Source organism: Homalodisca vitripennis, chromosome 6, assembly GCF_021130785.1.
Source record: "Homalodisca vitripennis isolate AUS2020 chromosome 6, UT_GWSS_2.1, whole genome shotgun sequence".
Taxonomy (NCBI): domain Eukaryota; kingdom Metazoa; phylum Arthropoda; class Insecta; order Hemiptera; family Cicadellidae; genus Homalodisca; species Homalodisca vitripennis.
In genome coordinates, this window is record NC_060212.1 from 16,774,381 (window position 1) to 16,918,559 (window position 144,179).

Consider the following 144,179-nt stretch of genomic DNA (forward strand, 5'->3'; position numbering starts at 1 on the left):
AACAATTTCAATTAACAGCTTTTCGTTGTATTTTATTCAGCCGCACTGTTATATGTCCTTCAAAATTACTTCAAACGTTAGATTAAATATATTTTGTAATCATGTTTATTTTTATTACAAGTTACACTCAAAGAACATAAAAATAATATTTATGGAGTTTATTTCAAATAATTTGGTAGAAAATGGGTATAGAATACTTTTACATAATTTAAAAATAAATAAAGTACGAGTACTTAACAATTGGTGCTAGAACTATGAGGTAGCAAATACAAAATTTTTTCTTCCTTACTGGATTAAAATAAATAAAAACCCTGAAAATTTATTTAATAGGATTTGCATTAAATACATATCAATATAGAGTTTGTCTTCTTTATATCTTTTTACAGCCTTTTAACTTTCTTTCTGATAGGATAGAAAATATTCTCGGTATCGACTGATGGAGGATACTTGTACAAATATAACCGAAGCGTGCTATAAAGGAGAAATAGTTGCATGGATTAAATATGGCTCCCAGTGTAAATCTAATAGAGTTGGGTGATTTAACACAGAATTTTTAAACGGGTGAATTAAATTTGCGGATAAGTTAAAACAGCCAGGTAACAACATTAGGCACGTCCACTATCGTTGTTAAACTTAGTCCTCCAAAAAGTCCACCTCCACCTCCACCTCCACTTCCGCTACCTCCTGTGGACAGACTAGGGCAGGGGTTCTTCGCCTTGCGAGGCAACGTCATGAAGTCAAGGGGACCGTTCTCTTTGTTGGCAGTCTGAATTCCTTGGGCGATGCAACTAGAATTGTCTTCCTTCTTCTTCGTTGATAGGATGAACACGGGAATTTTCTCGGCTGGTGGACACGGTGATACTGTAATAATCATACACCAGTTACGCCTACGATAACATAAAGAGAACAGGAGGCTTACTATTATAGAAATTGATCCCCAAAATAGAATTATTTGTATTATAATTACCGGAGATTCCATCTAGTTCGTCGACATAATTATGTAATTTTGTATATTCTACGCAAAAACATTATACCTGGAACATAGCTCTTTAATGTTTATATATTTATAACACAGGCTTTTCAATTCTAGTGTTATAAGATATAAATAATATATTTACTCGATATCATTCATTCAACGAATCAAAATGGAGTTACTCAGCTGAGAAAATTACTTATAATAACTATTTTAATCTATAATTCTAAACACTTCTTAGTAACAATCATATTAATCTTCTTAGATCTACCAAATATTAGTTTATCAAGGTGTTATCGTGGATGAGATTGGTTTTACCGAAAACATAAAAGAATAAATTTTGTAGAAGCTGTATTAGTTGTTTCACTCGATCTCATTACAATTATGTTATATGTTATGTTATATGCTTGAAAGCTTATAATTATAAAACCATTTTTATGTAATGAATTTTATAAATTAGGATTTTGCTGCTATAAACAGACAATAAATTGTCACAATTCTAGATATCCAGATTCTAGATTTTGCTATTAGAACGTAATGATAAACTGCTTTATTAAACTTACAGAAGAACAGTGTATAAAAGTTAGCTAAAGGCAGAAAAACAGGTTCTAATATAATTATGTATATTTTTTTTAGCCAACTTAGTGTGCAAGGCCCAGTTCATAAGCAGCACTAAAATCTCGTGTTTAGAAATCAGTAGCGTGGTCATGTAGGGGGTGGTAGTGGTTCGTGTACGCAGGACTGCCTTTCTCAACTTTAGGTCTTTTTGAGCGACTTCTACTACAACTCCATATTCGGAATTTCCATAACTTGTCTCTTAATTAACAACTATTATATTTTCGGGATCAGTTGATTCTGGTGGTGTAGTTTATCTGTAAATGGTACGGTAAATGCAATAGAAACGAAAAACAGATTATGTTGTAGAAACATTATAATACGTGAACAAAGCTATATTGCAACTAAAAGGGTAAATGTTACAAAATTTTTGTCATAACAGAGAAAACATCAAGTTTATGAATATCAATATTTTCCTTTTATATCTAGTCGAATATTAACAGCATCAGTTGATATTACTAAATTTCGGTGATGATATCAGAATCTATGCTAACAAAAAGACATATCAAATACTACGGTGTCATTTTACTGTGACAGACACACAGCATTATGTGTTCATTAGCGTAGCAAAGGGGGGGGGGGGGCGGCGGGGATGGGCCACACCTGGTTTCGCCTCTTTTGGGGTGACACCTCAACTTTAAGAACAATGTAGCCTACAAACAAACAAAATAAATCGCTAGTACAAAAATTTCTTTTTCGGGGATTCCTATACTAGCACTAGCTCAGCTCTATGTATTATTCGGGGATTCCCGCAAAAGAGCCTGACGCTGTCGTGGGGGATTCCCCGTCCCTTACTCGCGATCTTTGACGTTTCAGTTGCAACATTTCTCATTTGTTTCGTGAAGTGTGTTGTGTTTGGTTGGCGTGAATTATTAAACGTGTATTACTATGTAGTGATAGATAATAAAAAGAAAAAAATTATTATATCTATGACCTTTATCATATAAACTTAATTGGTTTTTACTTTCGATGGGGTGACACCATCAACTTCCGCACCGGGTGCCACCCAAAGTAGCTACGCCACTGATGTGTATAACAGCTTTGGATATGAAATGAACAGATTTATTGGGTCACAAACATACTATCATAGATTAATACTAATTTGATACTTACAACCACCTAGTCGAAAACAGCGCTTCATAACATAAACTGAGTCACAAGGATGGTCAATTGTAAAATCATTTGTGGCCATAGCTCCTACTGAAGAGTCCATATACACAGGGAATGTGGGACCTGGGGCAACATATGAGTTTATTGTAGCCATAGACCCAGTTGTCTCCCATTGCAAAATAATTATACAGGTACAAATTAATTTATCTCATTGTTATACAGTATTACATTTTCATTAATATTATTTCATTATTAGTGTGCAAGGCCCAGTTCATAAGCAGCACTAAAATCTCGTGTTTAGAAATCAGTAGCGTAGTTATACAAGTAAAATAACCATCAGCTCCATTGACACTTTATTTCATACCTAACTGCAGTATTACGTAAAAACTTAGAGACTTTAAATATGAAACGTCAGATTTACTCACAGAAATGCTGTAGAATACTTTACACACATTTCCTATATAAAGTTTGACATATTTTATAACATCAAGATTGTGGCCTAATTGAGTGGAAAAGCCTATAACGATGTTTATAATACGTCATGATAAAATGTGCTATATAATAAAGGTAAGCTGTAAACATTTATGTTATGCTACATAAAATTAAAAAGAAAACACCACCCTTAATTAACATTCAAATTACAAAAATAAAACGAGAGTATTCTTAACATTATTGAACAACTTATATATATATATATATATATATATATATATATATATATATATATATATATATAATTATAATCTATACTTATAGATAATTTTATTGGAAAGTTATTTATGTGTAGTTAATTATAGAACTTACCCACCCCACCAAAGGCTCCTGCATCGTATTCTTTTTCAATATAAGATAACTCAATTGTGGACATATCTGTTCTGTAATAGGAAAACCATATATTTAATATTTATTTCAAATTTAATAATTAATGTAAACTTACTGTTTATAACTCCTAGCTAATTGTACCATACAATAGTTAGAAATAATAAAGTGGCAATTCACGTGAAAGAATACAATAAAATATACAATTAGAATTTATATTAAGTACATTTCCTAAATATCAAATGCATTCTTTCTTGATATACTGATTTACATTTGTAACCCTAATAATCATCAGATAGTGAACTTAATAATTTAGAAAAACTAGAGTAATTTATGGTATAGCAATAAAATCAATAAAACATTAATTAGTAGTTTTATAATAAACGTTTTTTATGGATATACTGGAAGGTAAGTGGATATCGAGAATCTTATCAAACAGAATGAAGATGAGAGTTGATACAGTGCAAGGTCCATTTTACTGTAAGAAGTACAAGAGTCACAGACAAGATTTGAAACTACGCTATCTCTAACTCAAACCCAAAGTTAGATGTCTTAGACCGCTCGGCTATCGCCTCTCCAATCGTTCAATCGCCCAATATGCATTCTAGGCCGTAATTATGTATTTTAGGACGCTATGATGATGATGGCATTATTTTATGTAGTTCAATTATATACTTTTACACTTAACTTAGCTATGGTGGGAAGGGTTGCTTCAATTTGAAAGTTGAGCGTAGCGTCAGTTCATCTTCCTCTTAGTGCAAATTAATTGAGTACACACACTCAGACGTTTCTTCCACGATTACAAAGCAGCGTCAGAAATCTCTGTTGCTCCATCGCGCTTTGGTATCGTGTCAGAAACATCATATTGCACTCTGTTGTGTATCTGATGAGATAATGAGAATACTTCTTCACATATACACTATATCTTTTAGTCTCTGGTGTGGAAACTATGCAAAGTTCGTGTTGAGCTTCTTCGTCACCGGCTTTTCTTGGATCTCTTCAGACGAAAATGATTCCAGATTCCAGGAGTGAAGACTGTGACAGAGTCAGATTTCAGACGTTGCACTAAGAGGAAGGTGAACTGCAGCCTAACTGAACATTCATATGTACATTTATCGACAGTTTATTCTATGTAATTTCATCATTGAAATACCCCTAAGTCCGTCATCGCATAAAACTAAGTAGTTACTCCAAACACTCATAGAAGATATATCATTGTCTTAAAAAAATGGAGAAGATAACAGTATATAAATTAAGAGGTTAAGTGACATATGCATAAGAACTGACTTAGTGATTATGGTCCTCATGATGCTTGTAGCTTCGGCAATGGTACTATTGAAGTCGAAACAAATGCTGTCGACCCCTTGGTACTGGGTCGAAGGACTGACGGCTTGAACGTACAGCGGAGTTTTGGACAAATACTGTAATGGAAAGTGATGTTTTAATGTTAAAATTCACATTTTAATGGTTGTAATAATAGCATAGTTTATTAAAAGTTATCAAACATTTTAGAGCCCACCAGACTCTTTTTCTGTGAAAGCCTACAAAGCAAAATATTCCAAGACTACGTGTCGGAAAATTCTCGTATTCTAATAATAGTTATATTTTTGTGCAATACATGTACGAGATACATTTTCACAAAGTTTTAAACTTTCCGTAACCTAAGGTTTTGAAATTATTACTGATAATGATTCGTATTTAAGGATTCGATAAAACTCCAGTATTTTCTCCTATTCCAATGCTAATCCTCTTATCCTATCCTTCCTATCCTAATTGTTGAATAATGAAACCAACACGTTCCTTAGATATTTGAAAATGGTTTGCGATACTTTGATTACTTAGAATCAAATGATCAACGAGTTTGTGATGCTTGTATGTGGTATGATCGGACTTTCACTGCGTGTTCCATCAACAATTGATTATGGCTTTTGCAGGCTCGCAACCACGAAATTTTATCACCCTTCGATTGAGAGTCGATGTATCAACAGCATCGTCACCGTAAATAGTCTTAAAATGATTTCAGTAGGATTGACTTTTTCAGCAGTTAAAAATTCAATAATAGCACGTTGTTTATAATTATGTAATTGACATAGCATTTCAGTCCGTCTGCATGGTTACGCTGTAAATAATACAATGGATTGACGCAAGGTTTTCACACTGCACATGCGTGTAGAGGAAGAATGGTACTTACGACTGCCACCAGGCGCTCTTCTATAGCTCATTATAATCGCGTTTTACAAGCATGTGTGCATTACTTATCAGCCTACTCTCGTATAGCAAAAAGTTAAAAAAATGGGATGAATGGAATCAGCGAGTCATTTTTAAGGAATTTTAATTACACCATGCATGTAAAATGTAAAAGCAGCAGAATCAAAATAAAACACCATTACTAGGACTTAAAAACGCGGGATTTAGTGGTTGCATACACACGTGTCCCGTTAAAGTAAAATAAAAAATTTAATTTTTTACATTTTTGTGTCAATTATCATTATTGTACTCAAATACAATTTAATCAAATGATTTGCAGCGACGTAGTAACAACCAATGATTGCCCGTAGAGAATAGGTTATAATTTACAGCTTAATTCCATCAAAATGAAACTGAATATTGGGAGGTAGAAATTATATTATACAACCTCCTCCATAAAGCACTTTACCTTTTAAGTGAAATGTACTATTTTTGAGTAGCTTACACACTGCCAAGTGGTAATCTAATTTCCGTAAATTTTCTTTCAAAAATGTTGATTATAGTGTCTGTAAAAATACTCGTCTTCACTACTATGTTATGTAAGGGCTTGTGTAGCATTAGTAGATCTTACTGTAGCTGTAAGTTCTTAGAAGAAATTATGTACATATGTATTATGGTCTATACGTTTTTTTCAAAATAAATCACAATAGTATTTGTTACTGTATGCCATTTTAGAAATGTATATTATGTCAATATTTATAACGTTTTATTAAAAATAAAGTATGTATGTGTGTATATATATATATATATATATATATATATATATATATATATATATATATATACATATATATATACATGTGTGTGTGTATGTGCAGAAAATTTGAATTTTGGTCAAAATTTGTCAGATTTGTTAACTCTCTAACTCTACTGAAAACCAAACCATGTTAATAAATAGGAAAACGGTTTTTAACTAGGTACTCAAAAAGTGGTAGTAATACGAGTATTTGATTAATGTTACTGAAATCATAATACTGTAAAAAAATCTATACAGTAACCAATATTTTCATACTCCATACCATATATATTTACATAATCTCTTTAAATAATAATATAAAGTGCTAAATAACTACATAATATATTTCGAAAATCATGTACAATGCGAAAAATTTAAATCATGTTTTTGTTGAACTTTTTGTATATATAGAACACATACACAGAGGTCACAATAATAATAGAACACTTAAATTTCTGATTAACTTTCCTCGACCTACAGCTATTACATAGTAGAATCATGGAATGTGTTAAATTACATTAAAATACAAAACCAATATTTAATACATATTATTGTGAGGCCTTTCGATATCCAAGATACCTTCATCAGACACATCACAAAGGTATCAGACACCTGATGAAGGTATCTTGGATATCGAAAGGCCTCACAATAATATGTATTAAATATTGGTTTTGTATTTTAATGTAATTTAACAGTGACCAATATAAGCTCCATCTACAGCATAGAATGTGTTAGTTCAATGTCTGAGATCAACGAATTTTTGATTGGTTTTTATTTTATATTTTATACAAGTGTACCAATCACTTCAGATTGGGAATGTGCAATAGCGCTATGTAAATAGTTATGTAAAAACAAAATTTCACTGCTATTTTTCCATTTTAGGGATATTTGTTTTATGTAATAAGTTGATATTGGCAGCAAGGAGGATTTAATGAAGTATAGTAGTATATCAATTATTACCACTAGTAGTAGAATATATATTTGGAAAATTATATGTGTACACACAAATTAAGAAGACTAATTTTAAGGAATGGACTAAAAGCATCATAATTTAATAGTAGGAATTGAAGCCTCACTGATGCTCAAATCATTCAAATTGTTAGAGATTTGTCGAAATTTACACATCTACATAAATTGATTTAGTTTCCAAAATTAATGGTGTATGCTTATCTCCTAATATGGTTGTTTAATGTTAAAGACCACATGTGATTCAACGTTGTGGTAAAGTCTATCTAAAATTACGTCACATATTACCTCTGATAAGGAAACGTCTGCGGTGCCTGTGACCGTGATAAAGCAACTGTCACACTCTTCACAGGTTTGTGCCATCAACCCTGCCGCAGAGGCGAGTAGAACTAGGGTATGGTAAAGCATTTTACATGGAACAGCAAAGAGAAATAGAACTCATTCAACTGCTGTTGAAGTATTATCATTGTTTCTATCAGCCAGTGGGAAAAGAAACTTTTGCGCCGGCGTCTGATCAAATAAAACGTTCTTGACCGTGATAACACTCTTATCTGTCTGTGCCGCGGAACCTTCAAGGAAAAGAGTACGTTACGAAATATAAGGTGGTTTGCTTCCGTGTTGTTCACTCTGTTATTGCTTGGTTAACAGAATTCATAGTTTTTTTAGTATTAGGTAAAGAACGTATACAATGTGCACTTATGTTCATGTATTGGTTAAAGCACTTTAAGGTTACTATAACTTAATGCCGTAATAAAGATCTTTAGATAGAAATAGATTTATTTAATTTATAAAACTATTCTGCATTTTCAAATATATTTCAAAGTATGAATATCTAATCAGTTGCAATATGTTTGAGTTTTTGAATATTTTCTTGTTTCAAAATGAACGGCACTACGATGATAATTATTTAACATATAAAGAAACCTTTGTAGTTTTAATGTTAAAGTACTTTTCTAAAACGATTGCAAATTAAGGTTTATTTGTATTATGTATATAATAATAATAATAATAAATTGCAGTTTGACAATATGTACATTGCATTGCAAGCGTAATTTGTTTTAACAACTATAGCATAGCTAGTGCATTCTTACATACATTCACACATACATAGCTGATCATTCATTTTCTCATTCAGTATTATTAGTACCGTCAGACCCGCACAGAAATTAGAGATTAATTATTCCAGCGGCATGTCAGGAACTCATCGAAAGAGTAAAACTCATTTGACACCTAAAGCTGTTTCAGCTGAGCTTTAACTATTATGGATACATCAAAAGATGACATCATTAACCGTAAATGTCGGAATTCTGGAGTTCAAGGGTAGATCGACAGGTCTAGTCTACTGCGGGAGATGACTGTTGGAGTAGTTGGGACTCCCCATGTGTTAAGTGGTGTTGCTAGCATAGACATAAAGGCACAAGGTCGTGCAGCCCCTACCTGATATGACTGGAGAGGCTGGCACAGAACTGACCTCACCTGAGAGGAGACATGACAGAGATTAATGCCCAACATCTTTCCTCGTGGAACTCAACAAGAGGCGGTCCCTACCCCCCACCGTACCCATCCAGAATATCCTGTCACTCCGGAAACAGTGCAAAGGCCATTTTAGGACTAACTTCAATTTCTAAGCTTTGTTCTAAGAGGTCAACATACGTAAACATTGAGTATTAATAGTAATTTTAAAAACAAACCAAATCAAAAACCAATTAATCAAACACACAATAATGTTAATTTAATAATCTTATAGGCATTGAACTAGTAATCCAATCTATGAACCATGTAAATTGTTAATTGATTGGATTACACGGCAAATTATAGTAGAGTAAAAGCAAGACAATAATTGTAAGTTTTTATATCAGTTTTGGACTTACAAGGTTAAGAAGTTAGCCTTTTAGGTATTTAATAGTGAGGAATGTGGTAATTCAGTCCAGACTGTAGTACACTGTTACTTAGATTGGATTTAAACTGCTTACTTACAATTATGTTTCAAAATTTTATATCGAAAGAATCAAGGCGAAGTTGCTGTGACACTGCCAATTATGCTACGCTTAATGTGTAAATAATGCGTTATATTATAAGCTGCAATCTATCATAAATTATAAATAAACTCAGTTGATACAGGACATCTAAATTGAATCGTGAATTGTAAAAACCCCATAACTGACATTTTGGTCAAAATGGTTTTTTTTTAAATATTTGGATAGAATGAATGCAGATGCAAGTTTGAGTGTAAAAACAACACATCTGACATACCCACAACACATTGAAAAATGGCCTTGAATTATGTGTTTGTTGGAAAAACCACACAAGTAACACTGCTTATGTTGTTTTTACAACAAAGCAGTTGGTGGTCCTGTAAAATCAGCTGTTTTAATGTATTTTTTTATGTTTGTGAAGAAACACTGTTGTTGATGTGTTATTAACCTAACATCTAGCTGTGTTCTATGAAGAATAAACAATATGAGTGATTCGATAGATAGTGAAATGAACACTAATGAAGCAGCTGTCGCAGAGCTTATTGTACATAAGCGTAGAAGTAATAAATTTTACAGTAAAATTCAAGAAATAACTGAGTTATGTGCCAATGATGACACAGTTGCTGGACTTTGTTTTGACTACATGATATGTGTTCAGCTGCCTGACATACCAGTCCAGGATGTATTTTATCTTAGAGAGTTAACAGTAAGTGTTTTTTGTGTGACCAACTTAAAAGACAACAGCTCTAAACTATATGTTTATTACAAAGGCAAATGTCATAAAGGGCGAAATGAAGTGACCTCCTTAATTCATAACAAAATTCAAAATGAATTAAGATGAAATACTAAAATTCTGTACCTCTTTTCTGACAATTGTGGAGGTCAGAATAAGAACCATAATTTGGTCAAATATTTTATTAATGCTCTGGTTGAAATGGGGAAATTTGAAAAAATTGAACAGTTTTATCCTTTGCAACTATTCCTTTTTGCCTTGCGACCGAGCATTTGGTACAATAAAAAGAGCAAAGAAAAGAGTTGATAGAATATACACAATAAGAGAACTAACCGAAATTATTTTACACTCTTCCCCATTGTTTACAGTAAACTTGGATGAAAAAGAAAATGTACTCGATTTAAAAAATTGGTGGCAAGCTTTCTACAGCAATGCATGTCTGACCGCTCTTATGGACGAAATGTGGTAAAACATGACAAGGTTCATTTTAAGATCTCAAAGTTTAACCACTTTCTGCATACAAAAGAACAGAAATGGAAGGTACTGTGTAATGAATTTATTGAGGGAGTTATTCCTCATGAAGTTTTCACCATACGTCTACCCATTAGAAGTTCTTCTCAAGATATTTTTATCCCTTCCACAGCGGCCTACAATGACCGAGTGCCCATAAACATAAAGAAGATGAACGATCTAAAAAAGATCTTCTAGTATATTCCCGATGAAAAAAATGCTGGTATGAAGAAATTTATACATGTCCAACTACAGACCAGAATAATGAAGAAAGATATGATAATGATGCAGAATGAAAACTTTAAAAAATATTGTGTAAAAATATGATTTAATACTATATCAAGTATCTTATGTATTAGTATTTAGTAAATAAACTGTTTTCAACTTAAATTACAGTAAAATGCTATTTAACCCACCAATTCAGCATAAACAATATGTTAAATAGTGATTTGTTGGAAAAATCCAACAAGTGCAACATAGTTAATTATACAATTACAGAGATGCTTTTGGTGTTAAATTAAAAAAAATATGTGATACATATGTATTTTTACATGTACTAAACACACACAATAGTATTAAACACTTAATAAACTATTTAAATAGTTTTTTTGCAGTTTACCGAAAGTTTACTTTTTGTTACTTACGGGGTTTTTACAATTCACTATTCAATTCCTTTTCTTGCAAGTTTGTAAGTTTTGTATTAGTCCATGAGCTGAGAGACTATTATTACTGTATGAGTACACAACCTTTATTTTATTGAAATCGGCAGGAGACTTTTCTCTGAGAAATAAGTGGAACGTCAGCCATTAGTTCTGGTGGGTACGGGATAGGTGGGCATCGAAAAAAGCTACAAATATGGAATGAAAAATTTATTTATTACAAATAATGATTTAGCTTAACTCTCAACCGAGTGTTTACACATAGTCCAGTTATGGTAGGAAGGGTTCAATCAATGCGAATGTTCAGTTTAGCTTATGTTCAACTTCCTCTTAGTGCAGCGTCTGAAATCTCCAGAATCTGGAGCCATATTCGACTGAAGAGATCCAAAAAAGTCATTGACTCAGATGATCCACCGTGGTTAGAAACCGTATCTAAACATCGTAGTGCACTTAATTCTGCACCTAATGAGACAGGGAATACCTCTTCACTTAAATTACACTAAATTCTGTAGTCTAGATGTCTGAACCATGTATAGATTTCATCTTTGTCGTCGACTTATTTTGGATCTATTCATACGAACATAACTCCAAGTCTTTGGTAGCGTCGGATTTTAGAAACTGCACCAAGAGAAACGGGAATTTTAGAAACGGGATTTACAGCGTTGAATCATTATTATGTTATCAGCTCTACGGCTACGTTGTAGAGATCCATCAAGGTATACTAAACAGACATTGAGATCGAAATATTTCAAGAATTTAATTATGAGATTAATTTATAATAGCTCAAACTAATTATTTTTATATTAACGTCATACTACGAGATGACGAGACATAGATTCGCCTTTCCCAGCCAGTACTTAGTCATTATCTAGTTAGCTAACTTTTATTTAGAATATTTTTCGTGGCTAGCAGTTGATTTTAAGTGAGTTAGACAGAAAACGTATGACCTTGAAAATTTCGATTGATTATCATTTTTAACCATTTTAATACTCTCCTATTTTGACCTCCACCCACCACAAAACGAGCGCAGCTGACGTGTTAGGGAATTATTAAAAATATTATACAAAATTGGCTCTCGTTTTTTATTTGCTTTACTTGTATTTATTTAAACTTGATAAAAATGAACATAATCAATTAGAAAGGTGTTTCTGATGTTAGTCGGTTGGTTAACTAGTGGTGGATAATGTAAGAGTGAGCTTAAAGCCTTAAAGAGGAAAGGTAATGTTGTTGCTTTGACTCTTAAGCGCTCCTCTTGTCATATTCAGTTATAGCCGAGCCGTAGAGTTCACACACCCCCTCTCCTCAGACGACTTAAACATGCGCAAACTTGGAATAGGATAACGCAGTGTAATTTTGTTGAACAGCCTAATTATCCTAACTCCCCTTTAGTTACTCCGCGCTTTGACTTCACCTCCCGGCACGCCGTCTATTAGAGGCTCTTTGTAATTTTGATTAATGGGAAGGAAATCCAAAGTAATGAGTGCGTATGTGGGAAGTTGGAAATTAGTCAGAATGTTGCGTTCACTAAATGAAGGAGTTTTGGTATTCATACACAACAATTCAGATACAAACTGCGTGAAAGTTGGCACAAGAGAACAAATTAGTTATTTCTTTGTTTTAAGTTTGAAGTTTGTTCTTGAGGATGGGGGGATTGTGAAGAAAACAGCATTTTTTACGCACATTTGCCATCGTTCAGTGATACAAAGAATCAGTAACACTACGTTTCGAGATCTAAAATCTGATCTCTTCTTCATGTAAATAACTAACCTAACACATAATTACAAACTAGGTTAAAATAAACAAATCACACCAGAGCGTTGTGACACGCATAAGTGAGGAATCACAACCACATGTTATGTGTCAACTTCACTGACTCTAAAACATGCACTTAATAAAAAACCAAAAATACTACTAATTATTGAAACTGAACTACAGAGTACAGGTCACAATAAGGTCTGCATTCGTCGACCAACCACCTACGACTGACGAGTCGACCTGACGACTGACAGATCTCGAAACATAGTGTTACTGATTTTTTGTATCACTGAACGATGGCAAATATCTGAAAAACTCTGGTTTCTTTCACAAATTAATTATATCCCTATGAGGGTTTATATACCAAGATACGGTTTCGAATTTACAATAAAATGCCTGATTACCTCAAATGCACAAAATATTTTAAAAAATTGGCTTTTACAAGTTGAAGATGTACTAAGTTGTCATTGAGTCCTACACTGAATTTACTGTCTTTGGTTCAAGCAGAGTATTTCATATATTATTTAATTTTTCTTTATTAACGTGTTATTCACATTTTTAAGTTAATTTGTATTATTTGACTAACATTAAAATTTATCAATTAAGGGATAACACGTTTTGTTTAGCTAGGCTTTTGTTAAAATAGTGTATAAATCATCAACTTTGTATAATGTCTGCCATTTTGAGCGCTGATATTTTTTTAATCTTCATACACCGGAACTTTAAATCGGGCTTAGCCTTTGAGGCCCTAAAGTTTCTCATATAACTATAAAGATATGTGAATTATAGTGATAATCTTTTAGTTTTATTACATGTTGTTGTCTTCAATTTTAAAGAAATATTTAACTTAAATATTTATAAATAGACGATTTTGGACATTTAGTCTAGTCATCCCATGTGTGACATATTAAGACTCTTATCTTTGTAATGTGTTGGAGTGAGAAAATAAATTTTTTATTTCTTTCAAGTTCGGAACTAAAAGCTTTCAGATGTGTCTACACTCATGTAGACATAGGCCGTGACAAATCAGCATATATTTAATAACCCTTACCATGTGTATTTCGTGAAATCCCAAGCAGTAAAAATTATAAATTGAGTGGTACGCGTATGAGATGAATGTTGCTTTTGTCCTCCACCGTGAACTGTAGTGCGTGAAACCGACTACGTTAGCATGTGCACTGTATTGATTGTTCATCGATCCGAAACTGATTTTGCGCTATGGGATGTCATATTGCGCTGTACGCTTGCGCGTTTGGCGGCTTTTCAATGAGAGAAGAATGTCAGAGCAGTTCTTGAGATCTGCGCAGGCTCTGTTCCAATGTTGAGTTACGTGTTTTACTTTACATCTGATGATTGTGTTCAACTTGGGTTTAACTGACTTCAGTTGTGTATCTGTATAATATGATTTTTTTATTGATTTGGGGAATTTCATGATTTGTTTTCTTAAAAAATTAAATTATTTCTAAAAAAATAAAGTAAAAATAATTATTTTTTTACTTTTTTTTAACCAATAATAAATTTTGGAAATATTAATTCAAATATAAATATAAGAAAAGAAACATAAATTTGCGTAAGCTATTTGAATGCTAGGGAGAAATAAAGAGAGTCATCTCCACTACTCTGATGATTTTATGAATACATTATAAAAAGATACTTATAATTTTGGTCTTATAAAATTGAATTTATGAGGGTAAGAATAGGGATTGTTTTATTGTTTATGTTACACAATTCTAAACGAAATGGAACTGATGCATTGTAAATTATCATAACAACCACATACAGCAAAAGTTATAGTTTGTTAACTGTTTTATAAAGACTAATAACAATCAAACAGACTAACAGTCAAATTTAATATGTATACTTTCTTATCAACATAACATGTATTTTACATGAAATTTGATTTTTAATATTACAAATCTGTTCAGTTGGAACATTAAAATTAAAAGGATTTCAATATTTCCTATTTTTTCAATGACAAAAGCAATGTTGAATAGGTGTTCTTTTTAATTAGACAAAGCAAACCTGTAGATAAAAGCAATATTTTTAAATTAAAACTGGTATTGAGTCTAGAAATAATGAGTTCTAAGCGAACAAAGAGCTTTATCTTTTCCTTCAGGAAATAAAAATTAGTTATTAGTTTTAGTTATTAGAAAAAATAAATGGAATTTAGAATGTAATAAAGATTATGAAAATGAATCAAATATGTTATACAGTCAGAATAACTAGAAGTGACACACTAATCCAGTTTTTATTAGTAAAAAGTAAAATTTTTGCAAAATCAGGGAACAGTCCTCATCCATGGAAAGATTTATCTTTGCAGTCGGGAAAGCCAATTACTTTCTGTAGGTCCCAATTCCAAATTAGATTGAAAGATGTCAAGTTGGTCCGACAAAAACATTGGAGCTTAATTAATTAAAACTGGATCGGTTACAAGGCAGAGTCTTCATCCCACTCCACCCATCCTCAGATACCCGGCCTAGATTAGTATCTTCGTAATTAACTTTGTTATTTTGATTACACGCAATAGAAAACCATCAAATCTCTTCCTAGTTATTATCCAATCATTTTCATATTTGGAGCCGCGTTTCTCCTAATCTGTTATGTACAAATTACAGAAGAGGTATTTTACATAATAGATGGAAACGCTACGTTAATGGCTGCATTTAATATAAACTATACAAATTAAAGGTGTGTTCTGCAGAAAAGCTTGATTTTAGTGTATTATTAAATGATTATTTCTAGCAAAATTGTGAATTATTTGATCTAGTACAAGCACATAGGAGGCAAATCTTTTATTTTGTAATGCAACGTGTTTCTGTTTCTGTTCATCTGTTTCAGCACAACAGTGTAATGAAATGAAAATATGGACATACAAACCGTGTTTTTATAAACAAGGTAGAAGTACACCTAATGTTGCGTAACAGGCTTCTCTGGGGTTACATGATATATTTTAAGTCTATCGGTAATTTTTTTTAAGGAGAGGCCGATCCCCTTTTAAGCCTTATTCCGTCCGCCCTCATGGCCCACTGGCCTGTGGGAGGATCTTATTAAACAAAATAAAAAAAATTCTCAAAACTCGAGAATTTCATTCTTGAGATGTCCTGCGGATGGATAGGCAGACTTATAAAAAACAAGTATATAACTTTTCTGGCAAGCAAGGGGTAAATCATGTGCGTAATGAGTAATTGGCTTCAGTAACGCTCAGCCAAATTCCATGGTTAGATAAGCGTAGAACCCATTAGTTTCTATACAGAACTTAAAGTAAAAATGGCTGAGAAATCGTTTATTTCTCCCTTTTTAGCAAGCCCACATTTAGTACATTTTAATGTTAGTAAATTTTAAATTCTACTTAAATAAAATAAACATATAATTGTGTTTTAATATTGTAATGATTACATAGAACATTTGATTACTTTTTGACAGGCTCTCTTAATAAATAAAATGTGCTTCCAGCAATACATTTCTTATGGGATTTTCCAACTTAACAGGCCAGTGGAATGGAGCCCTGAGGTCGTAGATAAAGTCCTTCCTTAGTGAGCCTCTAGTGCACAAGATAAAGGTATTTACCAAATTTAATGTCTTTGTATTTCATGGTTTTCGCTGGGCTTGTTGTTTATGTATAAATAAGTCTCAAAGACCTAATTTGGTCAAAAGGAGTCAAATCCCATCTTTTTAAGTTAAATTTCTGTCTATTGTATTTCCAGTGCCAAAGTTGAATTTACTTTGTGCCCTGATATATACTAAGAAATATATACCCGCGAAAGCCAACTTTGATCAATAAGCAACTACTTCGGCTCTTTTAGTTTAATTTCTGTCTTAAGATTTTGCAAGCGACATAAAAAATGTATGTCGTTTTTAAACGATCCGATGAAAAAATGTATACTTAGGTACAACTGAAAAGTTACTGAGGTTAACAAGAGTCAGTTCCGGCAGATTAATTTTACTTCAGGTTCAATTTATTTTACTTATCAAGAAAAACACACACACACACACACACACACACAAACGCGCGCGCGCGGACTACCGTGTTGACTACCATTTAGCCAACATGTCGAAAAACCCCTTTGGCCATGGAGCCTCTGTATACTTTATTTCTGGATATTATTAATATCAGTTAGGTTGATCAACCACCTAACCTGTGCAGCCCATGTAGCTCTGGTAGCTTACTACTTCCAATTACTTAACTTAGATTTGAATACCTCGGAGGATCCTGGGTGTTATTTCCCTCAGAAGATGAAGTATGACATCTAAAACTATTTATAAACAGGCAATCACATTTACGTCAAATTCACTTCAATTGCACTTTTAAAAGAACCATCTTAAGAGTGGTCATCTCAATATTCTTTCACCTTTGTTGAGATAGAACCATATGTTGTGGCATCTCTAGGATTCCAATTATAGAACGCCACTTTAATTTGGCTTACAGTGTGAACATCTCTAAGTGGCTTGCAGTGTACTATACTCCACTACATGGATACTCCACTGTTGGATACTCCACTACATGGATACTCCACTGTTGGATACTTCACTACATGGATACTCCAAAGCTATTCACGCTAAAAACTGGGATAAACCCTTAAAGGTGTACAGTTTAACGATTCTAGTGAATAACTTTCATTGTTAACGTACATTACCGTAAAGACTTGTGATAACAATTTATTGTGTATAGTCTCTAACCAAAGAATTATTTTGCATCGCTGAGGAAGTATGAAACTAAGATTATAACAAAAAGATTATATTCTTATGCCCCACCCTAATATGTTTTATTACTGGAAGACAGTTTATGTTTTTTTTTTTAAATTTAACAATGCTATAAAGACTTTGTTTAAAATGTTTCGTGGAGTACATAATGACTTTTCTCATACCAGCATATATTGTGAGCATGCAATATTTCTTAACCATTGGGTACCAATAATTAAGCATACTTGGATATGTAGAAGTCACGAAGTAACCATAAGATCATGGGTAAATTAGGATTGCGCTGCACATATTTCGCCTCATTGTACAGAGTTGGATTGTTTAAACCTTAAAATATGTCATTGTGCATATTTTCACATATGAAGAATGTTCCTAAACATCTCTGATGTTAGTGATGTTTATTTGGAGAAACCCTTTTTCAGTCTATACAACAAATATGTCCTCTATATTAGGTTTTGAACCTTAGTTTAATTAATTATTACTAAGAAAAGTTTCATTAGGCAATTTAATCTGGAATAAAAATTCTTTGTTCCTTTGTAAGGATATCATCATATCAGGTGAATAGAATTTAATATTCCTTTATGTCAGTTATAGATATTAGAAAGGATCGAAATTACCCTCGGATGCAAACTTTTATACTCCAATAGGAATATTATGGGTATATATAATAACCTATACAGCCACATTAAACTTACCCGAGTTCTTTTATGGTTGTTGGGATAAATATTGTTTTTCGTAATCCAACAAATGTTTCTGCATTAAGTTCGAAAGCCAAAAATACATTACTATGGTATTGATAACACTTGGACCTGGAAGAGCCACTTTTATTTCAGATGTGTATATTTTCCATAAACCTAGTAGTCGAGTTCGAATACTCAATCAAACTATATCGATTTGTCAGGTAAAATAAGAAAACTATTTTGTATAACGTTTAATCTCGCGTTGCTTGTTTTACCTCCAGTCAATGCATTTTTAGTACAATCATTATTATTATAACTTTAATTTGAATAAAAATATATAACTTTGCAAAATTTTGTCTGATTAAAATTAGTTTATTTCAAAAATATCATCTCAGGTTTAAACTGATGGCAATAAATGTTCTATCTGCAATAACTAAAAACTGGAGGTTTTACAAAAAAGATATAGTAATCAAATTTGAGCTATGTTTAGGTAGACATTTTAATACCACGTTTGCTTTTTTTTATAAATGTTTACAACTGCTAATTTTGTTATTAAACAACTGCAATTAATTACTGGATGCTTTTTTTACCAAATCGTTCTTTTTACTGTGTTAAATTTGTTTAGGTATTGTAACTAAATACTATTTATTAAAATTCGTTAAATAATTCGTTAAAAAAATAAAATGTTAAATAATTGTATTATAAAAGTTTTCTTTTTTCAATGAGTTGGTTTAGTAAAATAAATTAATAATAATATAATAATTTCGTGTATGTGGTGTTCCATTACCTAAACTACCACAGACTACGCCATCACCATTACACCAAATGATTTTATTATGTTGTTCTTTTGTATATTTTGTTGGTTTAACTAGCTGTAAATTTGATTAGTGAAATATTACTATCTTATTTTATTCAGTAAACATTATTTGAATAGCGGTTTTTCAAACAGGTATTTAGATTTATAGAAAGATACTGATACTTTTATTCAATTTAAATATATTTATTATTATTATTGAGTATATTACAATTCTGAAAATCGAATTGTGTTTTGACCTATTCTGTGGTGTGTGATACAGTAGTTCAATGGACATTATGTAAACGATCACCTATGTTGGTGCAACTTTTGGTAAGGCCGAGCTAAATTCAAACATAAAAAGGACATTTGATCAAATCCAATCGTTTTTGAAATGTCTTGTTTGGATACTAAACAAAATTAACAAGAGGAATTTGAAAACGTTCATAAAGTATATTTATGCGTATTATCCTGCCTGACACTGATTAAAACTAATTATGAATTCTATTACAAACATTATACACATTCCCTAAATTATTCTTAGATCTTATATATAATGGCGCATCTTTTTTGAAGTTACAGCTCAGAATTAACGCAGATATATGTTAATCCTTCTAATGTCAATAAATAACCACAAGAATATTTAACCCTTTACTTAACCCTTATCCATTTAGACACATCGTAAGGTCGTGTCTAACCTAAGTTATGTACTGACCAAGTAAATAGTTGAACTAGCTAGCACAATAACTGGCTAGCAAAATTACTGGTTTAAGTATGTCATTCTTCAATTTAAGATAAAGCTCCTGCTGGAGGCCCCTTTGCTTGTAAAATTTCATGTCACAAGATTTTGTTTGGCATACAATATTTTTTTAAAGTCAAATTCCCTTAAAATATATTTTGAGTTACTCTGAGTATGTTCTATTTTTTATTTCCGTTATAATATAATTATAATTATAAATTCGGAGGGAGATTTTTCCGAAATGAATGCGTTTCTCGTAGAATGATAAAAAAATAACATCTGACCTTGTAGTAATACATTTGTAATGAAATGAGATGGTACATCTGCTTGATGTATTGTAGTATTACAATGATCTACTATGTTCCTTATATTGGTGGCCTACAGCCTACATCTATGTATCAAGAATTTAACAACAAAATAGTTTAATGTTCTTGTAATACAGCAATGAATTTTGGTTATATTACTGCTATGGGTAATTTTCTCAATTTTATTTCATTGCACATAATAACTGTCGGACAATTGTATTAATGTGGTTTCTGATAAGGGAAGACGATTTCACACTAAAAGTGTTTCTTAAAGCGAGGAAATTAGCGACAAAGGATTGTTCCGGTAACCTGAGACGTTGTAGCAGGAGGAAGGACAGGACATTTAATTAAGGAGAAGATCAGTCCTGACAAACGTCGCCAGCCTGTCTCTTATATTGGACAAAACATTCCTTACTGGGAGACAAGGGCTGGATGTTACTGGATTTTATCATCCTTTTTCTCACATGACAATCTTATATTTAATGTACTCTTCTATGAGTACTTCATTTATTTCAGTCTACTGCACAAAATGTTATGGAATACTCTGTAAATCTTCAGAATGTACTATTAAAATGTTGTCCTTAAAAATGTTGTCTTGTATAAAAAAAATGTTTTCTTAGAGTCCAGGTCCATTAAAGCTGCTACATGAATAAAATGTTTATTATTTACAAATTCCTGATTCGAACGTTATATAAGATAAGGTTTCAATTTGTCGTACATGAATTTTAGTTCTTACTAAAGGATGTTTTAAAGAAAATATTTATAAAATTACAGTTATTAAGGAGGAGTTACTCAGGAATACCAAAAGCGCAGTCCTGATTTTAGAATTGAGTTATACATAGCCTAAGTACTTTAAAATAAATGAATGTATGGATAATAATTTCCCCTTAAATCTTCTCTTCAGTTAAAAAAACCGGATGGTAGGTAGCTCTTTGAGTGCCCTATGTTAGTTGAATTTATCTACTCCATAACAAATTGATCTGAGCGTCCATGCTGTATATGTCCATAGGCGGGTTTAAGTTTTCAAGTACATTTTCAAAATGTTTCTAGTAATTACAAAATTGCAATTTAAATTTTTTTAGTGTTAAAAATAAATAGTTTCTCTTAAAATGACTAAACTGTTAACCATTACAATTAAAATATAGGATTTTTATGTCGGATTTACTTTAATAGGTAAAATTTCATTAATTCAATTGGATGTTTATATAAGAGCGGTTTTTTAACCTGCGATTTCGCAGCATGACGGCCAGACACGTGACAGGTCCGCGGTGTGCGCAGTAGTCGATCGCGCATCTTCCCCGCTACTAAATTTGTTCCTGCCGTTTTCAAGTAGCTAGTTAGCGTTGAGCTGCAGTCACATAAACATGTCCGCCACTGTTTATTCTTCCATAAAGTGTGAATTATGGGGTTGTATTCGTTTCCTGCAAGCATAAGAAAATAGTGCAGCAGAAGTCATTAGAGAATGTGTCGTATTTACGGAGAAAACATAATGCGTGATGGTATTGTATGTGGGTGGTGTGTAAAGCCAAAGATGTTGACCGATACCCCGAAATATCACCAAATGGCTTCATATTTGACATTTTTTGGAATTGATCCTCGGCCATCTTTTAAATTTTCATACTATCTACACACAAAACCATCACTCATAATGGTTTCTCCATAAACACGGCTCATTCTCCGATAGATTTCTGCTGCAATCCATGGCTTTCAGGAAACGAATAACCCTCTTTTTATATATTAATAACCTCTCCCCCACCTGACTAAGAGGATAGATTCCAATCCTCAAAACGTTGTTGTACATTTTGTAATAATGTCCGAAATTCTGGTATCCTTTCAAACCTTGCATCGCCAATAACACTTTGAATAAACGTGCTTGCAGTTTTTTGTTTGTTTCAGCACTATTTGAAAATTTACAAATTTTCATATAAGGGACAAATATAGCCCATATGAAGCTATGTATAAGCATAGAACTAGATGTAGTACTACATATAATCTTGATACTCACCAGTATTAAATGATTCTTGCCAAGAGTCATAATAGTCAAGTGCCAAACTGACCAAAGTAAAAACTCCTATTTCATTTACATATATTAATGCTGTAATCAGAGAAGGTTTGAAATGGAAGGTAAATGAATTGCCCAGTACTGGGTTATTTACTGCACACATGAGCAACACAAAATAATATGCATGGCTTAATAAATAGCTATTACTAAAGTAATACATGAATATCTACAAGATATTTAAGTAGATATAAAACCAAACGATTCTGTCCTGGGATGCCGTAACTGTTTGCTTTGTTATAGCCCATATAATCAGCTTCCATTAGTCTCCTTAATAATTGGTTAATGACTCATTAGTGACGAGAGGGGTGGCGGCGCGGAGCCTTATTACAGACAGGTAACCGCGTGGAATTAGCGAAAATGATACACTTTCTGCTAAACGGCACAAAGACGCCGTATGCTAATTTCATTATATAGAATGGTGTGGAGAAACTGGAATGTTTTTAATATCGGAGTGTTGTTGAGATGATCCAGCCGGCAGGTGCGCTGGAGTCCTGATGACACTGCCGGGAATAAATAACTTTCTTGGCGGTGAAGATGAGATAATACAATTTTATACCTCAAGTATTTTTCTTTTGCATATTTTGTTATTGTGTTTCGTAGTGGAATGTAAATCTGAATGTACACATCAGCATTGTAATTGAGGACCATTATCTATCCTTTTGAGTGTCGCATTCTTTTTATACCTTTCGAGTCACACGATTATGAAATTAACTTTCCTACTTGAAATGGAGGATACTTTATTTGAGTGACAATACACTATGTTGTCATGGATATTATGTGATTATTTATATTTCAACCATGTGTAATGAAAAATTAACCGCCTAACGAATTGATAATTCAGTGGCGTGTTTAGAAAACCATTTCGGATGTGGCCTTCCAACCTGGCCAACCTTCGAAACAGGCAAATCTTTCCCCGGTAAGTTTTTTGGCTTTAGAGGCCTCATAAATGTGACCTAGCTTTAAAAACAAAGTGGAATTTTGATGCTTTTCTTTTCAAATTTTGGTTGAGGAAAGGTTTTTAGACCTAAACCGTCCATTATATGTGCCCATATCATACTTTAAAGTATTTAAATATTACAATCATCCATAATTTAATAATTCATTAATAACATCATATAAACGTCATTATATTAGCTCAAATTAGGATATGGGTGCTATACTCTTTTTTACTCAATAAGGCCGTTGTTATTTATCTACATTCGTTGTATTTCTTGCCTATTTTTATTGTATAAGTCGGTATAGTCTAAGTTAATATGTATTAAATAAGATATATGTGATCTATAAATAACAAATACAATTTATAAATGTTATAAGTAATTTTTATAACATTCTAATAAAACATCCATATAGTAAAATTACGTAGTAAAATTAAGAGGTGAAGAGTAAGTCCCCTATTCCCTAAAGAGATATAATTGTCTCTTCACAGCTGTAGCCCAGGATAGAACAGTGTCCATGCATATTTATATCATAGTAGTGGCTAAAAACCAAGAAATTTGAAGAAAAGTGATACATTTTCGTTGTTTCCCAACCGTTAAACTGATACTGTAGGAGCCCTATACCGACGTAAATTGGCACCCTCTAGATATAATGCGGAGAGGGAATGCAGGATTGATGCCTTGGGCGTTGGGGGTGTAGTAGGTGCGAGTCCTGCACACCAGCAGAATGCGATGAAGTTTTATAATTAATATTTTTTATATAATGGAATAAGTTGTTTATTCTCGTGTTTGGTTATACGTGTCTTATGTGCGTTCATGCAGTGCCTAGCAATTTTAAGCTATCAACACATTGGCAGCCATTTAACATTTTAAAACTTAAACATCTCAAAAGAACTGAGTTTATAAAAAATTATGAAAAATAAACTGTTTTTATTAAATTTATTTCATAATAAAAAGACGTGATAAAATTGAAATTGGATGGATACTAGTTGGAAATAACTGACTTATTGTTTAGTCTAACCTTCTCCACTGGTCCACTGTATTTTGATTATTACTGTAATAGTTTGAACACTTAAGGGTTTGCTTAAATGAACACTCAGCAAATATTAAACTCTTTAAATATTTATTATCTTATAAAGAAATTAAAATATAATATCTACAATCTTAAAAGTATGCTGATTTTAAATAAACACTGTATACAAAACTGTTACTAATTTTTAATGTCTCATTGCCACTATTAAAATATTGTCTATCTATTTAAACACGAGTCAAACACTGACAATTATTATCATAATTATATCTGTTACGATCACGATGATTAACACTAATTCTGTCGCTTCAAAAGTTCATTTCTAAAACTCCACTGATTGTTGCGTCGCTGCAGCTCCTTATAAGAACATTAGAATTCAAGAACTTACAAGACAATTCATGAAGGGTCACAGTGCCCATCCACCGCTCATGTAAGGAGTGGCGGTAGAGCCAGATAAATAAAGTGACCCAACCCACGAAGCTATATTTTTCCAACAACGCTATTCATCTATTATACCTTTTGGATTTGTCGGAGATCACGAATGTCCAGTAATATTCCCTTGTATCAGAGGTTAACCTATTTATCTGGAACATTTTCCCACATTCTAATAACAGAACCATTCAATATTATATCGTAGATCTGCAGAAGAATTCGAGATATTTCAGTATTTGTAAAAACTTGTTCAATACTTGAACTGTTTCCAGAAGAACTGCTTTTCTTAAAGTGCATTTATTTTAATAATTTATCAGGAGATTAAAATATCTTCCGTTGACGGAGTGTTTAATATAACATCTACGTAAAAGGATGTGCCCGTGACGTCCACGTTAATAAGCAGGAAATTACGTGCGCAGCCGTGGATAACTACACTTTAATTATTTCTGATAGCCAAACCTTTCAGAACATCGTAGTTTTAAGCAGTTTAAAATTAAAATAAAATAAAATTGGGACTTTTAATTGTATTATCGTTGCAGAATTGGAAACTAAATTCATTACATGTTATTGTTAGTGTATCTGATTGCTAAATAAATTCAACAATTAAGTACTTAGTTCTGAATAGCAATTACGCGAAATCTTAGCTATAGGCAATCTATAAAAATTAGACAAGGTTTAAAGAGATTTAAAAAATATAAAACCTTCTCACACGCTGAATTCGTTACGGAATTGTATGATTAAATACTATATTTGCGCCTAGTCTTAGTAGTTAGGTTGGTTGCAAATATTTTTGCATTAATGCTGATTGTTACATTGCTAGGTTATGGTTGTGTACTGAAAAAATATAAATTAAATACAGCATCATAAACATTAAACTTATTTTAAATACTAGTTGGATTGTACAGAATATACTTCGTTTAGAGATTTGCAGTCTGATCTCTTTTTCAGATTGAAATACAACTAACCCATAACACATACATTACAAACTAGGTTATAATCAAGGTAATGAACAATGGCAAATGTCCCGAAAAAATCCTGTTTCTTTCACAATCCAAAGCCGCGTTTACACTGGAAACAAAACATGTTTATAAACAGTGTTTCGGAACGATGTTCCTCAAATCGAAGAATAACTACTTGGAACAATGTTTATAAACAATGTTTCGGAACAGAAATTCGGTGTTTCTCCACATGTTTCTTGTTTCCCGTAGAAAGCGGTAAGATCAAAGGGTGTTTATAAACATTGTGGAATGTTTCGGAAACACAAGACGTTTAGATATAGGAACATTGTTGAGAAACATAAATCATCAGGTCTACCAATAATTTTTATGGGTTTTGTTGGTAGAACAAGTTGTCAGTATGTTTAGTTTCGATGGAATGAAAACAATGGTTTCATACTAAGTCAAGAATTCCAAAAATGTGTTGCTTCTATCGACTTGTCATGAAAAGCCATCAATTGTTAAGGACTCAAAATAACCTCTAATCATTGAGACATACAACGCAACCAAAGTTGCATTTGATACTTTGGATCAAATGTGCCATCAAATGACGTTCATCCGAAAGACGAGGCGGTGGCCATCATGTGTATTTTTTGGCATGATAAATATCATGCTAGTAAATTCCTATGTTATTTACACTAGCAACATTTTGAAAATGGGCCCGAAACCGCTTTCAAGGAGAAACTTTGCAATGCAAATCCAATATGACCTCATCACACCATGGCTTCAGCACCGTATGAATTACTCAATCTTGCCAAGAAAACTACGCCAATCAATTGCTGAAATAATTAAGGTACCTCTTCAAACAAACAAAGTTAATGTCCCTCAACACCCTAGTCGAAAAATTTGTGGAATATGTCCATCAGCAAAACGGAGGATGACGTCAATCTTTTGCTGCCGATGTGCCAAGCCAATCTGTGCCGAGCATCGCGGAAGATGATGTGTCCATTGTATAGATGAGATTTAACCGTAGACTTAGTTTTAAAAAGGTTTACTAAGCTGTATTATAAGTTTTTATACGGAATTAAATGGTATTTTTGTAACATAAAATGTATTTGTACATTTTTTGAATCCTGTCGTAGTTTTTACGATTCGTTAGCTTTAACGTAACTCTTTGAACACGTTAGCTCTCTAGGGTTATGGTTAAGGTCTTTGAATAGGTCACTTCCACTATAAACACCTCGTGACGCAAGTGAAGGCCTTACCCAGAACCTCCTGGGTTCTCTGTCACATAACAAAACACAGGTAGCGCCAGCTAGACATCCTCCTCGTCAGACGACATCTTCAGGATTGGCTGTCCTAAAATTTTTAGGAACATTGTGTGCAAAATATTTCATGATAGTAGCAAAATATAAACAAATTTTATAAAACAAGTTCCAGGAACTTTTGTTGTTTATAAACATGTTTTGTTTCCAGTGTAAACGCGGCTTTCCATTGTCAAAAACAAACTTCAAACAAAAAATCTAATTATTTAAATTAAAACAAATGACATCAACTCCAGAGCCCTGAATAACATATATATTCGACCTTCAATGAATCTCTGGTTTAAGCAGTCCAAAGATACTTTGAGGGAGATGGGCGTAATTATCAAAAACCATATCGGTATAGGCTATTGTTGGACATTTTTAAACTGAAGCTTTATCAATAATGATCTAATAATACTTTCCTAGTCCTTGTCAATACTGAATGAAGATTGAGAGTGATATGGGAGTGCCGATGGCCGAGTGGTCTAAGACGTTGGACTTTGGGTCTGAGTTAGATATAGCGCAGGTTCAAATCCTGTCTGTGCCGTTGCACTTTTTATCAGTACCATCGACCTTGTACTGTATCGACTCTCCCCCTTGTTCTGTTTGATAAGATCCTCGCACAGGCCAGTGGCCCATGAGGACGGACAGAATAAGGCAGGGGATCGGCCTCTCCTTTAAAAAAAAAAAAAAAAAAAAAAAAAAAAAACAAATTGTTCACAAATAGAAATTTTAAAACTCGTAGCATTTTGAGTGATTGTTGTAACGTTTTAATGACAAAATCACTCTTTAATTATGCAAACGGTATAATTATTAAACCAAGATACTTATAATGGGGCACAATATGAATTAATGTAAAATGAAAATCTTATAGCTAGATAACCCATTGTAAAAACTCGTAAGTACTCGTAAATGACAAGTCATTAACGACATTAATTGCTGTCATCCTGTACGGCTTGATGAATGCAATATTTTAATTTTAATTAATAATAATTGTAGGGCACGCTAATAATTATGATTTTATTGTTTTCTGACAAATCGAAAATAGTAATAATTTATGTTTTATAGTATTTCCATGTAATTCATACCTCACAAACTTTTCAAGGCTATAGAAAATTAAAGAAATGTTAAAAGCATTCTAGTACACTTTTAATTTAGTTTCTAGGTTCATAAAGTTAAAATTTAAACTTTAAACCCAATTTTTTGTTTTATATTTTCTGTTAAAACATTTGTAAGTAACTAAGAAAATAAATGTTCGTAAATTTTCATACGTGTAAGGCAAATATCAATCCTGCAGAAGGACTTGTATGTCCTCAGTTTCGTAAATACTCAGAATGCAACTGTGTTGCGCTAACTGGTTTCATCCAACCGTATATTAAACTGCAGAACCACCATGTATGTAGAACCATTTAACTATCTCAGTGCGAAAATTACACCTTTAGCGGTGAGCTTCGTGGAAGGGAATTTTTAATTTTAAAATGGTCATGGAAAGGAATGTGTGGTAGAAATTGTTCCCTTTATTAGTATGTTATTACTATACGTGCTCATCTTTGAATAAGAATGTTTGTACACAGTATATTTTAATATTTATTTTAAAATTGGAAGCTGTGCCCTAAAGTCCAAAAGAAAAAAATCCGGAGGATTACTTTGGCAGTGACTTAATTTTGTCTTAAAAATTTTAAGACATCTTGTACCGTTATTTAGTTTCACTTCACATAGTACAAATATTCGCAACCCAGTTACTTGTTACTGGTTAATATAAGTTACATCCGATGTTCTTGTAACTAAATTCTTGGCGGATTGATAACCTAATTGGCACGCGTATTAATTTTTCTCTCGGGAAGTTTGTAGCTGCCGAACCTCGCTACCGAAGCTACATCTCGCGCCCCTCGTCCACGAGTTGCAGTTCGCTCTTCGAGCTCACTTCTTAAGTTCAAGCCCAATTACTTCATGTTTTAGACTTCCAGTCTACTAATCTTCCCCTTTTCCGACTACAGCTTTGCATTGTAGAGCCAAGATTGCTGACGCACGCGCTTTTGAGTAAAGGGAAGTTATTTTTAAAGTTTTAATAATTATTAATTTCGAAGGTACAATCCATATACCATTGGAATATTGTTCCCATATCCATGGTATTATATTTTAGTTGATTCATACTCTATTGGCAGCAACGTTGCAATACTTAATTTTATTTTACCAACTGGAAGTGATGCTTTTATGTTTATTTGCCAAATAACGTAAACTTCGAATTTCGAGTATTCATTACTACGACCTCAGCTGTATCCAACCCCTTGTGTATTGTCCATTCGGTACAATCTTAAGTTTATAAATATGAAGAAAGCCAAGTCAGGTCACAAGAAGCTGACCTTTACAAACGGTAATTGGAATGGCACGATTTTAAAGTAGACTTAGATAAATGTTATTCTGAAGATTTCGTAACATTAGCATACATGTAATCGTTTTAATTCCTCTACCGTTACTAAAACATTTCTCGTTTGTACGAAATGTGGCGGACATTGACAACAAATGTAGGCAAGGCTGGGATTAAATATCCCTTCAAATAATTATTTGAAAATCACAACTCCTAAACCTGTACCATCAGGTGGAGTAGGTTTGAAATTTGCGGTGCTTCTATATATTCGTTATTAAAATATATTATAGTTTCTGTGTATAAAAAAGTGTACTTGATAAAGTTGAATAATTACAACGAAATATTGTACAGACAATAATATTGTAGTTTATTTTAAAACTAATATAAGAGTATATATATATATATATATATATATATATATATATATATATATATATATATGTTAATTTTGAACTTAATCTATGCTATCATGACTATAAATGTAAAGAAATAAATAGAAAATCGTACTCAATTAAACATATGATTTTGTTATAATATTATAATGTTTATATAGAATAGTTGATTACATTTGAAATCCTTCAATTTGTAGCATAGCCTACGTTTGCTGCAGTGCATTTCTTATAGGAATTTTCGCAACTTTAGAGGCCAGTTCCTGACGTTAGAGACAAAAATATTTTCTTTATATATTTCCTAGGGCAGAAAGTAAATCTGTGTACCAACTTTCATGTGTCTATCTGTCCAGGTAGGAGATATCCTTTTTATTGTGTATTTATATTAGTATAGATTGGTATTTAGTAAAGACTGACACTAAGTTAAAACACGCTTTCAAGAGAAAAAGTATTATAGCCTGGGAGCACTAATAACTATTAATAAAAAATTAAAACATTCTGATTAATTAAATGAAAACTACTTCAAAACAATTAATGAAATAAAATGAGTTAACACCGGCTGCTGCTTTGAGATAAGACATTATTATTACTTTGAAGGATTACACTTAAATCTGGTGTGTTTTCGAATGGGAGTTGCAGAAAGTGATAAAGTCAAACTTTCGCCCGGAATGAGATTGGTGAACTTTATGATACATTGGATTACCAAAGTTTCGCACCACTTGGTTGTGTGATGCAGGGCCCAGAGTTATACTTACGTTTTCCCGCCATTTTTATGAGGGCTCAATGGCCTATCGGTTCTGTCGAGTAGAATTCCCACCTCCGGGAACGTACTGTATTTTCAAACTGGGCATAAGCAATGGAGATAAACTCTATACTGTTTGTAATGTGGCAGAGTGTAAAATATATCTGCAATGTATTAAATGCGAGGTATCTAAATTCACAAATACTCTTTATTCTCGATTAATCACAATTCGGTTAATCGGCTTTCAGAATAAGTCATAACGATTGTCAATACAACTAGTAGTTTCGTGTTTTTCTTTTGATAAATAAGTAATGTAATAGTACAATGCTGCATAAAAAATCCATCAAAGAAACGGCCATTTTGTATACTATTCTGTTTCTACTCAATTCTTGTTAACCGAACTATCTCCACCCCATTGAATTCAATTAAGTGACAATATATCGTATTATATACCTCATATTAACTAACATACGCCATTTTTTAATATTCATAGTGTTGTCATTTTATAAAATCCCCTGGTTACGTCAAAAACTTTGTGTTAAAATACTTTCTTAACAGATTCTGCTAGCGTTAGTCTTTAGACCATTATAAGGTCACGTGGATTTACTATATTATTGCTGAATAAGGATAACATTATGAGACTAATAAGTGCAAGTTACGTAACAGCCATTGCTGAGTTGCATAAAAAATTTCAAGTCCATAGTTTATTTCATTTGAATAGATTAAGTACATTGTATACTATGGCATATTTCGAAATGACATGTCGCTGTAATGTGTTTTTTTAATTAATCTATTCTGCGACTTTTCGTTTGCCCCATGGTTAAATATAAGACCAATGTAAAGATATTGTGCAGCATTTCAAGGTGATAGGTCAGTTCGTTCTTGATAGGTTAGTCATGCAGACAGACAGACAGACAGACAGAAATGAAACATTTTCATCCTCTACATTGTAAGACTGCGCTTACGCTCCGCCAATTACTAAGTAAAAATATCAAGACCAGCTGGGAAAGGTTTGCTGATAGGCTACAGTATGAAAGTGAGCTATTAAGGCGAGAATAAACATTCCACTTAGGTAACTGTAAAAAACCGCAGAGTAATATGCGGAAACATTATGGTTTACAACCACTCACTCCTTTCTTATCGTAAAATAGTACTTGCAGTTTTACTCATTCACATTCATCACATAGTAGTCCCTTGCAAACCACTTCTGATATCGATGATTCTGACATCATGTGCAGAGAATATTATTCTAGAAGGCATAATTACAAATGTGGGTGACGTGTCTCACAATTCTGTGCACGCAAAGAAAAGTACGCATCATATTTCGCCCCTATTTGGAAAAATAAACCTTGGCGAAAGTCAACAGCAACACATTCACCTGGGGTGAAAGTCAACACAATCCGTATTAGAGAAGAGTGGTCAACACATGTTGATCAAATATTATACTGTAAATGTGTGGTTTTCGTACTCGTGAATATAGATCTTCGCTGTGTAAACAAGGGTACATCCACGCTGTGCAAATATTGCGGGCTAGTTATTTGTGCCATTGCTAGAAAGAAGGTTTTTTATTGTGGCAATTTAATTTTATATAGTCAAGTCAAACCAACACAAGCGGTTCCCTAGAATGAAATAATTTACATTACAGAGATATGCATAATTATATGGATATGGAGATTCATTTTTTCCTTCGACAAGACGCTGAGAAACATCTAACTTGAACTTAAGACTTAGGAAATAAAGGACCCTGCGGTTACTTCCAGGGCAAGGGTTATGATAAGATTGTGGGGTTGGGGAGGGTCGTCTCCGGTCGAGATTATACTATGAGAAGTAAAGGAAGTAAAGGGTTAATATACCTTAAAACGGCAGGATCACTCTGCCCCGCCTTTCCAGTCAAAACGGGTACAAGTCAAAATACTGTCATGTCTAGGCTAGCAAAAACTTAGTGGAGTGTTACCCACTCTAACAGTCGTCTTCTGTAGTAGATTAAACATTTCAATCTACCCTAATATTTTGACATTTGCGGTTAGTGATGTGCCGCTTAACTTCAGATTAGCTAGTTCAGTTGGTATAGTAACGAAATTATCAGTTTGCAAGGAGTAATGTTCATCAATGACCTTCACCATATCTCAGAAGGAAGGTGTGGGTATCTGATCCAGAAGACACGGGTTAGAGATTAGCAAATGGGTTTGTACAGCTTTCAATTGAACAGTTTTAATGCGACAAATAACAATGCAATTGTAACTTCTAATTAATAACACTGTGCAGGAATTAACACAATGTGATACAATCAGAGGGCTTGTTAAAAACGCACCGCAGTTTACATGTGCTGTTACTCCAAGTTAATAATAAATTGTAGTTTTAAAACATTGTATAAATATATTGATGATTTGCACAACGTATTTTTAAACCCCAACTAATGAGAAATACAACACTGACACAAGATTATTTTATTCTTAATCTTTGCGTTACAAACTTTCACGACTTTGTGTAAAGATTAAAACCTGGGTCACCTCACAAACTTAAACATTCTAAAATAAAGTGTGATTGAAGATTTTCAAGTAAGATATTTGTGTGCAAAAACCTCTCGTAAACTTCTTACAGCCAATTGCTCTGGTCAACAAACTCTTCTTATTAACCTAACTCCTGGACAACTTTAAACTTCAAAAATATGCATTTCAAACACAATTTCTTGGTTTAACTAGAAACTAAAGATCTATAGTCGTCTACAATCTAGTAAATCTAGTAGTAGTAAGGCAAGTTTTAAGTAGTCTCAGAATTAACACCTCAATTCCCTTCCTGAAAAAAATACCAATCTCCTTTCTCTCAGTATTCTTTCACTCGAATTCATCATTTTATACTGTGTTCTATATTTCATGACACAATGCTATTTTTGCACATATGTAGGAAATAAAACTAATAATTTAAAAAGATACACAAACTTCTACATCCCATTTAAAGTTATATAAAGTTATATGAGTATAATGTGAGTCTCTACAAAATGTGTACTTTTTCAATATCCATATTATTTTTCTTGAGTATATTCTAATCTACTCAACTCTTTACTCTATATTTATAAAATGGTGTATTTCCAAAATTAAGTAGTTATGTGCGCTAAATCATGTCAATAAATATTGGTTATTTTGAGTGCACCTATCCTAAATACATTAGTTCTTAATGGTTTTTTAAAAGTGTGTAACACCTATAGTGAGTTATTGGTAATTAATTGATGATCGTAAAACTTGATTATTAAGAAGAGCAATAGAGCGAGATCTTAAAGTTTTTAAATCCAATTTGCCGATTATGTGTTTTTAACGACCGAGATGTTTGTAAATGAAAACCTTTTCATAGTGGTTGAATATTTTAATTGATTTATTCAATTAGTTTTCAGATCAACTTTACGAACATCAGTTCTGGATTGAACATGTGAATTGCCAATTTAGACATTTTACAAATAAAGCTAAGAAATATGTGTAAGAAACAATACGTACCTTTATAAAACTAATAAGAATTGAAAATATAACTCAGTTATATGAACCATAATAGTTCTTGATGAGATTTTCTTCCACAAATATACCCGGGGCTTATAAAATTATTGACGTTTGAATAAGAATTAGTAAGAATGTATATAAGATTGCTTTATCATTGAATAACATCCATACTGCTCATACGCTGTTTACCGTTGAACAGGAAACTTATACTCTTCTACGTTTAATTAAAAATGTGTTCTTAGAGTGATTAAAGCGTTCTGTACAAAATGTAAAATTTACAACGTTATAATTTCTATATATTGGTTTGCTGATGCTAGATTTTTTTTGCTTAATCATAATTCAAATTACACATTATATCATTTTAAAACTGTTAGAATTCGCTAAATTCCTTTCGAATATCACCTAGAATCTTAAGTATGAAACAAATTACGCATTATAAACACATCTAACTGTTTTTAAAATTAGCAGAACAGCTAACATCAATATTACGCCTACTTTGTCTACATTTGTTATATAATTTCAACGACGTTTTTTCCATTTACTTTTGTCAACTACAAAACGCAAGGAGATTAGGGAAATAAACATTCTCAATACCAGGTTAAAGTAAATATTGCGAAAGATTTCTTAAAAGTATGTAACTTGTATTGCGTTAATTTGGTATTATTATATAATATATAGTGTTATTATACAAAAGTACCTAAAGACTTTTTATTCAGAAAGGGATTTTGCGACATTTACAGCCTGCGTACTTTCTAACCTGTTTGTAACGGTTAGTGTTTGTCGAATGCTAATGTACTAATACAGCAGGCGAAGTAGATTATGCTGTCATAACAGACTGTATATTTCTCAAATGTTTGAAAGTCATAATTTTAAATGGGTATTCTCAAAAGATTTAAATTACTTCAATGAAAATGTAGTGAAATTAATTCGCTATTGATTTAATTTACAAAATTGGTGATAGTTTTCTTTATTTCAATTTAGGTCGAGAGTGCAAACTATATTCGAGTAATCTGGTTATCATGAAGTATCCGAACTATGGAGGTTTTCTTACGAATATTTGCGTCTCTCTCTACAGTGTCGCCACAATTAAACGTTGTCTCTGCCGATCCCACTGTTCTTGATGAGTAGTGGCGAATCTTATAACATGTTTATAATTTTCCGAGGCAGCTACAGAGCTATAGAGCTCATAGGAGTTTCAATATGCCCAATAGACCTTTAGGATTGGCCGAATTTCTTAGTTACAAGAGAAAATTGTTTGTTTCATGGGTAAAGCTTGTATTTCTGACACGTTTTCCCATAAAACCCAATGTACCATAGTAAATATGGAAAAATATGTGTTACATTTGTATGGTTAGCAAGTAATGTTTATTATAAAAATTACAAATTTTTCCAACAATGCAAAGTAAATACAAAAAGGAAATAAACTTCCCTGAAAAATATTCGTTCAATTCGTGAATTGAGAATTTAAATACAAATTTCGTAAATTACCAGTGATAATAACAGTGTAACATACAGTATTACATTTGTACATTTTGCTCTGATTTTTACATCCACAAAGCGTCCGTAAATAATGTAACCAAATGCGGATATCCGCAAATCCTCAAGTACAAACACACATCCTTAGCGGATGTATACACATTCGTCTACGAACAGTTAAGGACATGTCAGTATTTTGGGCACCAGAGACCAGCCTGTCATGTATTTATTTCCTGTTTTTAGTACTCCTCATTTCCTCCAATTTTTTTGGTAAAATAAAACTCAAATAAAATAGAAACTTTCTGATTGAAAATGTTATTAAAGTGGTTAGAGATATAATGTTATAATGAAAATACATCAAAGGACGCATTGAATGCATTCAATGTCGACTAAATTCTCACAACACACACAACAAATCTCCGTGGTGTTATTCGTAATGTATTTGTTGCAGCGTATCTGTTAAGTCAAACCTGATCTGCGTTTCCCTCGCGACTGCACAAGTAGCAGCGTGACTATTACTTGGGTTCTGCCGCAACGTATCCATAGCAACACATACCTAGCCTCCGTCTTATCTCAATGTACATCTACAATAGTGTATATTATTATTGGTTTTGCCACAATATACTTGCTACATAGCGTCTGACAAGGGTATGTGTCAAATTTTACCATTCTTCTGTGTTTCTGTCGGAACGCTCACAATAATACAATTAGCTAGTTTTACCACAACCAAATTAGTTAAACACAATGTAGATGGGATGAATTAATTACTGCAAACTGCTGTATGTTGTACGTAATTGCAACTCAAAACGTTTGCACAAGGAAACATTGAGGTTAACGTATGTTAAATTGTACTATACTCGTAATCCCTGAGCGGTGTTGTGGAAAATCAGACAAGCGGCTTATTTCAGCCAGGAGTGAGTGAGGTTGGAAAGAACACGTGCCCTAATATGCGGAAACATTGCTTTTTACAGCCTCAACATTCACAGTGGAGTTTTCGTATGCATAAAATGTGATCTAAAATCTTGAGCACACATATGCCAGGAAGTGGAGGTAACCTCTGGCCTAAAGATACAATCGATAGCGCTAAACCAGAGGTAACTCTCGCGTGACTGGTTTTATCTGTAAGGCTCTCCAGAGTTTATCAAACTGAGTTTATTAGGCTTATTCGACCCGTCCAATCCTTATTCTACATTGATTTTGGTCAATAAAAGTATATCATTAAATCTAATAGTTATAATGAGGGGTTGTTTCGATAGACTTTTGGAAATGAGAAACATGTTAATGGTTTAACCACAATCAAACTACTGTTAACTTTAAAGAATATAGCGGTTCTGTAAATTTGTTTTGTATGGTTTTCTTTCATTTTTAAAGAGAGTACTGTGGAAAACCATAAAACTTACTCAAATAGGTTCTTAGGAGGAGTCAAAACAGAGCTTTAATGTTTGTTGTTTGTTGGGTGAATGTGTCTTGGTTAAGATAGCTTTTAGCAGCCTTCAAAAGCGTGAGAAGCCAAGATGAGCTTAGGAAAGCTCTGACCCCGCTGTGATGGATGAAGGTTGCAAGATTGATGACGTCAGTGTGAGGGTGAATGTAGTGTTCAGTGTACATGAATGTGCTACTGGACTGACAACAGGTGCTGAGATTGATTAGACATTCCTGTATACTTGAATAGTGGCTAGGAATTAAATATTCATTCAGACTCGGCTTAACCATATCCAGTTTTAACTCTATTTAATCATACATAATTTTATTTGAGGAAGAGACAGGAAAAATGCAATTACGCACGCAGGTGGCCAGCCTGCAGTGTGGGACTCCCCTAAAAACGGGTTTACCCACTAAAAACCTCCTCTACTCTTTAGGATTCTAACCTGGAATTGTTTATCACATTACTTCAGGCTAGGCCTAAATTTGGCTTAAGCCCGTGGGGCTCGCTCCTTATCCAGCCGCTCGGTTAAGGGATCTGGGCCACTTCGCGGTCCAGATCGGGTTTCTTTTCCAGGAGGATACCCTGGACGAACTGTGACAAACAATCCCAGTTCCCCTCATCCTCCAAATCTTTTCGCAGACCGTATCCACCGAAAAAACACTGAGTTTTCTTGTGGACTCCAGGCGAGGCCTTTTCCCAACGCAGACAGCGGAAGAATGTGTGTTCCGCGTCGTCGGGAACGCCCGGGCAGTAGATAATCATACGTAATAAAGAGTAAATATTTGTAAGTAATATTTAAATTAGCACTCATTCTGGAACTTGACCTTGAAGATTTATGTCAAAGAAAGAATATGGTTTTGAAATAATGCTGTAGATTCCAGAAATACGAGTGTATTGTTATAATAATGAGAAGATGTTTTCTTCCGGGCAAGTGATACACAGTATTGTGTTTTTCCAATGGTAATGCTTCTTTAGCATTTATAGTATCATAATCTTAATCCAATGATCATGTAGAAAATATCACGATTTTTAATTAATTTCATTATCACTATTAAACACATGCACAAATGTCAATAATTTTCCTTTCCATCAAAACCTATAAAGTACTTGTATAGAGAAATTATTATCCACTATTATAGTTTATATTATAGAAATATATAGATGGATTTTTTTTAAATAAATGCATTCATATTATTCATACCAAATTGGAAGTCGTGCCAAATCTCAGACGTTGAAAACAAAGTACACTGGAAAATTTAAACTCATTCACTGTCTATGGTTTAAAATTTGTTACTAACAATGAACGATTTGAAATCTTAACCGGAATTTGGACATTATCCATAGTTTTTTTTGTAACATGTAACTATAAAAAATGTTCAAAATCATATTATATTTCATATTTGATATAAATAATATGTATGATATAAATAATATTATTGCCTTTAAAATTAAAGAATTTAAATAGAGTATGTAACCCAAGAAAGTTATTTGATAGATCTGTTTCCGTAAATAATATTTTCAATCAGTTCGGGATATATCTATATCTTTAAAATAAACTGTATACCCCAGAAATTCGCATCTTCTGAACAAAAGTACCTTTATCAAAAGACGAAAACTGGTAGAATAGTGTTACTATAAAGCTATCATGAGGTTCATGATATTTATCTACAAAATCTATTAATCTGAAATATTCCGTTCCCCATCATCAGATCCTGAGGGACTACAATGGTCTAAACAGGTGAAACACTAGGGTGTTTCTATATACTTCTAAACGTATTCATTAATAGTGATATAATGTAAAAGAGAACACTCTATCCACATTTTTAGACCTATCTTTTAATCTGTTTTTATCTTTTTTTATCTATTCTTTTCTATTTTTTTATCTATTCTATTTTTTATCTCTATTATTTTTATCTTTTTTAGACCTATCTTTTTAGACCTATTTTCTATACACAACTACCGAAGTCCTTTAACTGGGACAGGAATATGGTGGAATACTAAACTTGTGAGAATTTCAAGTAAATACTAAGATAATGTTTGTCTGGTATACGGACTATTATATAACTACAAATCCCCATATTTGTATTTTGTCGCATCCACGCTTTAAGCCTATCAATAGTACTTGAATTTTCCTGGGAAATGTTCTGACTATAATAACATAAAATAATAATCTTAATTCACCATTATTAGCTGGTAAGATTTAATAGGTGAGTAAGTACTTGAGATTTCGGACGGGCAAACATACAGAAAAATGAGATTTTTCATCTCTTCGATTGATATTCTTCGCTTACACTCAGTGATTTTAGTAATTGAGAAAAACGTGATCGACTGGAAAAAAGTTTGAAAAGTGGTATACAGTTTTTATATTCCTGTGAAAGTGAGTTACTAAGGTGGGAGTAAACATTCCACTTAGGTAACTGTAAAGAACCGCAGAGTAATATGCGGAAACATTATGGTTTACAACCACTCACTCCTTTCTTATCGTAAAGGGCTCCTGCAGTTTTACTCATTCACATACATTACAGAGTATTTCCCTCTTAGCACCTTGCAGGATCAATGAATTTCACAGACTTTACAGATAATATTATTCTAGTAGAAATAATTTTATAATTGTTCGAAATAACTGTGACTAAGTTATTACTTCATATGCAATACACAGTGTATCGTTGAATCCCATTCATTTTGAGTTCTATACATTAATAGTAATAGTCTGCTGATATACCCTTCACGTAACTGTCAGACCCAGAACTATATGGTCCCTGAAAGGTTTTTTTTTGTTTTTTCTCTTAGAACAAGAAGCTTATAAATTGCATTTAGTCCTGTAAGAACCTTAGCGTTGCTTTCGTAACCTTACCGTTGGGGAGTGACCCTTATCCTTATTCAGAATATTTAAGGTTAGGGGTAGGGTGGCCTCCTATTGTATAACTTAATTTTTTTCAAACTTTTCCTAGTAATGCATAGTTTTAAGTCAAAAGTTTTGCAAAAGGAAACATTCACATCCCCAGTGAAGTTTGCGTATGTATAAATTGTGCTATAAACCCTGAGCGGTGTTGTGGAAAATCAGACAAGCGGCTTATTCCAGCCAGGAGAGAGGTTGGAAAGAACACGTGCCCTAATATGCGGAAACATTGCTTTTTACAGCCTCAACATCTCCTCTCGCAACTCGGAAACCACTTTTCAATTTCTCATTCATCTCCAGGAAATGCTTTGTTCCCAGATGCACGCTAACACAATTGAAAACTTCATTTTACGATTTTTACATACATTGTCATAACTACGTCAACGAAGTCATGACAAACTAGAGCTTGGTGGTAACAAAGCTCTACTTTATAAACTGCTTTTTACATAGAAATCATATGATTTTGCCTTTTTTGCCCCTGCACTACAATAGGAGAATGCAATATGCAGTGGTGGATAGTATTGAAAACTACGCAATGTAACGGTTTGCGGCCAACGTCCGTTTACAGCCTACAACAGTCCACTCATAAACACTTTACGATCTCATATTTTACGGATTTCGACTGCTGACAACTTTATTTAGGGGAAGTACCGTTGTAATATTTTACTTTGGGACGAAAAAACCCACAATTAGGTTTTTCAGTTTTATAAATTGTTTTATTATTATATATAGTCTCTAGATAGTGATCGTGATTGTATGACAATGATAGACTATCTATAAATGTCTCAATATATAGCATTGTATGTTAATAATAAGTGTTACATTGTAAATGATTTCGCTAATGTCAGTGAATTTAAAAAATGAGTGTTTACAACATATATAGTAACAGATTATATACGTTATACGATAGATGTTTAAACTCTTAAAGAAAAATAACTTTATACATAGAAAATAAATTTAATAATTATACTGAAAACATTAAAAAACACCAATAAATTATATTTATGAAATGATTTGGATATTATATTGTGACTATACAACAATTTATAATACCAGCAGCTAAATTATTGCTCAAAACTGGATTCAGGGAGCATGCATTAACTTTTATAAGGAAACTAATGCCATTTAATGTTACTGGACACCGCCAAAATCTCTGGTGACTTATGTTCTCGTTTCACGTGTACGAAATCATCAATACATTTTTTGTAAAGAGTTTATTTACACTAAGTGAATAAATTAGGTGTGGTTTAGAGTTTAGGAGTGTTCCAATTCTCTGAATGTCAATTATTACTCACAGAAAAGGCATTCTAAATTAGCAAGCTGGTCATATTTCTTCCCCTACGCCGTGCATTGATATTAGAGTTAGTTCATTGATGGAGCCAGACAACACTTGCAAGACTTTGGCTGCCGAGTTGCGTTGTAAGAATACTGCCATTAGCGTAGATGATGGAATTAAGCAGTTATCGCAAGCAAGCAAGAGCTGCATGATTTTTGGATAGGTTCTGCTGAACATTCTCGATACTGCTAGCAGTTCGATTGGCCGGCCAACGTTTCTGTGTTGGATCATTATTAAATACGACAGTAACAAGAATCTGCCTATGTGGATCCGCAACCTAAGAATATTTAACTACAAAAATGTTTATATCATTCATTAACGCAATACTACATCACTAACTTTGAAACAGTTTTTGTATAGATTAAAAGAAAAACATTTCTCTTAAACATTGTAAATTTTAGAAGAGAAAATTAAGCTCCAAATTAGAGTAAAACTAGGCATTTTCGACCTTGCTATATCCAACCTAACAAAAATTGATGACAAATATTTTCAAATGGAGTGCCAGTATTCTTTGCTCGACATTAATCTTCACGTTCAAGTTCAAACTATCACTAATACTTACTTATCAATAGCAACAAAATATACACGTATTATGAGAACGACTGCTAATTTAAATATTACTTACACAAATGTAATATTTCTTTATTATTTATGAAAATCTTTATTATTTATGATTAAATCGAGTTAAAATAGGATATGGTTTGAGTCTGTGAATGAATGTTTATTTCTTAGCCACTATTCAAGTATACATGAATGCCTAATCAATCTCAGCACTTGCTGTCAGACCAGTAGCACATTACTGTACACTGAACACTACATTCACCCTCACCCTGACGTCATCAATCTAGCACCTTCATCCATCACACCCGGGCCAAAGCTTTCCTAAGCTCATCTTGGCTTCTCACTTTTTTGAAGGCCACTAAAAGCTATATTAACAAAGACAACTTCCGGATTCACCCTACGAGTAACAAACATTTAAGCTCTGCCTTGACTCTTCACAAGAATTCATTTAAACAAGTTTACTGGTTTTTCCACTGGACTCACTTCTTCAAACATTTAACAAAACTAATCAGAACAAAACAAATTTACAGAACATATATATAAGTCACAAGAAAAAACTTTTATGTGGTAGCCACTAAATAAAAGTAAATTAGTTTTAAATAAAATACAAGCATCTTTATTCCTTGCCCTAAATATCTTACCATTGATAAATTGAGTAACTTTAATCCAAAACATGATATTTATAAGATTTTTTGTTGATAATAATTCCAAAGTTATAAAAGTGCTATGAAAGCAATTCTGAAGATCTCAGATCATTCCAATAGCCATACTATTATGTTAATTTAAAAGAAATCAAAAACAGTTAAACGAGTCTTTGATATATCGTGCAATATCCTATTCTATACCTGTGATGTATATTCAAGATCCTAGGCTCCGACAGATTATTATATTGGTTATGGAGATATTTTTCAACTATTTAATGTATAACGGTACATTAGTTAACTGGTTTAGCAAATTAAAGTTAACACTCAGTATGCGAATAGCCAACTAGTGCTTCTATCATCAGAAAAATGTGTTAGAAGCTTGTAACAAAAGTCCATGTAGGACTGGGTGGTGTCACCAGTTCTCTCAGGGGCACAGCTTCACTCCAGACTCCAAATGTCAGTAAATATTCAAAAATAAATCTCCGTACACAGATTCAGTCTCTCCAGACTTTTAGAGAACATAGTACTAAACATTGTTTTTGTGGTTATTTTGGTCATTTCTTTTTTTTTGAACATTTTGACACCACTCCAACTTTTTGTCTGATAATTTAAAAGGAATACAATTGTAAATGCATACACAGGAAAATAGGGACTTGTTATAGTTATAAAATCATGGGGTGGTTTCAACATAACAAAAATAACTAAGGAAAAGTACATCCACAAATATTCTCTCCCTGAAGTAATGCTAGAAGATATAAAACATATTTTCAAGATTTAACAAACAATATTCTTTTGGGTAGGTATAGCCTACTTTGGAACTAATTAGAAACCTGAACGAGTCCTTTAACAGGTACCTCATGAGTCCTACATGGTAGTATTAATTGTGCCTGATGTCTCGTACTTATACTTTTTGGTTTACATTTGAAGATGGAGATATGTTGAGATATTTCACACAGAATGCAAAAATTTTTTGGAATGTCAGTCATTCAAAAGAAGTTTTCTGATTATGCACTCTTTAGGAAAGATAGAATTTTAAAGGCTGAAGTAGTGAAAGTGAATAATAAAAAATATGCCTTTCACCATAAACGGAAAGGTGACATGATTTCGGAGATCCCCCATCGTTATATATTTTAACATTATGATTATGTATTCATTAATCGTCAAAAAACAACTTTATGCATTCAACTATTAACGGTTTAGAACTTCTTGTGTTTCCAGCTTGTATGATTTGGTATGGAGAAAAAAGTTTTCTAAAAAATATCAATTTATTTTGACCCCAATAGACTGAACAGTAAATTTATTACAACACAGAGAGATCTGGCGTGAAAAGGAAATTCAACGTCAGAATTATCTTATCAATAATGGGTAATCAGTTTCTGTGCGTGAGGAATATGCGAGAACAGAAGAGTTAATTTCCTCAATTGCGGTAGCGGTATTGTGTACACGATCAGTGGGTTATAGATGCTGTCACTAATAATGCGCTATGAGCATTACATTGAAAACAGCAATCTTATTACTTCTTCTCATACAATTACAACATAATTATAAGTTCTAGAATACTGTATTGAAACAGTTATCTTTGTTTCACATTAATTTATGTTCTTAAAAACATTAAATTTTTGAGTAATACTTTTAAAATAACTGAACAATAACATTTGCGCACATTCGAAAGCATATAACATGAATGAGTTCTTGGTTAAAAATTACTTAAAAGAAATTTTTGTATATAGAGTAAATTGGTTAAAACAGGTTATGTTCAGTCACAGTATGAATGTTTATTAAAAAGCCACTATACAGGGTGATTCATGAAGTTCTCCCCCCACTTCTACAGCACATTGTACTAGTAAAAATAATGAAAAAATGTTATATAAACATAGGTCCGAAAACGCTTCGTTTGCGAGTTACAGCTAGCGCAAGATTTCGCCCTGAATTCCTGGAGGTAAAGAGTAAACTAAAGCCATACTGAACTTTTGGAAAGGTAAATTAAGTAAGAAATATCGTGGATTCTTATGTATTTTTATCTGATAAAGCTAATAAAATAGGTTTCAGAACTGTACCTGTAGTAGTTTTTGAGGGATTCAGGGTTAAATGCAAAAAATTGGGGCACGAATCAATGTTTTTTTAAGTTTGATGTACAATAACTTTGTTAAATTGGTTATAAATACATAAAATCAACAAACATTAATTGTAGAGAATTCAATTCTGAGAAAATTGATATAATCAAAGTCTAAAATAAAACAGAAATAAGTACCAAAAATCGATTTTATTCAGTATAATACATTACTAGTTTTAAGCAAAATTAATCAGGTTGGGCCAACCGTACGCACCTTTTTATAATAGATGTTCGAAAATGAGGCCATCATTATCAATACATTTTGCAGCACGTTTGTGTATTGCTTTTGTTGCGTTTCTTAATTTTTCAGGACTTCCCTGTATCTACACAGCCGAATCCATAATACGGGCAATTAATTCATCACGAGAATTCACTTTTGCCTTGTATACAATGTCTTTCATCCATCCCCAGATGCAATTAATCCAATGGAGATAGATCTGGTGATCTTGGTGGCCAAGGGTGAGGCCCTCCACGACCAATCCAGTCTGTCCAGGAAATTGATGATTTAAAGTAAGCAGAAACGGCACGTGAAAAGTGGGGAGGTGCTCCGTCATGCTGGAAGTACAAATTTTGTCTGAGATGTAAAGGAACATTCTCTAACAGCTGCGGCAACTCTTCTTGAAGGAAAATGCAAATAGAAGTCAGCATTTAGGCATCCAGGTAATATGAAAGGTCCAATCAGCCGATTGTGCAAAAGGCCACACCAGACATTGACGCTAAATCGGTGTTGAAAGTTCCTGGTTTCCACTACCTCATGTGGATTTTCTTCTGGCCCATGAGTGTTTTGCAAGTTATTGACACCATCCCGAGTGAATTGTGCCTCATCCGTAAACAAAATACGTTTGTAGAGTTGATTATTAATATTCAAAAAGTTGCAAAACTCCAAGCGAAGCGGACCATCCCTAGCTGTAGATGTTGAACCTTTTATTTATGAAACAGATAAAAATTTGTTTCGATTAAGTGACCTCCACACCGTTGACTGCGAAACTCCTATCCGCCTAGAAAATACGTCGTGTACTTACACCTGGACTGCGATGAACAGCATTTAATAACAATATCATCATCAAGTTGGACAGCTCGTTCATAATTGGTTCTAGTACCTGGTAGTGATCCTGTTTCCCGAAGAGTACGAAAAGTTCCTGAAATTGTTTTGGTATCTGGAATCCTCCTATTAGGGTTCATATTCTTCTACAGCAGCTCTAGCATTACCATTACAGTAACCCAAAATAAAAACCATATTAGCGTATTCCTCTGATGTAAATAAGTAAGGCATTTTTTTCGCTGAATAAACAATCGAATTATAAGTCACAGAAAAATTGCATTTAATAACACGATTCACAGAACCCGATCTCCTGCTGTAGCTTGCAAAACACCACTAATACACAGTTCTAACGTAACAGTACAGAATACCATTGTTGATCAGCTGTTATTCGTGCGTTACCAACTTAGAAATTAATAAAAACAAAAAAACTGCATTTCGATGATTAGTAAACAATAATGGGAAAATGTTTGCTTCATTTATTTTCGAACATTTGATATAAATTTTTATTAAACAAAAATACAATGTAATAAAACATGATATTTTTATTTACAAACAAATTTATTTAACAGTTAATCTTGTTTTCTCAATTTAATCTCATCATTAAGTAACAAACATTTTGTTTTTGTTTTATTTTAACTAAATACCGTACGGTATTTCTTTACAACTAGTAATGTATTATACTGAATAAAATCGATTTTTTTGTACTTATTTCTGTTTTATTTTAGACTTTGATTATATCAATTTTCTCAGAATTAAATTCTCTACAATTAATGTTTGTTGATTTTATGTATTTATTACCAATTTAAAACAAAGTTATTGCACATCAAACTTAAAAAAACATTGTTTCGTGCCCCAATTTTTTGCATTTAACCCTGAATCCCTCAAAAACTACTACAAGTACAGTTCTGAAACCTATTTTATTAGCTTTATCAGGTAAAAATACATAAGAATCCACGATATATCTTACTTAATTAACCTTTCCAAAAGTTCAGTATGGCTTTATTTTACTCTTTACCCAGGAATTCAGGCGAAATCTTTCGCTTGCTGTAACTCGCTAACGAAGCGTTTTCGAACCTATGTTTATATAACATTTTTTTCATTATTTTTACTAGTACAATGTGCTGTAGAAGTGGGGGGGAGAACTTCATGAATCACCCTGTATAAGTGTACATTAACGTCTAAACAAAGTCGGCACATGTATCACATTCATGTACAGTGAACACTACATTCTCCCTCACATTGATGTCATCGGTATTGTAACCCATATCCATCACAGTAGGCTCAAAGCTTTCCTCAGCTATCTAAACAACATGACGAAACATTCATGTACAGTGAACACTACAATCACCCTCACATTGACGTCATCAATATTGTAACCCATATCCATCACAGTAGGCTAAAAACTTTCCTCAGATATCTAAACAACATGACGAAACATTCATGTACAGTGAACACTACAATCATCCTCACACTGACGTCATCAATCTTGTAACCCACATCCATCACAGTAGGGTCAAAGCTTTCCTCAGCTATCTAAATAACATGACGAAACAATCATGTACAGTGAACACTACATACACCCTCACACTGACGTCATCAGTCTTGTAACCCACATCCATCACAGTAGGGTCAAAGCTTTCCTCAGCTATCTAAACAACATGACGAAACAATCATGTACAGTGAACACTACATTCACCCTCACACTGACGTCATCAGTCTTGTAACTCACATCCATCACAGTAGGGTCAAAGATGTTCTAAGCTCATCTAAGCGTCTGTAGAATATTCATGTACAGTGAATACTACATTCACCCTTACACTGATATCACCCATCTTGTAACGCACATCCATCACAGTAGAGTCAAAGATTTTCTAAGCTCATCTAAGCGTCTGTAGAATATTCACGTACAGTGAATACTACATTCACCCTTACACTGATATCACCCATCTTGTAACGCACATCCATCACAGTAGAGTCAAAGATTTTCTAAGCTCATCTAAGCATCTGTAGAATATTCCCGTACAGTGAAGACTACATTCACCCTTACACTGACATCACCCATCTTGTAACGCACATCCATCACAGTAGAGTCAAAGATTTTCTAAGCTCATCTAAGGATCTGTAGAATATTCACGTACAGTGAAGACTACATTCACCCTTACACTGACATCACCCATCTTGTAACGCACATCCATTACAGTAGAGTCAAAGATTTTCTAAGCTCATCTAAGCACCTGTAGAATATTCATGTACAGTGAAGACTACATTCACCCTTACACTGACATCATCCATCTTGTAACCCACATCCATCACAGTAGGGTCAAAGCTTTTCTCAGCTTATCTAAGCATATGTAGCATATTCACGTACAGTGAAGACTACCGTCACCATTACGCTGATGTCATAAAAAATAATTAACCTTAAAGCACTGTATTGATTCCAAACTAAGTTTGTTTCACCAATTCCTATCATATATTCACAGAACAATGAGTATATATTATTTATTTTTTTTTTTTAACTAGATACTAATTTTATTGTGGTCAAACCAATAATGTGTTTCTAATTTCCAACGATTTTTCTAAAGAACACGTTGTTATAACTATACGATTTAATAATAGTAATACACGAATGTCTAATCAATCTCAGCACTTGTTGTCAGACCAGTAGCACATTCATGTACACTGAACACTACATTCACCCTCACACTGATGTCATCATTCTTGCAACCTTCTTCCATCACAGCGGGTCAAAGCTTTCCCAAGCTTATCTCGGCTTCTCACTCTTTTGAAGGGCACTAAAAGCTATCTTATCCTAGACCTTCGTTGTTCTCCCAACAAATAATGTACGTAAATGCTCTATATTGACTTTTCCCAAGAATTTATTTGAACAAGTTTTATAGTTTTTCCACGGAAATCATTTTAAAAACTAAACAAAACTATATGGAACAAGACAAATTTTCAGAAACTCTATATTAATTTAAAATTAACAGTAGTTTTACTATAGTTAAACCAGTAACGTTTCTCATTTCCAAAAGTCTATCTGAACAACACCTCATTATAATTATTAGAGTATTCGAGTTCATGATAGAATTTTATTGACCAGATCAATATAGAAACAGGATTGGACGGTTCGAATAAGCCCAGTAAACTCAGTTTGATTAACTGTGGAGAGCCTTACAGATAAACCCAGTCACGCGAGAGTTACCTCTGGTTTGGGGCTATTGATTGTATCTTTAGGCCAGAGGTTACCTCCACTTCACCTCATACGTGTAAGGAAATATGAGGAAATATAAAAGCCATCTTTCTTATTTTAGGTAACCTGTGATATTATAAATTTATTCATGATTTAGCCCGTGTGTATAAAAATTTTAAGATTATACTTGGAAAGTATTTGTCATATACGGCATAGTGTTGCCACAGATAATCTGATAGAAAGCACTGAGTATTTATTAAAAAAATGCTGTGCTGCATTTTTGTAAAGTATTCTTAAATCTATGACACAGTAAATATTTTTTTACTTTTGAAACTACGCTAATCAAGTGAAAACTTTTATTTTGTAGTTGCGTATGTAAAATTAAACACAATCCACAAAGGAATAAACTCTAATTTAGGTTAGGAAATTGTATCAATCAGTGATATAAACTATTTTAAGCTCAGTTCATAACATATACCATACAATACTGTATATTAGTATATTGAAGATTGAGATATTTATAAATAGTCTATCATTATAATATAATGAAGATCACGATATAGAGACTATATAGCATACAAAACAATTTATAAAATTAAAAACCTAATTGAGGGATTTTTCAGCCTAGAATAAAATTATTACCACGGATCCTCCCCTAAATGAAGAACTCAGCAGTAGAACTCCGTAAAATACGAGATCGTAAAGTGTTTATGAGTGGACCGTTGTAGGCTGTAAACGGACGTTGGCCGCAAACCGTTACATTGCGTAGTTTTCAATACAACCCAACATTGCATATTGTATCCTCCCATCCTGATAAACTTAAAAACAGAGGGTAAAAAGGGAAAATAGGTAAAATGTGTAAAAAGTAAATTATAATTTTTTGAATCCACACAAGCTCTAGTTTACGTCATGAGTTCGTTGACGTAATTATGACATCGTATTTAACTATCGTAAAATGAAGTTTCAATTGTGTTAGCGTGCATCTGGGAACAAAGCATTTCCTGGAGATGAATGAGAAATTGAAAAGTGGTTTCCGAGTTGCGAGAGGAGATGTTGAGGCTGTAAAAAGCAATGTTTCCGCATATTAGGGCACGTGTTCTTTCCAACCTCTCTCCTGGCTGGAATAAGCCGCTTGTCTGATTTTCCACAACACCGCTCACTCAGGGTTTATAGCACAATTTATACATACGCAAACTTAACTGCGAATGTGAATGTTTCCTTGTGTAAATTTACTTAAAACTATTCATTACAAGTCATAATAATTTGCACAACATTAACTTATCTTATCCTCATAGATTTTTTTGTTTGAAGAATTTATTTTAATGTTATCCTAGAAAAATTACTAATTAGTTTATGGTGAATCTCAGTAATTTTACCTTTGAGACAAGTACGTTGTGGAGGGTAGAGTTAGTTATAATGTGACACACACGTAGAAACCTCGACTTAATGTATAATGCAACATAATACACTGTATACGGAACAGGGTATGTTTTGAAACGATAACACGCACGCACGCACACGCACACACATACATATTGTTATGTTGTCTCGTTATATTGTTATATAATATTTCAATTATAAGAGGTGATCTTTTACCTCTAGAAGAACTCAGCAGCTGTGATTCTATGAATCCATAACAAACAGTTCCAAAGGCCAAAGTTTTAGTGATTTAAGACGTTAGCTTGCCTCTGAGATGGTTTACTCAGTACCTAGAAGCTTACAGCACCAGTTGGTTCTGGGTCCAAAAGTGATGTGACGGATATATCAGCAGATTGTTACTATTCGTGTATAAAGCTAAAAATGAATGGGATACAGCGCTACACTATGTGTATTGTACATGACGTAATAACATTTGCGAAATTTGTCTCTGAAAAATCTCAGTTATTTTGGAAAATCACTCAATTATTTCTTTTAGAATAATATTCTCTGTAAATTCTGTCAATTTCATTGATCCCGTAAAGTGCTAAGGTGGGTATACTCTGTAATGAATGTGAATGAGTAAAACCGCAGGAGCCCTTTTACGATAAGAAAGGAGAGGTTATAAACTATAATGTTTCCGCATATTACTCTGCGGTTCTTTATAGTTACCTAAGTGGAATGTTTACTCTGAATTTAATAGCTCACTTTCATAGGAATATAAAAACTGTACGAGTATGACATTTTTCAAACTTTTTCCACTCGATCAAGTTTTCTTATTTACTAATTCACTAAGCGTAAGCGAAGAATATCAATCGAGGGGAAGGACAAAATCTCATTTCTGTCATTATGTTTGTCCAACCGAAATCTCAAGTACAAGCTCGCCTATAAAATCTTACCACTGATGGTGGATAGTTATAATTATACTTTAATTTTATTATAGTCAGAAAATTTCCCAGGAACGCTCAAATAACATTGAGAGGTTTAATGCATGGATACGAAAAATTAAAATTTGAGGATTTGTACTCCTATAATATTTTATAAACCAGATAAAAATGACTTTAGTATTTATTTGAAATACTCATACGTTTAGGATTCCCACCATATTTCTGTACCTGTTGCAGTTCCCAGATTCCCGTAGTTATGTATAGTTTTGAAAGTTCTCAATTGTGGATAGAATGTTTTCTTCCATAATCATAATCTCACTGGCAACGAATATAAATGATTTTAAATTTTCCAGTGATTTTTGTTTCTAACTTTAATCCTTAATATGAAGATAGGAATGTCTTCAACAAAAAATCGTTATCAATATATTTTTTATAATATAAACTCTATAGTAGTAGTAGATAATTGTCTCTTTATATGAGCTCTATATAGGTTTGGATGAACAGGGAAATTGTTGTCTGAATTCTCTTAGTAATCATGAATATCAGGAATTCGTGCGTGCTATATTATGCAGGGACAGAATAAAGTTTGTTCAGATCGTGATAATTTCTGAAATATCTATTTTCGAATCAAAATTCTGATACTTTAATGCCAAAAACACAATGTTGCCAAATATATCACTTATCCCGGAAGAAAACCTCTTCTCATAATTTTAACAATAAACTCATATTTATGAAATCTATAGCATTATCTAAAAACAGTATTCTTTGTTTGACATTAATCTTCACGTTCAAGTTCAAACGATCATTACCACTTCCTGATCCATAGCAACAAAATATACGCGTATTATGAGAATGAGTGCTAATTTACATATTTATAAACCACAAATATTAAATCGAGTTAAAAAGGGATATGATTTATCTGAGTCTTTGAATGAATATTTAATTCCTAGCCACTATTCAAGTGTACGTGAATGTCTAATCAATCTTAGCACCTGTTGTCAGTCCAGTAGCACATTCATGTACACTGAACATTACATTCACCCTCACACTGACGTCATCACTCTTGTAACCCTCATCCATCACAGTTGGTCAAAGCTTTCCTAAGGTCATCTTAACTTCTCACTCTTTTGAAGGCCACTAAAAGCTATCTTAACAAAGACACTTTCCTGATTCACCCAACAAATATATATATAATAGAAATTTTATAAAAAAATGTATCCCTCTATTTGCTTTAGTTAGTAAGAAAAGTACAACAAAGTGAAAAAAATGTATTTTTCAGTAAACCCGTTTGAAGTGAAAATACTGCTATTTTCTTGTAGGTGTGTTTACTATTTAAAACATATCAGGTTCATTTTTTATGGAAGTTCTTTCTCTTCTTTCTTTCTTTTTGACGGTCTGATGTGATGTCTTCTTTTCCGCTTATTGAAAATTTTTTAGCTTCACACACTCTCTTGCTGTCGATGATCTGGGGGCGAAGGCTACACCATTCACTATGTTCTTGTCCTAAAGCTGTTAACACATCAAGTTTTAAACTGTACCTTTTTTAATGAAATAACAGCAACATATACACCAATTTTCAATGTTGTAATTTCAACATAAACAGTTTTAGGAATCGTTTCCTAATAACCCGTTGATGGACTTGATCGGGTTTTGAGTTCGTTCCAAAGTACACCTGCTAAAAAGGATATTGTTTGTCAAATCTTGAAAAATAATTTTCATATCTTTTAGACAACTTTAGGGAGAAAATTTTCGTGTATGTACTTTACTTTAGTTATTTTTGCTCTGTTTGAACCAAACCATGATTAAACTACTATACAAATCCCTATTTTTACTGTGTATGCCTTTAAAACTGTATTTCTTTTAAGGTTTAAATTATCAGAAAAACATGGGTGTTGTGTCATTATGTTTAGAAGAAATCAAAACCAACATAAAAAACAGAAATAAGACAAGTTTAGTAGCATGTCCCCTTAACGTCTAGAGAGACTAGATTTGTCTACGGAGATTTATTTTTGAATGTTTACTGACATGTGGAGTCTGGAGTGAAGCTTTGCCCCTGAGAGAACCTGTCACACCACCCAGTCCTACATGGACTCTTGTTACTAGCTCCTGACACTATTTTCTGATGATAGCTTAGTTGTCTGTTGTCTGCTCACTTGCTAATCAGTTAACTACTGTACCATATAAAATTGAATAAATGAAAAAATCTCCATAAACAATATAATGTGTGGATCAGGATCATGATTTACTTCAATAATATTATCCCAATATAATTATATGCAACTACCCAAAGCGGACTCTAATTCACGTATTACTACTTACTTGAGTCTATAACATTGTGAAACTCTTTATTAACATGGCAAATAGGGACAGAATGGAAGGTGACCTGTTTGTGTCACCAGTACTAAACAATGATGCTGATGTGTATGCACGGAGCAAATAGGAGAAGCACTGACCTCCAGTCATATGTTAGTTTGTCAAATATTCACGTTTATATTCCAGCGCTATCAGGCCACAACAATAACCACCAAAAACCACTCAACAGATAGCAGAGTTTGTAATATAGGTTATTATTTTGGTTAGTAAGTTTTAATCTGGTATTATTCTTTCTTTGAAGTTAATCGTCGATGATAGGTTAAAAAGATAATTGGTTTTGGAAATATTTCTTCACTATATGATCCAAAAATAGAACATTACATTTCAAAAATTCAAAACATTAGTCTGGAGGCTTCAGCTTTTTTACCCCAACCCTCCCAATCAACATCTTCCTGTTTTCTTTGTTTCAGAAGTAGCACCGCGATACCCCAGGAGGTGCCGACATTGATTTCTCTCTAGTCTTTCACCTTGCCTTGTGTGTGTGTGACGTGTTGTGTAGTAACCTTGGTTCTGTGCAATGACAACATTTGGGTTCATTTTCACAAGTTTTTTCGCTGCTGTTGTATTATAATTCCAGTCTGGTATTGCTTCGTTATTTTGACAGAAAACAATTTCTGTTGTAAAATTTATTTCAATGTGTGACAAGTTTATGCTTATATTTTAGTGTTAGGGGTTTCTACAAGTGGGAAAAATAATTAGATTTGAATCCTGGAAATGTACTGTTCTCTTTTTGTCAAACTATTTCGTATGCCTAAGATTCTACTAGTCGTCTAAATATGTAGCTAACTCCTGAAACGTGTGTTAAATTAAGAGTATGAAGCATATGTTGACCATATAGATCTTTGAATGTTGTAGATGAGTTCATTGAGTATGTCTGATATTTAAACCAGTGGTGCAGATGTTGTCCATGATATTTTTATTGAGGTCTAAAGGTTCCAGATATAAGCAATGGGACTTCAGGGACGAGAGTGGCTATAGCTCAGGTAACCACACATTTTGGAGATATCTTGACAATCTTGTAGGCCATTGCTTACTTGAAGGGTTTCTCCAAGGATATATAATCTTTTCCAGCGTATTTTTGAAATCTCAAAGGTTATTACCACATAAATAGTTTTTTTTATTCTTATGCCATAATCAAAGCTGCACTCCCTAACACGGTTTTCCCTGTAAAAGAATACACAAATTAAGAGAAAAAAACCTGAGCTATGGGGTAGGTCAATGCAAGCTTGACATCAATAACAGTTTACTACGATATATATCTCCTAATTCATAGTTATTCACTGACGATAAACGGTTACAAAATACTTTATAAATTTAGACGTTTATTATGAATAATCATAAAATATTATGATTAACAGATCAAAGTTATATTTGCAATATAAAAGCTGTCAGGCAAACAGATAATACGTTTGCTGCGACCCAGCAATAAACGTAATCGCAAACAAAATAATATAAAGTAGACAGATAAATTACTGTCACACGTGATGTAAATACCATAACAGGGAAATAAAGACTAAGCAGAATATATTATTTGCAAAACCGAAATGTAACTTGGTTTAGGTTCACGACTATATACGAGGATTATTTACTGAATAGAACGGATTGATGTCTACGTTCATGTATTTTGAGAACGCATTTTCAGGAATTATCGTATGGTGTGATACCTAATTTCAAAATACATTTTTGTAAACGCTTTCCTTAATTTAATTTTTAAAATTTTAATTTTACGAGCATCAGTGATTGACAAATGTTAAAATTTCGTACTAAATTCTAGTAACAGTAGTTATTTTACCTGCTATAAATAATTCATATATGGATACTGATTGGAATTGATTAGCTGTTATTTCTTACCTTCTTGTTTGTGACATCGAAAGTTCTTATTCACACTTGATCTACTCGACTGGAAGTAAAGAGACGGAAAACCGCTTGGAACATCAGTTCATGAACTGTTTGAGTTAGCAAGTACAAATGGAATGGTGGCGAAGTTCACAGCCGCAAATGTGCCATAATGTTCTGTTAATGCAAGAACTTCAAAACCGGCACTTTATCTTAAGTGACAGAGCTCACTGTTGTTCAGCAGGCGTCTGAAACTGTTCGTTTAGTAACAATCGTTATTATTTATTTAGAAATTATCAAACTCATTATGCAAGTAGTGGGTATAAAGATAACAATGATTGCTCTATAGTTAGTAACTATAGGTATTATCAATATTATATCAACTAAAAATTATATGAACAGAAATTTTGATTTTCAGTTGAAAAGAAAGTTTGTCTAAAAAAATTATGACTGCATGTTCAAGGTACTGTTTAATCATGTTCGTTGAAATAACATATGCGATATATTACACGGCATGAGTAAATCACAATACGTGTTGTGCAACAGGCTTTATAGAAGTTGCATGCTACATTTTAAGTCTATTACTGGTTTTATTCTTGAAATTTCCCGGGAAATACATCTACATAATCAGAAAGGAAAGGCATTTTATGTGTTTAGTATTTGGGTGTTATAAATACTCCGAAATAAGTATAACAGTATAATTTCAAAAATTTTATATATTGCTTAAAACTCAATATTTTATACCTCTTTTACACAAACTATAATAAACCCTGTATTTTCTTGTTATTTATACCTATCGCACTAACTTTAAAACTTAGTTTTACCATAAGGCTTATCACATTAACCTTATTGGTTAGGTACATGAAAAATACTACACAACTGTATCTTTTATCAATTCAATTCCACAAAGCCATCATTGTTACATTACCATAAACTAGAAAAAATTTCAGTTTCTTGTGAGTCCACATTTTGTTTTTGTTTTAGAAAATCTATACTATACAAAGTGAATAAAGAGTACTTTTACTCTAAAGTATAAACAATAATATTAACAATAATAACATATACGCTCTCAGTGTAAGAAAGCTTAGTTTTAGTTCAAAATTCATTTATAGATAGCTTTGTTCTTTGCCTAAATTCGGGGAATAATTAAATAAGTATAAAGGAGCAAAATATTAAATATCAGAAAAAAGTAATAAATTCTTTAAAAATTGGTACAGTTATGAAATCATCGCTCTCTATTAGCGTATCAGAAAGAAAAATAAATGTTCACTTTTGCAGTGATAGTTTTTCAACTACAAAGAACAAGTCATAATTGAGTAGTATATATACGTATTTGGAATACTTTATTCAATTATTACAATTATTCAATTTTTAAACGTTTATGTACTTATTCATTTTTAATAAATAAATTAAAATAATACTTAAACAATCTAACATAGGTTCAATTCATAAATCCGATGATACTTAACCAATTTAACCTCACATGAAATTGGGGATTCATACAAATGAAGTTTGCGCTTCTTAAATAACTTTTTATAACGTTAGATTTTCTATTTAAGTATTTAAAAAGTTACCAAGATTAAGCATACCAAATCCAAAAATTGTTTTCAAATCAATCTGTTGATGTTGTTGATTGAATCTGTTGTACATTTAATGGCTAAGTGTTAGTGCTGTTCCTATCAATCGAAAAACTGGAAAAAATTCATTTCTGTCTTTTCTGTCCACACGGCACTCGAGAACTGTCTTAAAGAATTAAAAATATTCAGGACGATTCTTTTCAATATAGACAACACCGAGTTCGATGGTGGCGTATGTCACTACTTGCGATTCAGCTGAGCGTTAGTGTGTACATTGGTCTTATGAGTACCCATGATGAAAACGAGAAAACGGCTATAAATTTATCTATGAAACAAATTCTAGGAGTTCAAGGAATGTACAGGCAACCTCAGAGAAGCCTGTTGCACATACTTTTACCTTATTTGACTTTTGTATAAGGTTTGAGTACTAAGTGTTTTTAGTGTTTGTGAGATATATGCCACAATCACAATCGATAATGAATGAAATTGTATTCAACTTGGTACGTGTTTAACTGGGGAACTATGATATATTGTGCATAATATATTTACACTAGAGACATATATCAAATTTATATTACTGTACAGTAAAATATAGTATATACCGTTATATATGTTAGGGACAATGTAATAATGATCTCCTATTGTACTCATAAAGTCAACTTGAGTAAAGTAGTAGTGCTTTAATGAACACCCCTGACTTTAATAAAGCAGGGTTAACTTTATGACTTGCAGCTGTCGAGGTGAAGTCTGGGAAGATTGATTATGATAGGTGCAAAGATGGATAGTGAAGTGTTCATGAATAAAGCTCAAGATAAACTATCCGGGAGAATGAAGCGGGTGGTTTGCTTAGGAAGACGGCCGTCCCGAACTGAATCACCTTTGCATAGCCTAACAATTACATCCTACCAATCAAATTCAGTACATATGATTAGTAATTGGTAAAGTTGGTACATTCACAGCAGGCATTTACTCCCACTCATAGTCATAAAAAATGTTCACTCATCTTTTATTTTATCTGACATGAGTTACATGTATGACAATGATCCGATTTCAATCTAAATTATATACAAATATACTAAAGTGCTTACAACTCGCATAATAAATCATTAAAAATAAATAAAACCAAACAATATTGTTGTGAAAAACTTTAAATTCACCCCGCAATTAGCTATGAAAAAACAGTAACTTAAAAAGAACATGAGACCAAGTACTCCCCAGCTGAATAAAATCATCCCTAAACTATAAGGTCCCCTCTTTTCAGACAGGGATTTGTTTTTAACACATTTAAAGTTTTTGGGAATTTCCAATATAATCTGGCCACCCAGAATTTTGGCAGGCTCCGCTGGACCCGAAATTGTTGGGCTTGTTACAGGTTCACAAGGACTCACGTGTACTTATAACAGCGCCATATATTACGTTTACGGTATTAAGTTTAATGTTATTATTGCCTCGTAAGTGTAGAAATAGAAACATTTTTTATTTCCAAAAACATATACACATAGATATTACATTTATTTACATTTGATAAATAGTAATTTACCCTTTTACTATACTCACTAAGTGGCGATTAAAAAAACAATTCAATTTTAAGTATAGTATTTGGATAATATTATTTATATAATTTAAGTAAACTATTTACACATATTAACATATATTTTAAATGGAAATTAGCCTACATGGGCAAGCAGCCTGTGCGTAGGCTAGAGTCGTACTAAAAATTGTATGTTATCTAGATGTCGAAAAAAAGTGTTACTGTTACGTGTCGGTGTGTTTTAAGGCATAAAGTGTAGAAACTTAGTTGTGTGATGAAGGAGATATTATCTCTGGAAATTTATACACACAATTGATGTATTTAGTGATAATACAGTACACTTTTCCACCAACAGTATTACAACATCAGGCATAATGATATATTGTACATAATACGAAGATAGCAAACTGGAAATCGTTAACGCAGCTATGGTAGGAAGGGTTGTTTCAATGGGAATGTTGAGTTTAACTCCAGTTCACCTTCCTCTTACGTGCATCATCTAAAATCTGAAATCTTGATACCTGAAATCTGTATTAACTTTCGTCTGAAAGGATTCAAAATATTCGGCGACGAAGAAGTTCAAAACGAACTCTTTGCATCATTTCGGCATCATGGACACCTAGAGTACAAAATTTAGTTTAATCTAGGTGAGGAGGAATTCTCTTTCCCTCGTCAGGTGCAAAATTGAGTGAACTACTATGTTAACTGACACGATACAACAACACGATAGTGCAACAAAGATTTCTACACATAACGCAGCTATGGTGGAAAGGGTTGTTTCAATGGGAATGTTGAGTTTACCTCCCCAGTTCACCTTCTTACGTGCAGCATCTGAAATCTTTTTTTCATTTCTTCGGACGAAAATGACTCCAGATTTCAGGAGTCAAGTCTCTGACAACATCAGATGTCAGACGCTGCGCGTGCAAGGAAGATGAAACTGGAGTTAAACTCAGCATTCATATCGAACTGGTTAAATAACATACGATACATACAACAAACATAAACGTATAAATAACAAACTTCTTTGTTTAAGGTTTGTTATTGAGGTAGGAAGGTTTAAAAGGATAACAGGATTTCGGACAATTGCTATCTTTATAGGTTATAAAAGGTATGACACAACTTTTCGAGTATTGGAAACTATACTCTTCTTCAGGTGAGGGAGGTATTAGTACATACAACAATAAAGAACAGAAAGAAGTACAGAAGGGAAAGGAAAGGGTTTAAACGTACCCGAAAGCTTCTTGGAGTACAGCCCAGGCATTATCACCACACAAGTACAGGCTACAGTGGGATACTTATTAATAGCTCCGCCACCTGACGAATAGGATAAATTCATATCCTCGAAACGTTGTGTTATACCTTTTGTAACCTATAAAGACAGCAATTGTCCGAAATCCTGTTATACTTTTAAATAATACTTGATTATCATTACTATGAGGTAAGATTGGCAACAAACTATTGTTATTACAGTGAATTGAGTACGAACATTTTATAACTAAAGACAACCGAGCCATGGACAGGAACCAATGGAAAATCACTGATGTATTCCGTCTTCCACGCCCTCTGCAAAAAACGATTAGGTATTTTAATCATCTATACTTAGTGGAGGCCCGAGGCAGAAGAATTATCTATTGGTAACTGCTGCAAATGCACATCGCAACCACAACGTTTTATGCTTGTTACAACGTGGTGTCTATAGCCTCACACAAATATAGGTTTCTCACAATATAGCAAAATAATTTATAAACATAACGTAGCTGTGGTGGAAAGGAATGAATCAATGTGAATGTTGAGTTTAGTTCCAGTTTTGACTCCTGATAACACAAAATATAGTGTATTCTATGTGAAGAGATATAATAATTGTTTCATAAGGAGCACAATTAAGTGCAGTTCGATATTCCAATACGGGCTTTCTACACATAACATAGAATAGGGGTTGATTCAATGGGAATGTTGAGTTAAGCTCCAGTTCACCTTCCTTTTAGTGACTATTTTTGAAATGTCAAAACGATATAAGGAGTGCATTTTAAGCCTTTTCATCTGTGGCCTTTTTTCATCCCTCCATACGAACATGGTTCCAGATTGCAGGAGATAAATATTTGACAGCATCGGACTCCAAACGCTGCATTAAGAGGAAGCTGTATTGGATATAAACGAAAACAAAATTCAATACATTTGATGTTTAATTTATTTATTACTTTGATTATATATTATATATTTTAAATTCATTTTCGGAAGGAATCTATTATTCAGCATAAATAGCTTATTGAATATTTTTATTACTAAAACAATGATAAAACGTTTTACGATGTTACGTTTTGTATTTATTCAATAGTAAACGTATAACAAGTAAGGAAGAACGCCAGGAGGATATATCGCGTGCTGCCACAGTTTATCAGTAAATGGCTCTCCACAGTCAATCAACTAAGTTTGGTTGGCTTAGCCGAGGGCTTTTCCGCTCTAAATTGGGCTTTCGGAACCATAATCTGCCTTCCCCTTGAGACTTTTGGGTTCTGCTGAAAATATACTACTGGTATACACGGCAGGAACAACCCCATCTTTTACAATAACAATGTCGCCAGGAATCCCGAAATTGTTTTATGGAATCTAATCCACAACGAAATATCTAAAAAGACCCCTTGAGTAAATCAATAAACTAAAAGCTCAGTGAGGAACAATCGCGTGCTGCCACAGTTTATCAGTAAATGGCTCTCCACAGTCAATCAACTAAGTTTGGTTGGCTAAGCCGAGGGCTTTCCCGCTCTAAATTCGGCTTTCTGAACTGCACTCAGACTTCTATTAACAGTCTGTATCGATAAAAACATAAAATATATAATTGTTTACCAAATATGTTTTAAAAGCCAATTGAAATTTATATCGAGGAAACTGTAATAAGTATTTTTTAAATTCTCTTTAAAGTACGTTTTACGCTGTATTTATTTCTTTAGTCGATTGATGTACAACGGTTCTTAATTTCAGAAAAGTATCTGTAGAAGTTCTCAGGGAAATATTTGCCATTTACCGTACGACTGTACGGGTGATTTAATCAATTAATAAAATTAACCTGTACATAACGTAAACTTATGTAATAATTTGTGCCATTGTTCTTTTATAAATAGTTTATAAGTTCCAAGTCTTGCAGGATAGAGTGAGTTTAAAAAATGTGTCCATAATTTAAATAGCGTGGACAGAGATAGCAAACAAGTTATCTGTAATGTCTTCTATTGGCTGAGCGTTAGCAAAGACTATCAGTATATAATAAAGGAATTAAGTAATATTAACATGATTAGACAATATTAATTTCATTAAATGACGTTCATGCTAACAGTTAAAATATAATTCCCCTGCTCCGAAATGTTATTCTATACAAATCAGTAACCTATTACAGTGATGTGGCCGTTCTGTGCTGACTAGAGCGCTGTCATTTACAAGTAAGCCCGATCACAATAACAATTTCATACAAATCTGCAAACTGTCATTCTGTGGACCCTGTGCTGACCAGAGCGATGTCATTTACAAGTAAGCCCGATCACAATAACAATTTCATACAAATCTGCAAACTGTCATACTGTGGACCCTGTGCTGACCAGAGCGATGTCATTTACAAGTAAGCCCGATCACAATAACAATTTCATACAAATCTGCAAACTGTCATACTGTGGACCCTGTGCTGACTAGAGCGATGTCATTTACAAGTAAGCCCGATCACAATAACAATTTCATACAAATATGCAAACTGTCATACTGTGGACCCTGTGCTGACTAGAGCGCTGTCATTTACAAGTAAGCCCGATCACAATAACAATTTCATACAAATATGCAAACTGTCATACTGTGGACCTTGTGCTGACTAGAGCGATGTCATTTACAAGTAAGCCCGATCACAATAACAATTTCATACAAATATGCAAACTGTCATACTGTGGACCCTGTGCTGACTAGAGCGCTGTCATTTACAAGTAAGCCCGTTCACAGTAACAATTTCATACAAATCTGCAAACTGTCATACTGTGGACCCTGTGCTGACCAGAGCGATGTCATTTACAAGTAAGCCCGATCACAATAACAATTTCATAAAAATATGCAAACTGTCATACTGTGGACCCTGTGCTGACTAGAGCGCTGTCATTTACAAGTAAGCCCGATCACAATAACAATTTCATAAAAATATGCAAACTGTCATACTGTGGACCCTGTGCTGACTAGAGCGCTGTCATTTACAAGTAAGCCCGATCACAATAACAATTTCATAAAAATATGCAAACTGTCATACTGTGGACCCTGTGCTGACTAGAGCGCTGTCATTTACAAGTAAGCCCGATCACAATAACAATTTCATAAAAATATGCAAACTGTCATACTGTGGACCCTGTGCTGACTAGAGCGATGTCATTTACAAGTAAGCCCGTTCACAGTAACAATTTCATACAAATCTGCAAACTGTCATTCTGTGGACCCTGTGCTGACTAGAGCGCTGTCATTTACAAGTAAGCCCGATCACAATAACAATTTCATACAAATCTGCAAACTGTCATACTGTGGACCCTGTGCTGACCAGAGCGATGTCATTTACAAGTAAGCCCGATCACAATAACAATTTCATACAAATCTGCAAACTGTCATACTGTGGACCCTGTGCTGACTAGAGCGATGTCATTTACAAGTAAGCCCGATCACAATAACAATTTCATACAAATATGCAAACTGTCATACTGTGGACCCTGTGCTGACTAGAGCGCTGTCATTTACAAGTAAGCCCGATCACAATAACAATTTCATACAAATATGCAAACTGTCATACTGAGGACCCTGTGCTGACTAGAGCGATGTCATTTACAAGTAAGCCCGATCACAATAACAATTTCATACAAATATGCAAACTGTCATACTGTGGACCCTGTGCTGACTAGAGCGCTGTCATTTACAAGTAAGCCCGTTCACAGTAACAATTTCATACAAATCTGCAAACTGTCATACTGTGGACCCTGTGCTGACCAGAGCGATGTCATTTACAAGTAAGCCCGATCACAATAACAATTTCATAAAAATATGCAAACTGTCATACTGTGGACCCTGTGCTGACTAGAGCGCTGTCATTTACAAGTAAGCCCGATCACAATAACAATTTCATAAAAATATGCAAACTGTCATACTGTGGACCCTGTGCTGACTAGAGCGCTGTCATTTACAAGTAAGCCCGATCACAATAACAATTTCATAAAAATATGCAAACTGTCATACTGTGGACCCTGTGCTGACTAGAGCGATGTCATTTACAAGTAAGCCCGTTCACAGTAACAATTTCATACAAATCTGCAAACTGTCATTCTGTGGACCCTGTGCTGACTAGAGCGATGTCATTTACAAGTAAGCCCGTTCACAGTAACAATTTCATACAAATCTGCAAACTGTCATTCTGTGGACCCTGTGCTGACTAGAGCGATGTCATTTACAAGTAAGCCCGTTCACAGTAACAATTTCATACAAATCTGCAAACTGTCATACTGTGGACCCTGTGCTGACTAGAGCGATGTCATTTTCAAGTAAGCCCGATCACAATAACAATTTCATACAAATCTGCAAACTGTCATACTGTGGACCCTGTGCTGACTAGAGCGCTGTCATTTACAAGTAAGCCCGATCACAAAAACAATTTTATCTGTAATGGCTTGTATTGGCTGAGCGTTAGCAAAGAATATCAGTATATAATAAAGGAATTAAGTAATATTAACATGATTAGACAATATTAATTGCATTAAATGACGTTCATGCTAACAGTTAAAATATAATTCACCTGCTCCGAAATGTTATTCTATACAAATCAGTAACCTATTACAGTGATGTGGCCGTTCAGTGCTGACTAGAGCGCTGTCATTTACAAGTAAGCCCGATCACAATAACAATTTCATACAAATCTGCAAACTGTCATACTGTGGACCCTGTGCTGACTAGAGCGCTGTCATTTACAAGTAAGCCCGATCACAATAACAATTTCATAAAAATATGCAAACTGTCATACTGTGGACCCTGTGCTGACTAGAGCGCTGTCATTTACAAGTAAGCCCGATCACAATAACAATTTCATAAAAATATGCAAACTGTCATACTGTGGACCCTGTGCTGACTAGAGCGCTGTCATTTACAAGTAAGCCCGATCACAATAACAATTTCATAAAAATATGCAAACTGTCATACTGTGGACCCTGTGCTGACTAGAGCGCTGTCATTTACAAGTAAGCCCGATCACAATAACAATTTCATAAAAATATGAAAAACTGTCATACTGTGGACCCTGTGCTGACTAGAGCGCTGTCATTTACAAGTAAGCCCGATCACAATAACAATTTCATAAAAATATGCAAACTGTCATACTGTGGACCCTGTGCTGACTAGAGCGCTGTCATTTACAAGTAAGCCCGATCACAATAACAATTTCATAAAAATCTGCAAACTGTCATACTGTGGACCCTGTGCTGACTAGAGCGATGTCATTTACAAGTAAGCCCGTTCACAGTAACAATTTCATCCAAATCTGCAAACTGTCATACTGTGGACCCTGTGCTGTCTACAGTGCTGTCATTTACAAGTAAGCCCGATCACAATAACAATATCATACAAATCTGCAAACTGTCATACTGTGGACCCTGTGCTGACTACAGCTGTGTAATTTACAAGTAAGCCCGGTCACAAAAACAATTTTATCTGTAATGGCTTGTATTGGCTGAGCGTTAGCAAAGAATATCAGTATATAATAAAGGAATTAAGTAATATTAACATGATTAGACAATATTAATTGCAATTAATGACGTTCATGCTAACAGTTAAAATATAATTCACCTGCTCCGAAATGTTATTCTATACAAATCAGTAACCTATTACAGCGATGTGGCCGTTCTGTGCTGACTAGAGCGGTCATTTACAATTAAGCCTGATCACAATGACAATTTCAAACAAATCTGCAAAATGTCACACTGTGGACCCTGTGCTGACTACAGCGTTGTCATTTACAAGTAAGCCCGATCACAATAACAATTTCATAAAAATCTGCAAACTGTCATACTGTGGCCTCTGTGCTGACTACAGCGCTGTGATTAACACAAAAACACGACCGCGGTACAAAAAGCATATTGCGGTTATTGAGCGCTGTATTCAACACCGTAATTTATGAACACGTCCGAATATAGACGGCGACCAACACGTCATCATGTTCTCCTGGTTCTGAGCTGACGTAGAATCAAGGCCCATTACAATACAAACAGCCATTCAAATCCACTAGATATTACGTTTAGTTTTACTTTACCCACTTTAGCGCTGTAATGTAGAATTATTGACAACCACAATGAAACAATGAACTACTTAAATATCTTTTAAAGTTTGTCTGTTTGAAACAGCCGATTATAACATTACATTGTTGGATTGTGATTATGATATCCTCACCAAGTGTAGGATTTAGGTTTCTTTCGATAAAAATATATTGAAAGTAAAAATATATACAAGCTACAAAATAACTTTATTTACAATGGGATTGAAATGAATTCGGCATAAGTTTTTTATTAGAACAGAGCAGCACAAAATAATTAAATTTTGATTTAAAAGCACAATGTTTCTAAAATATATACTACAAACAGCGTTCAAAATTTCTTCAACGACCAGTTTGATTGCACAGTTGGATCTAGGTCTCAAAAGTTAACCAAACATTTCCCTATTCGGTTTTGTACCAACTTTTTTATCATACATAATTTTTATACTTAACGTTTAAATTCCTTACGAAGATGTCATTTTGAAAATACAGTTTGTATAAAAGTGATATTTATTTAGGCCCTAAAGGTATATAGCTGTATACAAAATTTCAACCTATTGCAACAAGCCATTATCATATTAAAAATAGCAAAAGGAAAAGTACAAAATGATAGTTGAACGGGTTACAAATGTGTTATCTCAGGTTTTTTTACAATATTGTGTCTATATTTGGTTCGGGAATAATATCTATACAGTTTGGTAGAGTGTTTTGGGACGCGTTGTATAAGCTGCCATGTTTTAGTGTTTTTGAGTTGACTTCTGCACTTTCACGTGTAGAATCAAAAATGATAAAATAAATATCATGACCACTACACACTTAACCGCTATAAAATTTATGGAAGTTGTATCTTTAAAAATTATCGTTCTTACACATTTAGATTCAATGTAGACACCTAACAATCTAGTTTTCACAATTTACTCGAAATATAATGGGGTAAATTTAAATTTAATATTTACTGAGTTTTACAACCATATTAGACCAATTTATTCATTGTGATTTAACGCGTAAAGCCAAACCTTTAATTTATGCAATTTTTATCTAAAACGCATTACGTGAGGATCCATTGCTATAGTTAAATTGTTGATTTCTAATCTGGAATAATAGCGGCAGCCTTAAATATTATTCTGCTCTTTTTAATGGAAGTGACATGACTACATCATTAGTGTCATCTGTTATATTTAAATAAATAAAATAAAATAATAAATTGAAAACAAAAACAGCTGTTTTACCAAATCCTACACCATTTTAGTGTAGTATTACTTTTCTTATCTGCTTAAAGTGTCAGTACGATATTTGACAACTTTGTCTAACTAACAAAGATAAAGTCTAGATAAAATTTTAGAGCGATGGTTAAACTCTAAATGCTTTTGCTTTATTAGTCATTATACATAGTTCTAACTAATAGATAAAACAGCTAACACGTATCAATGTCTATTCTATATTTGTAAAACATATTCTTAGTTGTAGAGTTTGGTAATTTTCGTAAACCGTTAGCTCTTTGTTATTACTTTGTTCATATTAGCTGTTTGATCTAATTGCTTTGCAATACATTATTGGTATTTTACACCTACCTGTAAAGTGTCTTCTTGGAAAATATATAAACCACAAGTATTTGATTAAAATCACCATAAATAGTGTGAACTTCGTTTTAAAAATACGTAACATGTATGTACAATTTGTTCTGGGTTCCAAATAAATCTCATTAAAATATAAAATTCTTTGAGAAGAAAATCATATAAGAAGGACTTGATTATTTCACCGCTTCGGTCACTATTAAAAATACTTCTGGTAACTAAATAAATTTAAACATAAATATATCGATTATTTACTGTTACTTCATAAGAGCCAATTAGATATTCAAGGATGCAAGAGCCAATCGTCATCATACATACAGAAATGTAATGTTCGTGAAATAAAATAAAATGTACTCCGAAATGGTTTCAAGTGACAGCGGAAATGTGATAGTTGCCAAAGAATAACAAGGCGCTCCAAATCACGTGAGAGGACAGGGTGTGTAAGAGGATTTCATGAGATCGCATGCAACACTTCGAGACTGTGCGTCATTTCATTCTTAAGATTTATCTTTAATATTTTATATGAGAAGCCGATTCCTTTTAAGCCTTATTCTGCCCGTCCTCATGGGCCATTGGCCTGTGCGAGGATCTTATCAAACAGAATAAGGGTGAGAGTCGATACAGTACAAGGTCGATGGTACTGATAAAAATTTCTTCGGTCACAGACAGAATTCGAAGTTGCGCTAACTCAGACTCAAAATCCAACGTCTTAGACCGTTCCCAGATGTTCTATATAGAGAGACAGACTGCCATACAGACAATAAATTTTTACATCCCAAACAAAACAAAAATTAAATTTAGCCATTCTATTGAGTGATAGGCTTTAATGGTGCTAAGCTAAATACTATGGAAGGATATGTAACTATTCTTCTCGGTATAGGAATGAAGATTCTTTGACAATTTTCAGTTAGTTAGGGTGGGTGTTCTACTGTCCCACATTTTAATATATTACATAGACGTACGGGGGATTTTACACTTTTATTTATTCTTTATTGTTTGTTGCAACCGTACCACAGATAAATGTAATAGTTTTCAATGAAACTCAACCAACCCCCATAGGACGATGTGCACCACCATTGGACACGACTTATCATGTATAAAATGAAGCTTGAGTGCAAAATTTCAGCACTATAGATAGTTTGGTCACTAAACCTCATTCAGACAGATACGCATAAAAAAACTTCCAGCCCCTCAAATTCTTCTCTAACTCTTAGATAGTAAGTACCATAAGATATATTTCTTACAGGAAATCGAACACAATGTATTTTAAAATAAATTGTATTAGATTGATTTAAATTCCGTTTCTATTATGTCTTTTATACTACCCATTTTTACAGATAAATAAGTAGAAAATACAACATTAGTTCGTGAAGACATGACTCTTCTGTGATGGATGGAGGGTACAAGATTTATGACCTCACTGTGAGGTTGAATGTAGTGTTTAGTATACATGTTGTGCCACAGGTGCTCAGATTGACTACACATGCATCTATTATTTACTACCTAATTTTTGTATCATCCACTTAAATTAAAGGGATATGACATCCTTAGACATAATCCCTACAGTATTTACATCTGATGGATAGAATATATTTCAGCGTTCAAATCATAGTGCTCTATTTATCTGTCAAATGTCTGAAATCACATTATCATTAGTAAATGACTAATAAATTTCCTTCCAAGCTAACTACAGTTTTAAAGTTATTTAGAAGTATAATAGTAAAAAATACTGTAAAGTTTAACATTAGCAGTTATTTTCAACGTTCGAAATTAACTTTAATTTGTGTATTTACAAGTATTATCTGAGTAATCATAGTATTATATTGTAAAATATTAGCTGTATTACTAAATATTAGCAGTTCAACTGCGCTCATCTAAAATGAATAACAATGAGATACGAATACAACTCCAGGGGAATAGAAGGCATACAGGTATTCATGACGTGTCTTCGTGTCTTCATAAAACGTCACTCACAATATTGATAGTAAATCTTCCTTCTATTTCTTAAAATAAATCTATATCTTTTTGAATCATTAGTCTTTGAAATATTAAAGTATGTTGCAACTGTTATTATTATACATTTTACGTCTCAAGAGATGAGAAGAGCGCCGGCGATGAAGCATCTCACAAAATTATTTCTTATGTGGTAGTTTTGATATCAGAGACACCTGGACTACAAAATATAGAGTAATCTACATGAAGGCCTATTTTCATTGCCTCATCAAGTGGACAATTGATGACAACGCTGCACTGAGAGGAATGTGAGCTGGAGCTAAACTTAACATTCAAAAATGATTTCTTATTTTACCTGGCGAAATAGGGTATAAGAATCCCTCTTTCATACTTAATGTGGGGTACAACGACCAAGTGCAACTCCTGAACCAATGGCCGCAATGGCGGGCTGCTTACAAGCACATAGTCACCCACTATACCGACATCGACTGGGGGAGTGTGATCGTTACGAGAGCATATCCATATTTGGATTATTTTTTAAATTGGGTGATATATAAGATAGCAATGCGAATGCCAGACAATGCCTCTCATATATCCATATTTCCTTCTTTCTAGACCTTAATACTTAGGGCTTTTTCTAAGTGGTTTCAGACTAAACATGATAGAAGGTGGAACATGCATCAGGGTCTGATGATGAGCGTATTAGCCATGCAGTTGTCTTTCCCCAGGATGGTGTATGATCTTCTCTCGTTAGATACATCGGTGTATTCTTAGGTTCTGGGTATAATTACGGGAAATTTTCACCCATGGAAAATTCTTCACAGAGTTGGCATTATCCGGGAGGATCTGATTTTGTGACGGGAGGTGAAAACTTCAGACCTACGGAACAACATTGATAGTCACGGAGAAGGGTGGTCAATTTCCTCAGAAGGAACTGATCAGTCATTTCGGTGGTTTGCAGAACTGCTGAAACTGTAAACTGGCTGGCTTCATACTTTTAATCATACTGGCTGGGTATACTTTTGTAGTTTGTACAAGGTCCTTGAGGCCTTAGTAGGCTGGGCCTTAGAAGAAGACGACCTTAACTCTGAATTGCAGCTGTCATGATAGAAAATGCTTCCTTTAAGAATATATGAATGAAGTGGTTAGTGTGAACTTTTCTGAGAGTGTTATATTAACTAGATGTACACGGAAATAAAAAAATTATATCCTTAAACATTTAGAATGAACCTAAAACGGAACCACGAATTGTATGTGACTGTAGAACCATGTGTAGTTTATGTTGATGATTATATTAACTTCATGTTTGGAGAGAAGCACTGATTTGTAGTCATTACCACAAACCTAGTAGAGGGTAACATGTACTGGTAAGTGGGGGTCTCATAACAAAAGTCATTTCAATGATGAAACGTTTTTATAAAAGCGAAGGTATCTTCTGCCATCGGTCACAACAAACCAATCAATATCGAGGACTGTGACGATAGCCCTCGCGTGACAGGGCTTATCTGTGAGGCACTCCGCTGTTAATAAAACTGAGTTCTTTCGCTGGGACCTGATTTTACTTTTATACCCTTCATTTTTTAGACACAACCTTATACAATCTACCCCTCAATAATACAATCTCATTAAAAATATTTCTAAATTTATTTGCAAAAGAACTTCGATTTCCATACTACCAACTCCTAACATATTATATTTGACTAGTTAAAAAAAATAATTGTTCATCTTTTTGCGGGTTTTTAAAATCAATTAATTGCATTAATCTATTCATACCCCTATTGATTCTTTTTAATATAGTATCTAGAATAGTCAAGGCAATAAAATGAACTTAGAATTATAAAAAAGTCCCTTATACGTAAAAGTATTCTGTTTAAAGGTTGTTATTGACGATGCAAGGCTGAAAGGATGATAAGATATGGGAAATTTGCCATTGTTGCATGTTATAAACATATAGTTAAAAAATATAAATTAATATACTATCAAATTAGGTTGAGTAATTTTGATTTTATCACGTTCTTTAGTAGGTTATGTAGCTAGCAACAACAATTAGGTTTTTCCTGAAAATATCGTCTAAAATTTACATTAAATTAATTAATAATTACGTGGTTGAAGAAGCAAAACTGACTTTCGTAGCCATTCACTTAGAGTCACTTTACTACTCACACATAGACTATATAGGCCTACCTAGATTCATAAAAGAGTTAGGCTCACTAAGAAGCATAAACGATGCTTATAAATTATTCGCGCGGAAGTGGTGAGGAGGTGAGGCGGTTATAGATAAATCCGACCACCACGCTACTCCGGTGTTTAGTACCAACAAACACCACCAGTGAGTGCGCCACAGTCGCCGGCCAAACATTTGCTTCGAGTAATTGCTGTTTACTGTAGTCTTGTTATTGTTCTTACTTATGTACGGTACAATATACAGTTTGTTAATGTACACCCACTGTAATAAACACTTGTAAGTAATAACGAATTAAAAGTTGAATTTATTTTGAACGTTTCTAGTAAACCCTTTAGGGACCATTGGAAGGTTTAGAGAAAATCATTGCGCAAATTAAGGCTAACCTCAAACAAAATGTTTTCTTTGAAGGTGTATTATGTTTGACAGGTGTCATCTTCCAAAATGCAAGATGAACCATTTTAGAGAGTAGACAAAATAATTTGAGCAGATCTCAAGTACTTGAATTTAATGCTTGAGATCACTTACTTAATGCTTGTAAGTTGAGACTTATTTACGTCGGTGATATGTCACAGTGTATCCTCTGGCAGAAAAGGAAAATTTTTGCCAACCTACTGAATAATTGACTTTTATGAAGTTTAGACAAATCCAATTGCTGGACAAACACCATCGTTAAACTCATTATTGTTTATGAAGAAATGAAGTATCAAGAAAAATGTTAAGTATGAAGATAATCTTTTACGATATATATTGAGGAGCTACATTTGGAAAAATGTCACATGACCATACTCAGTTTCTTCTCACATTTTCTATGTACGATCATAGTCATTCATAAGATCAATTTTAAATGTTCGCTAAGGATAGTTAAATGTCTTGATCTGATATGTACCTTCATCAAACTTGGCTGACAGACAGAAATTACATTTTTAGTCCTTCGCTAACACTCAGGTAATATACGTGTATACTCTAAATACTTTTAAAAAGTTCAAATATGAATTTGATAGCATGTTGAACTCGCCTATGCTCTCTTCAAACAGAGGATCTATGTTATGAACTTTTAAACTTGTAATAAAGTCATTGAACTTAATACATAATTTACTGAAAAACATAATTTTTTTAATGTGCTGCAGTTACAGAACTAAATAATAACCTTTTGAGTCTGGTGTAACATTTTGAGGCTAATGTGTATGAACCTAATGTAATATAAAATTAAAGTAAATATATGATTTAAACTTTCAGTGAAGTTCTTAAACATTCAAAATTGAGATAAATCTAGAAGGTGGCAACGCTTATAAGAAAATAATTATGCTAATTTCAAATCCAATTTAATCAATTTACTACCGTTTTACATTATACTATGTTTTTTTAAAGCTATTTGTTTTTCATTTTATCTGACGAGGAATCAGGATGAGTCTGTGGAAGACTTTGACCTCGCTGTGATGGATGAAGGTTGCAAGATTGATGACGTCAGTGTGAGGGTGAATGTAGTGTTCAGTGTACATGAATGTGCTACTGGTCTGACAGCAAGTGCTGAGATTGATTAGGCCACTACGTGTTGCAATTTTACATCCATCGAATATAATCTGTTCCTATACGATAAAACATGAAATAATGGGCTGAGCGTCAGCGAAGTCTATTACTTGAGAGACTAAAGATTTTTGCATTACGCTTAATTTTTCTAAAAGTAACAACAATGATGACTGTGCATCTCACTGTGTGAGTTGTGTGACCATTAGTAAGAATTTTTATGTTTTTAGTATGGATAACCATATATAATACGGGAAATTCAGAGAATAAAAACGTTTTTGACCAACTTTACTAATACAATGATATTACAATTAAATATATGATATCTGTTTTACTGGTTGGTAAGGCTTTTGTCACATTCTGAAGTTGTTCCCATACTATGTTGTATTAGTTCATTGGTGTACATCTATAATGTAACTTGATTGTGAACGTTCCTTCATAGGATTTGTTTGGGTATTAGGTTATAAGTTAGGATGATTTATTGATAATGAATTGAGCTATAGATATATAATTTGGCATATAATACTTAAAGATCTGGAAAAACTCCTCTACCTGCCTTTCTGTATATTTACCTGTGTCTATCTTTCCTCGATACCTCAAGGACAAAGTTTTGCTTACACATCGCCGCTTTTGATGTTAATAATTAAGCACTTTGGGATTGGGCTGAGCCTTTACGTAGCATAATTATCTGCAGGAAATATACGCGTATATAGAAGGATGTTAAAGTTTAAATTTGGCAAGAAACTTAATTTTTACTTGGAAAAGAATAAGATCGATTAAGGTATGTGGTGCCCATTCTAGGAATTTTACTGAGTGCCATTTAAGTCTACCATTCAGTATTCTGGTAGGGGACTGAAAGATAATCTATTATTCTGATTTTGTTCGCAGAATATCTCAATAAATTAATGAGTTTAGAGTCTGGAAATTTCGCAAACAGCTACAGCAAGGTCTGTTACGTAACACGTGGTTGGCAATACATTATTCACTAATTTATATTTCTGATCATGATCCCAAGAAGTAGTACTGCTCTTAACCAATAGCACGCTTCAATAATGAATTAAAATAGAATTCATTTTTGCATCTTATATTGCAACTTAAGTGTATATGTTGCTAGATTTTTTTAATATGAATTATATAAACTTCACTCAACGTTTTGTATATAGTTTCTGCACAAATTAAAAGCGATTAATACATTTAACCGTTTTAATATTTTGAGAGTTTTTTTTATATAGAGCTTACACAATGTGCAGAGTCTAACTTAGCTGTTACACTATTTCTATCTCAAATTTATTACATTTAAAAGCAAGTATAAAAGGGAGAATTCACCCGTGTTTAGTTCTCATTAAAAATTAACAGCTTGTAAATTAAAATCTTTTCCGATAACTTCCAAAACTACGGAAGCTTCTAATCTTTTTAAAATGTGCCCTTTATCTTATAACATTTTTAGATATAAATAAAAAGTTTAAAATCTTTTGTTATTAGCATATTTATACTTGATTATGGCTGTAAATTACTAAGTGTTTTAAATAATAAATTTTTTCATGTATATGAACTTTATTGTAATTAATTAAAAACTTGATAAAACAATAATGACGATGTTTCCAAATTAACTATATTATCGTATACTAAATTAATAAAACTAACGGTTGACGTCAACACTATAACAGTTCCTAAAGATAATTTTCAATGGCTCTTTTCAAGTTCATATCTTTCTTTGCAGCTTTGACTGAATCTGTAGACCCAACAAACCGGAAGTAACAGCTTTTATAAATAAGAGAGTATACTTCCGTTCATTCATCAAGGTTACTAGTTTTTCATTTGTAGAGCTATGATTATCTTTAATCCCAATAAAAATACTATTGAATAAAGGTACGATATAGTATTATTATATAGCTGTTAGGAGTAGGGCTAAAATATAGTCCTATAAGGATAGGACTAAACGGAATAAGCTTATATAGATATATTGAAGTGCAAACTCATACTCTAGTATAGGCTTACAAGTGAAGGGCTTTAATAGTGAAAGCCATCAAAGCCGTGTTTCAGCCGCAGGTAAATAATAGATATCCAGAGTACGGTTGTGTAAAGTAATGAAGTGCAAACATGTGTGCACGCACATACGCCTGTATAACATTGGTTTTGCCGCAAAATAGTGTGGGATTAATGGAAGAACTGAACAAGAAATGTTTGGTGCCGTTTTACTTTATTTTTAAACTAATGTTTTCTTCAGAACTCTAATGAAATAGTTTTTACTTTCATATAGGTAAATGGTCGTTCAGCCTATTTACATCATGTAAACATAATATGAGAAAATTAATTTTCGTGGTCAGGGATATTTCAATTTTGTCTTCAACTAATTAGGAATGCTCAAAAACAATATCTAACCTACGCAATATTTGCATCCTCTGTACAAATGAAAAATTGTAATTGGTTCTTAGGAGACTTGATCCGAAAAACAATCCCCTCTTTGCGGTAGAAACAACTAGTTTTAAGAACCAATGAATAATTTTTTTTTATTGAGGACGATAAAGAAGACTATCAAGAAGGTTTTTTCATATTTTCTATATATATAATCCGAGTTTTACTTTTAAGACGTATCAAAAAGAGAATACACAGAATTGTAGCAATTTAGGATTTTTAACCCACAATGTACCATAATCTACTGTCTAGCTGAATAGCTGAGGAATGAATTTGTGTCATAGACTACAAATGAGCGGTATCTCGTTTACTCAGAGCCTCCAATGTAATCTAGATTAAGACGTACACTCGTTGTCTCATCAGATGCACAAATATGTGTACTGAGTTTTAGACACATTTCAAAGCACGGCAGAGCAACCGATGTTTTCACCGTCATAGCATGAGTCTGAATTGTAACTGACTGATGCACTAAGGAAGATGACTCGGAGCTAAACTCCATAGGTCCTTTACATTGAAACTATTCGTACTAAGTTTGAATATTTGCATTGATTCGACACTTCGCACCATTGCTATCTTCTGTGTAGTAAGGACTATACTGATCCGTTGTGCTTTGTGACCTTTTTTAATAACGTTTTAAAATAAAGCTAAAACCATTTAACTGCAGTTGTAGGTGGTTGGTCGACAAATGCTGACCTATTGTGACCTGTATTCTGTAGTTAAATTTAAATAATTATTGTTGTTTTTAAGTGTGTGTTTTAGAGTTAGTGAAGTTGACACACAACATGGTGGTTGTGATTCCTGACTTACGCGTGTCACAACGCCCTGGAATGATTTGTTTATTTTAATCTAGTTTTTAATTATGTGTTAGGTTAGTTATTTACCTGAAGAAGAGATAAGAATCCGGATCTAAAAAATTAGTGTTACTGTTTTTTTTGTATCATGAACAATAACAAATCTGCGGAAAAGACCTGTTTCCTTCACAATCATTCCATTGTCAAAAACATACTTTAAACAAATAAAACCAAACTTCAAACAAAGCGTTTCAATAACGTGATATTATGGTTACTATTTTTCCTACAAATACACAGCAATTCCAATCTTTAAAATATTAATCTATATCGCTGTTGAATAAAAAAATGATTAACTATCGGTTATTTATAAATCAACAGCGCTGTAGAATAACAAATGTTTAGCTATCGGTTAATTTTTAATCAACAATGCTGTAGAGTAACAAATATTTAGCTATCGGATAGTTTTGAATCAACAACGCTGTAGAGTAACAAATGTTTAGCTATCGGTTAGTTTTGAATGAACAACGCTGTAGAGCAACAAATGTTTAGCTCTCGGTTAATTTTTAATCAACAATGCTGTTGAGTAACAAATATTTAGCTATCGGATAGTTTTGAATCAACAACGCTGTAGAGTAACAAATGTTTAACTATCGGTTAGTTTTGAATCGACAACGCTGTAGAGCAACAAATGTTTACCTATCGGTTAGTTATGTATCTATAACGCTGTAGAATCACAAATGTTTAGCTATCGGTTAGTTATGTATCTTTAACGCTGTAGACTAGCAAATGTTTAGCTATCGGTTAGTTATGTACATATAACGTTGCATAATTACAAATTATTAACTATCGGTTAGTTATGTATCTATAACGCTGTGGACTAACTAATGTTTAGCTATCGGTTAGTTTTGAATCAACAACGCTGTAGAATCACAAATGTTTAGCTATCGGTTAGTTAATTATCTATCTGTAACCGATGGCAGATCAAGGTAAAGGTTAAATGAAGGATCGATGACGGGTACGGGGCGCGGACAAGCCCAGACTTTAGCGTGACTCCGTTTATCTCGAAGTACCCCTTATCAATTTATCCAAGTTGTTAGCTTTACTCGACTACACTACTGTTCTAATTAGTCGAGTGTTGTTTTACTAAATTATAATTAAACATCACTAACTGCAGAAACAAATAAATGCCGATCAACATACTTAAACGTCATACCCGCTTTTTTGACTTTCAAATGTTTTTCAAAAATGAAGTAAAGAGTACACGCATACTAGTTATACAATTGTTTTTTTCTCAAACGTATAAAAAGTAATCAATTTATTTCAAGGAAACAGTTAACTATGATTGAGGTAGTTTGCAATGTTTTGGTAAATGCCTTGTTGTCATATAAAAGTGGGAGTACGAGTACTCCATTCCACATGTTGAATAACAAGCTTGCCTGCGGTTAAATAAAAAATTCGAAGTTTATAACTACATATATGATTATGGTACATGTTAAACGTCGTATTATTGTTCTCAGTTTGTATTCAAATCTATTTCTTCAGAAACTGTTTACTAACACTCAGGTAAATCCCATGGATTGACTTTTAACATCATCTAAGCCGATGTTGTTTGTAGAAATGAGCTTAATGCAAAAAGTATAAAGGTCAGTTTGTTATCGAGATATTTTATCTACAGACAGGCATCAAAAATATTTCAGCTCTTACCTAACGCTCATCCAATTGAGCAGAAGAACATATACACAGTCTGATCGGCCTATAATATTGACTATGATGTAGAAGTTGAGTCCCCTTATACCTGAAAGGCACCTGCTTGCATTTTACATCTTGGGTTTAGTCCCCAACCGTGGTATTCGTGTTCTATTTTAGGCATTCCTAGCATCCAATTGGTTAATATCTTGGTCTGATAAGTCATGGCTCATTCCTGTATAGCTGTATGGCTTGAATTTACAATTTGTTTTCAAACCTAATTATTTTCATGGTAGGTTTATTAATTTATTTACAGGCAAAAAAATAAATACATTATATCTGAACCCCATTAAAAAGAGCATAACCGAGGGATGAAATTGAAATAATTACAATCATTAATAGTATACTATTTACAGTGCTTCGTTAGAAATTTAAGCCGTCTGTACACGGCTGCTATTTCCGGCTAGGTTGTCCGTCGAGGTCGGGTCTGCGGCATTGTACTCTACTAATAAACACCTTTAGTTTGATGAACAGCCTACATATGCTTATATCAAGACTTTCTTATGACTCTTTGTGGACCGTAACCCTGAGGAATTAGCGGGTACCGGATTTGTGTTAAATTAGATTTTTATGTCCAGTAAGTCCTTACCGAGATTTGTAGCTCTTTCTTTTACCGTTTCCGGAGTATTTTTACACATCACTTGAATGTCATAAAATCCAAAGGTTTTTAACACTTCAAATGGTATATACTATATGGGGATCATATTTGAATTAGTTTGAATGTTTTAACCCATAGAATATTAACAGCACCATTACACAAATCAATATTAGAAAAAGTTTAATCATCGTTTATTATTGCTATTGACTCACCACCCTCAACTATTAAAACGCCAAAATAAAAAAAATATATAATCCCGAAATCTTTATCATTTCTCTGAAATTTTACCGTTTTCCAAAAAGTATTATCAATTGATTAAATAATCCAAACCAAAAACTCATGCTAATATAATCTGAATAAAATTTTTAAGCTTTTAAGACAGTTGTTTCCATGTAGAGGCAAGGCTGCAGCAAACATTCCATACCTAGCCCACTGTCATTGTAACACTATTTGTGCGGCTAAATCAATGTTAGACAGGCATATGTGCGTGCACACATGTTTGCACTTCATTACTTTACACAACCGCACTCTGGATATCTATTATTTACCTGCGGCTGAAACACATCATTACAGGCTTTCGTTATTAATATCCTTCATGTGTAAGCCTATACTGGAGCATGAGTTTGTACATTGTCAGATATGTTACCAAAAGCTACCAAAATTTCTCTTTTGTATACTTTTCCGCAGAATAAACAAAAATGAAAAGAGCTCTAGACTTGAAAATTTACATTCATCTTCAGGAAAACCTGTTACTGACGCGTGGTCAGGCATACTGCTATATTGTTACCAGCTATACAAGTTGATAATATTTTGTCATTTTTGGACTCAAAAAAATGTGTGTTATTAATATACTTGAAATTTTGTAATGACCAAACGCAAGTACTGATTAATAATACGTGAAGGACAACCACACGGTTTAGATATTGCATATACAGTGTGGTGTACAATGGCAACTAATGAAACAAATTCTTCCGTCTCACCTACAGGAGATAACGATTTTTTTGTAAAAACGATTTCTATTAATGAGGGATTCGATTTTATGCTTTCACGGAGTACGGTTCCCAGCATTCCGACAATTTAATGCGGTATAAGATAAGGACTAAGGTAGATGAATGTACAATCTTTATATACGTTTGAGAAAACCCAATTGTATAACTAGTATGCGTGTACTATTTACTTCATTTTTGAAAACCAGTTGAAATTCAAAAAAAGCTGGTACGATGTTTAGGTATTTTATCGGCATTTATTTTTTTCTGCAGTTAGTGATATTTAATTATAATTTAGTAAAACAATACTCGACTAATTAGAACAGTGGAGTAGTCGAGTAAAGCTAACAACTTGGATAAAATGATAAGGGGTACTTCGAGATAAACGGAGTCACGCTAAAGTCTGGGCTTGTCCGCGCCCCGTACCCGTCATCGATCCTTCATTTAACCTTTACCTTGATCTGCCAACAGTTACACCTAACCGATAGGTAAACATTATTTACTCTACAGCGTTATAGATACATGACTAACCGATACCTAATCATTTGTAACTCTACAGCGTTATAGATACACAACTAACCGATAGCTACATACATACATTCTTACATACATGCATTTTTTTGTTTATTTTATATTACAGACTTTCCCTTTTTTTTATTAAATTTTGGACTCCTCTCACCCAATTATTACCAATGAAAATACTCCATACTCGTCATAATGTACCAGACCAAAAAATGTCATTTTAATTTGAACCTCCTCAATATTGTATATTATATTATGTTACATTAACGGCTCGCACCCACGCACAGGCTTCAGCCTATGTGGGTGTCAATTTCCTTGAATGTTTGTAAAGTTTATTTTGTAAATTTTTGGAAATAAATCTTTTTGAATTGAATTGAATTGAATTGAGCTACACATTAGTAAGTCTACAGCGTTATAAACATTTGTTACTCTACGGCGTTGTTGATTCAATACTAACCGATAGCTATGACACAAATTCATTTCATCAGCTATTGAGCTAGACAGCAGATTATGGTACATTGTAAGTTAAAAATCCTAAATTGTTAAAAATATTTCTGTCTATACTCTTTTTGATACGTCTTAAAAGTAAAACTCCCATTATTAATTTGTATAAAATATAAAAAAAACCTTGGTAGTCTTCTTTATCGTTCTCAATTTAAAAAAATATTAATTGGTTCTTAAAAATATTCGTTTCTAACGCAAAGAGGGGATTGTTTTTGGATCAAGTCTCCTAAGAACCCAATTAACATGTTTCATTTGTACAGAAGACGCAAATATTGCGTCGGTTAGATATTGTTTTTGACCATTCTTAATAAGGTTGAAGGGACAAAATTGAAATATCCCTGTCGATGAAAATTAATTTTCTCATATGTTTACATGATGTTAACAGGCTGACAAACCATTTACCTATAAGAAAGTAAAAACTATTTCATTAGAGTTCTGAAGAAAACACTAGTTTCAAAAATAAATTAAAACTGCACCAACCATTTCTTGTTCAGTTCTTCCATTAATCCCACACTATTTTGCGGCAAAACCAATGTTAGATAGGCGTATGTGCGTGCACCCACGTTTGCACTTCATTACTTTACACAACCGCACTGTGGATATCTATTATTTACCTGCGGCTGAAACACGCCTTTGATGGCTTTCACTATTAAAGCCCTTCACTTGTAAGCCTATACTAGAGTATGAGTTTGCATTTCAATACATAGATATAAGCTTATTCCGTTTAGTCCTTTCCTTATAGGACTATATTTTAGCCCTATTCCTAACGGCTATATAATAATACTATATAGTACCTTTATTTAATAGTATTTTTAATTGGGATTAAAGATAATCATAACTCTATGAAAGAACAACTAGTAAAAACTTTGATCAATAAACAGAAGTATACTCTCTTATTTATAACAGCTGTTACTTCCGGTTTGTTGGGTCTACAGATTCAGTCAAAGCTACAAAGAAAGATATGAACTTGAAAAGAGCCATTGAAAATTATCTTTATGAACTGTTATAGCGTTGACGTCATCCGTTAGTATTATTAATTTAGTATACGATAGCATAGTTTATTTGGAAACATCGTCATTAGTGTTTTATCAAGTTTTAAATTAATTACAATGAAGTTCACATACATGTAAAAATGTATAATTTAAAACACTTAGTAATTTTCAGCCATAATCAAGTATAAATATGCTAATAATAAAAAATTTTAAACATGTTATTTATATCTAAAAATGTTATGAGATATAGGCACATTTTAAAAGATTAGAAGCTTCCGCAGTTTTGGAAGTTACCGGAAAAGATTTTAATTTACAAGCTGTTAATTTTTAATGAGAAATAAACACGGGTGAATTCTCCCTTTTATACTTGCTATTAAATGTAATAAATTTGAGATAGAAATAGTGTAACAGCTAAGTTAGACTCTGTACATTGTGTAAGCTCTATATAAAAAACTCTCTAATTACTGAAACGGTTAAATGTATTTATCGCTTTTAATTTGTGGAGAAACTATATACAAAACGTGGAGTGAAGTTTATATAATTCACATTAAAAAAAATCTAGCAACACATACACTTAAGTTGCAATATAAGATGCAAAAATGAATTCTATTTTAATTCATTATTGAAGCGTGCTATTGGTTAAGAGCAGTACTACTTCTTGGGATTATGACCACAAATATAAATTAGTGAATAATGTATTGCCAACCACGTGTTACGTAACAGACTTCTCTGAAGTTGCTTGCGAAATTTCCAGACTGTAACTCATAAATTTCTTGACATATTCTGCGAACAAAATCAGAATAATAGATTATCTTTCAGCCCCCTACCAGAATACTGAATGGTAGACTTAAATGGCACTCAGTAAAATTCCTAGAATGGGCACCACACACCTTAATCGATCTTATTCTTTTCCAAGTAAAAATTAAGTTTCTTGCCAAATTTAAACTTTAAAATCCTTCTATATACGCGTATATTTCCTGCAGATAATTATGCTACGTAAAGGCTCAGCCCAATCGCAAAGTGCTTAATAATTAACATCAAAAGCGGCGATGCTTAAGCAAAACTTTGTCCTTGAGGTATCGAGGAAAGATAGACACAGGTAAATATAAAGGAAGGCAGGTAGAGGAGTTTTTCCAGATCTTTAAGCATTATATGCCAAAGTATATATCTATAGCTCAATTAATTATCAATAAATCACCCTAACTTATAACCTAATACCCAAACAAATCCTATGAAAGAACGTTCACAATCAAGTTACATTACAGATGTACACCAATTAACTAATACAACATAGTATGGGAACACCTTCAGAATGTATCAAAAGCCTTACCAACCAATAAAACAGATATCACATGTTTAATTGTAATATCATTGTATTAGTAAAGTTGGTCAAAAACGTTTTTATTCTCTGAAATTCCCGTATTACATATGGTTATCCATAGTAAAAAACATAACAATTCTCACTAATGGTCACACAACTCACATAGTGAGAGGCACAGTCATCATTGTTGTTACCCTTAGAAAAATTAATCGTCTTGCAAAAGTCTTTAGTCTCTCAAGTAGTAGACTTCGCTAACGCTCAGCCCACTATTTCATGGTTTATCGTATAGGAACAGATTATATACGATGGATGTAAAATTGTAACACGTAGTGGTCTAATCAATCTCAGCACTTGCTGTCAGACCAGTAGCACATTCATGTACACTGAACACTACATTCACCCTCACACTGACGTCATCAATCTTGCAACCTTCATCCATTACAGCGGGTCAAAGTCTTCCACAGACTCATTCTGATTCCTCGTGAGATAAATGAAAAACGAATAACTTATAATAAAATACAAATAAAAAAATAAATATAGAATAAAAATATAAATAGTATACACTTAAAAATTTGTGTTCGATTGAATTATATTGTAAATCAGCATAGTTATTATCTTATAAGCGTTGCCACCTCTAAGATTCTGTCAATTTTGTATCTTTAAGACTTGCTATAAATGACAATTTCACTGCGAGTTTTGATAATAATATTTATCTTATTTTCATATTATATTAGTTTTTTACATTTTAGTTCCAATATATTACACCAGATTTAAATGATTATTATTTAATTCTAAAGCTGTCCCAAATTCAAAAATCTAGTTTTTCATTAAATTATGTATTTAGTTCCATAACTTTATTTAAAAGTTCATAACATAGATCCCCTACACGAAAAGAGCATAGGCGAGTTCAACGTGCTGTTCAATTTATACGAATTTGACATTTATATGCTGTTGAATTAAATGAATATTTTGAACCTTTTTAAAAGTATTTGATACTATATGGTTTTAAAATGATTTCTTGTTTGTGTGTGTGAGTTTCGTGATGTCGATTATGTTTTCAAAAGATTTTTAATTGGCGAGCGTTAGCGAAGGGACTGAAAATGTAATTTGTCTGTCAGTCGGGTTCACAACTACGTTCAAAAAGACATTTGACTATCCGTTAGCGAAAATGTTAAAATTGATCTTATGAATAACCATGATTGTAACAAGAACTTTTAAGAACAAACTGAGTACGATCTTGTGACATTTTAACACATCTAGTTCCTCAAGATAAATTGTAAAAGATTTTATCTTCAGACTTTACATTTTGTTTGCAACTTCACTTCTACATTTAAAATAATGAGATTAATAATGTCCAGCAATGTGATTTCTCGAAGCTTCATTGAAGCCGATCATTTAGTAGGTTGGCACAAATTCTATTTTGTCTGCAGGGAACGTTTTCTGCATAATTGACTTAAACTGTGATATATCACCGACGTGAATATGTTGAGAGCAATATATTGAATCACTTGAGATCTGTTGAAATTATTATGCCTACTCGTGATAATGATTTATCTAGCATTTTGGAACTTGGCACTTGTTAAAAATAATGCACCTTAAAATAAAATATTTTGTTATGTTTAGCCTTAATTTACGTAAGGTAATTTAGTAGACCTTCCAATGGCCCCTAAAGGGTTTACTGGAAACGTTCAAAATAAATGTAACTTTTGCACCGTGATTACTTACAAGTTTCCATTACATTGGGTGTACATTAACAAACTGTACATTGTGCGTACATAAGTAAGAACAATAACAAGACTACAGTAAACAGCAATTACTCGAAGCAAATGTTTGGCCGGCGACTGTGGCGCACTCACTGGTGGTGTTTGTTGGTACTAAACACCGGAGTAGCGTGGTGGTCGGATTTATCTATAACCGCCCCACCTCCACACCACTTCCGCGCGAATAATTTATAAGCATCGTTTATGCTTCTTGGCGAGCCTAACTGTTTTATGAATCTAGGTATAGAGTCTATGTATGAATAGTAAAGTGGCTCTAAGTGAATGGACGACGAAAATCAGTTTTGCTTCTTCAACCACGTAATTATTAATTAATTTAATGTAAATTTTAGACGATATTTTCAGGAAAAACCTAATTGTTGTTGCTAGCTACATAACCTACTAAAGAACGTGATAAAATCAAAATTACTCAACCTAATTTGATAGTATATTTATATTTCTTAACTACATGTTTATAACATGCAACAACGGCAAATTTGCTATATCTTATTATCCTTTCAGCCTTACATCGTCAATAACAACCATTAAACAGAATACTTTTACGTATAAGGGACATTTTTATAATTCTAAGTTAATTTTATTGCCTTGAATATTCTAGATACTATATTAAAAAGAATCAATAGGGGTATGAATATATTAGTGCAATTAATTGATTTTCAGAACCCGCAAAAGATGAACAATTATTTTTTTTAACTAGTCAAATGTAATATGTTAGGAGTTGGTAGTATGGAAATCAAAGTTCTTTTACAAATAAATTTAGAAATATTTTTAATGAGATTGTATTATTGAGGGGTAGATTGTATAAGGTTGTGTCTAAAAGTTGAAGGGTATAAAAGTAAAATCAGGTCCCAGCGAAAGAACTCAGTTTTATTAACAGCGGAGTGCCTCACAGATAAGCCCTGTCACGCGAGGGCTATCGTCACAGTCCTCGATATTGATTGGTTTGTTGTGACCGATGGCAGAAGATACCTTCGCTTTTTATAAAAACGTTTCATCATTGAAATGACTTTTGTTCTGAGACCCCCACTTACCAGTACATGTTACCCTCTACTAGGTTTGTGTTAATGACTACAAATCAGTGCTTCTCTCCAAACATGAAGTTAATATAATCATCAACATAAACTACACATGGTTTTACAGTCACATACAATTCGTGGTTCCGTTTTAGGTTCATTCTAAATGTTTAAGGATATGATTTTTTTTATTTCCGTGTACATCTAGTTAATATAACACTCTCAGAATAGTTAACACTAACCACTTCATTTATATATTCTTAAAGGAGCTGTTATTCAGAGTTAAGGTCGTCTTCTTCTAACGCCCCGCCTACTAATGCCTCAAGGACCTTGTACGCACTACAAAAGTATAAAGCCAGCCAGTTTACTTTTAGCAGTTCTGCAAACCACCGAAATAACTGATCAGTTCCATCTAAGGAAATTGACCACCCTTCTCCGTGATTATCAATGATGTTTTGTAGTTCTGAAGTTTTCACCTCAAGTCACAAAATCAGATCCTCCCGGATAATGCCAACTCTGTGAAGAATCTTCCATGGTTGAAAATTTCCCGTAATTATACCCACAACCTAAGAATACACCGATGTATCTAACAAGAGAAGATCATACACCATCCTGGGGAAAGACAACTGCATGGCTAGTACGCTCATCCTCAGACCCTGATGCATTTTCCAGCTTCTCTCATGTTTAGTCTGAAACCACTTAGAAAAAGCCCTAAGTATTAAGGTCTAGAAAGAAGGACATATGGATATATGAGAGGCATTGTCTGGCATTCGCACTGCTATCTTATATATCACCCAATTTAAAAAATAATCCAAATATGGATATGCTCTCGTAACGATCACACTCCCCCAGTCGATGTCGGTCTAGTGGGTGACTATGTGCTTGTAAGCAGCCCACCATTGCGGCCATTGGTTCAGGAGTTGCACTAGGTCGTTGTACCCCACATTAAGTATGAAAGAGGGATTCTTATACCCTATTTCGCCTGGTAAAATAAGAAATCATTTTTGAATGTTAAGTTTAGCTCCAGCTCACATTCCTCTCAGTGTAGTTTTGTAATCAATTGTACACCAGATGAGGCAATGAAAATAGGCCTTCATGTAGATTACACTATATTTGTAGTCCAGGTGTCAAAACTACCACATCAGAAATACTTTTGTGAGATTCTTCATCGCCGGCGCTCTTCTTATCTCTTGAGACGTAAAATGTATAATAATAACAGTTGCAACATACTTTAATATTTCAAAGACTAATGATTCAAAAAGATATAGATTTATGTTAAGAAATAGAAGGAAGATTTACTATCAATATTGTGAGTGACTTTTTATGCTCACACGAAGACACGTCATGAATACCTGTATGCCTTCTATTCCCCTGGAGATGTATTCATATCTCATTGTTATTCATTTTAGATGAGCGCAGATGGACTGCTAATATTTAGTAATACAGCTAATATTTTACAATATAATACTATGATTACTCAGATAATACTTGTAAATACACAAATTAAAGTTAATTTCGAACGTTGAAAATAACTGCTAATGTTAAAGTTTACAGTATTTTTTATTATTATACTTATAAATAACTTTAAAACTGTAGTTAGCTTGGAAGGAAATATATTAGTCATTTACTAATGATAATGTGATTTCAGACATTTGACAGATAAATAGAGCACTATGATTTGAACGCTGAAATATATTCTATCCATCAGATGTAAATACTGTAGGGATTATGTCTAAGGATGTCATATCCCTTTAATTTAAGTGGATGATACAAAAATTAGGTAGTAAATAATAGATGCATGTGTAGTCAATCTGAGCACCTGTGGCACAACATGTATACTAAACACTACATTCAACCTCACATGAGATCATAAATCTTGTGCCTTCCATCTATCACAGAAGAGTCAATGTCTTCACGGACTAATGTTGTATTTTCTACTTATTTATCTGCAAAAGGGGGTAGTACGAAAGACATTATAGAAATGGAATTTAAATAAATTTAATTAAATTAAATAAATTCTACTCGATTTCCTGTAAGAAATATATCTTATGGTAGCCTACTTACTGGCTAAGAGTTAGAGAAGCCAATCAATTGAGGGGGTGGATGTTTTTTTATGCGTATCTGTCTGAATGATGTTTAGAGAGCAAACTATCTATAGTGCTTAAATTTTGCTTCAAGCTTCATTCTTATACAGGAAAAATCGTGTCCAATGGTGGTGCACATCGTCCTATGGGGGTTGGTTGAGTTTTAGCCTAAGCTTTTACATTTATCTGTGGTGCGGTTGCAACAAACAATCAAATAATAAATTAAAGTGTAAAATACCTCGTACGTCTATGTAATATTTTAACATTTGGGACAGTAGAACACCCACCCTAACTAACTAAAAATTGTCAAAGAATATTCATTTCTATACAGAGAAGAATAAGTAAATATCCGTTCAACGTATTTACCTTATCACCATTGAAGCCTGTCACTCAATAGGCTGGCTAGAGTTCAAGTTTTGTCTGCTATGGGGCGTAAAAATGTATTTTCTGAATGACAGTCCGTTTCACTATATAGGAGATCTGGCAGCAATCTAGAGACGCTGGACTTTGAGTCTGAGTTTGAGATAACGCAGGTTAAATACTGTCTGTGTCCCTTACACTTTTAATCAATACAATCGATCTTGTACTGTATCAACTCTCCCATTTATTCTGTTTGAAAAGACCCTCCCACAGGCCAGTGGGTTGGGTATGAAAAGGGGACCCGGTTTTTATATCGAAATTGGCAAACGATATTACTTAATCATAACCATCGATATAATCAATCGATACTGATTAATTATTTAGTACATTTAACTTAAAAAATCTATATCAACAGCTTTAAACAATTTCAAATAATACACGTAAGGCAATATTTCAATTTTACATAAACAAATATTTCAACCCCTGTGGATGTTTAAAAGTTGAAGAAATAGTGATGCGTGAGTTTGTGAGTGATTGGTGGCTTTTTCTTTTATATATTGAATTAATTATTTATTTATTTATTAAGTAATTGTAAATAACAATGTGATGATAATGTAATTGATATGTTGTATTTAAATAAACTGAAAAATAGTAATATATTGTGTTGTTAAAAAATTTAAACGTCCCAAATAGCAGTGAGAGAAGAGTGTTTGAGTGAATTATATTTCAGGAAACCAACAACAGCTTCCAGTGATAAGAGACCTACAAAGTTGCAAGATAGGCTGTGTCGGGTTAGCTGACAGATGGATGTGTACTCAGGCTATACAAATGGTCCGCTAGGTTCCGATTATCTTTTGTGCAACCACAACTTCTAACAGAGTATGCAAACAGTCGTGTTTCGTAAAACATAAATTTTGAAAGTTAGCAGAGCAGGTAATGTTTCTACAAAGAAAACCTGCTCTACAAATTCTGATCCTAAATGAGCAGTTAGTATTCTTACAGAATCCCTCCTACTCCTCCTATTTGTGGAGGTAATGAGCGTACCCTTAACGGCATCCTGACCAGAAACGGGATGACCACTAAAGGGATGTATATCACTTAAGTTTTATTTTCTAGAAATAATAAGGTTCATCCTAATTCCAAGGCCGAGCTAATTTACACTCAAAATATTCCATTTAATAATAGGCTTCTCATATGCCATAGATATGCTTACACTATTATGAGTTCAATTTGACCTATTTAGAATTTAAAATTTATCAAAATATTATGGCTAAAACTTCATTATATATAACGGTTTCTGTAAACAGTCAAATCACATGGATAGATGTGCACCATAATAAAAACTTGATCTTGATTTTCTTGAAATGAAACTTTAAACAAAACTTTGCGGAAGACAGAGATACTGTGAAATTATTTCATCCTCTTCATCAAACCACTGAGTAATAGGCTTCACTAACGCTCAGCAAATTATACAGACCTATTATTAACTAAAATATGGTCAGAACATTTCCAAATGTTGTGATTTCCATCACATGTTTCGGAACAATCATTCCATCATCAAGCGATTACAACATTTTTAAGCGCTCTCAACATGGGATTGTACGCCCGGTCATGATAGAATGTCCGCGATAAGTGTGTATGTCATAAATCCATTTTTATTGTGTTGTTATTTATATTTCTTAAGTTTTTAAACTTTGACTACGTATTGTGAATCATATTTTAATTTTTTACCACCTGATGTTGGAACGAATTTTCCATCACACCATTTGGAACAGACCTCACTCTTGTGATTATAGTATCACATTTTTGTTAATTCCACATTTCGCTGACTATATAGAATATGAATTTTGTTCCTATATTCTTTTTACTGAATACGTCTTGCCCTAAACATATTTTTAACGCAAACGCTTCACCATTACGAAATTTGGCATAATTGAAAATGAACATACGTATTTAGTTTTGTTAATTCCTTTTGTAATAGGAAATGAAATAGAACAATTGCATGTGAACTGTCACCATTTATTATATTTTCTTATTTTATGTAAGAAAAAATAAGAAATACTGAATTGAAACTGAATTTCTGCCTCCTATATACCAGTTTAGGTTTGAAAAGAAGCTAAAGCACGTAAATAATTTAAAATATACAATTAAACAAACAAAGTTCCTGGTTACATTCATATTATAAAAGTTAACAGGGAGTTTGTTGGCCCCGTGTATACCGGTGGTATATTTTCAGCAGAACACAAAAGTCTCGAGGGGAAGGCAGATTATGGTTTCGAAAGCCCAATTTAGAGCGGGAAAGCCCTCGGCTAAGCCAACCAAACTTAGTTGATTGACTGTGGAGAGCCATTTACTGATAAACTGTGGCAGCACGCGATTGTTCCTCACTGAGCTTTTAGTTTATTGATTTCCTCGTGGGGTCTTTTTCAGATATATCTTTATAAATTTTGTTGGATGAAACCATTCAATTAGCTGATGGGCTGAGTGTCAGTGAAGCGCATCACTCGAGGGGCTGGAAAATTATCTCTCTGCCTATCTGTCTCTATGCTTCTCGAAATATCGAAAACGAACTAACCTGTACAAGAAACGTTTACAGATGACGTCACTCCAAGCGATTTGACTAAGCGTTATCAAATATTTTGGCATTTTTTTATTAGTAGGAAATACGTAATGGATTTATTTATTAAATGATGGGAAAGCCTTATTACCATAACACATGCACCACCATACATACCTTGGTGACATGTGTACAGGGTTTAATTAAATGCCATGAAAGTTAACTAATATATAATAATATGTATTCAATTTCCATAAATTAATATTATATTATGAGATAGTTTGATAAGTTATTTGGTTTTTATCTAAAGTGATGAGGAGCTAGGATGAGTCTGTGAAAGACTTTGACCCCGCTGTGATGGATGAGGGTTACAAGATTGATGACGTCAGTGTGAGGGTGAATGTAGTGTTCACTGTACATGAATGTGCTACTGTGTCAAACAACAGGTACAGAGATTTATTAGACCACTATGTGTTTAAGTTTACCTCCAAGGAATATAATATTTAATGTGCTTTTTGTTTTAAAGAACCTATTATTAATATTTCAATAATAAATATTTATCTTGTAACTATTAATGTGCTTTTTGTTTTAAAGAACCTATTATTAATATTTCAATAATAAATATTTATCTTGTAACTAAAAATTAACTGCAAATGTGTTGTTGAGCGCTTATATGGAGGACGTCTATACCAATTCGGCTAATTTGTTTTGTCAAATATTAGTTAAAATCCGGAGGAGATATATATAAGAAAAGAAATATAAGAAAATTTACCCGAAATATTTTGGAATTCTGAAATAATGGTAGAATTTATACGTAAATTTAACTGATGCAAAAAAGCTTTTGATATTTCCAGCGTTCGACAAATAGGCTAAACATCTCTTTAAATTAATATTTTATGAATTATTATGTGTACAGTGCTTGATTAGTAATGTAATGCAAATAGCAAATAAAGAATTAAGAGGTAAATGTTATCCAGATTCTGTCAATAACTATTTAAACACTGTTATAAAACAAACCTTAATCAAAAAATCTGTGAAAGTACTCCAAGTCTGTAGGTTTCCTTGAAATTGTTATATTGCATCTTAATATTAGCTTAAGTAAAACAGAGAAATCATCACTAACATGCATCAACAATCCATTCTTTGCCAGAATACAGTATTTTCTGTCTCTTATTGTGTTGACGCTTTTCCTATTCTTCCATAAAGTTGCCTACGAAGAAGACGGACATAATTATTGTACAGGACAGAGAAAACTATGCTTAAAGATTAGAATTTTTTTCTTCTTTCAAGACTTCATTCCTAAATTCAAACCCTACGTACTGTACATGCTATTTTGGTTAAAATATTTGTTGTTATTGGTTTAAGTCAATATCCCCTTTATATAACCTCCTTGGAGTCAAAATGGGGAAGAAAGTATCTCGCCACGGATAATCACAGGCATGTATATTATGCAATTTAGGCCAAAAACAATGCCAAAAAAATTTCAAGATACAAATGTGAAATTGTTTATTGTAATAGCAGAAAATTTGTTATAGCTTCAGGAAACAGCATGTTCTTTATTCCACGAAATGTACACTTAAGTAAATCGTATTATTTAAATTGAGTTTCTGAAAATGACATGTTTTGACGTGTTACAAGTCAATGAGTCAAGTCGTCCTTCATATATCGTCGGGCAGACAGATTGAAATGAATTCTCCAACCCCTTGAGTGAGAGACTTCCCTAACCCTCAGCAAATTACAAGGTCTTTCGAACAACAAAGATACCTTCTTGATGCTTCCGAAGCTATCTTCAGCTTGTTACTGTTGTGAATATATACACGGGTTACAACATGTTATATGGTTATATTGTTTTTCTGTGTGGTTGAGTGTGAATATTTCTTTTAGTAAGTTTATGTGCTCCCAGTTGACTTCTGTTTGGTATTTATTTTTGTTTCTAACGTGACCTATCATAAATATATACAAAGTATTGTTTAATCTTGTAATTGTTCTTTTGTTGGAGAAACTGAATGACCATTATTTATTTATGTAATTAGTCTAATCCACGTAGACACTCAGTAAATCTCAGTAAGTTAACTTATGTGACAATGTACAAACTCATGCTCCAGTATAGGCTTACACATGAAGGATATTAATAACGAAAGCCTGTAATGATGTGTTTCAGCCGCAGGTAAATAATAGATATCCAGCGTCCAGTTGTGTAAAGTAATGAAGTGCAAACATGTGTGCACGCACATATGCCTGTCTAACATTGATTTAGCCGCACAAATAGTGTTACAATGACAGTGGGCTAGGTATGGAATGTTTGCTGCAGCCTTGCCTCAACATGGAAACAATTGTCTTAAAAGCTTCAAAATGAACTAGTTTTACTTCATATATATTCGTAATGAAGAAATAAGTACATTATGTATTGGAATATGTGTTTAAAAATTTGTGTTTTATTGTTTATTTGTGTGTAATCAATTGATTCAATTTTTTTGGAAAACGGGAATGGTTAAAGAATGATAAAGCTTCCTGAAGCTAATTTTCTACTATATAAACAATTTCATATTTTTATCTTGAAATTTGTTTTGGAATTGTTTTTGGCCTAAATTTCATAATATACATGCCTGTAATTTTCCGTGGTGAGATATTTTCTTCCCTTTCTTGACTCCAAGGAAGTTATATAAAGGAGAAATCGACTTAAAAGAATAATAACACACATTTTAACCAAAATAGCATGTACGTAGGGTTTGAAGTTAGGAATTAAGTCTTATTTTTAGAACAAATTCTTATCTTTAAGCATGGTTTTCTCTGTCATGTACAATAATTATGTCCGTCTTCTTCGTAGGCAGCTTTATGGAAGAATAGAAAAAGCGTTAACACAATAAGAGACGAAAAATACTGCAGTCTGGGAAATAATGGATCGTTAATGCATGTTTGTGTTGATTTCTCTGTTTTACTTAAGCCACTATTACGATGCAATATCGCAATGTCAAGGAAGCCTACAGACTTGGAGTACCTTCACATATTTGTTTACTGAGGTTTTTTTTATAACAGTGTTTAAATAGTATTTTACAATGCATTAAAGTCGTTATTGGCAGAATCTGGATAACATTTATCTCTTAACTTTTTATTTCCTATTTTTATCACATTACTAATCAAGCACTGTAAAAATAATAGTTCATACAATTTTAATGTAAAGTGGTTTTTAGCCTTTTTTGGTGGACGTGGAAAGTATCAGAAGCTTTTTAGCGGCTTTACGTATAATTACGTATAAATTCTACCATTGTTTCAGAATTCCAAAATATTTCGGGTAAATTTTCTTATCTTTCTTTTCTTATATATATCTCCTCCGGATTTTAACTAATATTTTATCAAAACAAATTAGCCGAATTGGTATAGACGTCCTCCGTATAAGCGCTCAACAACACATTTGCAGTTAATTTTTAGTTACAAGATAAATATTTATTGAAATATTAATGATAGGTTCTTTAAAACAAAAAGCACATTAAATATTATATTCCTTGGACGTAAACTTAAACACATAGTGGTCTAATAAATCTCTGTACCTGTTGTCTGACACAGTAGCACATTCATGTACAGTGAACACTACATTCACCCTCACACTGACGTCATCAATCTTGTAACCCTCATCCATCACAGCGGGGTCAAAGTCTTTCACAGACTCATCCTGGCTCCTCATCACTTTAGATAAAAACCAAATAACTTATCAAACTATCTCATAATATAATATTAATTTATGGAAATTGAACACGTATTATTCGATACTAGATCATTAATAAGTGTGAAAACAATTCCCTTTTCTATGAGGCTATTATGTGTAGAATACAATGTAATAGGACGATATTTAGTTGTAGTGTAATGAAGCTATCATTTAATGCGCGGCAACAATTTCTTTTCAGTCTGTTTGCACGATATCATATGCAATTGAAATTTAACACTAAGTTTCACTTATAATAGCCAATATCCAGTTCAATGGTGCGTTTCTCCATTTGATTTGTGTAAGCGATACCGTTGCAGAAACGACAAGAAAAACTCAAAACTAATTTGACTTAGGGGCTCAAAATTCTGTACAATAGTTCATTTCCATAGAAAAAGTCGAATATGGTGATATTTGTGGAAGAATTTCAAGTCTATAGTTAATTTCATACTGTATATATTTACCAAATAAATGTTTACACCGCTTGGCAGACAATGAATAAATTGCGTCAGCTTAATAAGTGATTCAATGGCGCTCAGCCAAATTCCATGTTTGTACATGCACTAGCATACAACACATTGTTGTTTAGGTCGAAATAGATTTCACGATTCAAAAGTCTTCATGTTAAATTTTTCTTGAGATAGCTTGTCATATTATTGTTTATTAAGTTGGGTTTCATAACATTAATAAAACTCTGTACACCAAGTCACCAAGATTGGTGGTGCATGTGTTATGGTAGTAAGGCTTTCCCATCATCTAATAAATAAATCCATTACGTATTTCCTACTAATAAAAAATTGCCTAAAATATTTGATAACGCTCAGTCAAATCGCTTGGAGTGACGTCATCTGTAAACGTTTCTTGTACAGGTTAGCTCGTTTTCGATATGTCGAGAAGCATAAAGACAGATAGGCAGAGAGAATATAATTTTCCAGCTCCTCGAGTGATGCGCTTCACTGACACTCAGCCGATCAGCCAATTGAATGGTTTCATCCAACAAAATTTATAAAGATATATCTGAAAAAGACCCCACGAGGAAATCAATAAACTAAAAGCTCAGTGAGGAACAATCGCGTGCTGCCACAGTTTATCAGTAAATGGCTCTCCACAGTCAATCAACTAAGTTTGGTTGGCTTAGCCGAGGGCTTTCCCGCTCTAAATTGGGCTTTCGGAACCATAATCTGCCTTCCCCACGAGACTTTTGTGTTCTGCTGAAAATATACCACTGGTATACATGCAGCCAACAAACTTCCCGTCACTGTTAACTTTGATAAAAACAGTGTGATCAGGAACCATGTTTGTCTTTATTGTATACTTGTTTTAGCTTAGTTTTAGCCGAAAGAGACACATATGAGTCAGAAATATAGTTTGAAATCGGTCTTACATGCAATAAGAAAACATAATAAATTGTAACATTTTAAATTCTATTGTTCCATTTCATTTCCTTTTAGAAACGGAACTGACAAAACTAAATACGTTCATTCGAAGCCTGTTATTACATGGAATATATCGAGTGTGAATTAGCTCGTCCTTATAACATGGGTGAACCTTATTCTTTTTAGCAAATCAAATTTAAGAGGTACACCTCCCTTTGTGGCCGTGCCGTATCTGGCCAGGATGCCGTTAAGGATACGCTCATTATCTCTTCGAATAGGGGGAGGAGGGATTCTGTCTGGAAATTAGTAAAAATGCTAACAAATTGCTTACTTAGAATCAGAATTTGTAGAGCAGGTTTTCTTTTAAGAAACATTACCTGCTTTACTAACTTTCAAGAGAATTTACGTTTTACAAAACACGACTGTTTGTATACTCTGCCAGAAGTGGTGGTCGCACACAAGATAATCGGAACCTAGCGGACCATTTGTATAGCCTGAGTACACATCCATCTGTCAGCAACCCGACACAGCCTATCTTGCAACTTTGTAGGCCTCTTATCACTGAAAGCTGTTGTTAGTTTCCTGAAATATAATTCACACAAACACCCTTCTGTCCCGGTTATTTGGGAAAATATAAATTCATTGACAACACAATATATTACTATTTTTCACATTATTTAAATAGTATATATGAATTAATTTATTATTACACTATTACTTACAATTAATTGTCTCTATATAAAAGAGGCTAAGACCCCACTTACTCACTAACTCAATCATTACTATTTCTCCAACATTTAAAGGGGTTGAAATGGAAGGTTTATATTTAGTTTTTAACTTCCCGATACACGTACAAATGAAGATTTCAACAATGACAGACCGTGAAATACTTTGCAACCTGAATAAGAAGTACAGTTTTTGTTTATTGAACATCACAATGAGCTAGGAATATGAAATTTTCCCCACACGTGCTTCATGAGATGTATAAAATAACAATCAATTTTATTATGACCAAACAACCACAGGGGTTGAAATGGGTTAGCAAATCCCTCGAAGAGCTATATTACGTCTTTAAATGTCCCGAAGCTCTGTGACAATGAAATTTAACACAAACACATGTATTACTTTCTACAGACAAGTAAAATATGTTTCATTATGATTAACCACTCTTAGGTGTTAAATTTGAGTTACAGCCCATTTTTCTTCAACTTTTTTGCCTAGAAAGGCGAATTATACCCACAAAAGCCTATTACTACAAAAAAATCAGACTGGAAGTAGATTATTACACGTAGTTTTAAACCACTTAGACTTTTCAGACCAATGTAATTTTATATATATATATATATATATATATATTTAAATACATATTTATTATATATATATATATATATATATTTATATACATATTTATTATATATATATATATATATATTTATTAATATTTAAACATATAAATTCATATCACTTTCATTAAGAGTCAATACCTTATACTCAAGGCTCCACTCTTTAACCCCATTTATATTAAATGTCCCTGTACATTATATTAAATCGTAATAAATTAAATTATTTAAAATTAATCAGTCATCAAAATTTAGAGTTATCTTACTACTTTACACGTCTATTACTTTCTTAATCCTCTCATTGAATCTTTTTAAATTGAAGTATATACTCCCCAATCTAAACGTGAAAAGAGGAATTTTATTTAAAACCAGGTAATATAATCAGGGCCTACTAAATATTATTAAAATTTAACAATATATAACATATCTACGACAAGTATAGACCCTATCCAAATTTTACTGAAATAGAAAACCAAAAGTTATATGATATAGTTATGGTTGTGAAGACGAGACCTTCTCACTTTAATATATATTAAGTAACTGAACCCATCAAGACATGAAATTACTAATGGTGGGGGGGGGATGTAGAAGATGGTGGTCTGGACACAACCGAGATTTAGAAGGGTAGAAGTGACGATAGTTTTTCAACGATTTGAAAACTTCCTAATCAGCTGCTCTACGCTTATTATAAATTCCATGAAATGTTTGACCTGCAAGCCTACACTAAATTCACGAAATCTACTCAAGTACTTTTGAAGAAGTCAAACATTTATTCCTCGAAATAAAACGTAATTTTAATAATTCCTTTTGATCTTCTACATTCAGAAAAATGCCTATTGTTATTATTGTTGCTATTTATAAAACCTATACATAGCTATCAAAATATCTTTCCTATCTGATTGTCTGTCTGTCTGGAGAATAGCAAATTTCTCCGATGCCTGTTTGTCTAACTAGAGGATTTATTAAACAAGCAATAACCTACAGATGTGTAATGTTGCTTGAAACCTCAGCGGAACTTATCCTCCTATGTTGTAAAATATTCACCACACGTGAAATAATAGTAGAAAACGTATGAACGGCATGACTATAAAAGAAGTAAAATGAAGTTTGATTGGAGATTAGATTTCATTGCAATATCATGAAAGTTTTACATTTTAAAGTACATTTGATTTAATACTATATCATAATAAATTTAAACCGTCTGGTGAAACAAATTATTGATACATATTTGGCTCACAATTCCTCCTACTTATTTGATGTAGATGTTTTTGGTAACTATAAACTTTCATGCAGGCTAAGAATCTTGTCCATACCAGGTAGATCTCCTCAAGTCGCTGTGGATGAAGGCGAAATTCTATCTTGACAGTATATTTACGTTTAATTTATTTCAAGTCACTTCAACACCGGCTTTAAGAGTGAACCGTTGGAGGCCTATTGCTGTGTAAATTTGATGTTCTTTTCAATTTTATAAAAATCTTTTTCAAACAACATTTTAACATTTAAAAAAATTATTTACATTGCTTTCAAATTGCTTACATTCATAACTTTTCAAGAATCAATATTACCCCATAAAATATTTTACTTAAACTTTACAGGCTTACTGTTTTGTACTTTATTTTACCCTTGCAGTTTTATTTCCACCGTTCAAAATTATTATTATCCACCAAATTGTATGAAAGTAAACAAAAATGGCATTATTATGGTATTTTATGGTAATAAAATACCATAATAATCCTTTTTACTACTATTCTGAAACATATGGACTATTTAGATTTTCAGTACATATATTTCCCCTTATTACGTTAAACGCAAGCAACTTTAAATACTGATGAAAAGATGTTCAGATTAGCTCTTTTGTTCAATGAATAATGGAAAAGAACTTTCTTGAACTACATTTTTCAGAATTACCCGTATAAAAAGATTTTGGAGTTGTTTCTTTATTCATCCGCATACGCTATATTTTTAAGTTATAGTCTAGCACGTTATGCCATGTAGCAAACTTGATTGAACCAGTGCAAAATACAACGTTGTAAACATATTAACATTACAAAATTTCCTTAGAAATAGAGTTTACTAACTTGAGTTCGGTTACAGTGTCTTCTAGCGCCGCATTTTTGTACCGAACCTTCTTGTTTTCCTTTTTGATTGCAGTCTCTACATTCTTAATGTAATTCATCAGTAGGTTGATTTCATCAATCTTGTTTGATATAAAATCTGTTGTTTTAGATAACTCGTTTATTTTTCTTTGAATGCTTTGAGCTCCGTAAAAACGTCTTAAATTCCTTCATAAATATTATTGTTTTTAAACTGACAGAACCAACATAACTCACACTTCCTTGATCTGATGAAGTCATCAAAAAACTCCCAGTCCTTCAATGATCTCGTTGTCTTCTCTTGCTTCCAGTCCTTTAATTATCCCATTCACTTCTCTTCTCTCCATTCCTTAAATGATCTCGTTATTTTCCCTTCCTTCCATTCCTTAAATGATCTCGTTCTCTTCTCTTCTTTCCAGTCCTTCAATGATTTTGTTCTTATCTCTTCCTTCCAGTCCTTCAATGATCTCGTTCTCTTCTCTTGCTTCCAGTCCTTCAATTATCCCATTCACTTCTCTTCTCTCCAGTCCTTCAATGATCTCGTTCTTCTCTCTTCCTTCCAGTCCTTCAATGATCTCGTTCTCTTCTCTTCTCTCCATTCCTTAAATGATCTCGTTCTTATCTCTTCCTTCCAGTCCTTCAATGATCTCGTTTTCCTCTCTTCTTTCCAGTCCTTCAATGATTTTGTTCTTATCTCATCCTTCCAGTCCTTCAATGATCTCGTTCTTCTCTCTTCCTTCCATTCCTTCAATGATCTCATTCTCCTCTCCTCCGGCTCGCCCTTAATACTCTTCTATTCAGTATGAAAACTTCGTTCGCACTAACCATTGCACATCACTCTCGTTGCACTTCGCCAAACTCGTGATTAAAAACGCTACGGATTCTCGGCATCGTTAACGATGTGCAATAAATTACGTTGTAGTTAATTGACCAGTCGATGCACGCAAGCAGACACTTGCGCTGAGTGCAGAGTGACCTTGAACCCGAGTGAAACGGCTGGCGTCTTATCAACCCGACTGACTGAACTGAACTTCATATTCCAATAACTGAATCAGCAGCTTTTATCAGTTTAGTACCAACAGAAACTAACAAATATATTGGTTAGTGAAATTACTATTATTATTAGTACACTACCGCAGTGAGATTTGACATTATTGAACTATTTGAACATAAACACGAATTTTAATTATAATTCACTCTGTGTACAGTATTAATTTTGAAATAGAACGTAGAGAGTGTCGTTGTTACTTGGATCACTATGAAAAGGTTCACGTATAGTATAGTTGGCAGTTTGTTTTTGGCGACGAAAGATTGAAGAGGAAAAATGATTTTCTGGACATTTGCCATTAGTGATACAAAAAATCAGCAACACTACGTTTCGTGATCTGCAATCTGATCTCTTCTTCAGGTGAAGAAATAACTTAAAATTACAATCTTGGTTAAAATAAACAAACCATACTAGAGCGTCGTGACCCGCATTAGTCAGCAATCATAACCACTATGGTGTGTGTTAACTTCACTAATTCCAAAATATGCACTTAATAATAGCAAAACACAACACTAATTTTTAAAACTGAACTACAGAATACAGGTCACAATAGATCTTCACTGGCTGGCCAACCACCTACGACTGAAGAAGAGATGAGATTGCAGATCTCTAAACGAAGTGTTACTGATTTGTGTATTACTGAACTATGGAAAATGTCAGGAAAATTATGTTTCCTTCACAGTATAGTATAGAAAAGGCATTTCAAAGATTTTACGTTTTGAGGGTTTTCTATTACTTTTACTTGAATATTAACTTTTGCAAGTGTAGTTTTAAAGGCCAAAATACCATGAGCAAGACTGCGGTGTTGGGTTTCTTTTAACATATCGTTTACCAACATCGGCCCAGTACTATTGGATGAGTTTTATTATATACTACATCTAAGCACAGAACAAACTTCTAAACTTGAAAATCTCTGATATAACTTTACGTATATCTTTTTCAAAAGCATTTAAACAATTATGAAACCTCACAAATTATGCAGTTTTAAAGAATTAATGGAAGATACCTTTAGTCCAATCTCGAGACAATTCTGACAGCTTAGATAGATTTTCCGCTTTCAGCATTCCAAAGTTGGTGCTAAAACATTTTTTTGAGTACCTCAAAAACTGAGATTACCTTTCTGATGCTTATACTTGTCATTGTAAAAAATTTAACTTTGTTCATTTAATGCTTTGTATACATATGCATAGGAGGAGGTGTATATATATATATATATATATATATATATATATATATATATCACTATTGTTCATTGCAATATTATAAATCTAGTGCTAAAACACTGTTTTAAGTACCTACCCTAAAAAACTGGGATTACCTTATACTTGTTATTGTAAAAACTGTATTTGTTCTAGTAAGGCTTTGTAAATATAGGCTAAGAGCACATCTAATCAGATATCACTAATGTTCCATGCAATATTACAAATCTATAGCCAGTATATATTTTACGATGATGGCACACAGCGAAATGAATAAATGAATTTCGTACTCGAGTTATCCTGCAGAAGAACGGTAGACAGACAGAAGAGATGTATTGGCAGTCACTCCAGTAATAGCAAAATAGGTAACCTGGGCTCAGTCCGGTTTCTAAATTTTCTAAGGACTCTCAGAATTTGGAAATGCTCAGCAAATTCCTTTTGAGGAACATGTTCTACCATCACACTCAATGTTGCATATTGGAAGATTCATACAAAATTCTTATAGCAGTGATCTCTTTCCTGGGCTATTTTTCAACTGTACATACTTCTTACTAGTCAGAAGATTGTTTTGGCCTCGAAAACGTAAGAGTTATGGAAGAAACAAGAACAGACGTCAAGATGCCAAAAAAGGCTCTCAAGGTGGGTCCACTGTTGATTCACATAGTACTGCTATCGTGCTGAATATAATAAATGAAGCGTCCACCTCAAAATATCACAACTACAGCTGAAAATAGGCCTTCAAATCATCACAGCTCAATAGGCCTTGGATTACGTCTTAACCAACCAGGTGCTGATAAAAATGATCCTACAAAACATGACCAAGTTACGTAAGATAAGAAAATAAAATTACTCTAGAGCACAAAACCTAGCACACCTGTCAATGTAGAGAAGAGGAAAGTAGTCTGTAGAGAGAGAGAGAGAGAGAGAGAGAGAAGTAAACTTTTGCTATTCCCTAATTGATAGGATTCGCTAACGCTAAGCCAATAAATGCTATTAAATACCCAGATATGGTTTCATGTACTTTACATCTTTAATGATTGCAATCATTCACGTTTTTTTTTAAGTCAATACTGATATTCCTTATATAAGCTGGACTTTATATTTTTGATAAGTGGTATTCGATCAAGATTTACACACACACGTGCGCGCGCGCACAGACGTAAAGGCGTACTATGAGATAATGGCTGAGCATCAGTCATGTGTTTAATTTATTCATAATAAATCTCGTGGTTATAATGTAGTCCATCATCCGATAAATAGGTGGCATTTTATCTCTAATACATCTTAGGCTGTAATACGCAGGTGCATGATTGAAACCATTAAGGAGCCGATCCACAAGAAGTTTGAAAGAGAATTTTTATGCAACAGGTAGGGAATCCAATCCGACATAAATTCTTATTCATTTTTTTACCTATGAAATATGGGATCAAAATTGATATGGTATTTTCTTTTCAAAAATGGAAAGTGTGTAAAATGATACGCGTATTTTAGGTGGATACGACGCATTGTTAGGAGAGTTTTGAATATATCCCCCCATACCCGTGTAATAAGCATCATTACTGTATCACCAAACATCGTTGGTCATTAAATACGTAATGTGACATAGTTTACACTTACAACAAAAATCTTGGGTTTTTGAGTTTTAAGTATTTTTTTTTTTTTCAGATGTCAATATATTGTGGTGGAACTTTTTGTGCTAATGAAAAACCATTTTTTGTGGCCAAGCTAAACATTTTAAATATAAATAAAAAACCAACGTCGATTTTCATAAATAAAACCAGCACAATTTTGCTTAGGATACATTAGGTCTGGTTATGTTTGAATAGGCTACGTTAGGATAGGTTATGCTTTTTGTTTGATTAGGTTAGGTTAGTTAAGTTATGTTAGGTTATGATAGGTTTTTAGGGTACGTTATGTTATGTTAGGTACCTTTGGTTAGGTTAATTAGGTAAAGTTGTGTTACAATAGGTTACGTTAGGAAAAGTTAAAGTTTGATTAGCTTTCTTTGGATAGGTTAGGTCAGGATTTTTAAGTTACGTTATTTTAGGTTACATTAGAATTGTATAAGGTTATGTTCGGTTAGGTTACGATATGTTGTGTTAGTTAAAATAGGTTGGTTTCAATAAACATTGAATCACAAAAAGTACTTGCTCCGACGGGACGCAAACCCGGATCTCTCACTTGCCGGGGGAGTCCCGGCGGAGAAAGTACTTTTTGCGATTCAATATTTCTTAAAATAGGTTAGGTTACATTAGGTTACTGTAAAATTAGGTTTCGACTTTGGAATCCTGCTAAATTGGTTAATATAATTCAACTGCTACTGTAATCGTGGGAGCTATTCTATCAAATACGGATTGATGTAGAATCAAAACTGCAGGTGAAGGCGCTGATTCGTACTATTAATATAACACATCTTTATGTACAGTTGAAGTGAAATGTTGGAAATAATACTTTGCGTGCTAAAAGATATATTTTCGACTTTATTCTTTCACGCTTTGTTGTTTAATACTTAAACATAACAGCCCTATATAGGAAAAAACCATGGTATTGTATCTAAGGGACGAACAGCTATACGCCGTACGCAGTAACGAATAATCTCAAAACGTGTTATGTTCTCAACAGTGTATTAAGGCGGACTCTAGTTCGTATGTATTTGCGTGATTAACTATGACAGTTACCTGCTCCAGGAAAACCGAGACTAAGAGCATAGACTAGTTCATAGCAGCATTAAGTGACAAGAGGACGGATAGTTAGATAGTAATTGTTTATGAAACAAGGAACACGCCCAGCTCTAGTGAGTGCTATGGAGAAGATGTAGCATAATCAAGACAAGGTTATTTTAAGCTGATAGTGTACACTATATACAGGGTGATCAGTAAAAGTGTTGGAACACTTTGGGATTTCGTTCTACACATAAAAATTAGCAAAAAGGTTTATATGAAGGTATGTCCTAAACCCTTTATTTTCCGTCAATTTGCCTGTATGTGTTTTTTATAAAAAATTTGTATCGTTTGAACGCGTTACGATACAGTTATTAAGCTTGAGGATTGTATTAAACTTTGGTAGTTCTTTGTGAAAATAAAATATTAACAAAACCCTTCTAACCGTTCAAAAATGGCGTCTATTTAAAAGTTTTCAAGTCAAATAACAAAATTAAAAAAAAAAAAAAACTGGTATAGGTATACAAATGCATACGAGACAACCTATTAAGTCCTTTTTATACTAATTTTTTTCAAAGAAATTCGTCAACAAATAAGCACCAAACATCCCAGTTGAGAGGTATCACTTGTTCGTTGCTCTTGACTTGTGCAAGTGTCTTTTTAAAGTGGCCGTAATGTAAATGTTGTAAAAGAAATGTCACTCTTTTCATTGTTTATAGCTACTCTATTATAGGTCGCAGGTCTATCAATTAGATCTAAATTAAAACAGCTATTTATAAAGTTTAGTTTATATTAGTTGTTATCTAGTAATGCGTGGTTACCTTTATTATGAAAACAGTCATGATGGCAGCTTTTCAAAGAAAATTTCAGTATATTTGTGGCTATTAAAGAGACAATTCGGTTATTTCAGTGCAGCGTAAGTATCATCGAGTGTTTGATGAAAACACTCCTGACAGACTATTTAGTTATGAAACGGATGATCGGTTTAAGGACGTAGGGAGTTTCTACGAGTATTTTATTTGCAAAAAAGAGCCGTCCGTATAATAGCCGGCGTACGTAGGAGAGCGCCATGTAAAACATTTTTTCAGTCATATAGAATTTTGACCCTCCCGTCTCTATACATTTACGAAATGCTTGTGCACTACAAATTCAAATACGGTCCCATCCAAATTGGTTCGGACGTCCACAATTACAATACAAGATCCAGCGCTCAACATAGGCAAGTTCCCCATCGACTTCAGCTTAGTGCCTCACTTCCCCAGAATATGGGGCCAAAATTATATAACAGGCTACCGCAAAATATTACAATGGAAAATAATCCTACAAAATTCAAAAAATTATTATATAACTATCTCATACAGAAAGCTTTTTACTCGATTGGTGAGTTTTTTTCCGATTAGTAATTTAAAAGTGGCTATAGAAATTGTGAAAAGTTTGAGAAATATTGTTTTATTTAGATATGCAACTTAAACCATATTTTTGTGACGAGTGTAATACAATTATTGTAAAAATTTTCATACTACACTATAAAGAATTTGAATTTGAGGAAATATGGAGTCAATTGGACAAAATCAATTGGAATGAACTCAGGAGATGAAACTGTCAAGAACATTTAAGAGCAGTTTGTTAAGAAGTCCAAAATAGGCTTCTTGGAAACGTTCTCGAGAGGTGAATGTCACTAAGTGTACATTTCACAAAGATTTGAAGAAAATTTCTAAATTAATGATTGAAAATCCCAACTACTGCATGCTTTGAAGCTTAATGACAAATTAAAGAGACTCTGCTGTTGTTATTTTGTATTAAAATGAACAGGATCAAAAATGTATAAACAACATGGTTTTTGCTACCTGACGCCACCTTTTCCTTATCTGAAAATGTGTATCGCTCAACATTCGTATATTCCACAGTTGAAGTAAAAACTCATAGTTGAAAGAAATGAAATGATAAATTCTTTATTTTTACAGGCAAAGTTAGGGCCGCATGGCCCTTTCTTACACTTAACCTGTGATAATAACACTTAATACACTTAATAGTTGTGATTGAATAAGTTATACAAAAGTAGTGATCAAAGTATGGGATGAGATCAATGCTCGCTTGGACGACTTCAGGGCAGTTCATGATGATCAGGTATAATATATAATTATAAATATTTTATTGGGTCAAAAATATCTTCACTGTATGGTATTTGACGTTATATTTATCAGCATAACATTTTCTATTCATTTTTACATATAAATGCTTTTCCAACAAAATAATCTTCAAACTCACTCACCTCAGCAGAATTACTCTAGTATCCGGTCAGTTTTTCAATTCCGTGGTTTCCAATGGTATGCTTTCAATTCATATGTACTGTAAAATGCTTTTGCAATAAACATCGTTTTAGACGTGTGTTACAGTATCTTCCACTGCAGTAGTTCTCTCTGCTTCTAGTCTCATAAGGATGTGTCAATACCCCTTATGATATTGCATTTATACTTATAAAGGAGACATGTATCTAAAATATAGAGGCAGAGTAGTGACAAAAATTCCAGATGTTTGAATGCTTGCCTACATGACCTTCCCTGTTGCAAATTTGCGATTATTTTTTTCTACTGTTTTTGTTTTTTTAAGAACAAATGTTACTGCTAAGATTTTGATTTGTAGATCAAATCTTCACTTGTAGTGTATTTATCACTAATTTGTGTGTTGCAGTTTTAAATATATGTTAAATTCTCACGTTGCAGTATGTTATGTAACTTTTAACAATAAGTGAATGGTTGACAGTCAAAATAGTGTTTCCTTTTGAAAACTTATGTCGAGTATAAAATGCAAGCCTAGTTCAAGTTCGTCTCATATTAAAAAATTCTCGATAAAACCAAATTATATATTTTTTGTTACTGAAGAGACCTGCACTAAGAAAATAATTAGTTCTAAGAAACTGTAATCGCACCTAAATCTCTATATATGTTTAGCTCTGCAACAAACAATCGCTTTGAATCAATAACGCCATTTCTAGGAAATCCACGATATATTTCTTTTGATCCAAAGTGTATTAAAAATTGCTATAACTATGATAAACTTAAAGCTCGATACCAATTAATACTACGACACAGTCAAGATTTGCAGAATATATCAAATGTTCACAGATATCAAAGAAATTCACTAATGTGATATAAGTGGTCATGCCATTTTACTGAAAGAAACACGATGGAGAAAACGATAAGTCCATAGAAAAGTGTGCTATAAATCTTGAAAATAGATTGTTAAATTAAACAAAACACTCACTTACAAAATCTGTGTGGTTCTGCAACAAATAAATAATCGAATGAAGCAATAAGGACTTTTCTAGGAAGTACACTAACTTTTTGCCCAACAGTTATTCCAAAATGGTTGCACGTAAAGTTAGGTTCCTGGTAATTCTACCACACAGTCAAATGATTATGTATCAAATATATCAAATGTTCACAGAGATGAAGAGGTATTCACTAATGTCGTATAAGAGGTTTTGCAATTTCACTGAAAGCAGCGCGATGGAAATAGCTTTGTTTGTAAATGAGAGGCCAGTATAGAACTTTACAAGAGATTCTGTAGTAAAAAAAACTGCTTGTTTGACCAAAAACGCACTTGGAAGCTTCGCTCTAACAAGACAGTGACAATGATTGATCAGTTTCAGCTCCAGCACTTTTTGCCGATCAATGGTGTGGGCCGGTACCAGAGGCCAAAAACGGCACGGTCCGCGGCATGTGCTCATTCATTGACGCCGTACTAATCGCATCCTGCCGACTTATTCATGCGGCGCGCCGCCCCAGAAATGAGCGGTTGTGGCGGGATGCCTTGCGGGCATTGGCAAGACCTCTCCGCTTATATCTGGTTCACCGCACGGACAGGATATGTGTAACAGATCTCCTCTTGACAGATCATTTTATCTGATTCAATCCACCCTTCCTGACAAACAGCTATTTCTACTGCCCATTTATTCTAGTAATATTCTTACATTTTACATTGTTTAGTTGTAAATCGTATTTAATTTTTTAATAAATATTTTGTACGGTATTTTAATACTTTAAAAGTGATGTTTTGATTTATAATTTCAAAATATCTCTTTGGAAATTTTAATCTGTATGTGAGTTTTTGTTCTTTTCTTTCCTACAATGCCCAGCCTATCAATCTAGGGACTGAAAAATGTATTTGTGTATGCTTGTCCGCACTGTATCTCGAGAAAGAACTTACCTATAGTCATGGAGTTTTCCATAAAGCTTCATATCTGTCAAATGCTTTTTGCCAATGGAGCAGTGTATCGGGTATAACGGTTATCGCAAGATAACACGATAAAGCAACGTACAGCGTGGCTGCTGCTTGGATGGGTGACCGCTGAGCGATCCTGTCCTTGCAAGCAGCCCGTCTGCCCGGCGATTGCTGGTGGTTCGGAAGTCATCGTTAAGCCGTTGGTCCTAAGATTAAGTATTAGAGAGGGTTTCATAGTCCTAAATTACTTTCACTTTATTTATGTAAATGCGACAGCGAGTTCCATGATGGCACATGTCACCCAGTGGAGTTTGTCTGAGCGTTATCGAACATTGTCATATTGGTGTTATGAGTAACCATGATGGCAACAAAAAACTTTTACAACAAACGGTTTGTAATATATATGAGTACTTTCATATGAATTTTTTAATGTGGCATAGTAATTTAGGTTAATGAAAAGAGCTAGTGACTTGATATTTTTATTTCACCAGTCAAGTCTTTTACATGGTACATGGCATGGTGTACTCCTGTCTTGCCTATTTAGCTCTGTGTATTCCAAAACTTACAAAAAGCATATTTAAACAAGCATTTTTTAATATGAACAAGTTCAAAATTCTAATATTTTACATTTGATGAAAATAAGGTGGTTTGCTAATTTTATTTATCCTATCTATTTTAACCTTTTCATTTCCAGGTTATATACTAGTAAGCTTATGGAATATTGTATAAAATGAAAAATCAGGAAACCGTAGTTATTTAACTCGTACTATTCCTCTTATATGAATTACTGTAATATTTTTTAATCCATATATGAATAACTGCTACGGTTGTATGTTCTTACTTGGACGTTATTTAAGTAGCTATAAACTGGTAAATTTGATAGCGCGCATACCAATTCCAGTCCAGTGAAGTAAATGATCGCAATTTACAAATGTTATAAACTTAAGTAATTACTATTAACCTTTTAACGTACACAGTACGTCCGCGGTTTTCCGCCTTATGTGCGTTTGACGTACTCTCGTTACGTTTCCTGACACTAGTACACTTTCTGTGTAATTTCGGGCTTTAATTATTGAGAAATACCTTTACGTTGTGCAGGCAGAATTGAAAGAGCAATCGACGTCCCACACTGAAACAATAGATCGATATATTTCATCCGATTTTGTAGCGATCCAACTGGAAGTTCCGGATGTTTTGGCCGGTTGTCTAATCGTGCCGGTTTTGTTTACATGACATTAATCTTGTTTCGAGTTTAATTTGTTTTTAAATTTTTTAACCGTATTAAGGTGTTAATAATTGTATAGGGATTAATTTTAGATGTACCAATGAAGATTAGGAGTGTGTCCATTCCATAGAGGTATTCGTGTTTTATTGTTACATGTTTTTTTGGATCATGCGTTCTTGGAAGATTTAGATAGATGTGGCGCTGGTAATGAATGGTATTGTGGCATAATTTAGTGATAGCATTTGAAATACCAGTATTAGCTTTATTTGGATTGTAAATTGTAAAAGATTGCGTGCATTTACAGACAAAATTATAAAAGAGGTAACGGAATCGTTGCCAAAACAATTAAAATGAATTTTTATTTTCTGACAGAATATTTGATTCTGTGATAATTTCCATACAGGTAATTATTTATACATTACCTAATGATTTTCTAGAATAAATTTATTAAGTAACTAATGATATAACTTAAAATTTATTTTTTTGCTTACTCCAAAAGTTGTATTGTGCTCTACAAAAATAACCTTTTTCAGCTGAGATACAAATTGTAATTTTAACTATTTAAATTTATGGCAATTCATACTTCATTAAACACTGTACACAAAGTTTAGTATAAAATGTGTAGAAAATAGATCTTATCTTTAATAGAGTCAGAATGTTGTCCTCAAATATATGCTTCCATGAATCCCACGTAAAATGTATATAATTGTATCTCTTCTAAGTACACAATGCCGTAAATAAATCATTGTAAATTATGAGGTAAAACAATTTTGTTCACCTCAAGCCAAACCATATCGATTAGTCAAAATAATAAACTGTTACGGGTAGTGATAAAAAATAAATGTGAACCAGAACCTAATACATGGACTGTGGAAGATTTAAATCAGATCAAATGGGTGTTTATCCATTCAAAACTTATTCGGTGATACATATAAAAAGATAATGATTCGAAAACCTTCCTAACAAATTATACCCTACTTTCAAAACGAGCCTCCATTTTGTATTAAGACAATGCCAACAAATCAGATCTGAAAAATTCACTGTACCGGTGGAAGTGGCACCTCTAATTTGACCGTTCGCGTTAAAAACTACGCCTTATTGATGGGAACATTAACAAGTACACGGCCAGTTAACCCAATTATCATAAGGAAGGCCTTAATGACGATTGCCTCTTGTACGGTTGATGGGTGGTAATTTGTAGACAAGGGTCTCCTCATTAGGTCTTAGAATGTTAACTGGACCGGTAAAAGTGCTATGGAGCCCACCCGGCCGCTTTTGGCTACCGGATATTTACCATTAGCAGCCGCACAGTGTGAGACGCGCGTCAACTTTGGCTACCAGATATTTACCATTAGTAGCCATACAGAGTTAAACGCGCGTCAACTTTGGCTACCGGATATTTACCATTAGCAGCCGCACAGAGTGAGACGCGCGTCAACTTTGGCTACCAGACATTTACCATTAGCAGCCGCACAGAGTTAAACGAGCGTCAACTTTGGCTACCAGATATTTACCATTAGTAGCCATACAGAGTTAAACGCGCGTCAACTTTGGCTACCAGATATTTACCATTAATAGCTGAGTCAAACGCGCGTCAACTTTGGCTCGTCAACTTTGGATACGAGATATTTACCATTAGTAGCCACACAGAGCCAAACGAGCGTCAACTTTGGCTACAGGATATTTACCATTAGTAGCCACACAAAGCCAAACGAGCGTCAACTTTGGCTACAGGATATTTACCATTAGTAGCCACACAAAGCCAAACGAGCGTCAACTTTGGCTACAGGATATTTACCATTAGTAGCCACACAAAGCCAAACGAGCGTCAACTTTGGCTACAGGATATTTACCATTAGTAGCCACACAAAGCCAAACGAGCGTCAACTTTGGCTACCAGATATTTACCATTTGTAGTCACACAGAGTGAAACGCGCGTCAACTTTGGCTAACGGATATTTACCATTAGTAGCCACACAGAATGAAACGCGCGTCAGCTTTGGCTACCAGATATATCAACTTTGTAAATATCAACTTTGGCTACCAGATATTTACCATTAGTAGCCACACAGAGTCAAACGCGCGTCAGCTTTGGCTACTATGTGCATATATTTCCTTCCCCTTATGGATGTTCAAGAAATTTGAATTTTTGTTCAGTAGTCTATCGATGAAAGAATGTTATTGGTTACTGCAAGATATGCAAAGATGAGTTATTGCAAAAGTTTCTTAATTACAAATAAATCCTGTAGTACTTTGGGTTAAGCATAGAACTACAAAAGAAAGTTTTAGGTTTTGTTTTAATTGGCTGACCTTTAGCGAAGTAACGCTAGAAAAGTTTCGTCTCTGTCTGTATGTCCGCACAATTTCTCGAACACGAACTGACGTACAGACTTGAACAATTTGATGCATGAAGCTTCTCTTCTATATGAGGAGCGTTGAGTTCGATGATGGTGCATGTCACCCTATTGGAGTGCTACCGAACACATACGAGATTGAGACATGTGATATACTACCTACCACATGCATCCAAACCATCCCATCACGTAACATAATCATTTTTAGTGACTGTACGTAAAATTTTATTATCTAAACACTAATATGAAAACTAATCTGAATATAACATGTGGCAAGACATGTTAAGGTGTGTAGACTTACACTTTGATGTGAAACTTCATTTGTACAAGAATTAGTTCCATTATGCGGAATTTTCGTGTCAAATTCTTTTGTATCATTGTCTTTCAGTTTATCTGTCTGCAAAATGAAAAGAGCTACAGATTTATCATTTTGCTTATAACTTCAGACAGGCCGATTATGGCATATGATGTGGCGTATATTTTGTCCATAACATAAGTTGTGATTAACGATACTGACTACTACGAAATATTTAAAGTGCGTATTTGTATTAACACCGCGACAAAACATTTCTACCACAATAATAGTCATGATATTTTACAATTGCTGTGCAATCTAGTCAAGACGTTATGCACTAAAGCTACCTGAGGCATTGATGCACATATGCCTATAAAGACGAGTGGAGGGGCAGAGCTATCTCGTGATTGGTATAGAGCACTATGGCTTTGCCATCGGATTCCAACTTTTTAATCTATACCTATAAAATTCAAATACCACTGACTGATCCACTCACTCACTCACTCATTCACTCACTCACTCATCGCTCTATCTCAACAACGACAAGACCCAGAATCCTGAAATTTGGCATGGTGGTCGTACTTATGATGTAGATGTGCAATAAGGCTGGGTTTTCAAAAATTCGTCTTTTAAGTGGTTTAAACGTGGATAGTTTGCAAACGAATTTTTGGACTCACTTTAGCCACTTTGAGCACTCCCAAAATACTTTTATAGTTATTTCTCGAGTTTGGAACTGTAAAACCTACTAAAATAAACAGTATACTACAGTAAAAGTTAAAGAAATACTTAGGAAAGGCAATATTAGTGTTGTAAAACATCGCTAAAAGTAGCCAAATAAACGTTAGTTGGATAATATTGGTGTATTTTGTACCATGCAACTTTAAAATCTACTACAATAAATAGGAATCCATGTGAAATTTTAGAAAATATGTGAATAAGAGTGCTATTTATGTTGACGTAGATCACTGAATGCTGCCAAATAAAACGTTAGTTGAATACGCTATATTTGAATGTTGTACTTTTTGCCCTCTGAAAGTAAGCTCATCAGGGTTCTTGGATTTTAATTATGCTGTAAAATATCAATAAGTGTGACAAAATAAACATGTTCGCTCGATACGCTCTGTTAAAATACGCTACTTTATACCCTCTGAAAATAAATTTGTCTGGGCTCATTGTATTATGAAATTGACATCTATATTGGAATAAATTAGATTCATTCGATAATATATCAAGTACTAAGAAATAAGTCATAGTTATGACAATTTGCTTAAAACACCGTCCAATAACAATGCTCTCATTCACGACCTTTACACAGTTTACTATTGAAATTTACCTTTCTATAATTTATAAATACTATAAATGCTTAATAAACCTGGTTTTCATAAAGGTACCAAATTAAATGGCAAGGAAGTCTCATTTTAACAGAGCGGACCAAATCAAAGGTGACTTTTGAACACAACCAGTGGTCTAACAGGGGTGGGGGGGTGTAGGTACGACAGGATGGCTAGGTATCTGAGATTGTCCATTACCAGTCGGTGGACTCTGTGTTGGAAATAGAAGATGCGGTACACTACCCAGTAGAGTTCTTGCACACGTTTAATCCTCCAGGCATTCCACCACATCATCTTTACCTCAAAGTTGGAGCTCCAATAATGTTGCTTAGGAACCTGGTTCCACCTAAGCTCTGCAACGGAACTAGGCTACAAATCAAAGCGTTGCGCAGACACGTTATACAAGCCGTAATATACACTGAATGTGGCCAGGGGGAAGAGGTTTTTATCCCACGCATTCCCTTAATTCCATCGGATTACCATTTTCAGTTTAAAGACTATACAGTTCCCTGTCAAACTCTGCTTTGCTATGACGATAAATAAATCGCAAGGGCAGTCCTTAAAAATGGCCGGTGTTGATCTAAGAGAAGACTGTTTCTCTCATGGCCAGTTATATGTCGCTTGCTCACGAGTTAGCTCTGTTGATAGTTTAACTATCCTTCAGCCTCGTGGAAAAACAAAGAATGTTGTCTACAGAGAAGTATTGTAAGTTCCGTAAAGCAATCCAGCTTATGATTTAATAACTGTTGTGATATAATCCAGTGACTGTTAAAGTATTCAGTTAGGTAAAATCAGTACAAGAAAATTTAAAAAGGAGGAGTTGAAAACATTGAAGCAGAAGTAATGAGAAAAACGGCGAGTTAATAATATGAAAACTCATTTAATTAATTTGCGTTTATAGAACTCCTGTAATCCTGCAGTAAGATTCATCAATAATTTTCCCGTAGTGAAGCACAGGTATTCTGCTAGTAATCTATAAGTGACTTATTTACTGAAGTTGTTTTGTGTCTTCACTTTTTTCCTAATGTTTTGCTCATTATCCTGGGATCGTATAAGTACTACTTCTTCGTCGAACTATATGATATGTTTGATTTTGCACCTAATGAGTACCGTATCACAAACATGATTAAATATGGCTTTAAATATCTGAAGGAAACTATAGTAATGTTTTATCATAGATAAAGTGTGTCATCTCGCAAACTGCCAATGATATAGTAGTGATGGGAGAATCTAATAGTATTAGAATACAGCCCGGGTATTCATATATTGGAATATATGAATTCCAATACTTTTTAAATGAATACAATTCTTCTCTCTGTAATGAATAATTCTCTGGAAGAACTGAATTCTAACTCGCGATATTCGTTTATTCGTACTCGTATACAAGTATTCATTGGAGAGTTGTATATCAATATATACTCGTATATCTGGAGTCTGAAAATGGAAAAATTATAATTTGGAATAAATATTTACAAATTTTCTAATCTGACGAAATGAATAAACATGATATTCAATGTATTCAATGTTATCAATAATGATACAAATTTATGTTCATTTTGTGTTATTGCGTAAAAATAAAATATGAATGAAGTTTGCTTTTGGCTTTAATATATTTCTATGTTCATTGGTGAGTACAAAAGTCTTTCAGATACATTAAGTAGGAAGTATACACAGATATTATTTCTGAAGTTCATAAATCAGGGGTATGACATCTTTGAAAAAAAGTTACAATAGATTGCAGGAAGGAAGTAAAATAAGTCTAAACTTCCCCCTTGTAAGAAATACGCAATGTAGATAAAGTTTTCGGATACATATACGAATTTCGAATACACAGTATGCAATGCTTTTAAGTATTCGATTCTCCCATCACTATGACATAGATTCGCACGTTCAATTTATTAAACTGAAACAACATTTCCGAAAATCTAGCCAAGTATTTCAGATCGGTGATTAAATCCCTAGTTATCAAAGATGTTTTTAGATAGATTTGTGCAGCGACTAGTCTTACGCTGATAAATGTAGAAACGTAGAGAGGAGGCGTGGTCCACGGTGACTAAGATTACCCATTTCATCTAGTACTGATTTTTTTCATCTATGTATATATCAATCGACAACCACATATAACAAAATATAATAAATATATTTTTGTGTCCTTTTCATGAATTTTATTTTCGTAAATAATCCATTGAATTTAACTTTTTATGAATCTTTAGTTGCAATTTTGAATTCGGAAATGATACTCAGTAATCTTTCTTTAAAATTCTAACACGGATATTTTAACAAGTGTCACATCAACACGTTTAGAGCTAAAGTTAAAGGAACTAATTACATAATATGTAGACATTTTTTTGCTAACTTCCTGCCTTTTTTACTATAAATTTACTTTAAATAAACTCACAACTCTAGTAATGTCCACATGGGCGTTCCACAAACGTTTATTCAGACAAAGTGAAATGTGTTGTGTTGTCTAAGTCATTTTGAAATATATTCGATAAGAAGTCTAAGACTATATTTGTACAACACAATACAAATGACTTCATTAAAAAATGTATTGCTATGCTTATTTTAGCATGTAAAGTGGTAGACGACATTTAAAAGTCGACGAGTAACAAATATTTACTAGAGAAACAACAGAAAATTATTTTGAAGATATATAAAATAACTAATTGATTTTATTCTTTGTTTGAAGTTTATTTATGACGATGGAAGGATTGTGAAGGAAACAGGATTTTTTCCAGACATTTGCCATCGTTCAGTGTTTTTTTGTTTCACTAACTGATCTTATTTTTCATGTGATTACTCCGTAGCAGTTATGTTTTATTGTCTTTCATAGTATATGTTTCTGTAATGTAGCTATGGTGGGAAGGGTTGATGCAACGTGAATGTAGAATTTAGCTCCAGTTCACCTTCCTCTTAGTGCAGCTACGGTAGTGTATCAAACTCGGTTGTTCCACCGTGCTTAGAAATCGTATCTAATACATTGCGGTGCATTAAATTGTGTACTTGATGAGACAATAAGATTACACAATATTTTGTAGCTTAGGTGTCCCTGATGTCTAAACAATTTAAAGTGTTCATTTTGATCCTCTTTGACTTTTTTGGGTCTCTTCAGATAAACATAACTCCAAATTCCAGGAGTAAAGTCTGTCACAGCGTCTAATTCAAGACGGTGCCCGAAGAAAAAGGTAAACTTGCGCTAAACTCTAAATTCACGTCTTTAGTTTTCTACTTTGTACATAGAAATCCAGCCCAAAAAGCTCTCTTACTTTGGTTAGTAACTAAAAACAATTCTGTCAGAGGTTGAGCTTATACGTAACGACGAAATCGACGTGTTATCAATCCACTATCTTATCTAGCTGTCCAATCAGCGCCCTACAAGCTGCCCTCAACAGGCTGCGGCCAATCAGCGAGGTGATGGATACAAGCGGCTCGGCCGGTTCTCGGCTGAACCAACTCATTATAGGTAATGGGCGCGGACTCCACACTTGAATTGCAAATTGGAGACTTAATCGCACCAATTCGAGCAATAGCAATTTTATTCTATAACAAACTCTTCCCCGCCGGCGAACACCCGAAGCCGACTCAGCGGGCTTTACTCGAAGCCGGGCCTTCGACAGGTTTTTGGTAGTTTTTAAATTCCGAAAATAATTTTCTGAAACCGAAACCATCCGGAGCGCAATTTACATGATTTATGTCTCACTTCGTAATCAACCGTATTTAAATGTAGCCCGAAAAGCGAGACGGACTTATACATCATGTAAATTGTTATTATGTTGAGCACGAGAGATTATTTTACATATTCATAGGTGAAATAGAAATCCGGAAATTGATCAATGCCTTCTGGACATGTTTGGGTGCGAGCGTTATTTCTCCGATTTTCCAGGGTGTTTATCAGAAAATTACTGTGGAATTTTTGGTCCTAACTCTTAATTCACTTTTGTACCTCTTAAGCCTGCATGAAAGCTATAAGAAGTTACAAATTGTTAAAATTAGTTTTATCATAACCATCATGATTGTGACAATAAATACAATTGAGGACCATTTTACTTATATCTGTAAAACATTTAAATTCCTCTTTACAATTCTTTGATATAATAATTATTAGTTATTTTCCTACAGATGTATATATGTCTGTCTAAAGGTCAATTGTAATTAGGTTCTCCTCTGTATTATTTATCAGCTGCTAACGATACACGATTAAGCTACGAACATTATCGACGTCACCTACCGCAGGATATCCGATCAGACCACAACTGTAACCGCTTTTGTAACCGCTGCTGACGTTACACGATATAGCGATGTACATTATCGACGTCACCTACCGCAGGATATCCGGCCAGACCACAACTGTAACCGCTTTTGTAACCGCTGCTGACGTTACACGATATAGCGATGTACATTATCGACGTCACCTACCGCAGAATATCCGATCAGAACACAACTGGAACCGCTTTTGTAGCCGCTGCTGACGTTACACGATATAGCGATGTACATTATCGACGTCACCTACCGCAGGATATCCGGCCAGACCACAACTGGAACCGCTTTTGTAGCCGCTGCTGACGTTACAGGATATAACGATGTACATTATCGACGTCACCTACGCAGGATATCTGATCAGAACACAACTGGAACCGCTTTTGTAACCGCTGCTGACGTTACAGGATATAGCGATCTACATTATCGACGTCACCTACCGCAGGATATCCGGCCAGACCACAACTGGAACCGCTTTTGTAGCCGCTGCTGACGTTACAGGATATAGCGATGTACATTATTGACGTCACCTACCGCAGGATATCCAGCCAGACCATAACTGGAATCGCTTTTGTGACCGCTGCTGACGTTACACGATATAGCGATGTACATTATCGACGACACCTACCACAGGATATCCGGCCAGACCACAACTGGAACCGCTTTTGTGACCGCTGCTGACGTTACACGATATAGCGATGTACATTATCGACGTCACCTACCGCAGGATATCCGGCCGGACCACAACTGGAACCGCTTTTGTAACCGCTGCTGACGTTAAGTTAACCTGCTAACTGAACCCGCTGTTGTAGTGAAAATTTCTCTAATATATCTATTTGTAAACGTTATTGTACCTAGACCATTAAGTACTGCTTTTAAAAAGTCTAATGATTATTTAGCACTCTGTTTATTCGATACATTTCCTTTGAAAATCAGATATTGTAAAAATGTTAATATTTTTGTAAACTAATTAGAAGTTTCTTATTTTCTAAGGGGCAGAGTGAAATATTTGTTGAATGATTAATTAGTAAATAAACATGGTATGAAATCTTTATATTGCGTGTTCATTCATTACATAAATTCAATGTACTTGTTTAAAGTTTGGGAGTTTTTTTTCTGTTTTTCATAGTAAAATTTTTTAAACAAGTGTGTTACTGTATAAGCCTATTTCTAATTGTTTAAATGTCAATTACCCCTCAATACAAGTTTGGCCTTTCGCTCCTTTATTTTCTCTTTTTTATGTGTATTGTACCGGTCAGCCATTGACATTTAGATTAAGTTAAGTTTGTACTATTGTAATTGTTATGTTACTCTTGTAATGCTTGTTTGTAATGCATCTTATTAGTTGCTCCGCCAGAACTTTAGCCCGGATTTCTAACACGCCGGGCGAGCATGCTACCATTACATTGCAGAGCTTTTAGTTTTAGTGAATCGATTATTTTTTATTTGGCAGTCTGCGGTGTGAGATGTTATGTACAGCCTAAGGCAATGTGTTCTCGTATTAGAAACAACACACTTGCCAAATTGGTTGCACAGACAACGTACGTTTAAAAATCTACATTGAAAATCAGCGAAATTCGTAATAACAAGTGAGCGAGTGTAATTTTCAGTCCAAACTACCCCAGGGGTGTAAGTGATACAAACACACGCGAAAACAAGAAGAAATCACCGGCGAACCTTCAGGTGGCCGGTAATTTAATAAGCAGTTTGCATAATTCCTTATATTTAATGGGATAGTCGAATTTGCGGTATCTGCGGGTGTTGATCACAATTCAATTTACATTAGGCGAGCCCCGGCTCCGCAGCTCCGGGCCCAAAAACGGTCCCGGAATCCGGCGGAAGAATGCGTCACCGTCGCTAATTATCTTTGTGAGATCAGCTCCAATTAGCCCAAGTGATTATGGAGCCTGTGAAGCTATAAAGACGGTATCCGGTTCTCCCTGTGAGGCACTCTACTTAAGCCCAATTCTTGCCTGTCCTTATTATTACACTCCTGCTTGGATAAGATAATTGACTGATGACAAAACGGTGCTTCTAAAGAGGGATTGGTTCCACTTATTGCAGCTGCTTCAAAGGTGTCACTGCAATGATGCTAATTGATAAGTAAATTAGAAGTAAAAAAAAGAGTTTTCTGTTATTACAAATATAGTGGATTAATTATTTAAGCGTTAGGGGAGCTTATCACTCGAGGAGATAATTTTGTTTGTCTTGGGCATTTATTTTAGTCATTCTCTTTGAAAGAAGGAGGAAAAGGAGAAGCCCAGGTCTGTACCAACCTCTCCAGTCAAAGCAGGCAGGGGTGGGGTGGCTCGCCCATAAGTCTAGGCTAGCAACATCCCTTATAGTGCAACAGTCATCTTCCGCAGTAGACTAGACCTATCGATCTACCCTTGCACCTCGATTTATCGAACTTTTCTTTTAGTTATGAGTCGCTCCTGAACAACCATAACGTTCCCCAGATTTATGTGACCTCTTGGTTATTCCTGTACCCAGTTTGGGATTAACTGGAAGGTATAAATCAGCCAGAAGTGAACCCTACTGGGTAACACACACAGGAAGCTTATTCAACATTAATTTAACTTAGTGAGTAATACATTTAGTACATATTGTAGTTAATAAGAGTAAATCTTCAAATTTAAATTAAAGACACATTTTTTACTTTGAAATCTACAGGTAACAATCCTAATTTAACTATTGGTTTAGAATTTTTAAATAATCTACTCGTATTTATAATTTTACTGTCATAGTAAACCTGTGCTAAATGTCGTGTTTGTGTTTAATTTATGAACTATTATGGAGCATTAAAGATTCATTTAACCATTCATAATGGTTATTACTTACCTGGAATTAATCCCACACTCTATCGTCTCAACAGAATAGTCATTAAAAATGACTCGTCAAGGCCATTATTAATTTCACTTATTCATTTTAACATCCTAGTTACAGGTATCTGAAGGCATGATGGTGATATTTTCATTATCTCGTGTGCAAAATATGAGTTTTATTTTATCCTCATATGAGGAATATTAATACTTCTCTATCCATAGCATACAATATTGACATTTCGGTTTCCAGTTAGCAATATCTAGTTATGAGTTATGCAGAAGATCGTAATAGATCGTAATGAAGTACGAACTACTTGCATTAAAAATATTCGCCTGAAAGATATTTGCGGCAAATGGCCTTTTTACGGCGGACACTTGATTAAAACTTACTTGTATTTCGTAACTTAAATCATAAAATGGAGAAAAACTCCACTGTTTTAAGACATTTTATTAAATGAATACCCATTAAAATGTTGTTGGAATATTTTGCCCATTAATTTTGACGTCAGTTTTAAATGAAGTATCAAGTTACAAAAAGATCGTGGTAGGTAATTTAGAATAAAGTTCTAAGATTTATATAGTTAAAATGTTATACTTTTTAATACAACATAAAAAAGGTTAGAAATGTCTTAGTAAATGAATAATGTAAAGACATTATTTCATTGCGTAGTTTTATTAGACTATGGATCCCAGTAGGCAAAATTCATTGTATTGAGTAAGAAATGGCATTTATAAATGGTAAAAAATTGCCAATAAGGACTGTTTGAGTGCGACAAATAATGTATGAGGAACCAGTGGGGACTGTAACAAAGCAGCCAAAGTGTCCCCGAGGTTAAGCTATAATTAGCGACCGCCCCTGTATTATTTATCATCTGCTACGTCACAGGAGATACCGTACATTATCGGACGTTAACTACCGCAGGATATGCGGTCAAACCACAACTGGAACCGCTTTTGTGACCGCTGCTGATGTTATCGCAACCTGCACCTTTCAGATTGTCACCGTTATCAAGATATAGCTTTGTAAGGATCATTTACGTACAGATAGAATAGTCGTAATGAATTTGTGAATGGAATATTAGCTATTTAATCCCGCTATTGTGGTAATACATGTCTTTCCAAAATCCCTCACCACCATCTTGGCCACTCCCTTACTCTGAAAGCAAGTATCTCAAGTTTCTGCAAGATGCACACCAACTTTACTCGTACAATTACATTTCCTAGAGAGCAAGTAATAATAAACAAATTCATAAATAATACAATTAAACTCAATTATTGTACCTTTCTTGCAATAACTACAGTCTGCTCGTTACTGTCTGCATTGGTGCACTTAAATAGCTGTTTGAGATTACACGTAACTAACTATTGCACTTTAATTTGGATATAATAGAAGGAGGTATTCCTCATGAATAGTGTTTTGATGACTGAAATACTCGTATATGATGGGAAGAGTTAGTTCATTGCTAATGTTGAGTTTAGATCCAGTCCACCTTTCCTCTTTTTTTGAAGATTGTTTTTTACGATGGAAGGATTGTGAAGGAAACAGGATTTTTCCGAATATTTGTTACCGTTCAGTGATACAAAACATCAGTAACACCTGCGTTTCGAGATCTGCAATCTGACGTCTTCTTCAAGTAAATAACTAACCTAGCACATAATTACAAACTAGATTAAAATACACATATTATACCAAATCGTTCACCACGTTGTGTGTCCACTTCACTAACTCTAAAACATGCACTTAATAAAAAATAAACTGATAAAAAGTGAACGATGGAAAATGTGCGGAAAAATCCCGTTTCCTTTTCCTTCCTCTTAGTGCACCGTCTGTAATCTGTCGTTATCACAGACTTGACTCCTTGAACTGATGTGTTCGTTTGAAGAGATTAAAAAAACTCGACGATGAAGAAGCACAAAATGAACTCTTTATGAGCTTCGTTTGGAAGTCTAGGTTGCAACATATACAGCGATCTATGTGGAAAGGTAACCTCATAAATCATCCCGACAAATTTTGTAAATAGCCCGCAAGAGTTCCATTTTTAACGTAAAATATCTCTATTTTTGAATCTCCTCATACTGACGTTTACTCCAGATTCCAGAGTTAAATCTGTTACAGTGTCAGATTTAAGACGCTGCACTAATGAAAAGGTAAATTGGAGATAAACTCAACAATTAGCATTTATTCAAATAATTTACATTGCCTAGTGATAGATTATTCGGAAATGGTGGCGAAATTACATATGCAATAGCTAATCTAACTATTCAATTTTATTGAACATTCCTTTTGTTCATTTCGTAGCTTTTGTAATCAAAACTATCCCCCATGTAAAGGAATTGTACCGTTTTGCTGGCACATGAGGGGTTAGCTTTGAAATTAAAATTTTTTGTGAAGGTTCAAAAAGGAAAACGAAAATCTTCTGAAATAAATAAAGTTCAAACTAAAATAAAACTTCTTCTTGAAAATAATTACTGGATTTAAAAATAAAATAAAAACTTCTTGATGACTTTTAAATTAAAACTTGTAATATATTCGTCACTCAAAAATGTACAAAGTTCTTACAACTTGTCTTTTATTCAATTTTCAAAATTCAAAACTTTCACACTCTAATTTATCTTCAAAATTCAATTTTATTTTGTTACTAATTTTCTTTACTTTACTTTAAATATTACTTCTTTTCAGTGTTAGAGAAATAAAGAATTCTTCAGTGTTAGAGAATTAAAATTGCTGATAGCATCTGTAACAACCACAAAACTCTTTTAGTATTTTTACATAAAATGTTATATACATGTGCTCACTGCAAAAAACAAGTTTTATATTGCACAGATCAAAAGGACAAGTTCCTAAATTTAATTTTTACAATATTTCTTTCCCCAAAATTATTCAAAATAACTAAGAAAGAATATTGACTGGACTCCAGTTAAAAAGTTCACTTACCCGCAGGTTCGATGACAATTAGCAAGAATAACTCTAAGTACTTTAAAAGACTTTACTCGTTGCTACTACTACTGATCAACTGAGACGGGAGGTACGGCACGTCTACCTCACCCTACCTCTCAATTTCGTTATCAAACACTGCCATCTGCGATACGCGCCTCGCTGATAGCAGCCTCTTTTGTACTGTCCAGTCCTTATCATTCTTCTGGGCCTACTCCTTCCACCGGTAATCCAGTTACCCCAGAATTATTATTTAATACAACCGGTACAGAATTTTGTGTTACGATTTTACAAGTTACGGGTTTGACTTATGTTAAACCACTTTTAAGGAAAGAGTTTGAGGTTGTCATCGCTCAATACACAATATCGTATAACATTATATAATATATGCACAAACTACTTGGTTGTAATGAAGACTTTCTGATACATGTATACAATTCCCATTCTTGAGTTATTAAGGGGTTGAAATTATGAATGAAGAACTGGATTTCAGACGTCTGATCAAAGCCCAGAATTTAGAATTTTGATGGTTCGGACTCAAATTAATCATATAGGACTCCGTTGGTTCAGTAAGTAATGGAACATTTATTAATAACTCATTATGTGGACATTAAACTATCTTATCCATTAAATCGAATGTATACCTCACTCAGCTGATTCGTTGAACCCAACCCTTTTATAAAAGCCTTGAAATGCATGTAAACGTGATTATTGCTATAAATATATTATATTTTGACGTCTCATAATGACATTATATTAGCATTATCAATCCTCTATGGCACTCAGTATTAATTTTATTTGGTAATCTATACCAGTTTTCGTTACTATTCTACCCGCAACGTTCTAAAGGATAGATTATTAAAGTTAAATCAAGTTAATTCGACTTACATAAAACTAGAGTTCATTTAAATTTGCGATGATTCAAGGCATAGTAATGAAATATGAAATAATTAGCATTATTAGTTTTTATAAGCGAGATCAAGGAATAGCAATTTTATAAGGTGAAACTCAAATGCAATCAAAGAAAAATGCCATTATCATAATGATTTGGATTCCCGAGCAAAGTGGAAAAGTCGATCTAATCTTTTTAGTATTTCAAATTTTTCGTTGTAGGGTTTATTACTTCCAAGAAGGATTGTGTTGTAAAACATACATAAATTAGCTATGGTAGGAATGGTTGTTTTGATGTGAATTTCCAGTACCACTTCTCTTATTGTCGCTTCTGGAATCTCGCTGTCACAGGCTTGACTCCTGGAATCTGGAGCCATTTTCGTCTGAAGAGCCCCTAAAAAAGTAGACGACAAAGAACCCAAAATGACATTTTTAGATTGTTTCGACATTACAGATACCTATGCCACAAAATATAATGTAATCTACTTAGATTACATCAACCAAAGAACACACTCACTTGAAGAGGTATTTTCTTTGCGAAAATTTATGATTTACTTTCTTGCGATGTGCCAGATAACAATCTACTGTATGTATCTGGCTGGAGGATGTTTCAAGCGATAATTAAGGTAACAACGCGCATTTATTTATTCACACGGACGGGTATATCTGATAGAGGTATCGGAAACCAATCGAGACTAATGGAGCAGTAAATATGCCCTGGGCCAAGTTGTAATAATCGACCGCTTCTGTATTATTTATCAGCTGTTTACGTCACACGAGATAGCGTACATTATCGGACGCAGGTAACCGCAGGATATCCCGCCAGACCACAACGTAACCGATTCTGTAACCGCTTCTGTAACCGCGCTACACATAAAGTCCGAGCTGACTTTCCTGGTTTAAAAATTCTGTTCCATACCGTATATTTCATACACTACACAAGGAATTATGATTTTTATTTTAAATACAACAATGTTATGTTTCAGTTCTCCAGTTCCATTATTAGACGTAAACGCTTATTATTAGATTATTAGTGCTAGAAGAATTATCTCAGTATTTTGGTGCATTTTTGTTTTGCAGTTTCATAAATATGTTTTATCGGTATTAACTATCTATTCTTCACATAACGTAGCTGTGATGGGAAGTATTGATTCAATACGAATGTTGAGTTAGCTCCAGTTCACCTTTCTCTTAGCGCAGCGTCACAGATCTAATGCTGTCACAGACTTGTAAAAAGAAAATTGACAAAATATCTCTCCCGCTCCATTTCTAATTCAGAGGCATAGAAGTAAAGAAATGTTATCAAAATTTCGTGGTATTCACCTTTTAATTGATAAATGAGGGGAACTAAAATAATTTGTCCCTGAATTTTCGATCTGAATTGGGTAACCCCCAGAGTTTTTGCGTTAACGTTATGTTATTGGTTTATCTTCCCCTGTAAGTCTTCAAGTAAGATAACATTAAGATTTTTGTGTTATTTTAATAAGGCTTCTTTTAGTGTTATTTTTATCTCACTTTTAATGTAAATATATTATTATGAATTAGCAAATACTCTCCCGGGTTTCGTCTAAAATAAACCCAATTTGGAATGATCTTACGTTGTTTATACTATTGATTGTTTTTTTTTCAGTTACTGAGACAGAACCCTACAGTACAACTTAGAAACGATCAAGGAAAACCAGAACTTTATTTACTTTATGTGTAATTCCCTCGTAACATCAGTTCCTTGTAATAAAACGTAATATTAGAACTTAATTATTACAAAGAGGTTAACGTTTTCCTCGGTTGTAAGTTTCCACTGACTTGTAAACGTATTACATCATCTCTGCATAGAAGTGACAAATAGGTAGTTACAAATTAGTATTAGTTTTCATTACCTATTAAGATAGTCACCTTGGTTCGTAATATTTTTTTGCTACAACGCTGTTATTGCAATTGATAAATTTCCATTGACATTCTCGCTCATTCATTTAGGCTGTCCTAAAGACGATACATAACACGGTCGCAGTCGGGAGATAAATAAAGGAACGAAGAGCAAGCAAGCGGATCGATGGTTCTGGATCGTCCGCTAGATCGCAGGACCTGTACCTTCCAGCTGCATGTAGGCTACATAGTGTGAATGGTGTAAAGAGGATTTGTTTCATCTTGATGGTTTGTTCCAGGTTCTGGTTTATTTGGGCAATATACCTACACGTTCATATTATAAGAAACTCATTTATACACAGAAATAAACATTAGTAGTAAAATAATATTACAAAATTACACTAAAAATGCATTATATTAGCATATACTAATATCCTAAATTTAACTTATATCATAGATTTTAAGCTTTACATTGAGAAATATTTTCTCGCTTTCTTGTTGTGTCACATTAATTAGGTATCAGATTTGAAAATATGAGTTTAATTAAATTATTAGTGCAAATTTATGCTTTATCAAAATAATTAATGTTTTCTCCATTAAAACTAAACAATAATTGTAATATCTTAGTCTCAGTAGCGTGTGACATCAAAATATTTTTGTTGCCTTCTTTTTCTTTAGTAAGGATCCTTCTGTTAGATCCGTCTATATTATTCTAATATTGTTTTAATTATTCAGTTAAAAAAATTGTTTAAATATTAATTATTATTCATTTAACCTTAGTTCATGTAAAAGTTTCCCTAGCTATTCTTCCAGACCTAGGACGCCCACATAAACTGAACATACTTTATAGAGTTATTGCATTTATATGATTTGTAAATTATAAAATAACTAATAATATGAAGTTATGTTTAATTACTAAATAGAGAATTATTTTGGTGCAAGTTACTTTGTCATTCAAAAGATAACTAACTGCTAAGACCGACAACTACTATGAGATATTTGTCAGACTGATCTCATATTTAGGCAATATTCAAAATGTATTTATGTGAATCTTAACTTTAATATAAGAGATCCGTTTCCAAAACAACCAAGTCCAAGATTGATTTGCTACCCATACTATGGTCAGTTCAGGTAACAAAAGAATACATAAATATAATATCGTCAATAAGAGTACATGGTTGAATAAATGGAACTGGTTTAGCCAGTATGGTAAGTGTTTGTAAATAGTCTTCTATTTTATCAATACTCTTTACATACCTCGTATAGATAATCCAAAAGAGTAGATATCACTTATATGCATAGTATCATGCAGGCATTTATTATTTTGTAACGTTAATGTGCATTTACCATAATTCGACATTTTTTATTTTAATTTATTTCATCCTCACGAAGAAAAGTTGTTTGAAGAGCTTCGACTGAGCGGCTTAGGAAAGATCCACTGTCGTATTCCAGTTCCGCCGTTCCACCAGGAACCAGATCACGGGTCACTGACTCCCTCATGTCCGCCGTTCCCTGCCCACACTACTCGCTAAATCACTATCCAGTTCCAGTACCTCTAGTGTCCATTCTACCTACCTCAATGCCCTGTCAGTGGAATAAACACAAGTCAGTAAACACTGTTATCTCTTGATAACGATTGAACAGTGATGCCCAAGCATTTAATATGTCATCGTTGAAAACTGTAGACGTAATTTAAGAGCCGTTTTTGAGAGATATAAGAGGTTTTTTTTATTTGTTCAATGGATGTTATAAAATTACAAATTGGAAAGCATTATAATAATTCTGTTTCACCATAGTATAATTTTGATTATAAATTTTTCAAAGTTCTAAATGTGTAACGTAATTTCTTATAAAACTGTGTCAAATTATTTTTATTAGCCTATCCAATTACATGGACCTCAAAAATAAACAGTCTTATTTTAATGTTGCGTTGACGTACGTAAACCATTGTGCGTAAACCGGACTTGACGGGCTTAAGGATACAGGCAAGATTGGAATTTTCATGGTTCAAACTCTACATGAAAGTGAAAGATTCGCTTGCTTCATAGACGAATTTTTTTCAACAAGGTTAAACATTTGTCAAATTAATAAGATATTGAATCGTATATTTTTACTATTCAATACTTATCATTATTTCTCTAAAATTAAATACACTTTTTAAATAAAATAACATCCAACAAAATTTAATTACCTCACGAATTGCTATTAACGACTCCATTATTACAATTCAGACCATTTCCCTATTTACTACTGTTGTAGGTTCTCTTAAACCATAAACATAATGTATGTTATATTTGTATACGTGGACATTCCAACAGTTAAATACATTTTTTACACAAATTAAGAAGTCATTGACATAAATCATATATTACAATGAATGGATTTGGAAATAGTAATGGAAATTTTACACCATTCCAATTATATTTTACTAGGCTTGTACAAAAATGAGATTATTTCAAACGCCATGGCTGATTATTATCAAATACTATGAACATATTTCAGTATGAGAGTTAAAAATTAACAATTAGTATTGATTGGAATACAAAACTAAATATTGAATTTCAGACAAAAATATTTGAGGAAACCCATTCAACTCTAAATAATTAACTCCCATAATTATTGAATAAATTATTTAATTTTAGAAACAATTAATCTAATGAAGTAGAAACTTACAGGTTATTGACGTCTTACTAAATCTTTAAACCTCCTTAAATAAGGAAATTGTGTGTGACAGGTCTTCCCATTTTGATATTGTTATAAACATTGACTTGACAATTACTTAAAAAAAACTTACGAGTTGAACAAAAATCCATCAACTTTTCTTTCACGTGTGGTGTGTGATAAGTTACAAAGTGTAGGAAAAACTGTTATTGCTTAAAGGTCTTGGTTCACGTATTAGGTTAGCCCAGCCCCAGCCACTTCCTTCGCGGCGGCCATAAATCATACTCTCCGCAACAGGGCACACAACATCTTGTGTAGGCCCTAATTTTTACTCTTCGCTAAGCTGTTTGCTAGTTCAACACGAGAAATTTATGTTTTGGAAGGCGTAGGCTACAGAGTTATGATTTTTTTTTATTCGGTAGAATCGTACTAATTAATTTTTAGGAAGGTTTTAATAGGTCAGAATATTAGTGGGTATAATTAACACGCGACAAAGACTATTAAAAATGCGTATTAAAACAAAATTGTTGGTTCGGCTTACTATTACTGCTCTTAATCAATGACTTTTAAATTTATTAAATGACATTTTGATTACATATATTAACTGAATTCGTTGTCGTAATGGGGAAACAAATGAGAGCTCGTTTGACAAGATTAAACATTATATAGTCTAGTGTCTCTAAATACTACCATTTAATATTTTAAGTCCAATAGTAAATCTACACGGTATGGCCGGTTTCATCCACGGAGGCTAACATTAAAAACAATTAACCGACTTTGATTTCGTCATAACCGACCGGCTGATTACATATTTCTCAAAACAGCTCAGATGCGGTCGGAGGACTTGTTTATGGGCTATTAAAAAGATAACGTTTCCATCAGGGCAAAGACCACTGACTAATTTGATTTTGAGAACCGGTCATTATCATCGCCACGGATTTATCGTAATGAATTCTACAACAACAATAAACCCATCGAAAATCTATAATTGTATCGGAACCAAACGATAACGTCTTAATTGGGTGATGCGGACTGAGAGTTCGAGAAACGTTCGGTAGAGGCGGTAATAAAGCAAAATATCGGTTCGACCTCTCAGCAAACGATGGAGCGGAGGGCGGCTGAGGTGGAGGTCATCGTGGTTTAAATCAAAGCAATAACTTGTGCATCCTGTGGCTACAGCGAGGAGGATGGGAGGGGAGAGGAGTGTGCGGCGCGTGGAGCCACGCGACCGCAAGGAGAGGGGATGGAGGGGAAGGAGGGGAGGGGCTCACACAACACCGGTTCGCTCAGAGAAACCGGTCCGGTTCCCAGGCTCTAGCCTTGGGCACTGCTCTGGATGCCTGAGTGGTCTACTGAGATGTTGGCCTTTCTGAGTGTTCTGTAACAAGTAAGAGAATAACAGATAATCGTCTAGCTACGAATACGTGAAAGGAATTATAAGATGTCTTCCAGACAGAACTGATCCAGTCTTCGATTCTGTAATACGATATAGCTAAACATATAAATGTACATTTCTGGCATATCAATAGCCATAAGTATGGAAGTATACTCCACTGTTGAAAAAATACTAATGATGTGGATACTGGGATCTCAAACATCTGAAACCCTCTTAAATCAAATAAAGCAACGCAACCCACTTGTCCTCGAAACTGACCTCTTTAAAATTCTCAACTTATGGATATCTCGGCTAGTTCCGATGGCCTGATCGGTATGCGATTTAGTTAAAATAAATCGACTATTGACCTTGAACTAAATTTAACACTCATTAATGTGGACCTAGGTAAAAAATCATAGTGACCTTATTATGCTTGTAATATTTCTCAACCTTTTTTGTTATTCATTTTTTTTCATCTCGAACGGTTAATGAGGTATCGATTATTAATGAGGTACCGTATCGATTATTAATGAGGTATCGATTATACGTTAATCACATAAAAAATAAATCAATGGAATCTATAGCCGAATAATCAAACCTACTAGATTTACACCAATTATTTCATCTAAATATTATAATGGTTAAATTTAGACTTAGCTACTCTAAAAGTTAACTCCAAATACTAATATAACATTACAAGATAAACTTAAAGTAACTATATAAATATACTGTTGTAAAGAACGTGGGATATTTATTTAATGAACGTACTTAAACTTATTGCAATGGGATAACAATATGTAAATGCTACACTAATTATGTAGTATCCAATGAGCTGTTATTGAAGTCAACAAAACCAGATTTTCTTACCATGTATTATATAAATGAAAACAAATTTTTCTTCACATGTATTCAAATAAATAATTTATTTTTTAGTAATACACAACGAATCTTTGCTTACTTTATACCTATGTATTCTTCACCCAATAAAGAAAATAGAGAATTATACATGCATACATAACTGATATTTACATTTCGGATTCTAAAATTTGAGGAAAGTTAAGGATTACATTTGATTTGAAACTCCACTAGGTTATATAGAGAGCAATGGTTTGACTTAAGTTGTTAGTACAGATGGAGTTGCTTTACAACGCTATCAAGAATTCCCATTCGATATCTGGTATTACAGAGTAAGCCTTTTGATATACTCGTGTATATATATATATATATATATATATATATATATATATATATATATATATATATATATATATTCTACTGTAATACACTCCAACTGTATTTTCACATTATAGAGATGTAGTGTGTATTGTATTTAAATTTAGACATCAGCTCTGTTTCCATACACTTTACTTTAAGTAATTTGTGTATTGTATAGGTAGATGACTTCGCGGACTTTACTCGGTATTCGACTATCATTTTGTGATCTACTTTGAGAGGTTTGAACTAAAAACTTTACTGTTTATTTACTACATTACTTCATGCTATGGAAATGTATTAATATGAGACACGCATAATGTATGTTCTGTAAATTTTTATACTTAAAATAAAATGTCAGAACCTTACTTATTTAAACGATTCTACCATTTTTTTTAATCATAACTAGCGGTTACCCGCGGCTTCGGACGGGTAGTGCTGAGATGAAAGTTACATATCGGTTTTGCTGCACCCAATTTAGGCTCAACTGAAAGGTATAGGCCTAAGTTAGCCAGAAGAAGTGAGCTCAGAATTGATTATGAAATTGGAATTCGTGTAGGATCTGATAATCAGAAAGCTGGACGATTGGAATTGGAAATATCTTTAGCTTGCAAAAAAGGTAAAGAATGTGTTATTTTACCAGGCAAAGTAAGGGCCCTCTCTAACACAAACTGGGGACCAACGGCTTAAGGGTGACTTCTGAACCACCACCAACGGCCGGGCAAACGGGCTGCTTGCAAGGACAGGATCGTTTAGCGGTCACCTATCCAAGCAGCAGCCACGCTTGATTCGGTTATCTTGCGATAACTTCTGTATCCGTTACACTGCGCCATTTGGTTGTCATTGCTATGAGCCCTTAATCGTAATTATCTCAAGGTAATTAAAAATTACCATTATTCTCACACTCATTCACTGTCGTCATGCCCTGGAATCCCAAGAGTAATTAGATTGGCAAGGTTTCGAATGTTTCCAGGAAATCAGAGCGCGCGGCGGACGGCCTGCAAGAACAGGCGAGCAGACTGCCCCCGCCCAAGGCTACTTGGTATTCCCCAAGGTACTGCAGACATTCCTATTATAATCGTATCTCCTCACCGGAAACATTTATACGGCATTGTTCTGAATCGCTGTCACAGCTGCTCCCATTCAGCGGCTGAGCAGCTGGAGTAATGTATGGTCCGGCCCAGCGGCCCCACGGCCCAACGGCCCAACACTGCAGTATCGTCAGCCGGGCAGAACAACCGAGGTGACGCTACAGCTCCTCCCAGGAATCTCGCCCAGCACCTTCCGTCTGTCTCCTCGCGCCTTGACGGCCACCTGCATTCTTCCGACACGATTGTTTTCCGGTTTGTCGTTGTCCAAAACCTCCTTGGCGGACTTTGCCAAGGAATGTTATCGTGGTGATATGCAAAATAGATGCATCAACTATTTCATTCCATTTACAGAATTGTAATAGAGCAGAAATTTATAACTGTCAACAAAAAACTACAATTTACAGCTAACTAATATGGAAGGCATGCTCTATTTGGACCGGCCTAGCCATCGCCTTTCAACTACCGCAGTATTACTTGTGATAAGTTGTATACATAAAACATATTGACTTCAGTGTCTAATGAACCGTATTTAATAAATTTAAACCATAGGAGAAAATATATTGTGGTTACCTTTGATGAACCAGTATTTTTTAATACATAAAACATATTGACTTCAGTGTCTAATGAACCGTATTTAATAAATTTAAACCATAGGAGAAAATATATTGTGGTTACCTTTGATGAACCAGTATTTTTTAATACTGTTAGAATCTGTATATGTTTTATTCACGAAATTATTGAAATTTGATTATATATGTAAAGTCACACAAATAACAGCCTTTTTTATATACTGAAAACTTTATAGAAAGCCCCGTTATAAATCCTAGTTCTAATACAATTGTAGAAAAACTGAATCTTAAACGAAATAACAAAATGAACAGTAACAACACACAACAGGCTAAGTAAATCTAACAGAATCTAACAAATTCTACATGAATTCTAACAAATCTAACAAAGTTTTGCGATTGGCTAGTAAAATTTAACAAATCTAACAGAAAACCGCAATAAAGTGAAAAACCCAACTGCGGTGAAAATGAACTGATTATCTATATAACTGGCTTAATAAAATAATAACTATTGCTGTCTGACAGCTAATTCTTATTGTGCTAAAATAAACAATTTGAGCAATGAAAAATATGGTACTTTTCACCCCTTTAATACTATGCCTCCTTTGTTTTTGACCTCCACCAAAAATAGAAAATAGCCTGAAATAAATATCTCGTCTATATAAAAAAATGTGTGTGCTTATTCAATGCTCTATGAGTTTTATTGAAATTTATAAGCTGTCGATTTGAACATTTACAATATTTCAGAGTTAAAAATAATAAAACGCACATGGAAGATAAACGAAGTAAATATACTCAACTTGGAGTTCGTAATCTCAAGTTTGGCGATTGGCTCATAAAACGTATCCTTGAAGGAACGCAGATACAATCATATCAGAGGTTCCGGGAAAGAAACTTTATCAAAGTTCGCAGAACTCGAGTAACCGAGTGTAACGATCAGTAGCTGGTGGAAGTGTAGGTCTGGAAGTTTATGTGTCCCTGTATCACGTGTGACTCCTGTATCTGGATGTGCGTGTTTACACCCGCATATGCGACGTGTGCCGGTGCGTGTGGGGGAGTGCGGATTTGCTGTGTTTATGGCACTCCAGAGCCCGTACCGCTTGAGCACTCCCTCGCCGCATTCTGCTTTGTGGTTTCTGCCACCACATAAACAAACTGAGTGTGAAAAATGTTGCTTTATAATTGGACGAAGGCTCCCCGTATTTTTTCATTGTCACGATTGCCACCGCTGGAGAAACAGTCCTCATTTATACTCTGTAGGGGTGCGATATTCCATTAAGTTGGCATAGTTTGTTAAACACAAACTTACATTACTTGAATAGTTACTGTAACAAACTATTATGAAAATGTTAAAATGTTAAAATAAATTAATTATAAAGTAAGTTTTAATTTGGAATAAACGAAAATTAGATTTAAAAACCAAATATATGTAATATAATAAGCCTTATCAAAATTGGCGCTGTAGAATTTAGCATAAACGACACTAGTATTCAATGTTCAATTAAATTAAAATTAAAGAAAACATTTCTAATTCTATATCTCTGTGGCACTCCAGAACAAATTGAGGAATATTAGTAAGAATATTACAAAAAGTATGCACTTTATAAATCTTAAATTATCATTACTTTAATTTATTCTAAAAAGTCATGAATCTATAAGTACTGACTTTTTAATACCTTTAAACTTTCAAATGCATAAAAAAATGATAGAATAGTGCTTGCTCTTTTTATTGAATGAATCATTTTAATTCACACTCTTTTCATTTTTATAATTTTATACCAGGATTACGATAATTACAGCTATAAAAATATTAATTTAAAATTTAATGTGTGTTAATATGTGTAGTGGTGTGCAATATCATCTACAGGAACCGCTGATGTAAAGAAATTGCCATTACGGGGATAGAGAGGCATTAAATCCTATTTCATTTTATTTTATGTTTCCTGCTACATAAAATGTATACAAACTGGTGGAAACGTGAGATAAGCAAAATGATTAGAGACATATTGATAGCTAGAATCATTCCCACTTTTGATTTCCCCACTTCCCTCATCTGGAATTGTGGGTGCACATCCAGATAATTAAATGTTGCATGAACTTATATAGATATGAACTATTTTAACTCGCCAATATTGTAGAGATTCCACCAGGTCTATACTTTCCTTTTTATCCATAGAAAATGGTTTTTATTCTCTCACACCTATCTATCTACCTAGGTAATCTTAGACCAAAACATAGGCGGTTGCCTTAACCATTCACTTCACGACCATCTCCACGCTGTTTTATTGTTTCAGAGGACACGCCGCGAGGCCGCAGGAAGTGCCGACTTTGATTTTCTTGTCAGTATCCCACTTTCGCCTGTGCTGGTGTGATATGTGATAGTACTTTTGACTTATCGTGCCCGTTACTTGCACCCAATATACGCAGTGACAACGCCTAGGTTCATTTTCTCCTGTCTGGACTACAAGCAGTTTTCAGGTATGTTTACATTTTTTCTTTGTCTTCATTTTAACATTTTTTAAATGTACTAATTACAGTTTTACCTGATGAAAATGATCGATTTTAGTCCTCTTATGCTTTCAAACCTTCCATCATCAAGAACAATCCTTAAACATAGAATTGCCCTTTTGCGCTGATACGTTAATTCAGAACGGCCCCGATTGAAAGGTCTGAGATGTTGCAAACGAGAGAGTAAGCCATCAACAGTGCGCCATACTAGGAGATTAGCGATCAATAACCGCTCGTACGTGATCAAAGCGAGCAGCGAGAACGTCTTGTACGAGACGCGACGTCCGGCGGATGTAGAGAGTTACTGCCCGGGGAGGCGCCACGATCGCTAATCTCTGCCTGCCCCAGCGTCCAGTGGAGATTTGTGTAACAGTCGACGGTGAGAGCGGAGGTAAGGTAAGGAAGTAAACGTGTTTTATGAGATGACCGCTGCCACATAAATTGCGTGTTGCCGCACGACTGTGTGGCGTTGAGAGCGAGAGAAGGAGACAACTGCCTCCAGGCTATAATGTGCCCGCCTGGCTCATCACTGGCTCACTTGTGACGTCACCGGTCACGTGTTCAGCGCCGAGTGTCTTTCTTTTTATCTCGCACTGTTTACCAGCTGTTTAATGATGCTGTGTTTTATCTTCCAAGCAAACCGGTGTATCTATTAAAGATAATCATATCTCGCAGAATACTTGTTTTGTCACTAACTCAAACGGCAAAAAATAACAAACAAATTCTGAAGGCTGTAATATAAAATTATTTTTTTATGAACATAATAAGGAATTAGTCTTTCAAGCTGGATTTAAACTACAGGATAATTTAAATTATGCTAATCACACAAAGTAACACAAAAAAGTTCTCAATTTTTACAAAATTCATTGGAAAAACGTAGCGATTAATTATAGCAACAAAATTTACATAAATCACTAAACAGCATTTTAAGGTAAATAGAACATTAATCATCCGTTGTTAAGTTTGTGTTGCTAAGTTTTTAAGATTATCAATATAAAAAATTTCAAAATTAAAAATCCGTGACTTACGTTTAATTAGAACATTTTAGTTATATTTATTTTCACATAGTTCAAATACACACCTACTAACTAATATTTTGAGACCAATCTTTTGTGTATCGCTTTTAGGGTAGTATAACTAAAATAGTGTTTTAACTTTGAATTGGCGCTATTCTATATAAACTAATTCATATTTTACTCATTTATTAAAATCTACATGTAATAATCTTCATGAAATATTTTGCGCTAAATAGAATGTATTTTGTGATACTTAAAAAATATAGTTTTAATTACCTACAAGTTCAGGAGTTCTGAAAATCAAAGAGATAAATTTGTTTATTTAAGGATATGTACGGGAATTAAATGTTTTTCAGAATTTTATCATTTAAACATCTTAGGTATATTCTAGAGATTATTGTCTCGTGATAACTATGTCATCTTCTTATCTTTATGTAAACAATATAATTTATATAATATTTTTACTTATTGTTATATACCATATTTGATGTGAAGAAGAAACTAGTTTTAGTTTACAGTGATTAAGTGTTAAGCCCAGTAGGATCATTTTAATATCTAAAGTCTACTCTCTCACAATAACTAAAGATTCTACAAAGAACAGAAGGTGGTGAGAACCGTCTAATTATTTATGCATTGCATTTTTTGTTTTGAGCTGCATTTACAAAACTTCGAGTTATGAATTTACAAGGAATATGACGTACCTCGCACTAAATTAACATGGAATGCAAAATGTAAATGCGTCAAGTTGTATTCTTTAAGCTCGATCCATTAACATCTAAAATACATTATGTTTTTGTTTAAAAACACAAGGTTATATAGTTTACCTGGAAAAGTTTGCAATATGCATGAGAAAGGTAAATAGAGTTGAGAGAAAAACTCACTTTTAAAAGGATAACTAAGTTATTAGTTAAAAGTAATTAGATATAAGCTCTACGATTCACTTAGTTGTATGAATGAAGAATTAGTTTTAAATTACTGCAACGTGTCTGTGGAATGTACCTGTAAACTAAGTCACGATATAAATTATGTAAGAAGATTTCTTGTTAAGTTTTTTTGAACATCGTTATCACACCAGGTTTCACCATTCAATATTAAGGCTTCAGAAATGTTCATTATCAATTCTGATATAAGGTATAATCTATAAAATATTTATGCTAAATTTTGATGTGGATTTGGCCAATCATGAGGACCAAGTTCGTTGACGCACCATTTATGTTCTAGTTCATCGCATTTTCACGTCGTATGTAATTGAAATCAATCTCAAATTTCGGATTTCTTTTAATATATCAAGGCTCCTCTTACTATGTTTTGTGAACATTGTTTTTAACCGCGAGAGTGATCCCTTGTGAGTCCGATTGGGCAGAAAAGAAAACTGTAATTCATAGTAACAAAATGAAAGTTTATGACAAATTTGAGAAGAGCTTTGACAGGAAATTCGTCTCTGTGTAATGTTTGCATACAATGTCATATAAGGCAGACGCATTGATAATAATTAATTGATATATTTCTTTAGATGCCAAATATGTTACGTAAAGTTCACTAAGTTCATCTAAATTTGAAATAGATGTTATTAGTTTACCATCCTATTTAAAGCTCGTATAATGCGGCATTAGCAAAATTTGCGAACATGTTGAATATGGTTGTCCAGGTGATGTGTAAACATTAGGAATCATTGAAGTGGTTCTTGAGCGGATAAAACTGCACTTCGTGCAAGCGTGCTATTTTAAAGCGGTAGTTTTATGCCAGCATGCAGTGTTTTCATTTACTGAAAGTGTTATATTTATTGTTAGCACAAGTAACATATATTTTTGTAACAAAAATAAGTAACAATTTCACTGGAACAATTGCTCATGCAAATTATATAAAGTCGAAAATCATTATATGCTCACGTACCTTATAGTTTGGCAGGCCGTGAGCCAGTTCTCACTTCATATACACACAATATAGTTTTTCTTGAAATAGTTAAAATTTTACTAAGACATAAGTTCATCAACAGCCGTCGATAATTTTAGTTTAGGTCGTAATGTAAGGATATTAATGTTGTTAAACATATGATACGACATTGTTTTCACGAATCATATTTTTCCTAGCTTAACGTACACAAAACCATATATTTTATAAATAGTTATATCACCACTGTCAAGTTGTTATATGGTTAGTTAAACATTTACTTATGTGTCTGACTGTTGGATTAAAATTGTGTGTCAGACTAAGAAAATACGAGTTGGTAGAATTTTACGTTCCATATTTTAAACCCTTTTCATCCCCCCTCCCCATTTTGGTCTCCACGAAAACTATCATGGCTTTTGATCGATTTCTTTCCTCGATTTAAAGAAAAATTCTGCAATACAGATTGCCTCTAGGTTTCTGGACTGTTAATCTTTTTATAAGGTTATTCTCATTCTATTTGGATTACTATCACTTCTTGGGTGTTATCAGTAAGATTATCCGAATCAAACTTCTTATCGCTATAAAGATAACTGGCCAAGTGGATTTCAAATTGCAGGCACTCGCCTTGCAGGTGCTTTGGATGGGTGAAAGTGATCTTCCTAGTATCTCAAATATTAGTTGAGATTTTCAGAGCAAACCAAGTATATTTTATCCACATTTGACTAAAATTAGTACTGATACAGATTATGTTACTAACAAAATTATTGACTTGCCCAACTTTACATTCATTTGGAATAAATTTCTGTGGTTGGGCCGAATGATGGCCAGTATAATACTCCATTATTTTGTAGAGTTCCGTGTTTTGGGATACATTAATTTGGAATAAACTTCTGTAACTGGGCTGTCTGTTGTTCAGTATAATACTTCACTATTTTGTAGAGTTCCGTGTTTTGGGATACATTAATTTGGAATAAACTTCTGTAACTGGGCTGTCTGTTCTTCATTATAATACTTCACTATTTTGTAGAGTTCCGTGTTTTGGGATACATTCATTTGGAATAAACTTCTGTAACTGGGCTGTCTGTTGTTCAGTATAATACTTCATTTTTTTTTTTGAGTTCTGTGTTTTGGAATAAAAATTCATTTGGAATAAATTTCTGTAACTGGGCTGTCTGTTGTTCAGTATAATACTTCACTATTTTTTTGAGTTCTGTGTTTTTGGAATAAATTTCTATAACTGGATCGTCTGTTGGCCAATATAATATTCCATTATTTTTTAAAATTCCATGTCATAAATGTCTTATATTAGAAAACAACATCAGGGGATATACATTAGATATCCCAAGACAGTGACAACCGTATGTTGACAAGTCCTAGCCTTGTCGAGCCATCGGTGCTCTAGAAGGTAGCGGGACTATTTTAGCCCGCAGTATCACCACGGCTGACGGAAATTGTACCTAGTGCGGTGGTTTACAGCCTCCATTATCCCAGTATAGGTCGACTGGGCGTTGGTTGGCATCGGTAATAACTAAAATTACCATACGTCATTACTGAATTCATACCTGTCCCCGTGATCGCTCCACAATGGGGATTGCTACTGCAGGTTCCGCGCTCTGTGTGCTTTGCATGAGCTTTTTGTTAAACATTCACCACAAACTACCTTTCACTCCTCCGTAGTAAAACAATGGTGACCTTATTCTCGGCCACGCTGTATAAGTAATTGTACATTATAGGTCTGGACGAAGTTGTAAACTCAGTATGGTCTGGGAGAGAGGGGACATTTGTAAATAGTACAACGCTTTTGTGCAGATAAAGAGTCGCTAAATATGGAAACAATTGATCTTTTCTCTTGAGTTCCAAGGCTTGGTGTACGCTGTCGCAACTGTGTGTACGAGTTCCTGGTTGATTCAGCGGCCTATTCAGGTCTTAAATCAGCCAAGTTGGACAAGCCCATGACCTAAAATACCACAGATACGAAGTGAGGAGAGGATAGTTTTAAAGAAACAGTGTGGTCATATGGTGTAGACTAAGACTTCAAAAATAGTTAAATAGATTTCATAAAACATGATTCCATCCCACTGTACTTCGTCATTCTCTTCTCGTTAATAGCATGCCACTATACGTGTTGCGTTACAGGTTTCGTTGAGGATGCATGCAAAATTTCAAGACCATAGCTCATTTCATTAGGTTACATGGGTTACTATATCACATTTCATATGATTGTACACAGTTTTGTTTCCAAATATTTTGTCCTGCGATTTTCTCGTTGCCATCATGGTTATCAATGTAGAAATTTCGCTAACGCTCAGCCAGATCCCACGGAGTGATATGCACCATCACCGCCTATATGGAAATGAAGCTTCATGGTAATGTTCAAGTGTGTCTGTCAATTTGTTCTCGAGATATTCAACAGACGGAATACACACTTTTCTAGCCACTCGAGTTATAGGATTCGTAAAATCAACCAATTAAAGTAGATTATGGAGGTGTGTCTCAACACATTTACTATATTGTTATAAAAAAATTTACATTAATAGCGTATTTATTCTCATTAACAAGACCTAATATACTTTTTTATCTAGTTTATAATACCCGAACGAAATCCAGTATTAATATAATTTTCTTAAGTTAAATATGTTTTTTAGATATTTAGCCAAGCAGGTAAATATTATGAAATTTCACGAAATGTAATTTAAAATTTCATGTTTTGTTCTATAATATGAATATTAATATATTTACGTAAAATAAAAACGGCGATTCTAAGAAAATGCGTTAACACAACTCGTGTGCCTGGAATTTTCGGGTTTAAATGCCTTATTTTCTTAAATATTACATTTAAAACTATTACAATTAATGCAAATCGAAACCGTTTTAGTTTTTATAAATTGTTATAGGATTTTATAACGAGATCCAAACTTATATGTATTTCACCGCTTAAAAACTTAAAAGTATACAATGTAAAATAAGAAACACTACAAAGCGTTTTTATGCATATTCATCACTTCATGAGAATAATGCTACGATAAAAATAAGGGTGGAAAACATCTTTCTTTTGGGATGAAACTCAAATTCGAGTCTATACAAGTCTGTAAATATAAGTATTTATAACAACAAAATCTATCATTCTGTATAATAGTACACTTTTTTAAATACGTAATGTTATATAAAATTTATTTCTCAAAAAGAAATGATTCTATAATTTTTATTTTTATTTAGAATCTTGAAGTTGATTATTGTTATCACTTACTGAACATGGTGAAAGTTGGTTGGCATAAATCATAATATACAGGTCAGTAGGACTACATTGTTGACAGAATCCATTAAAAACAAATCATTGTGTCTAAAAAATTAATTCGTTGTTGCACAAACTGTTGTTTTTTATCTTGACAGTAAGACTTAGACCCAAAGAGGTTGATCTAGGTCATGAATGTCAACTACTTACTTTTAAAATTGTATAAAATATTTAGGTGATTTTTATGAATTAGTGTAAAGGAGGGGATAACGTTTAAAACACAACCTCGGTTGGACACTAGGCTACTATGTTGGAAAAATAGACGATGTCAGTAGATTCTGAGGCACGACCAGCGCTAATGATAGGTGTTCGGTCCTCAATGTTTACCTCCTATTCGATACACATCATAGGTGCGGTAGTAGTGGTGGGAGGGGGGGGGTGATACACCGACTCGATAATCTACCTAGTGTTATAGTTGCATACATTTACATGGAGAATTGCCCTTTTTGTGATTTATAGGGCTGAAATCTTATGAAATTACTAGTCGGTATTGTACAATAAGAGACGGTTATCGTGGAATATATTTTTAATATTTAAAAATAATAATTTTTATTTTATTTTTCTCCCGGTCGGTTCATTTTCCTATACGGTAGTAATACTCTGCAGGATTCTAAATCATGGATAATTAAAATATTTTATCCGTATTTTGAGCTTTGAGTTATCCAAGTCTCACTGCACCAACAGAAAGGTTATACGTCATCTTACCAATAGTATGTAGCCTAGAAGCCGAGAGTGGATTTGCATTGTAAAAGTGTGCTTTTCTGAACCAATCTAATTCAAGTGTGCAACCTGATTTTCGTGGAATTAACCAAGCCACATTAGTGTTGGTAGAGGTCGATATGGGAGGGTATCAAACGGGTTAAAAATGTGATATTTCCAAATTGTATTTTCCTAAACTTAAAACTAAGCATCGGATACATATACAGTGTGAGGTAAAAGTATGGATAAACTCTGTTTAGTTTTTGATGGAAAAGATAGAGGGATGGAACTTGGAAAAACTTTCCAGGAAATGGAAGTGTACTTTTTATGTTACATTTTGCTCATTTCCCCAAAATTGTATAGGAGTTCAGGGAACACGCTTCAGGAACTCCCTATACAAGGATGACTGTTTTCATAGATCTTCGGAGGTGGAGAGCAAGGCATATAACCTTGTTGATGATTGATCTCTCTCCATACAACACCAAAAGCAAAGTTTATGCTATGAATTATTCAACAAATATTACAGACATTCATTAACAGTCAAGGATACTATACTCGTTTGCCATAACATAGGACGGATATTAGTAAACGAGAAGGCAAAGTTCAAGACGATAAACCGAGTCTTACTGAAGATGGAAAATAATAAACGTGAGAAGGACTATTTGATTTAGATCATAATAAACAACAATTTCAAACCTGTAGGACAAGGTAGTTTTTATAAATACAATCTGGCGCGTACGAACACCTGACCTGGTAGACCCTTTCTTCTAGGAACTGGCCTATAATTACACAACCAGACCGCCAGCTGCTCCTCACCCTTCTGGTTTGTTTTTTGTGCCGGGCTCCAATTTCTCCACCGATGAAGGCAATAAAGGCTCTACTCCTGTGATCTCACAGTTTTTTCTACATTTTTTTCACAGCCTTCCCTCTAAATTGTCTTCAAATGCGTTCTGTAATGCGGGGGCAAGGCGATAAGGAGGGTACATGAAATTATTACAGCGATGAAGCCACTAAATGAAATATAATACTAGACCAGACGACATCAGAGGGCACTTGTAAATCACAAATGTGCCTGCCACCCATCCAGCCCCGCCACGATTAATGGGGTGATACGCTGTTTTGTGTCGCCCTAAACGATCTCCAGAACAAATAACCTACTGCCGCTGAAATAAATAATTGGCTGAGCTTCAGCGTAGGGACTGGAAAATCTCCACTTCTGCCTGTTATTCTGTAAGCGGAATATCTCGAAAAGAAACTGATCTACTACTTTAAATTTCGCATGAAGCTTCATTTTTCATATAGACAAGAATGTGTTATATGATGGTGCATGTCCAACCTTGGAATATAGCTGAGCTATTACCCAGTAGGCTGACACAGTTTTTCTTTGTCTTTCAAAGAGTGTACAAACTTCTTTTCAGTATGATTGTCTCTCTTTGTCCGTAAGACATTTCGAGAACTGATGAACTATACACTTCACATTTTGGAAAACAAGCTAAGCGAAGTCTATTGCGCCACACATGGTGTGGCGTACTACGTAATATTTTTTGCTTTTTTTATGTTAAGCAGTTCAGAAATTGAACTTAGTCCTAAAAGGAATTTGGTGCTGCTTCCGGAGTGACAGGATGTTCTGGATGGATAAGGTTGGGAGTAGGGAACGCACCCTTTCAAGATCTATAGGAAGGATTTTGGGCAATAATCTGAGCAATGTCTCCTTGGAAGAAGGGGGAGGCCTGGATAGCTTCTC

At 33.7% G+C, this 144,179-nt stretch overlaps 1 protein-coding gene across 1 annotated transcript; it reads right to left on the reverse strand.

Moving 5' to 3' along the window:
• Window positions 1-246: 246 nt before the first annotated feature.
• On the reverse strand, window positions 247-94,191 carry LOC124365312. Its single transcript, XM_046821283.1, has 6 exons — window positions 94,058-94,191; window positions 23,936-24,023; window positions 4,805-4,938; window positions 3,503-3,573; window positions 2,702-2,821; window positions 247-861 (listed from the first exon to the last, which is right to left on the reverse strand). The coding sequence occupies exons 1-6, from the start codon at window positions 94,189-94,191 to the stop codon at window positions 584-586; spliced, it is 825 nt and encodes a 274-aa protein (XP_046677239.1). The 3' UTR covers window positions 247-583.
• Window positions 94,192-144,179: the final 49,988 nt, after the last annotated feature.

Coding starts and splice junctions, on each gene's coding strand:
- LOC124365312 (XM_046821283.1), bottom strand. CDS start 94,191: ATGAGGAGCCAGGATGAGTCTGTGAAAGACTTTGACCCCGCTGTGATG. Junction 2,822..3,502: donor AGGAGCCTTTGGTGGGGTGG/GTAAGTTCTATA, acceptor ATGTTGCCCCAG/GTCCCACATTCCCTGTGTAT. Junction 862..2,701: donor CTGTTTTCGACTAGGTGGTT/GTAAGTATCAAA, acceptor TGATTATTACAG/TATCACCGTGTCCACCAGCC.